This window comes from Nerophis ophidion, linkage group LG01, assembly GCF_033978795.1.
Source record: "Nerophis ophidion isolate RoL-2023_Sa linkage group LG01, RoL_Noph_v1.0, whole genome shotgun sequence".
Classification (NCBI taxonomy): domain Eukaryota; kingdom Metazoa; phylum Chordata; class Actinopteri; order Syngnathiformes; family Syngnathidae; genus Nerophis; species Nerophis ophidion.
Window position 1 is genome coordinate 64,658,144 of NC_084611.1, and position 144,179 is coordinate 64,802,322.

The following is a 144,179-nucleotide window of genomic DNA, read 5'->3' on the forward strand; positions in this document are numbered from 1 at the left end:
ATATATATATATATATATATATATATATATATATATATATATATATATATATATATATATATATATTTTTTTTTTTTTTTTTTTTTTATGTGTGTGTGTGTATGTATATATGAGGTAGATCACCTCGACTTGGTCATTTATTAAGTAATTGATTAACGTTGAAAAACTTTTTGGGGTGTTACCATTTAGTGGTCAATTGTACAGAATATGTACTGTACTGTGCAATCTACTAATACAAGTTTCAATCAATCAATCAAACAATCAATCGATGAATGCCGACTGAGCCTATGGTGCTGTTAAGTTATTGTGGCTAAATTTGCCTTAATTTTTTTATTTTAATGTATTATTATTTAATATATATTATTGTTTTAGTTGCTTAAGAGATATTCCTGGCTATGAATTTGCTCATTGCTATTTTTATGTTTTTGTGCATTATTTGTTGCCGTAATCATTAAACAAACAGGTTACTCATCAGTTACTCAGTACTTGAGTAGTTTTTTCACAACATACTTTTTACTTTTACTCAAGTAAATATTTGGATGACTATTCCTTACTTTTACTTGAGTAATAAATCTCTAAAGTAACAGTACTCTTACTTGAGTACAATTTCTGGCTACTCTACCCACCTCTGTCTATATTGCAGAAAAAGTTTTACAGATTATAGACATGTGCTGCTTTTTCAACATTGTGAAACCCCACAGGTAAGAGCATGATGACATGAATGTGAGGGAAATTCCTGTTTGTTTGGGCACATAATTCTGATAGTACAGTAAAAGAAAAATTCTCATTAAAATAAGGTGCTCATCACCACTTTTGCACACAGTTTTAGTAAATCACACCCAACATGCCCAATAATAGTACACACAATTTGTTATAGTTACCACACACTGCTAAAGGTGTGTTACTTGGATCTTAGAAAATCAGGCCCATAAAAGTTTACAGTCCTGGTTTAGGTAATGACTAACATTTGTCTCCATGCTGTCTGGCAGTGAGGCGATGGAGTGATAGTGCTTAAAGGTAGACTTTTAAACCTTCCTGTAGTTTTATAAGACACAGGAAAGTCAGGGTGAGATCTGTGCATTAAAGCTTTTCTTTGTTTTATAACATCACATGTCAATGTAAAAAGATCGATGTGGGGTTTGTTCTCCCAGGAAGCAAAAGGACTTTGCAAGTAAGAACTTGATTTTATAGTAAAATAACACAGAATAGGTACAAAACAGAAAACAAACCGACTAGATAAGGTGCCGAGCGGACTGGAAGCTAAGGCTGCAACTTAGCACAGACTATGATCTCTCGCTGGGGCTAGGAGAAGAAGCAAAGACTTGTGTAGCAGTCGCGTGACGCAAGTAAAGAAGCCAGACAGACTGACTGGAAAAGGCAGGCTTAAATAATGTCAGTGATTACAAACAGGAGCGCGTCCGGAACACAAGCGGCAGGTGAAAATAATAAGTAACTATGGTAAACAACTCAGAGGTGCACAAACAGGAACCGAAGGAGTCCAAAACCAACAGAAAACACAAGTGACCCGAAATCCCATACAGAATATGATCCGGGCAGCGGATCATACCACAATCCAAACATTGATGCATTGATACTGAGAGTAGTATTGGCATCAGATTGATAAGAGCTGGATGATATTGTTTGTTTATATTGGTTGTGTTGTTCATATTGTTACATTGTTGACGTTCCACCTATTCATTGTCTATTGCGCTTGTCCTAATGAGAGTCAAGTGTGAGCTGGAAGCTATCCCAGCTGACGTCGGGCAAGCTGTACACCCAATTACAGGGTGCGTATAAACAAACATCTACCACAGTCTAAGTCACACCCATGGACAAGTAGACTATAAAAAGCATCACATGAATATTTCTGAGTATGTGAGGAAATCAGAGTGTGAAACCACACACACAAGGAGAGAGCATGCAAACTCCACACAGGAAGTTGCCCAAATGGAGATTCAAAACCACAATATGTGACTGTGAGGACAATATGCTAACCACAAATCCACATTATTTGAATGAGGGCCAATAGTAGTTTTCGCTTGCCCATTTTGCTCAACTATGTACCACAAGGCAGAGATATATTGATTTGTTGCCATTGTTGCATTGTTTTACTATTGCCTACATTGTTATATATATTTATCCATTATCTGGACACACTCCAATATTTCATTCAACCACATTAAAGGCCTACTGAAATGAGATTTTCTTATTCAAACAGGGATAGCAGGTCCATTCTATGTGTCATTTTTGATAATTTCGCGATATTGCCATATTTTTGCAGAAAGGATTTAGTATAGAACATCGACGATTAAGTTCACAACTTTTGGTCGCTAATAAAAAAGCCTTGCCTGTACCGAAAGTAGCAGACGATGTGCGCGTGACGTCACCGGTGTGAGGGCTCCTCACATCCTCACATTGTTTATAATCATAGCCACCAGCAGCGAGAGCAATTCTGACCGAGAAAGCGACGATTTCCCCATTAATCTGAGCGAGGATGAAAGATTTGTGGATGAGGAAAGTTAGAGTGAAGCATTAAAAAAAAAAAAAAAAAGGAGAGGGCTCCAGGCGGCGGTAGTGGGAGCGATTCAGATGTTATTGGACACCTTTACTGGAATAGCTCTGGAAAATCCTTTATCTGCTTATTGTGTTCATAGTGTTTTAGTGAGATTATAAAGTAATACCTGAAAGTCGGAGGGCTGCGGTGAACGCCAGTGTCTCTGAGAGAAGCCAATGGAGGAGCCAAGATCACAGGTGCCTTTTTGACAGCTGCAGGAGGAGGTCGCATAATTTGCTGAAGTCTCCACTAAGAGCCGACTTAATATCACAATTGGTTGACATGTGGTAGAAAAACATGTTCGCGTGTTAAATCACTTTTCAACAATTTCTTCAAGAGCTTGTTCAAGAACATGTTCATTAAATTGTTCAAGACGTGTTCAAAAACTTGTATTGGACTGTGTTCAATAACTTGTTCAAAAACAAACTTACAGATGTGTAAGTTACCCATGTCTTGGGCACTAATGCACCCCCATAGTATCACAGATGCTGGCTTTTGAACCTTGCAATGATAACAGTCTGGATGGTTCGCTTCCCTTTTGGTCCGGATGACACGATGTCGAATGTTTTCAAAAACAATTTGAAATGGGGACTCGTCGGACCACAGAACACTTTTCCACTTTGCATCAGGCCATCTTAGATGATCTCGGGCCCAGAGAAGCCGGCGGCGTTTCTGGATGTTGTTGATTAATGGCTTTCGCTTTGCATAGTAGAGCTTTAACTTGCACTTACAGATGTAGTGACAAACTATATTTAGTGACAGAGGTTTTCTGAAATGTTCCTGAGCACATGTGGTCATACCCTTTACAGATTGATGTCGGTTTTTGATACAGTGCCGTCTGAGGGATCGAAGGTCAGGGTCATTCAATGTTGGTTTCCAGCCATGCTGCTTACATGGAGTGATTTCTCCAGATTCTCTGAACCTTTTCATGAAATTTTGGACCGTAGATGTTGAAATCCTTAAATTTCTTGCAATTGCACTTTGAGAAACATTGTTCTTAAACTCTTGGACTATTTGCTCCCGCAGTTGTGGACAAAGGGGTGTACCTCGTCCCGTCTTTTCTTGTGAAAGACTGAGCATTTTCTGGGATGCTGTTTTTATCCCCAATCATGGCACCTGTTCCCAATTAGCCTGCACACCTGTGGGATGTTTGAAATAAGTGTTTTATGAGCATTCCTCAACTTTATCAGTATTTATTGTCACTTTTCCCAACTTCTTTGTCACGTGTTGCTGGCATCAAATTCTTAAGTTAATGATTATTTGTAGGGCTGGGCAACGCTTAAAAATTTTAATCGAAGTTAATCGCACTATTTCTCCGATTAATCGCGATTAACTGCATTGTATACACAAAGACCAATAATGAATTCAAAAGTAGTGTGTAATGCACCTTTATTGGAATATTCTCCCACATGAACAAAAGCGCCAAAACATTTGTTGTGCAAACACAATTTAAATCAGTCCTTGTTAAACAGTAGCAGTTAAATAGCATATTTTATGAAAATCAACTCAAAAAATGTAAATACAAACATCTAAGCTTATTGCCACTGCCAGGGTATTTAAGTTATCCTGTTTGTTATGGAAAATAAATATAATATACATACAAATATCTGAGCCACAATCATAACATCTGAACAGGCAATTTCTAAATTAACAGCAGAAATATTTTTTTTTTATCAGGGATCTTATGTTTAAAAAACCTATATTATAGGTAGTGGGCTGTTTTAGGGAATTTTTGATCAAATTATCCGTAGTAGCAATATTAATAATGTGTTGTTTATTCTGCGTAGTGCACTTAAAATAATTATGACCATATCTAGGAATTGATATGATCGGAATTTTCCGATTGTTTGCTTGGTGCTTTGATAAACTGAACGCATCATATACATGGTACTATATTGAGATGTTATGAGCCAGGGGAAAAAGAACTACCCTACCCAGCATGCAACAGGAGTGACAAGCATGCGCGGTAGCCCGGTATAGGTTGTGTGTCGCCATGACGGCATCTTGTATGTTGTGATATGCACGCTCTGAAAGCGAATGTTAAGAACTCAGCCAATACGCCTCGTCTGCATTATTCATAAATAGACAGACAACACATATATTCCGCTGCTTCACAGGCCGCTGGATGTAGCCTGCAAAGTATTCCCATGCTAGCTAGCCGGTCTAGCAAGCACGCGTCATTCAGTCCAAAACGGCCCGATATATCCACATACAGAATTGTCTGGCGGTCGTAAGTGATCCCGGAGTGACCACGCTGCAAGCCAGCCATGACATTTGCAGAATTGTCCGGTATTTTTGCCAAATGTTGCATCTTTACCAAGAGCCCCTCGTCCGGGCGACGCCATCTTGTTAAGAAAAGGCGTTAACAAAATAAAAGCATTTAAACAACGTACGCAAATGTGCGATAAAATAATTGTCGCCGTTAATAGATTGATGAGTTAACTCGTAATTAACGCATTAATTTGCCCACCCCTAATTATTTGAAAAAAAAAAATAAAAGTTTATCAGATTGAACATCAAATATGTTGTCTTTATAGCATATTCAATGGAATATGGGTTGAAAATGATTTGCAAATCATTATATTCCGTTTATATTTACATCTAACACAATTTCCCAACTCTTATGGAAACGGGGTTTGTATTCTCATTCAAATTTTAAACTTTACACTACAGATAAGAACAAAATTTCGTTGCATTAGCTCATGGTAGTGCAGGGTAAAAATCTATAAAGTGCATAAATAAATAAATAGGTTACTGTACATATATTTTAATGCACTTTTGCATATGCATCCACGTTTATGGATGTATGTTGTATTGCCTTTACATTCCAGCGAGTTGATCCATTTTGGGGGGGGGAATTGAGGGGATTATTATTATGCGTTCAAGAGTCTTACGGCCTACGGAAAGCAGCTGTTCCAGAGCCTGGAGGTTCTGCTACGGAGGCTGCGGAACCTCTTTCTAGAGTACAGCAGGGAAAACAGTCCTTGGTGGGGGTGGGAGGAGTCCCTGCAGATTTTCTGACCCCTGGTCAGGCAGCGGCTTTTTGCGATCTCCTGGATAGGAGGAAGGAGTCCTGATGATCTTTTCTGCCGTCCTCACCACTCTCTGGAGAGACTTCCAGTCTGAGGCATGGCAGGCTCCAGTCCAGACAGAGATGCAGTTGGTCAGTAGGCTCTCTATAGTGCCTCTGTAGAATGTGGTGGGAAAGTACACATTTACGCCTACTGGTCATTGACCCACATCAATAGTGTACAAACAATTTTATTTTCTGGCTTATTGGCAACACTAAATTGGCCCTAGTGTGTGAATGTGAGTGTGAATGTTGTCTGTCTATCTGTGTTGGCCCTGCGATGAGGTGGCGACTTGTCCAGGGTGTACACCGCCTTCCGCCCGATTGTAGCGGAGATAGGTGCCAGCGCCCCCCGCAACCCCAAAAGGGAATAAGCGGTAGGAAATGGATGGATTTAAAAATCTATTAAAACGCATCAGCAATTAAAACATAACTTATATGGTACTGTCAAAATTAAAATTTCAAAAAACGTATTAAAAGTGAAAAAATTATTTATTTTGAACTCACGATTTACAGCACCTGTTCGACGCCGTACGAACCAGTGGGACCCCTAGTCGTCGGCTTATTCGTGTGGAAATGGCGAACATTTCCCCATTTCATCCCCAGCACCGCTGAGCTCGCTTCCAGGGTTGGCCAACGTTGTGTCACAAGATGTAGTTCTTCTTTAAATATCCTTCTTGAAAATGGTATTGCAAATATATATCTGCCACATAATCAACATTTTGTTCTCTTTCTCTGCTATTCCGGTCTGGCTAGGGCGCAACACTTCCTGCTTTCTGCTGAACTGAAACTTGTGAATGTATACAAGTTTGTAAACGAGACTGCATGCAATCACAGTCTCGTTAACATCAGGCTACTGTCAACAACTTGTGATCTGATTGGCTATCACAACTGTCTCTCAACTCAAATTCATCTGCTAACGGTCCCGGCGAGTATCCAATCACAGGACTCATGTCATGTTCAACCTGAGGCCAGCTAGAAGGGATTACTGACAACAACTTCTGATCTGATTGGCTACCGCAATTGTCTATCAACTGTATGTCCCCGTTCACTTACAGTGCACAGACGCCCGTATTGTTGCGTCTGAAGGCCTCGGGCAGATTTGGTACAGCATGACCAAACGACATAAGCTAGCTGAATTCTGATTGGATACAAACTCAAACTAAAAACAACAGCATTGGAACGAGCATACTATGACATGAAAAGAATAGGAACATGTGTCGATATTTAGGGAAAGTAAATAAAAAAATTATTGTATCTTTAATTATGATCATGATTTCTGGTTATGTTAGGCCAGCAGAGAAGGCCTTGCTGGCCCTGATGGCACACCACTGCATAAACTACATTACAAAAAAGTCTTAACTGTCAAAAAGTAGAGGACTTAGTCCCCGTTTACACTAAGTTATCCAGGGTAAATCCCACCTAACCTTATCCTTGTCCACACACACACACACACAAAATGGTGTTTCCTTGTTTAAAATTCCCGGAGGTGAGGCTTTACTTGTCCAGGGTGTACACCGCCTTCCGCCCGATTGTAGCTGAGATAGGCACCAGCGCCCCCCGCGACCCCAAAGGGAATAAGCGGTAGACAATGGATGGATGGATGGAAGCTTTACTATGGATCAGGGCGGTCAAGTGAACATGGTTCCCGACCACTTGTCAACCGTCAGGTTTTGGTGAGAAAATTGTGGTAAAAAGCCGCTTCTTACCGGAGTTTAGCTGAGCTAGCGCCGTCCTTGCAGCTGCCGTCGACTTCCCTCAGAGACTGGCGTCAAGACCTCCGTGGACACACCCCTCCGACTATCAGGTACTGTTAAACTCACTAAAACACTAGCAATACAATAGAAAGATAAGGGATTTCCCAGAATTATCCTAGTAAATGTGTCTAAAAAGATCTGAATCCGTCCCAACGCAATCGCCTTTTTTTTTAAACTTTATTTATTCATTTATTTATATTTTTAAGTCCTTCGCTGTCAATATCATCATCCACGAATCTTTCATCCTCGCTCAAATTAATGGGGAAATTGTTGTTTTCTCGGTCCGAGTAGCTCTTGCTGCTGGAGGCTCCCATTATAAACAATGTAAGGACGTGAGGAGCCCTCACTCTTGTGACGTCATCGTCTGCTACTTCCGGTAAAGGCAGGGCTTTTCTATTAGCGACCGAAAGTTGCGAAGTTTATCGTCGATGTTCTCTACTAAAGCCTTTCAGCAAAAATATGGCAATATCGCAAAATGATTAAGTATGACACATAGATTAGACCTGCTATCCCCATTTAAATAAGAAAATCTCATTTCTGTAGGCCTTTAACACCAATGAGTTGACTGATGAACATTATCACATAATGTATTCAGAAAGTATAAATAACGACAAATGAAGATAGAACACTATTAACCGTAAAGGCCTACTGAAATGAGATTTTCTTATTTAAACGGGGATAGCAGGTCCATTCTATGTGTCATACTTGATCATTTCGCGATATTGCCATATTTTTGCTGAAAGGATTTAGTAGAGAACATCCAAGATAAAGTTCGCAACTTTTGGTGCTAAGAGAAATGCCCTGCCTCTAACGGAAGTCGCAGACGATGACGTCACCCGTGTGATGGCTCCTCACGTCCTTACATTGTTTTTAATGGGAGCCTCCAACAAAAAGAGCTATTCGGACCGAGAAAACGACAATTTCCCCATTAATTTCAGCAAGGATGAAAGATTCGTGTTTGAGGATATTGATAGCGACAAACTAGAAAAAAAAAAAAAAAGTTGCATTGGGACGGATTCCGATGTTTTTAGACACATTTAATAGGATACTTCTGGGAAATCCCTTAACTTTCTATTGTGTTGCTAGTGTTTTAGTGAGTTAAATAGTACCTGATAGTCGGAAGGGTGTCTTCACGGGTGTGTTGACGCGCAGTGTCTCAGGGAAGTCGAAGGCAGCTATGGACGACACAAGCTCGGCTTTTCTCCGGTAAGAAGCGACTTTTTAACCACAATTTTCTCACCGAAAACTGCTGGTTGACATTCCGTCTTGATTCATGTTCGCTTGACCGCGCTCTGATCCATAGTAAAGTTTCACGTCCAGGAATTTTAAACAAGGAATCACCGTGTGTTTTTGTGGCTAAAGGCTAAAACTTCCCAACTCCATCTTTCTACTGTGAGTTCTCCAATATTAATTGAACAAATTGCAAAAAATTCAGCAACACAGATCTCCAAAATACTGTGTTATTATGCCGTTTAAGCAGCGGGCTTTTAGCTGTGTGTGTGTGCAGCGCTAATACTTCCTAAAAACCTGTGTCGTCTTGCGTACACGTCATCATTACACGACGTTTCCAGGACGAATCTCCCGGGAAATTTTAAATTGTAATTTAGTAAACTAAAAAGGCCGTATTGGCATGTGTTGCAATGTTAATATTTCATCATTGATGTATAAACTATCAGACTGCGTGGTGGGTAGTAGTGGGTTTCAGTAGGCCTCCGCAACATGTAAGTGCACTGAAAAAAATAACTAAGATTTACCTGAAAAAATTATTGTGAGTATTTGCACGCAAATGATTTAAGTAAAATTTAATGCTCCAATATCAAGTAACACTCACTTGCCAGTATCAAGTAAATTCTACTTACCATATAACATAACAGTTGTGAAGATATTAAGTAACAGTTACTTATTTACATCCAAGTTATTATTAAGTTATATTTATTTTTAAAAATTAAGTAAAGTCTACTAGTTTTCATCGGCAGGAACATCATTCTACTCAAAATTTAAGTACATTTTATATATCATACTTCCTTGAATAGCCTTTGGAGCGCCTATTATTTTAGATCCTCTTTTCACTCCTGCGCTTATCAACGGCGTGCAGTAAAAATTGTGTGTGATGATAAAACTTTAATAAACGATTATTCAGCGGCCGCAGCACTTTGGTTGACGATCACTGTTCTTCAACATGTCATTGCGACTATTTTTACACCACACTGTCAGCGTGCCGGAAGTACACATGCGCTTCGCTGCTGCTCATAAGAGATTGCAATGCATACTTGGTCAACAGCCATACCTTTTACACCGACGGTTGTCATATATAAACAACTTTAACATTCTTACTAATATGCGCCACACTCTGTGAGCCCACACCAAATACATTTCTGGAGAACATCGGCTCTGTAACACATTATAAACGCAAGATAAGAACTCCCCATAATGCCACCTTGCAGTGCTTTGTGAAATTATCCTAACGGCCGGAGCAGAGCCAGTCTGTTAGGTTTATGTACGTACAACTATTGAACATTTAAATAGTATGAGGAAACATAAGTAAAACTTACTCTTCCCCCATAATTCATGTATTACGTTAATAAAAGGTTTAATTTTACTTAAGAAACTCTAGTTCTTACTGAATGTTAAAAATATAAGGTATAAATTATCAAACAATCAATGTTTATTTATATAGCCCTAAATCACAAATGTCTCAAAGGACCGTACAAACCATTACGACTACGACATCTTCAGAAGAACCCACATAAGGGCAAGGAAAACTCACATCCAGTGGGCAGGGAGAATTCACACCCAGTGCGAAGCCAGTGACAATGATGACTATGAGAAACCTTGGAGAGGACCTCAAATGTGGGCAACCCCCCCCCCCCCTGTGAAAGTTCAATCCATAGTGGCTCCAACACAGCCGCGAGAGTTCAGTTCAAAGCGGGTCCAAGACAGCAGCGAGAGTCCCGTCCAAAGGAAACCTTCAGCAGCGTAGAGATGTCCCCAACCGATACACAGGCGAGCGGTCCATCTTGTGTCCCGACGAGCGGTCCATCCTGGGTCTCGACTCTTAACAGCCAGTACTTCATCCATGGTCATCGGACCGGAACCCTCCACAAGGGAGGGGGGGACAGAGGAGAAAAAGAAAAGAAGCGGCAGATCAACTGGTCTAAAAGGGAGGTCTATTTAAAGGCTAGAGTATACAATTAGTTTTAAGGTGAGACTTAAATGCTTCTACTGAGTTAATTATGACAGTTACTCTAATAGAGTTTACAGCACCAAAAATTCACTTTTTTCAGTGTGTAAAAAAACAACAACATTATGATTTGTACATTTTTGAGAATGTGCTTGTTCTATTTTTAAACAAACAAAACAATCTGAAGTGGTCTTTATTTTTAAGTTATCGTGCAGTGATTTTACCAGTCCGGCCCACTCAGGAGTAGATTTTCTCTCCATGTGCCATCCCCCCCAAAATGAGTTGGACCCCCATCACCCCACTTTCCCCACCCCCAGCGGGGCGTGGCTCCCCCTTGTTCCTCCCGCATGCACCTCCCTGGGCGGAGTGCGTGTTTCCCAGCCAGCATTTGATGGTTAGATGTAGAATTCGTGGATGTGGAACTATAGTGGAGAGAGAGAGAGAGAGAGAGAGAGGGAGGGAGAGAGAGAGAGAGGCACAAAAGAGTCCAGCATCACTTCACTGCTTGTCTGCACACTGGATGTGCGCAACAGCTCGGACTATTTCCAACATATCTTTTTTTTAATATATCATCTCAGCCAAGATTGTTTTCTTTCTTGCTCTCAGTTAGTAACAATGCAACGTTTCCTTGCCTGAAACAAACCTGGGATTTTTATTTTTTATTTAAAACATTTTTTTTGCTGGTGTTTGCGCACAAAAAAAGGACAGGATGAAGCCGCAAGTTGTGTTCCTTCTACTGCTGTCGTCGCTGCGCGCATCCGGTAAGACGCTGAAGTATCAGATTTACGAGGAGCAGAAGGCGGGCACGGTCATCGCTCGCTTGAGAGATGACGTCGCGGACGTGCTGGCCAAACTTCCCGGCTCGGTGCCGCTGCGCTTCCGCGCCATGCAGCGGGCGGGTTCCTCCTTCCTGGCCGTGCGCGAGCAGGACGGCGAGATCAGCGTGCGCTCGCGCATCGACCGCGAGAAACTTTGCGAGAAGAACCCCAACTGCTCCATCCAGTTCGACGTGCTGACGCTGCCCACCGAACACCTGCAGCTGTTCCATGTCGACGTGGAGGTGCTGGACGTCAACGACAACGCGCCGCAGTTCGCGCGCGCCGTCATCCCCATCGAGATCTCCGAGAGCGCGTCCGTGGGAGCGCGCATCCCGCTGGACAGCGCCACGGACCCGGACGTGGGGCAGAACTCTCTCTACAGCTACGCCTCGGAGCCCAACCCTTTCTTTAAGGTCGACGTCCAGTCCAGAAGCGACGGGGCGAAATACGCCGAGCTGGTGGTTCTCAGGGAGCTGGACCGGGAGGTTCGCTCCACTTACGAACTTCAGTACACCGCCTTTGACCGCGGCGTGCCGTCCCGCACCGGAACCACCCTGCTGAAGATCAACGTCGCGGACTCGAACGACAACAGCCCGGTTTTTGACAAGTCCTCATATGTGATCAACCTTCCGGAAAACACACCTGTAGGATCGCTGCTCATCGACCTGAACGCCACGGATGCCGACGACGGCACCAACGCCAAAATAGTCTACTCCTTCAGTAGTCACGTGTCCCCCAAAATCATGGAGACGTTCAAAATGAACCCCGACAACGGTCACCTCACCCTCATCTCCCGCGTGGACTATGAGACCACCGACTCCTATGACATCGACGTGCAGGCACAGGACATGGGTCCTAACTCCATGCCGACCCATTGCAAGATCCAGGTCAAGGTGGTGGACGTGAACGACAACAAACCCGACATCAGCGTCAATATCATGTCCTCGCAGGGCAACGGGGACGCGGCGTACATATCCGAGGCGGCCCCCCTGGACACCTTCGTGGCTTTGATCAGGGTGGAGGATTTAGACTCTGGTTCCAACGGCGAGGTAGACTGTAAGCTCCACGGTCAGGGTTACTTCAAGCTGCAGAAAAGCTACGAGAACAACTACATTATTCTGACCAACGTGTCTCTGGACCGAGAGAAGAGGTCAGAGTTCAGCCTGACTGTGGTGGCGGAGGACCAGGGGATTCCCAGCCTCTCAACGGTCAAACACTTCACCGTGCACGTCACCGATGAAAATGACAACCCGCCACGCTTCGAGAAGGGCCAATATGAAATCTTCAAATCGGAAAACAACGCCCCCGGAGCATATTTGACGTCCGTCTTGGCCACAGATCCTGACCTGGATGTTAATGGACAGGTGACCTACACCATCTTGGAGAACTTCATCCAGGGGAGCTCCATCTCCACCTACGTCACCGTCGACCCCTCCAACGGCGCCATCTACGCGCTGCGTACGTTTGACAGAGAGGAAGTGAGTCGCATTTCCTTCGTCGTGCAGGCCAAAGACGCCGGGAAGCCGCCGCTGGTCAGCAACGCCACCGTTGTCCTCAACGTCTTGGACGAGAACGACAACCCTCCGGTCATTGTGGTCCCCCAACTATGGAACTTCAGCGCCGACGTACCCGTGTCAAAGTTCACTGAAGCCGGGCACCTGGTGTCGGCTGTCCGGGTCACCGACCGCGACACTGGAGTTAATTCTGAACTCGTTTGCTCCATCGTCGGCGGCAACGAAGACAACTTCTTCGTTATGGACCCCAGAACGTGTGAAATCCACGCCAACGCCAGTCTGGAGAACTTCCCCCATGAGCACGCCGAGCTGACGGTCTTGGTGCGAGACCAGGGAAGTGAGAGTCTCAGTGCCAAAGCGGTTCTAAGGGTCAACCTCTATGAGAACATGGAAAACCACGTCCAGGTGATGGACCAAGGGGAGTCTCCCCTGGACGCGTCGCTGATCATCATCATCTCCCTGGGCGCCATCTGCACCGTGCTCCTGGTCATCATGGTGATGTTTGCCGCCCGCTGCAGCCGAGAGAAGAAGGAGACGAGGCAATCCTACAACTGCCGGGTGGCCGAGTCCTCCCACCAGCACCACCCCCGGAAGCCCTCGCGGCAGATCCACAAAGGGGACATCACCCTGGTGCCCACCGTGAACGGCACGCTGCCCATCCGGGCCCATCACCGCTCGCCTTCGACCACGCCCCCTTTGGACCGAGCCCAGATGGGGAGTAGAACCAATCACCACAGCCGCCAATCCCTCAACAGCCTGGTGACCATCTCGTCCAATCACATCCCAGAGAGCTTCGCCCTGGAGCTGGCACATACGACTCCACAGGTGGAGGTGAGCACACACACACACACACACACACACACACACACACAAACACACACACACACACAAACACACACATTCCTTGTCAGTGTATGTCATGCCCTTGTAGTTGTACATTAACTCCAATCCAGAGTCTCAGTGTTGACTTTGTATGACAGGGTTTTCAAAGTGCGGCCCCGGGGCCATTCCCTGCCCGATGTTTATTTATTTATTTTTTTTAAATCGCCCTTTGACATATTGTAAATGTTAAAACCCAGGATGACGTTATTGATAACATATATCAGTGGTTCTCAACCTTTTTTCAGTGATGTACCCCCTGTGAACAATTTTATAATTCAAGTACTACATAATCAGAGCAAAGCATTTTTGGTTGAAAAAAAGAGACAAATAAGTAAAATACAGCACTATGTCATCAGTTTCTGATTTATTAAATTGTATAACATTGCAAAATATTGCTCATTTGTAGTGGTCTTTCTCGAACTATTTGGAAAAAAAGATATGAAAATAACTAAAAACTTGTTGAAAAATAAACAAGTGATTCAATTATAAATAAAGGTTTCTACACATAGAAGTAATCATCAACTTAAAGTGCCCTCTTTGGGGATTGCAATAGAGATCCATCTGGATTCATGAACTTAATTCTCAACATTTCTTCACAAAAAAATAAATCTTTAACATAAATATTTATGGAACATGTCCCCAAAAAAATCTAGCTGTCAACACTTAATATTGCATTGTTGTATTTGTTTTCACAGTTTATAAACTTACATTCATATTTTGTTGAAGTATTTTTCATTAGATATATTTAGAAAGGATTTTTGAATTGTTGCTATTTTTAGAATATTTTAAAAAAATCTCACGTACCCATTGGCATACCTTCAAGTACCCCCAGGGGTACGTGTACCCCCATTTGAGAACCACTGACATATATAATCCATCAGAGACCCAAAAAAGTAAAAGTTGGACAGGACATCAGTATTCTTTTGACATTTTTACTATACAAAACATTGTAAAGCAGCTCATAGCTCAACTTGCGTATGTCTTTGTATTCCATAAAGTTGTGTTAATGTTACATTTACTTCATGTTGGCATTTGGTAAATTTTTATGTCACAAATGTTTGACATTTCAAATTTTGTCTTTTTTATTCCAATTTGACAAAGGGTTGTGCGATATAGACAATATACAATATAAATTATATAAGTTTGGTGGACGATAGAGCTTTAAATACTATCGTTATAAAGCATGTTGATGATATATTCTTACTGTGTGCCGCAAATTCGACACTAGCAAATAATAGTTCTACAAATCCATGATGGCATATAAAGTAAGTTTTTTACAAGTACCATAATCACTGAAGGACTATAATAGCTTAAAATGCTACTCTACACACCACAAAGGATACAATAAGCCATGCTAACCGCTAAGCTAGAGGTCCGTCACGTAAACAGGGGATGGTGGCTCGATACTAATATCGAGAGTAACGATACCATGCAAAGTATCAGGATATGATGGACACTACGGTGAATAGATCAATCATTTTTCATGTCACCAAAATTTTTTTGTGTTTTTTTATGGTTTACAAACTCGTGAAAAAAGTTCCTGGACACAGAAGGACTTCAAAGACAAAAAAAATTCTAAATATTTAAATCACAGCCAATAGTTTTTGATTATGTTTGATTATTTTTGCAGCATTGACTTAATTATGCTCAAATATTGTCCATAAAAAAAGCGAATAAGGAAGTATTTCAAATTATTTTTGATGTATTTACACACCCATCCTGTGTGTTTGTCTGATTATCATGATTTAAAATGTAATCATTCAATAATTTCAAAATGATTAGTATCCATAGTGTCCCTTTAACTCCTTGATATTAGATACCCACCTATACTATACCCACATTTGTAGTTACACCTAAACTAATATAATGTATTGGAAAAATTGAATAATTGGTGTTTATTATATTTTAACAGAAGTGTAGATAAACCATGTTACAACAGAAAGTAACCAGATATTAACAATAAATGAGCAAATAGATAAATAATTGTTTTGACGGAAGAATGGAACTGGAAATGACGTAATATGTTACTGCATACGTCAGCAGCTGAATTAGGAGCCTTTATATGGTGTTTTGAAATGTTCTATTATCATTTATATGCGAAAAAATATAGTATGCTATATATAGCTACCGCAGGAGCCTGTAATAACTTTGCAACAAATAGTTTAGGCCGTATCGCCCATCACTAGTTCCACACATGCAATGTTGCATCAACCATCTTCATCGTTTCATGTGAAAAAGTAAAAGTAAGCATATATGGGTTGTCTCCAAAGTAATTCTTCCTTCATTGCTGTTGATTGGTTCCGGGTCTGATCGTGGTCAATTAATTTCCGCGAAACAGCCCCGCAACTAACAACTGTTTTGATAATTGACTTAGTACTCTGCAATATGGAGAAAAATATATATATTTTTTTCTTAGTGGAATATTTGATGTGAAGTTATCGGAAACTTGGGTCGGTCAAAAATTCATAATAACATTGATTTTGATTCAATATTATGTTTTGAACAATGACAGTTTGAAAGAAGAAAAACAGCTTTGTTTTATTAGTCAACGTTGCAACTTTTTCTAAAATACATTTAGCCTTTAAACTTTTTATTTCACTTTTGTTTATGTTTTTGTTTATTTTAATAGTATTTTTAGAATGTGCCTTGGGCCTTTAAAACATTTGCTGTGGGCCGCAAATGGCCTCCGGGGCACACTTTTGACACTCCTGCTATAGATAATAAAAAATAGCAGAGCCTAGCGGCGCATGCGCATTTATCATAACTCTCTCGCTCTCTCTCTCTCTCTGCCCCTCCCTCACGAATGTTGCCGCGCACACATTTTTTTTTTTTTCAACCCCTTCTTAACCCTGAACGTACATTGAAAATACACGCAGCCGTCACTTAAAATGCCGGACATTTGAGGCATTTAAGAAATTCCACCTGGACACCCCTGCAAAAGAGGACATATCCGGTGAAAAGAGGAGGTATGGTCAGTCTATCGTATCCTGGTCGCTGCTAGAATGCCGTGTGTTTTTTTTTTTTTTTTAGATTAATTGAAACTTTTATTAGTAGATTGCACAGTGCAGTACATATTCCGTACAATTGACCACTAAATAGTAACACCCGAATAGGTTTTTCAACTTGTTTAAGTCGGGGTCCACGTAAATCAATTCTAGACACAACGTGTGGTGGGCTACTTAATATCTCCATTGGAACTCGCTCGGTACACCTCCGAACCGAACCGAAACCCCCGTACTGAAACGGTTCAATTCAAATACACGTACCGTTACACCCCTAATAATAATAATATATAAATAATAATAATATTAAAATATATATATATGTGTGTGTATATATATATATATATATCTATATATATATATCTATATATATATAGATATATGTATATATATATCAGGGGTCGGGAATCTTTTTGGCTGAGAGAGCAATGAAAGCCAGATATTTCAAATTTTATTTACGTGAGAGCCATATCATATTGTTTAACATTGAATACAACTAAACACGTGCATTTTTAAGTAAGACCAACATTTTTAGTGTTTAATAAGTCACTTATTCTTTTTAATAACATTGTTATTGTAAAGCTAACCAATTATAAATATAATACTTCTTACCATTAATGCGACATCTTGAACAGGTGCGATAGAAAATGGATGGTTGGATTTAAATGCATGATTATAATTTGAACGTTATTTTTAACACTGTGATTACCAGCTGAATTATTCATTACTTATCGTGTTAAGCAATGTCAGCTAAGATTTATCTGAGAGCCAGATGCAGTCATCAAAAGAGCCACATCTGGCTCTAGAGCCATAGGTTCCCTACCCCTGATTTATATATATATATATATATATATATATATATATATATATATATATATATATATATATATATATATATATATATATATATATATATATATATATATATATATATATATATATATATATATATATATATATATATATATAGGCTTCATGGTGGCAGAGGGGTTAGTGCGTCTGCCTCACAGTACGAAGGTCCTGCAGTCTTGGGTTCAAATCCAGGCTCGGGATCTTTCTGTGTAGAGTTTGCATGTTCTCCCCGTGAATGCGTGGGTTCCCTCCGGGTACTCCGATTTCCTCCCTCTTCCAAAAACATGCACCTGGGGATAGGTGGATCGGCAACACAAAATTGGCCCTAGTGTGTGAATGTGAGAGTGAATGTTGTCTGTCTATCTGTGTTGGCTCTGCGATGAGGTGGCGACTTGTCCAGGGTGTACCCCGCCTTCCGCCCGATTGTAGCTGAGATAGGCGCCAGCGCCCCCCGCAACCCCGAAAGGGAATAAGCGGTAGAAAATGGATGGATGGATGTATATATATATATATATATATATATATATATATAGAAGCTTTCTGATACGTTTTGTGTACGGTGTACTCACAGCACCCCCTACTGACCAAACCACGTAGTGAAAACAGACAAAATAACATATTTACTCTAACATTAACGTTTAGTCGTCGACTCGTTTGATAATGAAGCATACACATTTTCAGTGGTTGGAATTTAGCCGTAGGATTTTAAATTCACCTTGAGAGAATTTTAGGAATGTGTTAATTAGCAATAGAAATGACTACTTCATTCATACTGTGACTTTGCTGCTCATTTGGCTGTTCCGAAAAAAATAACTGTCTATTTAAAAGTAAGGAGAGGCAACGTGCTGATTAAATACTTTTTTTGTAAACAAAGGACAGTCAAAATAGCCTCAACACGTATTTCAGGTAAAATTATTATTCTGCCTTCCTTAACCTTCATTTCTTTTTTTCTGGTAAATGCACATCATCAACAGTGACTTTGTAGTTTAACTAGGGATGTTCAGATCAGGATTTCATGCTGCCAATTCCAACACTAATTGTACATAAGTGAGAATGGCTGATGCCAATACCGACACTGATAACATGTATCAACTGTACATTGTTTGATGTATTTCCGGTGAGTGCTATTGACAGTTTAACAATATCAACACAATATTTAAACTGCTTTCTTCTCTTGTGTAACATGTTCAGCCTTGTCCTCCAGTGAATGGTACTTGATAATGATACCTAAGATACTTAGAAATGCGGTTTATTTTCCACAGTGGAGGTGGTTATTATGAGCTTAGAGAAGCGGCTCCACACAGTGTATGGAGATACTTAATTAGCTGCTAGCAGCTTGTCAGCCAGAGGACTATAAATAAATACAGTGTCAGCCAGAGGGGATCAGCAAAAAAAGGCGTTAATCGGCAATAGCCACCACATATTTTTTTACACATACTGAGCGGTGGCTGATTTATCAGCACATTCCTACTTCTAACAACAACAAAAAAAACACATCGGAAACTTGTCCACATATGTAAAATTCCACGAACTCCATGCGGTCAGTATTTTATAACTTTTTCTTATTAGTCATTAAACTATTAATCAGAAATTGAAGCTTTTTTTTTAAGGAGTTGCTTGATTAATCATTGCAGGCGTCCAACCGGCCCACAACGTGGCTTTAAAAAATAAACCTCCTGATGTGTGATAACGATGGTTCATATGTGTACATATTCATCTCCCGTCCCTCAGCAGCTTTTTTTTTTCAAATGTAACATCCATTTTGTCTCATCCACTTTAAGCAGCCTCTCCATCATCCATTTTGTGTTTACTCATCCATTTTTTTGTCTTCTGTCTTGTCTCCCTCTCTTTTTTCCCTCTCCTTCATTCCCCATCTGTTGTCCCCCTTTTTCCACCACCACCCCTTTCCTTCCTCCTATTGCTTTTGTTTATTTGTTTCATTTTGTTTGTTTTGTTATATTTTTTGGATACAGCAAGTCTCACAGCTTCTGTCCATGCTCCATCAGGGCCAGTACCAACCCAGACCCAGTTTCCGTGGCAACAAATACTCTCGCAGCTACAGGTAATTTACCCCCCACCCCCCACACCCCCAGCCCTCAAGCCCCACATATATTTGTTGTATTAATCATTGTTATCCCACGTTGTTGTCACTGAGTTACATGCTCTATGTGTGCAATGTTCAACACGCGCTTGTGAAGTTTGTCGCTTTTGTTTCCGTCACGTTCCTCATCACACACGCCGATAACATTCATTTTCAAAAAGTGTCCCGCTCATTTGTCTGAACAATTTCCTACGTCTGACAAGAGATGGCATTTTGAGCAAGATCACCACTTTGTCCTGCTTTTCACAGAAATCAATGCATTAAGTAGGGAGGGGTGTCATGACCTGATATTAATATCGGTCTAATATCGGCAAAAGAAACTCGTATTGGATTATATGGGCTTGCATGGAAAAAGGCCAAAATGAACTCTAGTATATCAGCAATTAACTTGACAGCCAGTTATTAGTAGGGCTGGTCGGTGATAACAATTTTGGTATCGATCTGATACCCATACTTGCCAACTCTCCCGATTTTCCCTCGAGACTGACGAATTTCAGTGCCTCTCCCGAAAATCTCCTGGGGCAACCATTCTCCCGAATTCCTCCCGATTTCCACTCGGAAAACAATATTGGGGAATTATTATTTTTTTTTTTGTGTCAGGAAAAAATTAGGTTTTTTGGGTTGGTGCACTGATTGTAAGTGTATCTTTTGTTTTTTATGTTGATTTAATAAAAAAAAATAATGATAACAAATAAATTTAAAAAATACATTAAAAAATATTCTGCGGCCCGGTGGTTGGGGACCACTGCCTTAAAGGCATTGATTGATTGATTGCAACTTTTATTAGTAGATGGCACAGTACAGTACATAGTCCGTACAATTGACCATGAAATTTTAACACCCGGATAAGTTTTTCAACTTGTTTAAGGGTTAATCAAGGGGACTATTATATATGTCTCCGTTATCCATAGCTAAATCTATAACCCATGAAGTAGGCAGGCACGGAGCTATCTCTCAGCGTGTGTTTATTCCACTGACACTGACATACAACATCCGGATTCCCATCATGCATTGCTTCAAAACTACGTGAAGTAGTAATATCCTAAAACATAACATAGACGAAGCAGAAGAGAGAAGAAGAGACATTGCGATGACGAGTAAGAAGAAGAAGTACAAGTTAAAAAATTAGTAGAAAAAAATAATTTCAGTTCATCCAGGACAGCTCAAAGGGCAAGGGGTATGCTGCCTTCAAATTTTGTAGACCAGACTTCTCCATTGAACACTATGGCCAAACGGATATACTCATTCATGAACGGATTATTTATGTATACATATACAAGAAATACTTGAAAATATATACCCCGCCCCCCAGCCCCCATACCACGAATTCGGAAGTCTCAAGGTTGGCAAGTATTCTGATAGCAAGTAAATATGGGGCTAGTATCGCCGATACCAATACGTTTTACTTCACACATCATGGTCAAATAATTTAGTTATTTCCTCTTGTCACCTCGTTTTTGGCTCAATTTTTAGCTAATATTGTATGTTTGCACCTACAAATCCTGATTTTTTATTCTTGACGCCATCTTGGATGTATGTTAATGTCTCATACATCAAATGCTGATATTTTATGCTAGCTTTTTTGTTAATTTTGTTTGTTTAAACCTACAAACAGTGCATTTTGGTAATTCCTCTTACCCTGTCAAATGCAAGCATGCTAATGTTTTATGCAAACGTGTTAGCTAGTTTTGTCGGTTTCAACCTAAAATCATGTTTTTTTGACACTTGCGCCATCTTGGAAGTACGCTCACGTCTCTTATATTACCATAATAATGTTAGCATGGCAACGTTTTATGTTAGCTTTTTTTTAGCTTATTTTCTATGATTACAACTAAAAATAACACATTTATAGTACTTGGCGCCATCTTAGAAGTATGTTAACCTATGTCATTATGCTATTGTTAGCATACTAACGTTTTATGATAACTTTTTAAATAATGTTGTTTGTTTAATCCTAAAAATCATGGATTTTGACACTCCGCGCCATCTTGGAAGTATGCTAAAGTCTCTTTACAAAAGACATTTTCGAGTTGTGATTATGGTAAAACACAAGGCACATGTTTTATTCAAATAAAATGTTTATATGAAATAAATTCAACAATTTAAAACAATGTAAGTATATAACAGTAACCCAAGTCCAACAACATTAGTCCAAAAATAATTAAATGATGTAACAATAAACGCACCAAAAAATGTAAATATTGTCATGGACTCTCTCAGCCAGAGCAGGTAGATGAAGAGGCCATGTGCGCTGAGTTAGGAGCAAAGAACGATTAAGAGGTGCGCTAAGAAATGCCAGCTCTTAGGTAAATTGTAAAATTTACCATATAACATCAAGAAACTGCATCGAAAGTTTCAATCTCATCAAACTACTATCGATATGAAACCATTCCTTTCCTTGGTACCAATAACAATGAGACTTCAATCGAAATCCCCACCTCTACTTAACATCGAAATGTAGTCCAAGAGGCACACAAGGTTGTTTTCGTCTTGTAATTTAGTCAAGTCATTTACAAACATGCTTGGCTATAGTCTACTAGGAGCTAGCAGCTACACAACAACTAAGCCCACAACTTGTTTAAGTTTGGGTCCATGTTAATCAACTCATGGTAACCTATTTTTGTAAAGCTTTGTACACTCTTAAACACAATATTAAGTGTTACACAGTACTGTATATCAAACAAACATAACAAGGAGGGGATGGACTGTGCCGAATGTGCTGTCCTGTCATCACAAAATCACCAAAACTTTTAATTCTTACAACAATATTGGTATAATAAAAAGTAAAATCGCCCTGCGATGAGGTGGAAACTTATACTGGGTGTACTCCGCCTTCCGCCCGAATGCAGCTGAGATAGGTTCCAGCGAACCAGAATGGGACAAGCGGTAGGAAATGGATGGATAGACAAAAAAGTAAAATTCACTTGCATTAACACGGCGCTAAAGAAAGCAAGAAAGAGATCTCCCCTCTTATCCCCTTCTGTGTTTTACTGTTTTTTTACAATCAAAACGTGATATAGCTTTTTGGGACTCATTCTGAGTTTTGCAAAATGGACAAAACTTGTCAAAAGGGGAAAAAAGACACAAAACACTACACACTAAAGCGCTGAGGCGTAACTAGGAAGGCAGGATGTGAGTGTAAGGCTCCGCCTCTGCTACAATTATGATTATTAAATGAATGACTGAATAAAGAGTTACTACACAGAGACAAGGTTCGGACACATGGGTCAATCTAAAAGTTTGTAAATCAAAAACATTCGCAAATAGAGAAGTTCGTAAATCCAGGTTCCACTGTAACAAATATGTTAGTTTTTCATACTTTCCATTGTTCTCTGTTTGACTATTTTCACTGGATCAAACCTTTTCTAACAATCCACACCAGAAAAGAATAAAAGCATGTATGCTTCCTGCTGATATCATATTGCATCAATATCACTATCGGACCATGCTCCAGGCTCAAATATCGCGTCGGAAGTGGCACTCCGTCAAAGTCGTCTATTTATAAGAAATACTTCCGAGTTTGTCGAGAGAAGTTGTTTGATTTGAGAACAATGTGTTTGTTCTTTTCGTTAAACCTTTGCTTTCAACTCTTTTCTTTTGTAACGGTTCCATGTAGGTATGCATTACAAGACATGGACAAGTTCAGCCTAAAGGACAGTGGGCGTGGGGACAGCGAGGCGGGGGACAGTGATTGTGAAATGGGGAGAGAGTCGCCCGTGGACAGACTGTTGCTGGGGGAAGGCTTCTCTGACCTAATACATTTGGAAATGCACCACCGCCTCCATCCAGGTATGTTGATTTCACATCGTCTTATTCATATCATCTCATCTGGTTATCATTGCAGCTGATGTTTTTGGCCTGGAAATGAGATTGTTGTTCTGCTAATGAGTTGTTGTTTTTGTGAAATACTAGACCATGCTGCATAGAACAATATCAGCAAACCCTATGATTGATTTTTATCTTGTATTTCCTACATTTTTAAATCATAGACTGGTGGTTTGAACTATTGCTGGTTGGTAGGGGAATAGTTCGAAAATACTTAAAATTAAATTGTTTTGGAAAATATATTTAAGTTTTCTACTGGATATTTTCAATAAACCTAATAGAAATATAGAATAGTCATATCAGAAGGTAAACTTACAACATCAGTTGGGGATACAATAAAAAATATTTAAATTTAAGTTAAATGTTGTTGTTTTAAGTGCTACAACTTAACTTTATATAAATGTGACAAAAAACATTTTGTAATGGATTTTTTAAATTTACCTATCATTAAAAATATGTAATAAACATATCAGAGGGAGAAAATTGTATTTTTTTCTAAAGCAACATTATAAATACATTGAAATGTAGAAACAATTTATTTTACTTACGGATTTTGTTGTATAATGCTCCATTAAACAATTGGAATGGTCATATCAGAGTCTAAACTTACAAAATCATTAGCAGCTAAAATCAAAATTTGAATTTCATTTTATTTTATTTGTTTTATTATTTAAAAAAAAAAAATAAATGTACAATATATTTAAATTATTAGACACCTGCTAAAACCAGCAAATCATGAGCTTCAATGATGCACAATACATTTCACTCTGATCTACTGAAGCGTTATTGTTCAAAAAGGCATTATCATACAAAAGGTGTTCTAAGGTTCTAATCTTAGGCATGATTATTAAGCATTCGGCGTGGCGCAGTGGGAGAGTGGCCGTGCGCAACCCGAGGGTCCCTGGTTCAAATCCCACCTAGTACCAACGTCATCACGTCCGTTGTGTCCTGAGCAAGACACTTCACCCTTGCTCCTGATGGGTGCTGGTTGGCGCCTTGCATGGCAGCTCCCTCCATCAGTGTGTGAATGTGTGTGTGAATGGGTAAATGTGGAAGTAGTGTCAAAGCGCTTTGAGTACCTTGAAGGTAGAAAAGCGCTATACAAGTACAACCCATTTATCATTTATTTAAATGTGACAAAAACATTTTTCTTATTATTTTTTTTTTAAATAAACCTACCATTGAAAATATGGCATCATAACATGGTGAGTTGAAAATTAAAAGTCGGTAGGCATTTTAAGTTAAATGGGTATATAAAAAAAAAAGTTTTAAAATTAAAACCTTTTAATATTGAAAGCAGTGCTTCTCATTTTTTTTTAAAACAAGTACTACCAGCGCAAAAAACCCTTGGCTCTCCAAGTACCACCGTAATGACAAACATGAAAATACAGTAGCGTAGTAGGCCTTGATATTCATAAAAAACAAGGCAGAGGTTTTAGTTGACAAGTAATTTTTATATTTTTGGCCACTGTAACATTAAACATAGCTTGAGCAGTAATGCTGTGTTTGAATGTAGGAAAATAAAAAACTGTCCTTTAATCAAGGGATTCTTTGGCGTACCACTAGATCAGGCGTCGGCAACCCAAAATGTTGAAAGAGACACCAAAAATACCACAAAAAAAAAAAAGTCTGGAGCTGCGAAAAATTAAAAGCCTTATATAAGTGTTAAAAAGAAGGCGCCACATGATGTGTCTATTTTAGATATATTAACCTACTATCAAAATGACTGTGTTTCGCAGGCTGACGCAAATCTTTGTGTTGGCAGAACTGCTAAAATGTAGTATTTAACAACATTGAAAAAATACTAAAACAGAGGCTTTTCAGAGGGTGAGATAACTCCTGCAAATTGTTTGTTCAGAATGGTCAAAGGTAAAGACGCGTGTCTCCACGTTGAAGGAAACGAAAACTGCAAATAAACTGAGCTCAAATATACCTACAAACTAGGCATAATGATGCATTATGTACATACAGCTAGCATAATAGCATGTTAGCATCAATTAGCTTGCAGTCATGCATGCACTGACCAAATATGCCGGATTAGCACTCCAACAAGTCAATAACATCAACAAAGCTCACGTTTGTGCATTAACGCACAGCTTAAAAAGTTTGGTGGACAAAATGAAACAAAGAAGTAGTGGCATAAAACACGTCTTACTGTGGCAGCGTCTTAGAAAGTTATATATGTAAACAAACTACGGTGCTTTCAACTGACTTCCAAAATTAGTAGGACAAAATGGCGCGCACCAAATACTTTCATCAGTGAAGCATATTTGATACAAACAGTGGGATTTCTAACAATTAGGAAGGTTTGTGTCATGTTTTAATCATGTTAAAACAAAATCTATTTATTTTTTCTCATCTTTTTCCATTTTCATTAGAGATGTCCGATAATATCGGTCTGCCGATGTTATCGGCCGATAAATACTTTAAAATGTATTCTCGTAAATTATCAGTATCGGTTTCAAAAAGTAAAATGTATGACTTTTCAAAACGCCGCTGTACGGAGTGGTATAAAGACATAAGGAGAAGTGCCATAAACCTTAAAGGCACTTCCTTTGCGTGTCGGCCCAATCACATAGTATCTATGGCTTTTCACAAACAGAAGTGAATGCAAGGCATACTTGGTCAATAGCCATACAGGTCACACTGAGGGTGGCTGTATAAACAACATTAACACTGTTACAAATATGCGCCACACTGTGAACCCACACCAAACAAGAATGACAAACACATTTCGGGAGAACATCCGTACCGTTACATAACATAAACACAACAAAACAAATACCCAGAACCCCTTGCAGCACTAACTCTTCCGGGACACTACAATATACACCCCCCGCATGTCCCAAATACCAAGCTGCTGTTTTGAGGCATGTTTAAAAAAATAATGCACTTGGTGACTTCAATAATAAATATGGCAGTGCCATGTTGGCATTTTTTTCCATAACTTGAGTTGATTTATTTTGGAAAACCTTGTTACATTGTTTAATGCATCCAGCGGGACATCGCAATAAAATTAGGCATAATAATGTGTTAATTCCACGACTGTAGATATCGGTATCGGTTGATATCGGAATCAGTAATCAAGAGTTGGACAATATCGGAATAACGGATATCGGCAAAAAAGCCATTATCGGACGTCTCTAATTTTCATACATTTTAGAAAAAGCCTTGCTGACCCCCGCACTAGATGGATCCTGCGTACCACTAGTGGTACATGTAACACAGGTGGAGAATCCCTAATATAAAGGATTGATTTACATAATTCAACAAAAACTTTATTCTCACTTTCACTGTAACAATGACAATCAGTTCATTTTCACGAAGCATGATTGGAATTTTGCAACTAAACCCATAATCAAAAAAATAAATAATTATTTATGTAAATGTTTTCATGGAAATATCATATAAGGAACTTAGCACGAACGAGTAAAGAGAAAATAGTATATTATTAAATAATATGAACATATCTCTTGGCAACAATGGCAGTGACTGAATGAGCTGTCTTCCCATGCACCGTTGGACCCATCGTGTCCGACAAATGTCTGCGCTGTACGGACAGGTCAGGACTAATAGTCCGTACAGCTGCTGCCAACACCACCATTCAGTACGGTGCAAACACCATCCTATTGTCCTCTACCACACGGCCTCCATTTCCACGCTTGTTATCTCACTGAGAGAGGTTACAGTGTGTGCCGGCCTGTTTGTGTCACTCTGTGTGCGTGTGCGCGTCCTTGTGTGTGTGTGTGTGTGTTGGTGCGTTATCTGCCCCCTATGAGTCGAGTCTGTAAAATCCTCCCCGGAGTGGAGATGAGTCGCCTGTCACTCATCGGTATGCGACTCAGGGTGCAGCCTCCACACACACACACACTCACACACACTCCTTCATTTTCTTTCCTTTCTTTTTTGCCTTCCGTTGAGTGACAGTGTTGCACTTTCATGTCTGAACTGAGGAGAATTCACAGTAATTGCTTTTAGAATTATGTTATTCTCTCTCTCAGTCTGTGCCTCTCTCAACCTCTGCAACCCGCAGACCTCCTACACATGTTTTTTTGTTCTGCGCATGTAATTTATTCTTCTTATTAATTGTGCTTGATAAGGGAGCGGTCTTTGTCAATCTGTTCTTTAAAGCGCTCAGCTCGCTCACCCCGTCTTATGCTAATATGCACACAAAAACCACACACAAACGCTGAGGGGTTAGGATTATCCGGGTTGTTTCTTGGTCGGATTGAATTGGTTGAGATTTTCTATTTAGATGGTGTGTTCATGATAGGTATGATAAAACACGACCAGGTTCGCCTCACTTGAAGATGGCGGGGGAAGCGTGCCAGATGATAAGAGGAGTCGAGCGAATGTTTTCTTATCTCGCCCCAACCCTGATTTTCATGTCGAAGCTTATAAATAACACTTACTTATTAATGATAATGGATTAGATTTATATAGTGCGGTTCTAGACAATCAAAGCACTTTGCAAAGAACTGAGAAACCCATCCTTCATTGACTCCACTTAAACATTAATGTACGATAGGGTTGTCACGAGAGCAGACTTTTAGTAGTTGATACCGACACCTGTCGATTTCCATGATTTTTAATATTCTTATTATATTTTTTTGACTCCGTTTTAAATATAATTTTTGACCTCAGATCCAATCCGATATTTGGGCTTCAGATCCGATCAGATTTTATTGGCCTCAGATTCAATCCGATTTTTTTAACTTTTGATTCGAAACAGGTTTTGGTCCCAAATTCAATCCCATTTTTTAGCTTCGGATCTGATCAGACTTTGTTGGCCTCAGATTCAATCAGATGATTTTACTTTTGATTCGAAACAGGTTTTTGGCCCCAAATTCAGTCCCATTTTTTAGCTTCGGATCTGATCAGATTTTGTTGGCCTCAGATTCAATCAGATTTTGTAGACTTTTAATTCGATCAAGGTTTTTGGCCTCGGACTCGATCCGATTTTTTAGCCTCGGATCTGATCTGATTTTTTTGGGCCTCAGATTCAATCAGATTTAGTAAACTTTTGATTTGAACCGGGTTTTTGGCACCGGATTCAATCCAATTTGTTTACTTTTGATTCAATCCAGATTTTTGGCGTCAGATTTTATAGGGATTTTTTAGCTACAGATCTGATCAGATTTTGTTGGCGTCAGATTCAATGAGATTTTGTAAACTTTTGAGTCGATATAGGTTTTTGGTCTCGGATTTGATCCAATTTTTTAGCTTCAGATCCAATCAGATTTTGTTGGCCTCAGATTCCATCAAATGTATTTTAAACCTTTGATTCAATCCAGGCTTTTGGCCTCAGATTAATTCAGATTGTTTTACTTTTGATTCAATCCAGGTTTTTGGCTTCAGATTCGAGCTAATTTTTTAACTTCGGATCTGATCGGATTTTGTTGGCCTCAGATTTTTTTTTAAACTTTTGATTCGATCCAGGTTTTTGGCCTCACATTCAATCAGATTAATTTACTTTTGATTCAATCCAGATTTTTGGCCTCAGATTCGATCAGATTTTTTATGTTCGGATCAAATTAGATTTTGTTGGCCTCAGATTCAATCAGATGGTTTTACTTTTGATTCAAAACAGGTTTTTGGCCCCAAATTCAATCCCATTTTTTAGCTTCGGATCTGATCAGATTTTGTTGGCCTCAGATTCAATCAGATTTTGTAGACTTTTAATTCGATCAAGGTTTTTGGCCTCGGACTCGATCCGATTTTTTAGCCTCGGATCTGATCTGATTTTTTTGGGCCTCAGATTCAATCAGATTTAGTAAACTTTTGATTCGAACCGGGTTTTTGGCACCGGATTCAATCCAATTTGTTTACTTTTGATTCAATCCAGATTTTTGGCTTCAGATTTTATAGGATTTTTTGGCTACAGATCTGATCAGATTTTGTTGGCGTCAGATTCAATGAGATTTTGTAAACTTTTGAGTCGATATAGGTTTTTTGTCTCGGATTTGATCCAATTTTTTAGCTTCAGATCCAATCAGATTTTGTTGGCCTCAGATTCCATCAAAAGTATTTTAAACTTTTGATTCAATCCAGGCTTTTGGCCTCAGATTAAATCAGATTGTTTTACTTTTGATTCAATCCAGGTTTTTGGCTTCAGATTCGAGCCAATTTTTTAGCTTCGGATCTGATCGGATTTTGTTGGCCTCAGATTTTTTTTTTTTACTTTTGATTCGATCCAGGTTTTTGGCCTCAGATTCAATCAGATTAATTTACTTTTGATTCAATCCAGATTTTTGGCCTCAGATTCAATCCGATTTTTCATGTTCAGATCAAATTAGATTTTGTTGGCCCCAGATTCAATACGATTTTTTTAAACTTTTGATTGATCCAGGTTTTTGGCCTCTGATTCCATTTGATATTTTAGCTTCAAATCCAATCAGATTTTTTGGGCCTCAGATTATATCAGATTTTTTAAACATTTGATTTAATGTTTCAATCAATCAATCAATGTTTATTCATACAGCCCTAAATCACAAGTGTCTCAAAGGGCTGCACAAGCCAAAACGACATCCGGGGTACAAAGCCCACATAAGGGCAAGGAAAAACTCACCTCAGTTGAAGTTGAGGCGAATGACTATGAGAAACCTTGGAGAGGACCGCATATCTAGGGGAGACCGAAAGCAATGGACGTCGAGTGGGTCTAACATAATATTGTGAAAGTCCAGTCCATAGTGGATCTAACATAATAGTGAGAGTCCAGTCCATAGTGGATCTAATATAATAGTGAGAGTCCAGTCCATAGTGGGGCCAGCAGGAGACCATCCCAAGCGGTGACCGGTCAGCAGCACAGAGATGTCCCCAACCGATGCACAGGCGAGCGTCCCAATTCTGATCCAAGTTATTAGCCTTAGATTAAATCACATTTTGTTACTTTTGATTCAATTCAGCATTTTGGCCTCAGATTCAATCCAATTTTTTAGCTTCAGATCCAATCAGATTCTGTTGGCCTCAGATCCAATCAAATTTTTGCTTTATATTCTATCCAAGTTTTTGGCCTCAGATCCCATCCAGATCCAAATTTTGGGGGTCTCAGATCCGATCCAATTTTGACTTCCTATCCAATACTTTGACAATATATTCTTAAAGTGAATATGCTTTATAGCAAGTAACTAAAGGAGACACAATCACACATTTTTACAAAGCTTATCACATTAAATGTAGAATTTGCTAGTATTGTTCTCAATCAGATGATTTATTACATTTCTGATATTGAATTCTACATAAAAAAAAAAAAAATCAACAAAATAATGTGTCTGGTGCGCAATAACTAAACAAAAGCAAAAACTACAGTACAAGACGCTCCCATTTAACTTGTGTGGCTTTTTCCCTCAAAGCTTTCATGTATCCAGAGACTTACTCCCTGAGTCTGCAAGCGTGCGTGTCGTTCCTTTTCCTCTAGTCCTGCAATGATACTTGGAAGAAATGTAATATATATTCCACCATAGTGCTAAGGATTAGTATCTTAGAAGTGGCTTTGCACTGTGGACAGACCACACGTTGGTTGCAGCTTGCTCTGAAATTGGAGCATGGGCTCTAGCAAGACAAGGCTTGCAACATCTCGCTATTCAAGACAAGTACGGTATATAAAACAAATAATATTGTTCTTAATATTCTTTTGATATCGTGGCGGCTATTAAAGAGATAGAAATAAATTAAGAGACACGTTTTTTTGCTCCATTTATTCCATTTAGGCTATTTTTTTTGTTTCTACAATAAGCAACAGGTCCATAACAAAAACAGCGTCCCCCAAATAGCCCCCGGGCTCCACTTTGAACATCCTTGGTTCGCTTATTTCACCAGGAAGGTAAAGTGTTGTCCAAAGGCAAAAGAGATCTCTGATTCGATCCAAGGTTGTTAAAGGCCTACTGAAACCCACTACTACCCACCACACAGTCTGATAGTTTATACATCAATGATGAAATATTAACATTGCAACACCTGCCAATACGGCCTTTTTAGTTTACTGAATTACAATTTTAAATTTCCCGGTAGTTTTGTCTTGGAAATGTAGTGTAATGATGACGGGTACGCAAGACGTCACGGTTTTTTAGGAAGTATGAGCGCTACACACACACAGCTAAAAGTCGTCTGCTTTAACGGCATAATTACACAGTATTTTGGAGATCTGTGTTGCTGAATCTTTTGCAATTTGTTCAATTATTATTGGAGAAGTCAAAGTAGAAAGATGGAGTTGGGAAGTTTTAGCCTTTAGCCACACAAACACACGGTGATTCCTTGTTTAAAATTCCCGGAGGTGAAGCTTTCCTATGGATCAGAGCGCGGTCAAGCGAACATGAATCCCGACCACATTTCAACCAGCAGGTTTCGGTGAGAAAATTGTGGTTAAAAAGTTGCTTCTTACCGGAGAAAAGCTGAGCTTGTGCCGTCCATAGCTGCCGTCGACTCCCCTGAGACACTGCGCGTCAAGACACCCGTGGACACACACCTCCGACTATCAGGTAATATTAAACTCACTAAAACACTAGCAACACAATAGAAAGATAAGGGATTTCCCAGAATTATCCTAGTAAATGTGTTTAAAAACATCAGAATCCGTCTCAATGCAATCGCCTTTTTTTTTTACTCGTTTTTTTTTTCTTTTTCTAGTCCGTCGCTATCAATATCCTCAAACACGAATCTTTCATCCTCGCTCAAATTAATGGGGAAAGTCCGATTAGCACTTTTTGTTGGAGGCTCCCATTAAAATCAATGGTAATATGTGAGGAGCCCTCACACATGTGATGTCATCCTCTGCGACTTCCGGTAGAGGCAGGGCTTTTGTCTCAGCACCGACAGTTGCGAACTTTATTGTGGATGTTCTCTACTAAATCCTTTCAGCAAAACTATGGCAATATCGCAAAATTATCAAGTATGACACATAGAATGGACCTGCTATCCCTTTTTAAATAAGAAAATCTAATTTCAGTAGGCCTTTGAAGGTTGTGTCACTTCTGGAGGGTTTACACAAGCTTTGCATGACAGTTGTTTGCGCACTCGATGTGACTTCTCCAATATTAATTGAACAAATTGCAAAAGATTCAGCAACATAGATGTCCAAAATACTTTATAATTATGCCGTGAAAGCAGACGACATTTAGCTGTGTGTGTGTGCAGCGCTAATACTTCCTAAAAACCCGTGACGTCACGCGTACACATCATCCATACACGACGTTTCGAAGACGAAACTCCTGGGAAATTTAAAATTGTAATTTAGTAAACTAAAAAGGCCGTATTGGCATGTGTTGCAATGTTAATATTTTGTCATTGATATATAAACTATCAGACTGCGTGGTGGGTAGTAGTGGGTTTCAGTAGGCCTTAACGGGATATTCTTGGGTCAATAAAGGTTGAAAAAAGAAGAAAAGTATGTCTGAAAGATTCCCGCTTTAGCATAACATTCACTATTAAAAATTTCTCCACTACCACGTTCCAAAGTCCAAATGCTAGCTTGCTTACAATAGGATACTATCTTTTTTAGCAAATGTTTTGGTATGCCACCATAATATTATATTTTGGTACTTAACGTATAGTCCAGGCCAAAAGTTTGGACATACCTTTTCCCCATTTAATATGTTTTCTTTATTTTCATGACTATTGTAGATTGTCACTGAAGGCATCAAAACTATGAATGAACAAGTAGAGTTATGTACTTAACAAAAAAAGGTGAAATAACTGAAAACATGTTGTATATTCTATTTTCTTCAAAATAGCCACCCTTTGCTCTGATTATTTTTTCGCACGCTCTTGGCATTCTCTCGATGCGCTTCAAGAAGTTGTCACCTAAAATGGTTTTCACTTCAAAGGTGTGCTTGAAGCTCATCGAGAGAATGCCAAGAGTGGGACAAACAGTAATCAGACCAACGGGTGGCTATTTTGAAGAAACTAGAATACACATTTCACCGTTTTTGTGAAGTACATAACTCCACATGTGTTCATTCATAGTTTTGATGCCTTCAGTGAAAATCTACAATGTAAATAGTCATGAAAATAAAGAAAACACATTGAAAAAGAAGGTGTGTCCAAATTTTTGGCCTGTATTTTATATTAACAGTTAGCTACTAATTTTGCAGGAATACTCTTATGAGTCATATATTTTGGGACACACGCTAAGATGTTAACATTACATCGCTAATTTGTTTTCAGCATTTTGCAGGTACACGCCTCACTTTTCTATTTTTTGTTCCTTGGCCCTACTTAGATGGCGTGCTAACTGTTAGCATTTCAGTTCAGCTTCGTGTTTTCAGCATTCACACCCAAATTCTACCCATTGCATTTTCTAGTTTTTATTCCACTTGTATTTACATATAATTTTCATTGACATCGTATTCATGAAAATGCTTGTGTGTGGAAAATTTAACAGTGGAATTGTTTTGGCAATCAAGTGATCTATTTTTTTTTTGGTTCTATTAAGTCTTATCTTGGGTGAGGAAAACATTTAAAATAATCATTTCAATGTCAAAACATAGACATAAAGTAGCACCATACAAAATTATTACAATGAAAACACAAACCAAATGAAATCAATATAATCCGTATCGTATAATATTCCCCCCCAAAAAAGAGTATGTATTGGTATAAATATGTGCACGGTGGAACAGGGGTTAGTGCATGTGCCTCACAATACAAAGGTCCTAAGTAGACCTGAGTTTGATCCTCGCTCGGGATCTTTCTGTGTAGAGTTTGCATGTTCTCCCCGTAACTGCATGGGTTCTGCTAGCGGGGTGTATAAAATAGTCAGGGTTGTTTCATGGATGCAAAGGATTCTGGGTATTTGTTGTGTTGTGTTTATGTTGTGTTATTGTGAGGATGTTCTCCCGAAATGTGTTTGTCATTCTTGTTTGGTGTGGCTTCACAGTGTGGCGCATATTACTAAGAGTGTTAAAATTGTTTATATAGTGTACTCTGTGTCACCCAGTATGCCTTGCAGTCGTGTGCGTGTGTCTGCGGAAGCCACACACAACATGTTGCTGAACTGACAAGCAGATCGTACATGCTGTAGAATGCGACAAAGTCAATGGCTTCATAGCACGCCCTAATACTCATTAACTGGGTAACAGAGAATGTTTGCGTCTTCTATTGTCTTCTTCGCTTTGTGACATGGGTCCTAAATGGCTCTTTGTATGGTAAAGGATACCGATCCCTGAACCATGTATATCTAATATTTCCAAATGGTTCAACCGCCACCCACCCGAATCTATTTAAAATGTATTTTTTCGTCATGTCACCCGCCCGACCCGCCCTTTAGTGGGTTCCCCCAGGGTGCTCCGGTTTCCTCCCACCTCCAAAGACATGCACCTGGGGATAGGTTGATTGGCAACACTAAATTGGCCCTAGTGTGTGAATGTGAGTGTGAATGTTGTCTGTCTATCTGTAGTGGCCCTGTGATGAGGTGGCGACTAGTCCAGGGTGTACGCCGTCTTCCACCCGAATGCAGCTGAGATAGGCTCCAGCATCCCCCGCCACCCCAAAAGGGACAAGCTGTAAAAAATGAATGGATGGATGTATTATAACTGCTACCAGTTGTGGTTTTATTGGTGAAAATAAGTAACTTTTACAAAAGAAAAACAAAAAACAATCTTTTGAACGCCTCTTTGTTCGATTAATCGAGTGATCGGACAAAACACACTTTATGTTACCCTCAACGTGTATTTTAAGGAACTTATTTGCAATAAAAAAATTTTTTTTTGCTGTTTATAACCTTCAAGTTCTGGGTAATCTGTACGGTTTAGATATTATCCATTTCTATCAGTCTTACTCATTAATCGACGGAACACAATATCAGTCTCAACATTGGTCTAATCAACTCAAAGAGGCATCTCTACCACCGATTAGTTTTTCCTAATTATTTGTTCATACATTACTTATGAATTGTGACTTCCTGTGGAATTGTTTATGTTGATCTCAGATTTACGACGTGCATTAAAGTTGACAGCGAGCACTCTCAATCTTCTGATGTTTGCTTGCTTGTAATAAAGTGCGATGTGCGGCTCTGACGTTTGTTGTTTGTCTCTCTGCAGCAATGAGACTTTGCACGGACGAATGTCGGGTTCTGGGACATTCCGACCAGTGTTGGATGCCCCCCCTCTCCTCACCGGCGTCGTCCACGGACTATCGCAACAACATGTACATACCGGGGGAGGAGTCCGCCCAGCAGCCTCAGGTCGATGACGACCAGTCCTCGGAGGAGTCGGAACGGCACAAGGGTTTTTCCACTTTTGGTAAGGAGCCCGGCAACGAGGAGCCGGGACCGACGGGAGTTGCCGCGGCGGGAGGAGGAGGAGGTGACGCGTGTACACCCGTCGGAGGGTCCCTCCTCACGGAAATGAACAGCGTCTTTCAGCGTCTCCTCCCCCCTAACATGGACTCATACAGCGAGGGCGCCGAGACAAGCCCGCCCTCGTCCTCGTCAGCCGGCGAGAGAGGAAGCGGACGCAGCAACGCCGTCCCACAGGATAGCCGGCGAGGTTTGCTACCCGGTGGCAAGGGTCCCGCTTACCCGCCGGGCGTGGCCGCCTGGGCCGCCAACACCCATTACCTCAACCCAGGAGCCGGCTCTGTCGGGAGCGGCCATGTTCCGCCCAGCCCCGCCTCCTCGTCAACCCCCGCCAACGGACAGCCGCCGCACCTCAAATGGCTGCCCGCCATGGAGGAGATTCCAGAGAACTACGAGGAGGACGAATTTGACGGCGTCTTCTATCAGGGCGGCAAACGCAGCGAGGGCCGCCAAGAGGCAGCCGGGGTGGACGCCAGCGAGCTGGTGCACGAGATTAACAAGCTGCTGCAGGACGTCAGGCAGAACTAACGACGGCCAAAACGTTTATGAAAAAAAAAAAAAAAACCTGCTTTGTGCTCAACGTGACGCTGGTGTGTGTGCTTTTTCCAAATATTATCTCGCTAATCTGAGAGACGTTCAATTAAAACATCAGAAACTCAAACTTGTTGTGATTTTGAAGAAAAATCCACCAACGGACATTTTTTTTTTTTTTTTATGTTTCCAGATGCCGACTTAAGGTTGAACATTTACAGTGAATATTAAATGTAAAGTGTGAGAAAAAGACGCCTTCACTTGAATATTGTGCTCCGTCTCCGGTTTGGTTATCATGGAATGTAAGTGTACAAATGTATTCGGGGGTATTTTAAAAATACACTTTTTGTATATTTATATGAGTGTCGATGTATGTTTTGTACAGAAAAAGTCTATTTTTTTATACTGTCATGTCATACATGGTCTCATGGTCAGTGTCTTTTTGTTCTCCTTTGTTACTTTCGTATTTATTTTTTATGGAAGATTTGTGAAAACAATTGAAAAAAAAAATATATATATATATCACATTCCAGTACAGTTCCATGTTGGAAGATGGTTTGTACGTACTGTGTAGTCATGACCCAGACCAATAAAAATGAAGGAAAATAAATATGTTTTTGTTTTGTATTTGTGTATTTATTTTTTATATTTTACTCAGGCACCTGTTATATTATGTAGGGCCAAATGTAACAAAATTAATAAAAAAAAACATTAAAAAATTACAATTTGAATTAAGTAAATTGACCCTAATGTGAGTCGTTAGAAAATGGATGGATGGATAGAATTAAGTACATAAATGTGTCATTGTTTTTCTTTGTAAAACTACATTTGATGAATGATTAATTTAATTATTTCACAATTTGATATAGTTTTATTTAAATAATTAATTAATTACACATTTATATGTAATAAGTAATTTAATATTTAATATTGCTCCATTATTATGTAAGAGTCATTTGAATTAAATGAATAATCATGTATCTAGTCCTAAAACTTAATTTTTCCACTTTGTCTTTTAGCACCTCCTAACGTCCAGGATCAGAACTGCACCACATTTAACTTACACTTACAGTGCTAAGTGATCCAATAAAAATGTATTAAATATTCTTTTGAGTGTAATTTTTTTACTACATTTACTGATTAGTGTTTGTCAGGGACGATTTATTTACTCCAAATAATTAATAAATACATGTGTGAGCCATCAGTGGCTTAATAAATGTTTCACTTTGAGTCCTACTGCTGATTCAGTAAATAATAATAATAAACATACATTTATATGAAACAAAGTGTAAATTCAGTTATTATATTTTAGAGATATTCTGCTGATTTTGATTGAAAATAAGGTTTTATTAAACATAAACACATGTGACTTTTATAAATAAACAATGTTTGGTAATTAGTTCATAATGTGACAAAAACTCCAATACAATTAACTGCAATTATGGCAGCTTGTGCGTATTTGTAAGTTGTTATTTATGTCCAAACCCTGTTTCCCTATGAGTTGGGAAATTGTGTTAGATGTAAATGTAAACGGAATACAATGATTTGCAAATCCTTTTCAACCCATATTCAGTTGAATGCACTACAAAGACAAGATACTTGATGTTAAAACTCATACACTTTTTTTTTTTTTGCAAATAATAATTAACTTAAAATTTCATGGCTGCAACACGTGCCAAAGTAGTTGGGAAAGGGCATGTTCACGACTGTGTTACGTCACCTTTTATTTTACAACACTCAATAGACGTTTGGGAACTGAAGAAACTAATTGTTGAAGCATTGAAAGTGGAATTCTTTCTCATTCTTGTTTTATGTAGAGCTTTAGTCGTTCAACAGTCCGGGTCTCCGCTGTCATATTTTACGCTTCATAATGCGCCACACATTTTCCATGGGAGACTAGTCTGGACTCCAGGGGGGCCAAGAAAGTACCCGCACTCTTTTTTTACAAAGCCAGGCTGTTGTAACACGTGCTGAATGTGGCTTGGCATTGTCTTGCTGAAATAAGCAGGGGCGTCCATGAAAAATACAGCGCTTGGATGACAACATATGTTGCTCCAAAACCTGTATGTACCTTTCAGCATTAATGCTGCCTTCACAGATGTGTAAGTTATCAATCAATCAATCAATGTTTACTTATATAGCCCTAAATCACTAGTGTCTCAAAGGGCTGCACAAACCACTACGACATCCTCGGTAGGCCCACATAAGGGCAAGGAAAACTCACACCCAGTGGGACGTCGGTGACAATGATGACTATGAGAACCTTGGAGAGGAGGAAAGCAATGGATGTCGAGCGGGTCCAACATGATACTGTGAAAGTTCAATCCATAATGGATCCAACACAGTCGCGAGAGTCCAGTCCAAAGCGGATCCAACACAGCAGCGAGAGTCCCGTTCACAGCGGAGCCAGCAGGAAACCATCCCAAGCGTAGGCGGACCAGCAGCGCAGAGATGTCCCCAGCCGATACACAGGCAAGCAGTACATGGCCACCGGATCGGACCGGACCCCCTCCACAAGGGAGAGTGGGACATAGAAGAAAAAGAAAAGAAACGGCGGATCAACTGGTCTAAAAAGGGAGTCTATTTAAAGGCTAGAGTATACAAATGAGTTTTAAGGTGAGACTTAAATGCTTTACCCATGCCTTGGGCACTAATGCACACCCATACCATCACAGATGCTGACTTTTGAACTTTCCGTCAATAACTGTCTGGATGGTTCGCTTCCCCTTTGCTCCGGATGTCACAATGTTGAATATTTCCAAAAACAATTTGAAATGTGGACTCGTCAGACCCAAAAACACTTTTCCACTTTGGATCAGTCCATCTAAGATGACCTCTGGACAAGCGTTCCTTGGTGTTGTTGATAAATGGGTTTTGCTTTGCATAGTACAGTTTTAACTTGCACTTACAGATGTAGCAACCAACTGTAGTTACTGACAGTGGTTTTATGAAGTGTTCCTGAGCCCATGTGGTGATGCCCTTTACACATTGATGTCGGTTTTTGATGCAGTACCGCCTGAGGAATCAAAAGTTGGTAATATCATCGCTTACGTGCAGTGATTTCTCCAGATACTCTGAACCTTTTGATGATTTTACAGACCGTAGATGGTAAAATCCCAAATTTCCTTGCAATAGCTCGTTGAGAAATGTTGTTCTAAAACTGTTCGACAATTTGCTTACAAATTGGTGACCCTCACTCCATCCTTGTTTGTGAATTACTTAGCATTTCATGGAAGCTTCTTTTATACCCAATCATGGCACCCACATGTTCCCAATTAGCCTGCACACCTGTGGGCTGTTCCGAATAAGTGTTTGATGAGTATGTCTCAACTTTATCAGTATTTATCGCCACCTTTCCAAACGTCTTTGTCACGTGTTGCTGGCATCAAATTCTAAAGTTAATGATTATTTGCAAAAAAAGTTCATCAGTTTGAACATCAAATATGTTGTCTTTGTAGCATATTCAACTGAATATGGGTTGAAAATGATTTGCAAATCATAGTATTCCGTTTATATTTACCTCAAACACAATTTCCCAACTCATACGGATACTGGGTTTGTATGTATAAATATATATATATATATATATATATATATATATATATATATATATATATATATATATAGATAGATAGATAGATAGATATATAGATATCTATATCTATATATAGATATAGATATAGATATATATATCCATCCATTTTCTACCGCTTATTCCCCTTGGGGTCGCGGGGGGCGCTGGCGCCTATCTCAGCTACATTCGGGATATATATATATATATATATATATATATATATATATATATATATATATATATACACACATATTTGTTAGTTAAATTCTTTCATCTCATTTGTTAGTTTGTTCAATGTTCGTTTGTTCAGTCGTCCGTCTCTCCGTCCGTCCGTTCATCCGCTCTTTGGTTTGTTTATCGGTTAGTTTGTTGTTTGAGCGAGTGAGTGAGCGAGTGAGCCGGTGAGCGAGTGAGTGAGTGAGTTTTTGAGTAAGTTAGCAAAATAACTGTAAAAGTTATGGGCAGATTTTGATTAAACTTTTAAGTAATGTTAGAAATGGGATAAGAAACAAATGATTACATTTTGGGGATGATCCGGATCTCTGTTTTATATTATTGAGAGTTAGGGTCTGGCAGAAGTCTGCAATTTCAGAGAGATGTTCTATTTAAATATCTTACTCAGCTATTTCAATTTAAAGTTAATTTTACATAAACTCATAAATGTTTCTTTGCATATAATTCATATTGACAACTTCTGCAGTTACCGTATTTTTCGGAGTATAAGTCGCTCCGGAGTATACGTCGCACCGGCCAAAAATAATAAAGAAGGAAAAAAACATATATACGTCGCACTGGAGTATAGGTCGCATTTTTGGGGGAAATTTATTTGATAAAATCCAACACCAAGAATAGACATTTGAAAGGCTATTTAAAATAAATAAAGAATAGTGAACAACAGGCTGAATAAGTGTACGTTATATGACGCATAAATAACCAACTGAGAAGGTGCCTAGTATGTTACGTAACATATTATGGTAAGAGTCATTCAAATAACTATAACATATAGAACATGCTATACGTTTACTGTCAGGCTTGTCCCTTACAGTTTGGCCATGTTTTAGTTTTTCCTCTGCGTTTGTCATGGTTTCCTGTCAGCCCTCTTATTTTGTCCGTTTCCTGTTTGTCTCCCTGAGTGCTGTGTCTCCCCAGCTGTGGCTGATTGGCACCTGGCCACACGTGCTGTCAATCAGCCAGATACTATTTAAAGCTGCCTTCCCCTCCAGTCAGTGCTGGATTATTGTCACCACTACCTGTCAATGTCATTAATTCTTGTCGTTGTAGCTGTGTCTACTTCTGTTCACTCTGCACATGTCGTAGTTCCCTCATGTCACATTAAGTGTTTTAGTTTCTAGTCCACAGTTAGCCTTTGTGCTAGTTTTCATTCATAGCCAAGTTTGTTCTCCGCCTTGTGCGCGCCTTTTGTTTGTACCCTTTTGTTTTTTCTTGTTTTAGTGTTAAATTATATCATATTTACCTGCACAACTCCTGCCGCCTTCTCTGCATCTTGGGGTTTGTCACAAACTCAACCTGACATTTACCAAACAATCTGTCTCTCCTGATCGCTAAATCCGATGAAATCTTCTTCCTCGATGTCGCTTCTAAACAACTCTGCCAACTCCAAAGGTATGGTCCGCTTCCTCTTGTCGTTTTCTGCTGCATATTTCACTACGTCCAGCTTGTAATCTGCAGTACATGATTTCCTTTTTGGTGCCATTTTTGTTCAGCCCTTCTCAGTTTTTATAAGTTACCGCCAACGATGAAATGATCCATTTTAAAGCTACGGATATATGCATGTATGCTATATGCATATAGCATATAGCAGTTAGCATTCCATGACCCACAATGCACTTCTGCCATGACCCTCCCCCGCCGAATTCGTATTGGTTGACGTGTGTGTGACGATTGATGACATTTTCTTCGTCTCTTCTGTGAATGAGATAAAAAATATAATTTAATATTTTACGGTAATGTGTTAATAATTTCACACATAAATCGCTCCGGAGTATATGTCGCACCTCCGGCCAAACTATGAAAAAAACTGTGATTTATAATCCGATAAATATGGTACCTTCACTTCCGTTACAACTGGCACACACTGTAAGAGACATCCACATCGTATTGTAATAATCTGAGGCACAAAAGTTTGCAATGATTCCAGACTGGCCTCAGATGAAAGAGTCGATGCCAACAAAAGATAAATAAATATTAAAGGCCTACTGAAATGAGATTTTCTTATTTAAACAGGGATAGCAGGTCCATTCTATGTGTCATACTTGATCATTTTGCGATCTAGCCATATTTTTGCTGAAAGGATTTAGTAGAGAACATCCACGATAAAGTTCGCAACTTTTGGTGCTCATACAAAAGCCTTGTCTTTACCGGAAGTCGCAGAAGATGACGTCACAAGGGTGAGGGCTCCTCACGTCCTCACATTGATTATAATGGGAGCCTTCAGCAGCAAGAGCTATTCGGATCGAGAAAACGACAATTTCCCCATTAATTTGAGCGAGGATGAACGATTTGTGGATGATGATATTGAAAGCGAAGGACTGGAAAAAAACAAAAACAAAAAAAGGCGATTGCATTGGGACGGATTCAGATGTTTTTAGACACATTTACTAGGAGAATTCTGGAAAATCCCTTATTTTTCTATTGTGTTGCTAGTGTTTTAGTGAGATTAAATAGTACCTGATAGTCGGAGGGGTGTGTCCACGGGTGTCTTGAGGCCAGTGTAAGAGGCGACTTTTTAACACAATTTTATCACCGAAACCTGCCGGTTGACAAGTGGTCGGGAACCATGTTCGCTTGACCGCTCTGATCCATAGTAAAGCTTCACCTCCGGGAATTTTTAACAAGGAATCACTGTGTGTTTGTGTGGCTAAAGGCTAAAGCTTCCCAACTTCATCTTGGTACTTTGACTTCTCCATTATTAATTGAACAAATTGCAAAAGATTCAGCAACACAGATGTCCAGAATACTGTTTAATTGCGCGATGAAAAGAGACAACTTTTAGGCGCAAATAGTGCTGCCCTAATATTTCCTGACAGTCCGTGACGTCACGTGCACGCGTCATCATTCCGCGACGTTTTCAACAAGAAACTCCGCAGGAAATTTAAAATTGCAATTTAGTAAACTAAACCTGCCGTATTGGCATGTGTTGCAATGTTAATATTTCATCATTGATATATAAACTATCAGAATTCGTGGTCGGTAGTAGTGGGTTTCAGTAGGACTTTTAGTGGCTTCATAATAGCTTGATGTTACTATCGATCACTTTACATATCATTTTACATTTATTACTGACTCAATAATAAACGCTGGATTCATTACAGCCTGTTGCTAAGTGTACCTGCTTGCCGATTTGTAATTATAATCAAACATGTTATTGCTCATTTGCGGCTCCCTCACCAATCGTCTGGCATCAGTCGTTCAACTCTGCAGTTGTGTTTGTGTTACGTTGCCTTTGTGTTAGTGCTATGCCTCTCCTCATGTGCACTTTTGTGCTACGCCGTGCTCTGCCTAACATTTCATGTATTAAGCAAAAAAAAAGGTGGGAGCTGTGATAAAGAAAGCTCCATTTTTTTTAATACATTCATGAGCAAGAGCACACACACACACACACACACACACACACACACACACACACACACACACAGGTAATAAAATATTGAGTTGTAATTAAAATGAGCCAAATTCAACAATTGAGGCTAAATGATGAAATTAACATTATGAGACTGAGCTGGAACAAAGGTAGAGGTTGCAATTTGCACATAACATTCCTTAGTGTGGCACAAGCATACACTACACAGCACATGCACTCTCGTACTAACGAGTGCATTCGCCTACATCATTAGTGAAGTGAAGTGAATTATATTTATATAGCGCTTTTCTCTAGTGACTCAAAGCGCTTTACATAGTGAAACCCAATATCTAAGTTACATTTAAACCAGTGTGGGTGGAACTGGGAGCAGGTGGGTAAAGTGCCTTGCCCGAGGACACAACGGACGTGACTAGGATGGCGGAAGCGGGAATCGAACCTGCAACCCTCAAGTTGCTGGCACGGCCACTCTACCAACCCACACAATAAAAAGACCACGCCTCAACAATCAGCAGTGGTTGTAAAACTGCAAAACCCAATACCAGTGAAATGTAAATCGTAAATAAAAACAGAATACAATTATTGGTAAATCCTTTTCAACCTACCGTATTTCCTTGAATTGCCGCCGGGCATGTAATATGCGCCTGCCTTGAATTACTGCCGGATCAATCTTACTCCCCAAATTCATAAGCGCATGCTCAATTTTACTGCGAGTGACGCTACCCTTTTTCAAAATGGCGGAGTTTTTTTTAGTTTTTGCTGTGTGTAAACCAGGGGTCTTGTTCCACAGCCATACAGATCACACTGATGGTTGTGATATAAAACAACTCGTCTTTAACACTCTTACTAATATGCGCCACACCCCACACCAAACAAGAATGACAAACACATTTTGAAAGAACATCGGCTCTGTAACGCATTATAAACACAACATAACACTTACCCAGAATGCAATGCATCTATGACTCTTGACTATATTATACACCCCGCTAACACCAAACATCGGCCCCCTCCCCCCTCTCCGTGCGTTGGTTGAGGTGGGCGGGGTTGGGGGGGAGTGTGTATAATATAGCCAAGAGTCATGGATTTATTGCATTCTGGGTAATTCTTATGTTGCGTTTATAATTTGTTACAGAGCCGATGTTTTCCAGAAATGTGTTTGGTGTGGGTTCACAGAGTGTGGCGCATATCATTAAGAGTGTTAAAGTTGTTTATATCACAACCATCAGTGTAAAAGGTATGGCTGTTGACCAAGTATGCATTGCAATCTCAAATGAGAAGCAGCGATATGCATGTGTCCGGCCAGCACGTAGATAGCATGGTGTAAAGGTGGGTGCAATGACATGTTGTAGAGCAGTGGTCCCCAACCACCGGGCCGCGGCCGCAGAATAATTTTTCATTATTAACTTTTTTTTATGACACTCAATTTTTTGCTGCATGCCATTGGTAAGCGCAGGGGTGAGAAGAGGCTTTAAAATTATTAGCGCCTGCTTACTTATATTGCATGCCTTGAATAAGCGCAGGAGTGAGAAGAGGTTTTAAATTAATTAGCGCCCCGGCGGCTATTCAAGGAAATAAGGAATATTCAATTGAATAGACTGCAAAGACAAGATAGGTAAGGTTCGAACTGGAAAACCTTGTTATTTCTTTTGCAAATATTAGCTCATTTGGAATTTGAGGCCTGCAACATGTTTAAAAAAAGCTGGCACAAGTGGCAAAAAAGACTGAGAAATTTGAGGAATGCTCATCAAACACTTATTTGGAACATCCCGCAGGTGAACAGGCTAATTGGGAACAGGTGGATGCCATGATTGGCTACAAAAGCAGCTTCCATGATGTGCTCAGTCATTCACAAACAAGGATGGAGCGAGGGTCACCACTTTGTGAACAACTGTGTGAGCAAATTGTCAAACAGTTATTAAATTAAATTAATTAATTAAAGGCCTCACCTTTTCTCCTCCAAACATATTGCTGGGTATTCTGGCTAAACAGCTCATTTTTGGTTTCATCTCACCACAGAACTTTTCATTGGAAGATCTTATCTTCGTCCATGTGATGTCAGATGAAACAAAAATTGAGCTGTTTGGCCACAACATCCAGCAATATGTTTGGAAGAGAAAAGGTGAGGCCTTTAATCCCAGGGACACCAACCTACCGTCAAGCATGGTGGTATTATGAGAAATATATATATTTTTTCCCCCCTCTGCCCTCTAGGGGGTGCCTGCGGCCCAACAATGGGTTCTATGGTTAAAAAACACTAAGTTTGTGTATGCATTGATTCTTTTGTTGTTAGTAGTCAATATTGATATCCGCAAAAAAATAAAATAATTGGATGATATCAAGTTATTTGATATAAGCTTCGACACAAGCAGTTCTTTTAGATGTGGTAGGTATGAAAAACACTAACCTATTCATTATTAACCATCCGGTATGGACTTTCGCTCTCTTTCTGTTGAAGTAGAGTGATAATTTGTTTTTTGGCAACACCTTATGGTCACATTGATCATGAAGTTAACACAATTGTTACTGGATATGTTGTAATATTCTCCTGCCTTGGAGACTTTGCATGTGTAAATAATATGCAACTGTAACTATTTAATACTTGTTTATACTGACAAATGTGCTGTTTTAGACTTTCAGTATATTTTTCCATTAAGGGCGTCTATTACGGATATCTAGTTTAAGTGTTATTCTGTGCTTAGCTGTTGTGTAGATGCTAGCTTACAATGTTTGCATTGTAAATGATTTGTTTGTATTGGACATTTTACATGAAAGCTCAAAGCTCCGAACCATGGGAAACCGGGCTTTTTGCCCCGCCACTCCCAGTCTGTGGAACGCTCTTCCTGACCACCTAATGGTACCACAGACGGTGGATGCTTTTAAAAAAAAGTTTTAAAATTATTTTTTAATTTTTTTTTAAACTTTTTTTTAGCTATATGTGCACTAGTTCTAGGTATTAGGCTGTTCTAGTTTTTATTTTTCCACTATTTATTTTACTTGTTGGGGGCAGCTATTTGTGGTTTTAGCGTTGTTGTTTTTTTAAATGCACTGTAGCACTTTGAGGTTGTTTGTTCAATGTAAAGTGCTTTTACAAATACAATCTATTATTATTATTATAAACCCATACAATCCCATACTTGTTTATTTACTGATACAGGACTGATGTTTTTGGATCGGGGCCTCTACTTGCAGTATAAAAATTTTGTAGGGCTCAACAAAAGAAAAAACTGCCACATTCAACTCAATGAAAAAGACTACTTGCGGACTACGGCAACACATCTCGGAAAAACTGAAATTATTGACGTTCAGAAGTGTAAGAAACCGAGATGAAAACTTTACAGCACTGATTTCATTATCAGTGTTATATACGTGGGGACTGGAAGGAGACGACACCACGAAAGACTTAAGGTTACCAGGTTTATTGTAACCTTTGATGATTGTGTGGGATGTGTATGCTACTCAAAGTGTTGGTTGCAGGATTAAGTCTAAAGTTAACCATGTAAATGAAACAAGAAGATGTTGTACATGCGTGTTGTCTGGTCAAGGAGGAATAGGCACAAGGAAGATCCGGGGACAGGCAGGAGGTCGAGGGCAGGCGGCAAGCAAACAAGGTCCGAGTCCAGGCGAGTGACTGAGGATCGAGGGAGGCAACTGCAAGGAGGACAAGGGACAAGTCAACGAGGCAAAAGGCACAAGACAAAAGGAAGCGAGGAAAACGAGAGGGAAGCCAGAGACGTATATGCTTACTACAAGAGTTAACAACGTTCCGGCGCGGATTCCCATGGTGTCTTCCTGATTGCTGCCAGGTGCGATGAATGCTGACAGTTGACAGCAGCGTGAGGCACTTGCGGGGGCGTGCCCTGCATGCTGCCACACAGAGTGTGGGATCTTGTTGTGGGAGAATCCTGGGTTCAAATCCGCGTTGTCACAATCAGCCTAAATTAAAAACAGGTATTATTGAGCAAGTTAATATTTAATACAACATGGACACACCAAAAATTGCTACCTTTGAATATACGTATCTATTCCCAGTAGGTATTGGGTCAAATGTGAAAGGTACCCCTCCTTAAATGTGTTTGTTGTGTTTGCTGCCAACAATTTCCTGTTTCCAAGAGTTTTGTGCTCGACTTCCCAAGAGCACGTCGAAATGTCTAATAAGGCTGCAGTAAAGAAACCTGTATCATTTTTCATTTCCTGTCCAACAGTGAGGCGAGATGTTTTAGATACATGTCAGAATGTGTGAAGTTGTTTCTTCTTCTTCATGAGCACATGGTTCATGATGAAAAACACAATTGAGGACTAAATATCACCAACCTGTATCACTTGATACAGTTTAATAACACATGATGGGTCAAGCGATACTGAAGCTCTGACACACAAGGATTGATACTACTTGATACCAAAAAAAGATGTTATATCTTGATACTGACATGGGTTTTTGTCACCATCATCAATTTAAATAGAACTATTATTTTACTATTTAGCTCATTGGAATGGCGGCTGACTATCATGGAACAGCAACACAGTATCAGTGTGGTGTCAATACAGCTACTGCGTGTGCCATACTCTCACGGTGGTGTCATTTAGCCATCTCGACTGACAGCCGCACCTGGCTGCACGTGAATATTCCAGCAAAGATACTTTCATGCGTGGAAGAAAGCATTTTGTCTAAATGAGTTCAAGACAAATGAGCGCGGGGCTGACAAATTGTTTAATGTGACAATGATAAGGTGGATGTCATATTTCAACATCATATCAATGTCTCTGCTGGATTTGTGTAAAATTATTCATGTCTGACCTAATAAATCAGCACGACCAAATATTTTACCCATCCCCCCACCCCCCTTTATTACACACTCCATTAGCCAATAGCAAACACATTTCTCGTTGCTAAGCATCATCCATCATGTCTGCTTGTTTTTCCAATATGCTGTTTAAATTGGGATTTAATACACATTTTAAAGAGCTTTCTTTTACTGAATACTGTGTGTTTTATGGATGTGTTTTCTTTGAAAAAAAGAAATGAAAAGATGCATGTTGTCAAAACACGGGCAGTAAAAATTCATCAAGTGACTACCATATTTTCCAGACCATAGGGTGTACCGGATTATAAGGCGCACTGCCGATTAATTTTATTTTTTTTATCGTTTTTCATTTACAAGGCACACCGCATTATAGGGCGCATTAAAAGAGTCATATTATCAGTTTTTTATTCTAAATGTAAAACAATTCCTAGTGGACTACCTAACATGTAATGATGGTTCTTTGGTCAAAATATTGCATTGATTATGTTTTACAGATCATCTTCAAGTCGCTTTCTGTCAGTCCCTTCAGAATGCGCCGTTTTGTGGGCGGTCTTATTTACATGACTCACCTTCGGCAGCGTCTTCTCCCCGTCGTCTTTGTTGTAGCGGTGTAGCGTGCAAGGACGGGGGTGGAAGAAGTGTCAAAAGATGGAACTAACTGTTTTAATGACATTCCGACTTTACTTAAATTGATAACGGAGAAGCACAGGAATTTTGTCCCGTGAAAAAACATCCGACCGAAACTTTAATAACTAAAGTTCCTTGGGTAAATAATGTAAACTCATTACACCGGTATGTTTTAGTGCTTTCATGGCAAGTTTACTGACAACTATAAGTAAGAACTTCACACTGCTTTATATTATAAATGGCAACAGTGGAGGATAAATGTCACATAAGAAGAAGACTATCGACTACCAAGGCGCACGTGCAAAATTTTTCAGGATTTAGGCAGATCCCAAATGACATCCTCGGCTCAGATTCCACATCAGGGCAAGAAAAAAACTCAACCCAATGGGACACAATGACAAACCTTGTAGGGGACTGCAGATGTGGGGAGCCTACTCCCAAAACCCCCACCCCCGGGTGACTGGTGCAATGGACGTCGAGTTGATCTAGTTAATAGTGTAAGAGTCCAGTCCATACTTTTGCATAATATTGCGAAACGAAATGCCAGATAATATGTCTTACCTTATTATACACACACCATAATAATACTTGTATGTTTAATGCGCCGGCAATCCTTCAAGCGGTGTTGCTTCATAGCTTACCAAAGTTGTACCAAAACATTTTGATAGATTTTGGAGCGCCCTGTGTAATGTTCTTTATTTTCAATAGAACATTGAAAATGTTGGTCTTGTTTACTTGAAACATATTGCCATTATAGTGCAGCCTACACTTATCTCTTGTGTTTGACTGCCATCCCCTTATTAATACACCATGTACCAAATAAAATAGCTTCGAGCTGGGTAAGCTTAACCAAATGTATTCCTTACAAGGCGCACTGTCGAGTTTGGAGGAAAAAAAAATTATATTAAGTGCGCCTTATAGTCCGTAAAATATGGTACCTTGAAATGATTAAATATTAAGTTAGACATCATGGTCGTACTGTACATCCCATTGTGACCAAATGGAGCTTTCCTTATGTTGTTGCTTGAATTGATTTAGTACCAAAATACCAGCAAAATAAATGTCTCATGTAAAAATATCAAACTTCGTTCAGTAGTGATATTGATATGGGTTCCAATACCAGCAAAAAAGAAAACATGGGAGGAAATAGGTAAATGATAAATGGGTTGTACTTGTATAGCGCTTTTCTACCTTCAAGGTACTCAAAGCGCTTTGACACTACTTCCACATTTACCCATTCACACACACATTCACACACTGATGGAGGGAGCTGCTATGCAAGGCGCCAACCAGCACCCATCAGGAGCAAGGGTGAAGTGTCTTGCTCAGGACACAACGGACGTGACGAGGTTGGTTCTAGGTGGGATTTGAACCAGTGACCCTCGGGTTGCGCACTCTCTCACTGCGCCACGAATAGTAAATGTTTAGATGCATCGCAATTCAAACAGGGACAATTACAAAATCGATTGGCAAACGTCAATAATCGATAACCGATATATTTATTTTGAATAAAGTAATGCCGACACTTACTGACTGCAAAGAGCCACCTCACTGAGAGATCCGAGCAGCTCCTTTACTTTATGTCACTTATGGTCCTGTTATGCACACATTTCCATTATTTAATAAATGTGATGGGAATTAATCAAACTCTTTCTTATTACAAATGCCCTGTTTTTAAAAGTTGCAATTGATAAATGCTTATTTAGTCTAACGAAAATAAAAGTAAAGCTGCATCAATATACATAAATTAACGATTCATCAATAATACATTTTTAATCTAATCGTAGCTCCTGAATCGTAATTGAATCGTGAGGTGCCTAAAAATTGCCACCTCTAGATGATACTGTATGGGTTTGCATGTAAAATGTCTGCTTTCATCTCTGATATAAGCAGTTCTACGGCTTGTTTACTTCTGCAACATTGGGCTGCCGGATAACATCTACATTTCCTATAATAAGCACTCGAGTTTGGTCTTTTATTTCAGTCAAGTAATTTAGAAAAGGTAAACATGGTAGGCTATTGGAGCTAGTACAGGAGTCCCCAGACCTTTTGACTTTTGACTCGGGAACCACATTGGGTTAAAAAGAATTTGGCCGAGGGCCGGGATATCTATATACATATGCATATGTATATCTATATACATATGTATGAATATGTATATATTAGGGCTGTGAATCTTGGGGTGTCCCACGATTCGATTCAATATCGATTCTTGGGGTCACGATGCGATTCAAAATCGATTTTTTTTTTTTCAATTCAACACGATTCTCGATTCGAAACGATTTTTTCCCGATTTAAAAGGATTCTCTATTCATTCAATACATAGGATATCAGCAGGATCTACCCCAGTCTGCTGACATGCAAGCAGAGTAGTAGAGTTTTGTAAAAAGCTTTTATAATTGTGAAGGACAATGTTTTATCAACTGATTGCAATAATGTAAATTTGTTTTAACTATTAAACAAACCAAAAATATGACTTATTTTATCTTTGTGAAAATATCGGACACGTGTGTTGTCAAGCTTATGAGATGCGATGCAAGTGAAAGCCACTGTGACACTATTGTTCTTTTTTTTATTTTTATAAATGTCTAATGATAATGTCAATGAGGGATTTTTAATCACTGCTATGCTGAAATTATAACTAATATTGATACTGTTGTTGATAATATTTATTTTTGTTTCACTACTTTTGGTTTGTTCTGTGTCTTGTTTGTGTCTCCCCTCAATTGCTCTGTTTATTGCAGTTCTGAGTGTTGCTAGGTCCAGTTTGGTTTTGGAATTGGATTGCATTGTTATGGTATTGCTATGTATTGTTTTGTTGGATTGATAAAAAAAAAAAAAAACAATTACGAAAAAAATTAGCGATTTTTTAAGAATTAGAATTGATTCTGAATCGCACAACGTGAGAATCGCGATTCAAATTCAAATCGATTTTTTTCCCAAACCTGGCAGGTGATGTACAACATCAGTGACTGCACGTCACTGATGTATATATATATATATATATATATATATATATATATATATATGTGTATATATATATATATATATACATGTATGTATATATATATATATATATATATATATATATATATATATATATATATATATATATATATATATATATATATAAATATATATATATATATATATATATATGTATATATATATATATGTGTATATATATATATATATATATATATATATATATATATATATATATATATATATATATATACATGTGGTGAAGCAAAATACGCCAAAAATTTCAAAAATGAAAAACAATAGAAAACCTAGTTCATTGTCAGGTTCAAACACTGATGACATCTATTTAACAGACAAGAAGCCAGGAATCAGGCTGAGACAGAGTTAAATTTTGGTCAATAAGGAGAGATGTATTGGGCTGTACACTCAGTTACAGTTCCAACCTACGCTCTAAGGCAGTGGTTATCATCCTTTTTTTCAGTGATGTACCCCCTGTGAACACATTTTTAATTCAAGTACCCCCTAATCAGAGCAAAGCATTTTTGGTGAAAAAGAGAGATAAAGAAGTAAATTACAGCACTATGTCATCAGTTTCTGATTTATTAAATTGTTTAACAGTGCTAAATATTGCTAATTTTTCAATGGTTTTTCTTGAACTATTTGGAAAAAAATAAATACAAATAACAAAGACAAGAAGCAAGGAATCAGGCTGAGACAGAGTTAAATTTTGGTCAATAAGGAGAGATGTATTGGGTTTTACACTCAGTTACAGTTCCAACCTACGCTCTAAGGCAGTGTTTATCATCCCTTTTTCAGTGATGTACCCCCTGTGAACACATTTTTAATTCAAGTACCCCCTAATCAGAGCAAAGCATTTTTGGTGAAAAAGAGAGACAAAAAATTAAAATACAGCACTATGTCATCAGTTTCTGATTTATTAAATTGTTCAACAGTGCTAAATATTGCTCATTTGTAATGGTCTTTCTTGAACTATTTGGAAAAAAATATATAAAAATAACTAAAAACTTGTTGAAAAATAAACAAGTGATTCAATTATAGATAAAGATTCCTATACAAAGAAGTAATCATCAGCTTAAAGTGCCCTCTTTGGGGATTGTAATAGAGATCCATCTGGATTCATGAACTTAATTCTAAACATTTCTTCACAATAAAAAGAAATGTTTAACATCAATATTTATGGAACATGTCCACAAAAAATCTAGCTGTCAACAATGAATATTGCATTGTTGCATTTCTTTTCACAGTTTATGAACTTACATTCATATTTTGTTGAAGTATTATTCAATAATCATATCCATGAAAGATTTTTGAATTGTTGGTATTTTTCAATAAATATATTTATAAAGGTTTTTTGAATAGTTGCTATTTTTAGAATATTTTTTAAAAATCTCACGTACCCCTTGGCATACCTTCAAGTACCCCCAGGGGTAGGCGTACCCCCATTTGAGAACCACTGCTCTAAGGCACAGCCCACATGCTTCACTATTTATTCGGGAGATGCCTGGTTACATCACTGAAGCTGCTTCTGAAGGAAGGGGGATAATTTCAGCTGCCCAAGTTAGATGCAATATATAATTATTCAGAAATGGAAATGTGCGGACACTCGTGATATCGCCCTGTCTCTGCTTTGTCTGCGTCAAGGTACTCAATGTTCGCCCTTGGCAGACAGCAGGCTGGGTCTGGACACAAACACTGATACGAGATGACTCACAATTCAAGATTGCAAGTTGTCACTTTGCACAGTTGGAAAAGTGCAACTTCAGCACAATTGATAATAACTATAGCAACGACCTTTAAGCTTATACATAATTATTCTAACACTAATGTACATTCGTTATACATACCTTCTAGTATTTATTTCATGATTTACAAGTGCTCAAAATGACCACCAGCTGCAGCATGGACAACATCAAGACAACATAAGAATTCCTCACAAAACGCGCCTCAAAATGTCAAAGTTAGGTCTGGGGATCTGTTTATCAGTCAGTTTCAATGATTGAGAACTTAATAAATGCGTGATGATTTTGGCATATTTTTATAATTATCCTATATATATATAAATATTGTGGAGTGGGGTGTGGTCGGCGCGCCTCCTGAGGGAAGGGAGTGTGTATGGCCCCGCTTCGAAGCCCAGCTGACAGGTGAGTAGATTGCCCAGCTGGGTTTTGTTATCTAATCAACTGTCTCCTGTATCAAAAGCGTCCAAGGCCATGAGGGGAAGAGAGGAGCAGACGCACACAAGCGAGCAGGAGGCCGCGAGCGAGAGACCAGAACATTGCTCATTATAAGCCTAAAAAATAAAAGACTTGTTTGAACCTGGACTTCAGGTCCCACAGATTTTGTCGGTCCAAGGAGAACCCACACAGAGACATTCACATTTATATATATATATATATATATATATATATATATATATATATATATATATATATATATATATATATATATATATATATATATACATACATATGTATATGTATGTATATATATATACATATATATATATATATATATATATATATATATATGTGTGTGTGTGTATATATATATATAAATAAATAAATAAATACATGGGTTGTACTTGTATAGCGCTTTTCTACCTTCAAGGTACTCAAAGCGCTTTGACACTACTTCCACATTTACCCATTCACACACACATTCACACACTGATGGAGGTAGCTGCCATGCAAGGCGCCAACCAGCACCCATCAGGAGCAAGGGTGAAGTGTCTTGCTCAGGACACAACGGACGTGACGAGGTTGGTACTAGGTGGGAATTGAACCAGGGACGCTCGGCCACTCTCCCCACTGCGCCACGCCGTCCCCATATGTGTGTATATATATGTATTTATGTATATATATATATATAAATATATATATATATATATATATATATGTATGTATATCTATATATGTGTGTCTATATATGTATTTATGTATGTATGTATATATATATATATATATATATATATATATATATATATATATATATATATACACAGTATATATATATATATATACAGTATATATATATATATATATATATATATATATATATACTGTATATGTGTGTATATATATCTCTCTCCATTGAGGTTTTATATACATGATGTAAGCCGAGATATATGTAAAGTCCATTTTAAAATTATCTTACTCATTTGTAAATCCTTACATGGTCTTGTCCCCAGTTACCTCTCTGAGCTGCTCTACCTCTATGCCCCCACCCGGTCACTCAGGTCAGCTGATCAGCTGATCCTGGAGGTACCCAAATCAAAGCGCAAGCTCAGAGGGGACAGAGCATTCTCTGTTATGGCTCCCAAACTCTGGAACGATCTCCCTCTTCATGTGAGACAGGCCCCTTCTTTGGCTATTTTTAAGACCCTTCTTAAAACCCACTTTTATTCACTGGCTTTCAACCCAGCATGGGACTTTAAACTGTTTTTAACTTTTTAACTGCTTTTTATCTAACAAATTGTTCTTAGGGTAATTTGTATTTGCTTTTTAAATGTGTTTTTACTTCTGTTTTAAAAGTTTTTTTTTTAGTCTGTCCTTTGCCTTTATTTCTTTGTGGTGTACAGCCCTTTGTTCTTCAACTGTGTTTTTTTTTAAAAGGCTTTATAAATAAAGTTGGTATGGTATGTAATGTATAACATTTAATATTTTCGTATTTACTCAAGGCTCCAATATTGGTATCGTATTGAAAGTGAAAACTTGTACTGAGACACCCCTCGTAAATACAATTACCATCACTGCCAAATTAACCCTAGTATTTGTGTTTCATCAATAAATCAATACCTCTCCACGCAGATCAGTCAAAAGCGGTAATTATTATGTTAAGTAAGCTTATACACTGGATGCTGTCAGGTTATGCAATCATTTTGGAGTCCTTGGGGGAAGGTTTTAATTCCATCACAAGAAGGTTTGTCCAGCAGATGGCACTGTGGTACTGACTTTCCCACATCGTGCAATTTGCTTTCAGAGCACAGTCAACCTCAACCCTGCTGAACAGCAGTGAAGGAACAACAGAAAAATCCTGCCTTTAATTCATGAGGCAACATTTCATGGCAGGTGAGATGTTCTTACAAATGTGTGAGCGTTGCTGTCAGGGTGTGTGTGTAAGCATGTGTGTGTGTGTAAAATCTATGTGAGCTTTGTACAACGAGGACGAGTAAGGGGTCCGTGTGCTGGGTTGGGGTGCGTTTGCAGTTTTGTTACCATCATCCGCCTTGCCATTTAGACTTGGACGACAGCCAGTCGCAAAGATGCGGCGTCTCTGTGCCGCTCTTTCTCTCGCTTTCTCTTTGGACAATTGGATTAGTGCACAGTGATGGAGACCAAAGCCAGAACGGTACTCCCTTAGCCAGCTTCCTGTCCCCGTGCCATGCATTATAGAGTGGCACAAACGGGGACGCACACACAAGCCACTGCTGTCGCATCCCGGGGCTGAGCGAGCGACAGTAGTTTGATATCCAGATGGCTTAATTACCGCATGCGTACGCAAAAGTCACACTCGTGTTGCTGGGAATTAAAGGAGACCATTTTCTTTCGGGGCTTGGCATAAACATTACTCTCTAGAATGTTCTCTGCCTTTGCATTCACGGTTAAGCGTTATTCATGCCCAGAAAAAAAGACATTTACAGTATAGGACACATAAATTGAGTCATATTTTGGAACAGTGCTGTATTTTGAAAGCCTTTTAACAATCCTCGGTCTACGTACGACAGGGATATCCAACTAAATTGTTTTCAGGGCCACATTTCCAGAAAGCTTGTAGCATTCTAGCGTTTTTTAGAATCTGCTGCAAAAATATGAATTTTTAACTGAACTCGCGGGTCACCAGTTGGGTAGCCCAAATGATGAAAAATATCCATCATCCATCCATCCATCCATTTTCTACCGATTGTCCCTTTTGGGGTAGCGGGGGGTGCTGGAGCCTATCTCAGCTGCATCTGGATGGGAGTGTTATGTACGGGGGGAGTAGACGGCACAGACAGCAGGGGGCATGCTTTTAAGTTCTATGTTTTATTATATATATATATAAATATATATATATATATATATATATATATATATATATATATATATATATATACATGTATATAACAAACAATAATATTAATTAAACAAGGGTATGGAGTGTGACTAAATCCAAAAGAGGTGTATGGTGTGTGACTATGTGTGGAGATTAGCTGTTGTGTGTTCCCGGGACTGTTGAGCGAGAGGCGGATGTCCCGGAGGCGAAAGGCAGGCTCAAATGTCCGTGAGACAGGCAGGTAGTCGGGCAATATAGCAAGGCGTCAACAGGTCCGAGTGTCTGGGATCGAGGGAGGCAGTCAGGAATCCAGTGGGAAGTCAAGGCACACAGTTCGATCACGGGAGACAGGGGAAGCACTGTGGGCAACACAAAGGACTTAAGACACGGGAACTGGGAAGTCACAGTGAAAGATAACGTACACGGTAGGGAAGGCAGAGACCGGATGCTTAATACGGGAACAGATGATTACGTTCTGGTCCGGAACGCAGGTCTGCACCGGCTTAAGAAGGCAGGACCTCTATCAACCACAGGTGCGCTGATTGCTGGTGATTAATTGCAGCTGCCGGCTGCAGCAGGACTGACAAGTGCCTGGCGCGCTGCTGGAAGTGCTTTCTTGGATGAGCGAACAGATGAGTGCGCATTGGCATGCCCCCAGGCCGTGACAAGTTGCCTACTCATCGCAGGGCCAACACAGACAGACAGATATCATTTACACTCACATTTACACTCATGTTAAGTCAAAATGTCAACAAGTCAACATATGAACAAGTCTACAAGTCAATATGTTAATGAGTCAAGTCAACGAGTCAACGTTTTGACATGTCAACGAGTCAACATATCAATTAGTTAACATGTCAACATGTTAACAAGTCAACTAATTAACATGTCATTAAGTGAACATATCAACAAGTCAACATGATGAAAAACAGAGGACCTAAAATGGAACCTTGAGGAACACCACTATTCGCCATTTGTTTAACTTCTTTGGCTGAAGTCAAACAAATGACTGCAGTGTAAATTGTAAGTTAACATTGTAAATAATCGATATATTTCATTATGGTGTGTTTGAATGCTCTATTTGATTGGTGAAAAAAGTCAAACGTCATGTGAAGTCTCTCTAATAAGCCAAATGTGTTCGCAAGTAGTAATCAATAGACATAAATTAATATGATATAAATACATGTATCATCTTTGCTCTGGTGCTCAATCACGCATTCAGCGCGTCAACAAAGGAATCGACCTGCGAACCAGATAAGACGGCAGGCTCTTCAACCCCTCCCGTCTCCGGAGCAAGACCAAAACTTGCGATGTTCTCGTCAGAAACATGCTATTTGCTGACGATGCGGCTGTAGCAACACACACAGAGCACTGATTACAGTTCCTGGTGATCCCTTTCTCCCAGGCCTGCAAGGACTTCAGCGTAATAATCAGCCTTAAGAAGACCAACGTCCTTGCACTGGAGTCAGAGTCACAGCCAGCCATCTACACCGATGCCTACCAACTTGATGTCGTCCAGCAGTACACATACCTCGGCTCCAAGGTCACCGACAACCTCTCCCTTAGAATTGGGAAGCCAGCCACCACAATTGCTCGCCTGGCAACACGAGTGTGGACGAGTGGTGACTGCCGTGACCAAGACGGTAACACCTGTGTCGTCAGCACACTGCTGTATGACTGTGAAACCTGGACAACTTATGCAAGACAGAAGAACCATCTCAACGCTTTCCATATGAAAAGCCTACGACGCATCCTCGGCATATCTTGGCAGGACAGGGTGACTAATGCCGAAGTCCTATCTCGCGCCAGTTTCCCCAGTATGTAAACGCTGTTGAGACATCGCAGACTCCGCTGGCTGGGTCATGTTCACCGCATGGACGATGGAAGAATCCCAAAGGATATTCTCTATGGGGAGCTGAAGTCGGGAAGGAGGAACATTGGGCGCCAAAAGCTGCTCTACAGGGACGGGCTGAAAAGAGACATGAAGGCTGTTGGTATAATTACAAACTCTCGGGAAATCACAGCAGCCAACCGATCCAGGTGGAGGTGCAGACGACAGTTCCAGTCAACCAGTCAGCCAAGACTCGGACACTATCCATGGTCAACACTGACCGACGGAGGCCTTGAAATACATGTAGCTTTCGGAATGAAACTCAATGTAACTGTAAAATTAGTGTTTCTTCTTTACAAAAATACTCAAGTAAAAATATCCATCCATCCATTTTCTACCACTTGTCCCTTTTTTTTGTGGTCGCGAGGGGTGGTTGGGGGTGCTGGGTGCTGGAGCCTATCTCAGCTGCTTTTGGGCGCAAGGCGGTTGTACACCCTGGCCAAGTCGCCACCTCATCACATGGCAAGTAAAAGTATTAAGAGTAAAAATAGACATATTTTTTTAAATACTGAAATTAATTGACATGTATTATTAATTTATATTTGGAATTAAATGCACAAATGTGTTATATGTCTCATTCATTTTTTTAATTTAAAAAGTACATTCAATCATATCATTATTTAATTAATTACTTCAAAATATAATTATTTAATCATTTAATAAATTTGTTATTTTAAAATTTAATTATTTCACAACTTAACCATTTCAGGATTTCAGGATTTATTAGATTTTTTTTTTTATGAACCTATGTGTCAGTGCTTCATGAATTAATTATATCCGTCAAACTCAGTAGTCCAAGTCAGTGGGCAGGTCCTGGGAACTTCCACTTGTCTGTGGAACTTTGACCAGAGAAGCGGAGGAGTACTGGATATCTTGGTCTGAAAGTGTGGAAATAACTCTGACAACTCGAATACATTTGTTTACTTGGTGCTCTGGGTAAGCAGGTGTTGTGTTACGTACGACAGGGGAAGGAGACGACACTACGAGGAAGATCAGGTTAACAGGTTTATTGCAACCATTGATAAGTGTGTGGGGGATGTATGCTACTCTAAGTGTTTGGTGCAGGGCAATGTGTAATATTAACAATGTAATGTAATATTAACAATGTAAATGTTACCAATAGTTGTAAGTGCCTGTTGGATGAATCCTTCAGCAGTCCAGAGGGGCGAGGCAAAGAGGGAGTCCGTGGGCAAGTGAGCGTTCAGGGGCTGGAGAAGCAACGAGGTCCGTGACCAAGCGGGGGTCGAGGATCGAGGGAGGCAGTCCAAAATCCGGAGGGAGGTCGAGATACACAACTCAAGCACAGGTGACATGCAAAGAGTTAACAACGTTCCGGCGTTGGCTCCTCGGGGGACCGGGTTTTCTGATTACAGATTGCCTGCTGCTCTGCCCTTGCCCGTGCGTAAAGCGCCCGGTGCAAGCAGAGGTGTGCCCCGGCATGCTGCCAACACAGGTGCTGGAAGAACTTGCTGCCGATGAAAAGTGAGTTTGAGCCCATGCCGTGACATGTTGCTTCCACTTACTCCGCAAACTTTAAAATATCTACAACCCAACTCCCCAAAAAGTATATCCACCTTAGCCGCTACTGAAAAAACTCAAGATTACATTTATATGTACTTTATATTAGAAGAACTGATGGGAGATTTATATAAAACATCTATATATTAAATTTCAATTGTCTATCTGTGTTGGCCCTGCGATGAGGTGGCGACTTGTCAAGGGTGTACTCCGCCTTCTGCCCGATTGTAGCTGAGATAAGCACCAGCGCCGCCCGTGACCCCAAAGGGAATAAGCGGTGGGAAATGGATGGTTGGTTGGATGGATAATTAAATGGTCTGTTTGCAACAATTCCACAGATGCCTACAGGGCGCTAACTTTCCCATGTATTTTAAACAGTATATCCCTCTATGAGGAACATTATCGAGCAGTGTATAGAATGGAACACTCCTCTGCACATCAACTTCATTGACTTTCGCAAAGCCTTTGACAGCCTACATCGTGACACCATATGGAAGATTGTTGGGGCTCCAAAACTGGTCACTCTCATAGGGATGTTCTACTGTCACTTTGAATGCAGCGTCATTGTTAGTGGTGAGACATCTACATGGTTGACTGTGGAGTCCGGTGTACGGCAAGGGTGTACTATTTCCCCCATTCTCTTCCTGATTGCCATAGACTGGGTCATGAGAAAATTCAACTGACAGACCCAGGGGTATCCAGGGGACTTTGTTCTCCCAACTTGAAGATCTAGATCTTGCTGAGTTACTGTCCTTGTATCTGCAGGAGAAAACTAACAGACTGAACAAATTCACCCAACAGGTAGGGCTGAACATAAATGTGTCCAAAACACAAGTGATGTGCATTAATGCCAATCCAGACGTACCAATCACAGTGAATGGACACGCTCTTGACTATGTTGAGGACTTCACCTATCTGGAAAGTCTCGTCAGTAAGGACAGCTCTGCACAAAAGGACATTAGAGCAAGACTCGGAAAGGCACGGGGTGCATTTGCCAGGCTACACACCATCTGGAAGTCCAAGCAATATAGCTTAAGAACAAAGGTCCTACTTTACAACAGTAATGTAAAATCTGTATTGTTGTACAGCTCGGAGTGCTGGCGAGTAACATCCTACGACATGAAAAAACTTGAAGCCTTCCACAAAGGATGCCTCAGGAAACTCTGTAGAATCTTCTGGCCCGAGAAAATATCCAATGCACATCTATACAAGAAGACCAAGTGCAACAGTGTGATGCTAGAGATCAAATGCCGCCGATTCCAATGGCTTGGGCATGTTCTCAGGTCTGACCAAGACCGCATCCCCAAGATCGCGCGACGTTGGACTCCACTAAGGAAAAGGAAGCAAGGCCGTCCCAAGCTGAGGGGGGGGCGTGTGACCTCGGGGGAACATGCTTTTTTGCTGTACAAGAATATGATGAAGCGTGTGTTGGCTTGGCTTTACTATAACCACAGTGGGAGATGAGGAACGACTAGTGTGTTGTTTCCTTTAATGTTAGTAAGATTACAATGTTATGCAAAGGTATAGATATAAACATTTATAAACAAATTATACTATTTATAGTCTCTGTGGGGGCAGCACGGTGTAAAAGGGGTTAGTGCGTCTGCCTCACAATACGAAGGTCCTGAGTAGTCCTGGGTTCAATCCCGGGCTCTGGATCTTTCTGTGTGGAGTTTGTATGTTCTCCCCGTGACTCCGTGGGTTCTCTCCGGGTACTCCAGCTTCCTCCCCCTTCCAAAGACATGCACCTGGGGATAGGTTGATTGGCAACACTAAATGTTCCCTAGTGTGTCAATGTGTGTGTGTGAATGTTGTCTGTCTATCTGTGTTGGCCCTGCGATGAGGTGGCGACTTGTATCAATAGGGCTTTTGTTATATTTTTTTGTTTGAAAATTCAAACTGATCACTTTGGAAATATCGCCTTTAATTATTGAAACATTCAAGTAATTATTGAAAGATGTATCTGTTTGTTGTTGTCCCATTTGACCGCCCATACCGAAAAATTTATTATAAATACAAACCCCAAAACCAGTGAAGTTGGCACGTTGTGTAAATCGTAAATAAAAACAGAATACAATGATTTGCTAATCATTTTCAACCTATATTCAATTAGTACACTGCAAACACGAAATACTTAACGTTTGAACTGGAAAGATTTGTTATTTTTTGCAAATATTAGCTCATTTGGAATTTGATGCCTGTTTCAAAAAAGCTGGCACAAGTGGCAAAAAAGACTGCAAAAGTTGAGGAATGCTCATCAAACACTCTTTTGGAACATCCCGCAGGCGAACAGGCTAACATATCTGTGAAGGCACCATTAATGCTGAAAGGTACATACAAGTTTTTGAGCAACATATGTTGCCATCAAAGCTTATTTCAGCAAGAAAATGCCAAGCCACCTGTGATGAGGTGGCGACTTGCGCGGTAGGAAATGGGTGGATGGATGGAATGAATGCCAAAACACGTGTTACAACAGCATGGCTTCATAGTAAAAGCGTGTGGGTACTATACTGGCCTGCCTGTAGTATAGACCAGTGGTTCTCAACCTTTTTTCAGTGATGTACCACCCCCTGTGAACATTTTTTTAATTCAAGTACCCCGTAATCAGAGCAAAGCATTTTTGGTTGAAAAAAAGAGATAAAGAAGTAAAATACACTACTACGTCATCAGTTTCTGATTTATTAAATTGTATAACAGTGCAAAATATTGCTCATTTGTAGTGATCTTTCTTAAACTATTTGGAAAAAAAGATATAAAAATAACTAAAAACTTTTTCAAAAATAAACAGACGATTCAATTATAAATAAATATTTCTACACATACCTGTAGAAGTAATAATCAACTTAAAGTGCCCTCTTTGGGGATTGTATTATAGATCCATCTGGATTCATGAACTTAATTCTAAACATTTCTTCACACAAAAAGAAATCTTTAACATCAATATTTATGGAACATGTCCACAAAAAATCTAGCTGTCAACACTGAATTGTTGGATTTATTTTCACAGTTTATGAACTTAAATTCATATTTTGTTGAAGTATTATTCAATAAATATATTTATAAAGGGTTTTTGCTATTTTTTAGAATATTTTTTTTAAAATCTCACGTACCCCTTGGCATACCTTCAAGTACCCCCATTTGAGAACCACTGGTATAGACCTTTCCCCGTTGAAAATATATGGCGCATTATGAAGTGTAAAATACGACAATTTAAGCTGTACATCAAGCAAGAACGGGAAAGAATTCCACCTGAAAAGCTTCAAAAATTGGTCTCTTCCGTTCCCAAACGTTCAGTGTTGTCAAAAGGAAAGGCCATGTAACACAGTGATAAAAATGCCCCTGTGCCAACTTTTTTGCGATGATTATTTGCTAAAAAAAAATGTAGTTTCTCAGTTCGAACATAAATTATCTTGTCTTTGCAATCTATTCAATTGAATACAAGCTGAATAGGATTTTCAAATTATCGTATTAAATTTCTATTTATGAATTACACAACCTGCCAACTAAACTGGTTTTGGGTTTTGTATATAAATGTAGCACGTGTCGTAAACAAGGACCACCTGTATACAGCCAATGTCAGGCTTTGTAAGGTAACTAATAAACAAGACACAAGCACAAAGAATTACTTTATCTTGTCACTGTATTTTATTATGGGCTTCGTTTTAAAAGAATTCATCTTTTTTTATTTTTAAAGAAACGAATAGAAATGAATCAATGACCTCGTTCAGGGTGATTGACAAAGGAGCAGAAAATAGTATGCAGAGCACACACAAAGAAGAGGAAGATAAGGTGAAAAGGAGAATGTGAGGAACGAAGCAAACACTATTGAGGGATGGATACTGATGGGGAGAAAAGGTGCGGCAACTGCAACTGTTATTTCCCTGATGACCGGTCTCTCCCTTGTGACCTACTTCCACTATGGGTTACGTCAGATCCCATCCACTCAGTAATTCATCTCCCTTTAGAGTATATGCCCGTGTGTGGGATTGTTTCAATTTGTGTGTGTGAGAGGAGGAAAGCACGTAACATTTTTTTTACGATGCCGTGGACGTGAAAATAACTTTAGTAACAGTGCATATACTTACTGTCCGTGTGTCTTATTGCATTCATACGAGTGCTCTCAACAATTACACTATTCAATAGGGGTGTCCCGAGTTTGATATCAACTTGCATGTAGCCACTTAATATTTAAATGTCCTCCATTAGGCACACAAGGTTAGACTTTTCTTGTATTTTACTGAAGTTATTTACAGCAGAGGTTCTTAATCTCTTTGACCTCGGGGGCAAACTTTTCCACTACAGAGGGGCCTGCGGCCCATTTACCGTATTTTTCGGACAATAAATTGCGTTTTTGGGGGTGCTACTTATGTGTGAAATTATTAACAAATTACCATAAAATATTAAATAATATTACTTTTCTCATTCGCGGAAGAGACAAAGAAAATGTCAGCAATCGTCACATACATGTCAACCAATAACAATTCGGCGGGGGAGGGTCATGGCAGAAGTGCATTGTGGGTAATGGAATGCTAACAGCTATATGCTATATAGTACTGCAGTAGCTATTAAAATGGATAATTTCATCGTTGGCGGTAACTTATAAAAAACTAATAAGTGCTGAACAAAAATGGGACTGAAAAGGAAATCATGTACTGCAGATTACACAATATAAAATAATATTATTTATCTCATTCGCGGAAGATACGAAGAAAATGTCAGCAATCATCTCACACACACGTCGACCAATAAGAATTCGGCGGGGGAGGGTCATGGCAGAAGTGCATTGTGGGTCATGGAATGCCAACTGCTATATGCTATATGGTACTGCCGTAGCTATTATTATGGATCATTTCAACGTTGGCAGTAACTTAGAAAAACTGAGAAGGGCTGAAAAAAAATGGCACCGAAAAGGAAATCATGTACTGCAGATTACAAGCTGGACGTAGTGAAATATATAATAATGGGTTGTACTTGTATAGCGCTTTTTTACCTTCAAGGTACTCAAAGCGCTTTGACACTACTTCCACATTTACCCATTCACACACACATTCACACACTGATGGAGGGAGCTGCCATGCAAGGCGCTAACCAGCACCCATCAGGAGCAAGGGTGAAGTGTCTTGCTCAGGACACAGCGGACGTGACAAGGTTTGTATTGGGTGGGGATTGAACCAGGGACCCTCGGGTTGTGCACGACCACTCTACCTACCACTGCGCCACGCTCTCCAGCAGAAAACGACAAGAGGAAGCGGCGCATACCTTTGGAGTTGGCAGAGTTGTTTAGAAGCGACATCGAGGAAGAAAATTTCATTGGATTTATCGATTTGGAGTGACAGATTGTTTGGTAAACATATAGCATGTTCTATATGTTATAGTTATTTTAATCACTCTTACCATAATATGTTACGTTAACATACAAGGCACCTTCTCAGTTGGTTATTCATGCGTCATATATCGTACGATTTATAATCCGAAAAATACGGTAAAAATTAAAGGGGAACGGCACTTTTTTTTGGAATGTTGCCTATCATTCACAGTCATGAAAAAACATCATTCATTCTTAATAATAAATAAAAGCAAATAAAAGCCTGCTTACAGCGGAGCCAATGAGAGATCCTCTATTCCGCACGTAAAATTTAATAATTAACCATTCAAAAAGAGCCAACAATACTCTATTTACATTTTGTAATTTGAATATTAATCAAGTATTAGTTATGTTGTTATTATAAGCGATAACACATCCATCCCATCCATTTTCTACCGCTTATTTCTTTTTGGGGTAGCGGGGGGCGCTGGCGCCTATCTCAGCTACAATCGGGCGGAAGGCCGGGTACACCCTGGACAAGTCGCCACCTCATCGCAGGGCAGACAAAGTAATTATACCGGCGCCTTGATCATTTCACATGTTTCCCTCATCGAGTAGTCTGCTGCTTCCTCGCTTCATGTAAGTTTATTGTAGATCATAAATCAAGCATCTCACCTGCACAAAAAGAGTCTGAGTAGGGACACTGTGACAGCCATTTAGGACCTAAAAATGGCCAGGATGTCACAAAAAGACACCTGGTACCCCTGGCCCCCCACTCCATTTCTTAGTGAGGATTATGAGACATTCTTCACCTAAACATTATATTATGTTGCGCTAAAATCAATAAACTAATTTAATAATGAACTGGTTTTTAACTAAACTGTCAATAAAATAACAGTGCAAATAAAAATACAGCTTCACCACATTAGTCTTATTTGTTGAGCTTAAGGAAACTTCTCCAGACTTTTTATGTCTGTTTGATACTGACATCACTGCCACAAGTGGTTGAAAAGGGAATTACAACTAAATATCGCTGCAGCCCATTTGAACCACAGCTGGGAAACATATATTTTTTTTTGGGCAGCCCTGTAAAGGACACCAAAGCCCCAAAAATGGTTACGAAACACTGATTTACAAAAAAAAAAAAAAACACGGTAAGCTATAGGCAACTAGGATCTAGCAGGATATGTACGTTTTCATCTAACTATGCAAGTGCTGTATTTGACTCTTGTGTCGCATAGAGAATGTTCACCAATATCCTTTGGGTGCAATGTGTCCATCTTTGTAAATGAACAGGCTCAATAATGACAATCAAAAGCCACATTGATTAGTTGATGGCAGCCGAGGTCACCAATAAGCCCACATTAGCGTCACATCGCCCAATAAAGATGTTATGGAGCACATAATTAGCATTATTTATGTGGCTGCCTGACAAGATGAGTTGTTAGCTAAGAAATGTGGACTCAGATGCTCCATGTACATTTGCAATCTAACTTGATGGCCTGTTTTTAAAGGTTTACTGATTCCATCTCGAGTTCCGAACAAAACAGCAAATATGGAATAACAGATGGAGTCACAAACTCCAAAGTCTACAACGTCAGGGGCGTAAATTTCAGTTTTACCCAGCATTGTATTGTCGGGCGGCCCCGAAGGGAAAGGAAAGGGAGGCGGCATATTCACAGCTGTGCTGTGCTTCCCCAGGAGCTCCGCCCTCAAGTGACGGATTCCAGATGACCCCAATAAGACTAGACCAGTCTGGCCGCCAACGTCTTAAAGGGTTGCTTGGAGCAGGTTCCTAGCCCCAGCCCATGTACCAATCGAGCCACGGAGCTCCATTAATACAGCCCACTTTGTCAGGGGCCTCTTGGGATGGCTGTCCTCCTGGCTGGCCTAAGAACTTCACCAGTCTCAGTCGATTCTCCATTCGTCACAATGAAATGAATGGCACTGGCATAAGAAGTACAACTAAGAAATAGTTCTACTTCTTAGAACTAGTTCTAGAAATAGTTCTACTTCGACATCGTTTGAGGATGGAGACAGGCTAGCTGTTAGCTTCAAGCTAACCAGCACCCGACCAGACTCCTCCACCCCAAAAACATACTTAGGAGGTCAACAAACGGGGCAAATCTGTGCCTTTTGAAGTGTTATTGTACGAGGAGTGTTGTCAAATGGACTCTCTTGGAGAAGTGGCTGACAAGTTTGCAAGTGTCGCTTGCATCGCTGACAGTGACGTCATCACCGCCATCGTTTACTGATGCAGAGATGTTGACTGTGCGTTATGATAAACGTGCATGCGTCGCCAGACTTTGCTTTTTATCCATAGACTTATCAGATTTAATGTTTTATTATCTATAGCAGGGGTGTCAAAAATATACCCCGATGGCCAATTGCTGCCCGCAGCTTACGTTTTAAAGGCCCACGGTACATTCTAAAAATACTATTAAAATTAAAAAAAAATCATAACAAAAGTGGAATAAAAAAACTTAAAGATGAAATGTAATTTAGAAAAAGTTGCAGTGTTGACTAATAAAACAAAGCTGTTTTTTCTCAAAACAGAATATTGAATCAAAATCCATGTTTTTATGAATTATTGACCTATCCAAGGCTCTGATTACTTCACATCAAATAGTCCACTTTAAAAAAAATATTTTGTGTTTTATATAAAAAAAACAAAAACATAGTTTTCTTTGACAAAAAGGGCAGAAAACAAAACAAACAAAAAACAACGTAAAAAAACCCCAACAACTTAGAAATTATGTATTGATCTGAAGTCGATGTAGACTCGTTAAATAAATGTATGTATGCACTGGCACACTATTGACATCATTTCATGACCGTAGAAACAATCTTTTTCCACTTTTACACTGAAATAAATACACCTACAACTTATTAAATAAAAATATAGAAAAAACTATAAACAGCGGTAAAGTTTGGATCAAAGAAGGAAAGAAGAAAGTTAATGAATGTATACAACTGAATACATTTACGTATGCTTAAGAATTATTTTTCTTTAGAATTTTTTTTTTTTAATGAATTAAGTTATGTTTACGACTTTTTTCCAAAACACAATATAGAATGTGTGTTATGGTTGCAGAGGGGAGATGACGGCAACAGACACCAGGATTTTGTCTGTTGCCGTCATCGTATGCACAATAATTTATATATATATTAGGGGTGGGCAAATTAATGCGTTAATTACGAGTTAACTCATCAATCTATTAACGCCGACAATTATTTTATCGCACATTTGCGTATGTTGTTTACATGCTTTTATTTTGTTAACGCCTTTTCTTAAAAAGATTGGTAAAGATGGAACATTTGGCAAAAATACCGGACAATTCTGCAAATTTCATGGCTGGCTTACAGCGTGGTCACTCAGGAATCACTTACGCCAGACAATTCTGAATGTGGATAGATTGGGCCGTTTTGGACTGAATGACGCGTGCTTGCTAGACCGGCTAGCTAGCATGGGAATACTTTGCAGGCTACATCCAGCGGCCTGTGAAGCAGCGGAGTATATGTGTTGTCTGTCTATTTATGAATAATGCAGATGAGGCGTGTTGGCTGAGTTCTTAACGTTTGCTTTCAGAGCGTGCATATCACAACATACAAGATGCCGTCATGGAGACACAACCTATACCGGGCATGCTCCTCACTCCTGTTGCATGCTGGGTAGGGTAGTTCTTTTTTCCCCTGGCTTATAATATCACAATATAGTACCATGTATATGCGTTCAGTTTATCAAAGCACCAAGCAAACAATTGGAAAATTCCCATCATATCAATTCCTAGATATGGTCATAATTATTTTAAGTGCACTACGCAGAATAAACACAACATTATTAATATTGCTACTACGGATAATTTGATCAAAAACTCCCTAAAACAGCCCACTACCTATAATATAGGTTTTTTAAACATAAGATCCCTGATAAAAAAAATGTTTCTGCTGTTACCTCAGAAATTGCCTGTTCAGATGTTATGATTGTGGCTCAGAGATTTGTATGTAGATTATATTTATTTTTTCATAACAAACAGGATAACTTAAATACCCTGGCAGTGGCAATAAGCTTAAATGTTTGTATTTACATTTTTTGAGTTGATTTTCATAAAATATGCTATTTAACTGCTACTGTTTAACAAGGACTGATTTAAATTGTGTTTGCACAACAAATGTTTTGTCGCTTTTGTTCATGTGGGGGAATATTCCAATAAAGGTGCACTACACTCTACTTTTGAATTCATTATTGGGCATTGCGTATACAATGCAGTTAATTGCGATTAATCTGAGAAATAGTGCGATTAACTTTGATTAAAATTTTTAATCGTTGCCCAGCCCTAACATATATATATATATATATATATATATATATATATATATATATATATATATATATATATATATATATATATATATATATATATATATATATATATATATATATATGGGACGGCGTGGCGCAGTGGGGAGAGTGGCCGTGCGCAACCCGAGCATCCCTGGTTCAATTCCCACCTAGTACCAACCTCGTCACGTCCGTTGTGTCCTGAGCAAGACACTTCACCCTTGCTCCTGATGGGTGCTGGTTGGCGCCTTGCATTGCAGCTTCCTCCATCAGTGTGTGAATGTGTGTGTGAATGGGTAAATGTGGAAGTAGTGTCAAAGCGCTTTGAGTACCTTGAAGGTAGAAAAGCGCTATACAAGTACAACCCATTTATCATTTATTTATCATTTATATATATATATATATATATATGTATCATACAAAACAATACTAACAAATAAGCTAACCTAAGGAAATGGAGTGTGTCAAACCGAAGAGTGTGTGTGTGTGTGTGTGTGTGTGTGAGAAGCTATGTGTGTAGTTAGCTGAAGTGTGTTGTACCAAGTGCTGATGAGAGCGAAGGAACGAGGCAGTCCATGGGGCAGGCAGGTGATCCGGGGCGAGAGAGAGGCGTCAGAGTGCAACGGCGAGCGAGGAGTCGAGGAACGAGGGAGGCAGTCGGGATCCAGGGCAACATAAGGGAAACACTGTGGAAACACGGGAGAAGACAAGGTACAAATCAAGCCACGGAGTGGAAACAAGGATAGAGCATAAAGCTTGTCGCTTACGGTACACCATTTGAAAACTGAGTTCCCGCAGGGATCCCTGGGTCCACTGGCCCTTTAAGCAGCTTGCCCTCATGTGTCAGGTGTGCATATTGCCGATTGTCTGCAGGCTTGTAGCTGTGTCAGCGTGCTGCGCTAAGCGCGAGCAGGGGCGTGTCTGAGCATGTTGTCAGCGGAGCTTCTAGGTGCTACCGCAGAGGAAGGAAAAGCAGACTGCGCGTGCGCCGTAACAATGTGAGATACAACAAGATAATGCATACATTTATCATTTGTTTTCAAAACGCTTACATAAAAGTGGTACCCTACACATTTACTGTGGAACCCCATTGTTATGGTTTTATGGGGCCCCAGGGACCCCATTTTAAAAATTCCTAGCGCCCACACTGTTATTTATATGTTTGTTTGCCGGGCTTAACGTATAACAAAAATGCTGGTGACACCTGACTGATCGATGTTAATAGTTTATGACAAAAAAGCGTAAATTACATTTCCACTTCCACTTCCACATTATCTTTTTAAATTTGAGTCATTGTTTATTGAATTGAAAAACAATATCTTCATTTTGAAAATTGCCGAAATTGTTGTAACATCGCTAACTACACTCACTTGTCAGGCTGATTGTTTACTCCAGTCTTCAGTGTGGAAGATGAAGAAAGTGCTATTACCTTGCAACCCCTCTTTCTTGCTCACTGCTGTCACAAATATTCCCCCAAAGTATGTCAGAAAGAAAAAGGGATGAAGCGAGGAGGTGGTAATGGTGGCAGGTGTTATATTTGAAGACATGTTTGCCTGTCACTGGGGTACAGGTGTGAGAGCAGTCAGAGAAAACAGCAGTCTCAATCTGCGATCGGCTGATTGGCCAATTAGGGACTGTTTCCATGCGATACACAGCAGTCAATTTACTTTCGCTTTTGACTGTCTCTCACAGTCGCTCTTTTGCTCTCATCCTTAAGTGCTTCCGTCTTAACCACTATCCCATCTGTCTCTTCCAGTATTTCTTCCCCTTTTTCTTCTCCTCCTTCCATTTGTTCTTGCTCCTCACTTGCCCCCCAGCCGACTCGATTTCACCCCGCCTACAGAACCTTAAACCCCCGACTTGCTACAATCTCACGGGGTGGTTTCTATTTTTATCCATCATGGGCGAAAACCGTATTGTTTGCCGCTTTATTTTGTCCAAACAGCACTAGTTCAATGGGAAATAATTGTTAATAATTTGAAAACATGTAATAGCGGTATTGATATCGGAAATTGGGCCGATATCAGCAAAGTATTGGATTGGGCATCGACGTTTACTTGAGCAAAGCTGTACAGCCAGTTAACATCTAAATGTCCTCCAAAAAGTAAACATGATTGGTATTTTCTTGTATTTTAGTCAAGTCATTTACAAGGTAGGTAGGTATCAATCAATCAATCAATGATTTATATCACAAAATCACTATATCACAAGTGTCTCAAAGGGCTGCACAAGCCACAACAACATCTTCGGTTCATATCCCACATCAGGGCAAGGAAAAACTCAACCTAGTGGGATGACTGAGAAACCTCGGAGCGGACCGCAGAAATGGGTGAAACCCCCCCAGGGTAGACTGTAGGTAATTATAGATATAGGTAATTATATTTATATAGCGCTTTTCTGTGACGCCTGGCTGGCATCGTGGTGGGGGTGCCGCTCTTTCAAGGATGCAGATCGGGCAAGGACACAGCGTACGGTAAGAAATAATGATTTATTCAAAACTTAAACAGACTAGGAAACAGAAAACTTGCACTAGGCAGAAAATGCAAAACAAACACAACTAGCATGGGAGCTATAAAATACTAAAGGCTTAGCGTGGAGGCTAGCGAGTCCAGATATAGAAAAACCAAGTCGTCACTTGTGAAAGACAAACTGTATGTAACACAAACTACGAGGCGAGGAGGGGTGAACGGAAAAGGCAGGCTTAAATATAGAACGTGATTACCAACATGTGCGAGTCAAAAACTAGGAGCAGCACGTGGAATTAATATGAAACCATGGTAACCAGATAAATCAGGAAGAGCAAAACTTGGAACAGGAAGAGTCCAAAAATAATCAAAAAACACAAAAGGACTCAAAAACCAAAATAACATATGATCCGGGTGGCGGTTCTAACACTTTTCTATAGTAACTCAAAGCACTTTAAATATAAATAAATGATAAATGGGTTGTACTTGTATAGCGCTTTTCTACCTTCTAGGTACTCAAAGCGCTTTGACATTACTTCCACATTTACCCATTCACACACACATTCACACACTGATGGAGGGAGCTGCCATGCAAGGCGCCAACCAGCACCCATCAGGAGCAAGGGTGAAGTGTCTTGCTCAGGACACAACGGACGTGACGAGGTTGGTACTAGGTGGGATTTGAACCAGGGACGCTCGTGTTGCGCACGGCCACTCTCCCCACTGCGCCACGCCGTCCCTTTACATAGTGAAACCCAAATTGTAAGTTACAATTAAACCAGTGTGGGCGGCACTGGGAACAGGTGGTTAAAGTGTCTTGCCCAAGGACACAACGGCATTAGGCTAGGATGGTAGAAGCGGGAATCGAACCTGGAACACTCAAGTTGCTGGTACAGCCGTCCTACTAACCAACCCAAAAAATAAACACGGCTATTAGCTACCAGGAAGTAGCAGCTACACAACAGCAAAGCACACAATAGCACACAAACTAGACATTTGTAATCCTTCGTTGACGAATATTGCAGTTTAAAGCAGAACATTTGCCGATACAAACAAACATCAAATAGTTATAGTTACATATTACTTACACATACAAAGTCTACAAGGCAGAATAGCATTAATAAGTATCCAGTAATAAACATGCGTACATCATTACATTTACTGTATCGTCAAATTACCATAATGAATTATTGTGACAGACCTCTCTACTTGGATTGTTTTCACTGCTAGACTCTGGAAAGAAGTTCCTCATCCTCTGTAACAAAACCTCCAGGTTCTGTAACAGCTTCTTCCCTCAGATCATAAGACTCTTGAACGCATCATAATAATCCCCTCAATTCCCCCCAATAGACAGGTTAACTCGTTGGACTATAAAGACAATACAACATACATCTGTAAACCCTGGATGCATATGCAAAAGTGCAATATATTTATCTGTACAGTAATCCATCTATTTATATCTGCATCTTATTTTGTAAATGCAAACACGCTGCACCTTATTGCTCTTTTATCCCGCACTACCACGAGCTATCGCAACAAAATGTCATTCTTATCTGCACTGTAAAAGTTTGAATTTCAATGACAATAAAGGAAGTCTAAGTCTAAGTTGGTCTAGGTCTAAGTCTTAGTCAAGGTTTCTTATTGTAATACCATTGGGTTGAGTTTTTTCTTGCCTTGATGTGGGATCTGAGCTTGTGCAGCCCTTTGAGACACTTGTGATTCAGGACTATACAAATAAACTTTGATGGATTGATTGAATGACTTTGAAGTCTAAGTCTATGCCAGAAAGTAAATAATAAATAGGATAGTATTTTTTAATACCTACCATCGTTCTCTGTTTGACTAATTTCACTTTATCAAACTTTCTATAACATTCCACACTAATACTTGAGGCTCCAATATCAGTATCATATTGAAGTGACAAAGTTTTAAAAAGAGACCACTGTACGATATTTATAATAATGATGTCCAATACGGATAGAAGAATCGTATCGCCACGCATTCCTGCAAAATGGCTGGGAGGCTGTGCAACGTATTAACAAAGATGCCCGACATAAATACATTCCAATTATCTGAGGTGACGAGGTTGCACAATCTTCCAAGGACAAGGGCACGTTAAACCAGCAATTAACTTTACAGCATTTAATTCAAGCTTCTGCAATGCCATATAATACAGCATAAAGCTGCAGGTACCACATTAACACGGCAATATTCATTATATTCATGCTCTCTTCAAATGCACATTAATGCTGCGACGATACCACAACTTTAGTGTCATTTAGCATTCATGACTCTTACTACAGGGAACACAAACAGTGTGCCGAATGACCTTACGGTTCACACATATTACATCGAATGATCATTTGCATTAAATGTACACTGATTTAATATTCACTTTGGTGTCAAACCAAATAAATCAAAGATCATGGTAATGCACGTAAATTCTGAGAGATCAACCATATAATTGTTATGTTAATCAGTTATGACTCAATAGTTACACTAATTAAATGTTTACACTGTGGCATTAGGCCAACACGAGACTCATCTGTACTGTATCTCATCCCTGGGAGTCATTTAATGGGGGTTGCTGATACTGAAATGTTGGTATCGATACTGTTACAGGTCTCACAGAAATTTGAATTCAGTAGACAAAAAGTTGTGTTTATAGTCCAACCCCTGGAGAACACAGGCAATGTTTAAGAAGAGTGAATACACGAATAATCCTTGAAGCTTCCCAAGTTTCCTCTCTTTATTACACATTATATATATTTCCTATAATCCATATGTGGAGAGACACCGCCGACGGGCCGACAACGGGCAGAAAGCAGCAGCGCGGGCCCACCTGGAGGCCGGGAGGCGGGGCATGCGGCGGTAAGAAGAGGCGTGACACACGCGGAGAGACACTGCAGCGCCAATCTAAGACAGGTGTGTATACTACACACCTGCTCACAGTCTGTCTATCTGCTGGTAGAGTACAAAAAGGGCGAAGGAGGAACGAGCGAGGGAGCAGCACGGAGGAGGAAACATCGGCCAGCAGACCAGAAGCACGACAACCCACACCACGAGAGCAATGACACACCTCCGCAGCGGACGCAAGTCCCGGACGCCGAAAGGCGTGCAGCGGCAGCAGGCAGCACGAAGGAGCGCACTGAAAAGTGACTCGACCACAGGGCCAAGTGACAGCAGATTTGTTGAAATAATAAATCAATGCCAACGCTGCTATGATGCGTCTTGTGTCAGGTGTCCCCACAACCCACACGAGGACGGCGGGAAGTCCGTTACATTGGCGCCCAACCGAGGAAGACCTGAAAAAGCGGAGGACGACGCCGTCATCTGGGCTCTCGTGGCCAGTTACACCAGGCTGCTCGAAGAGAAGCGCCGGGAGACAAAAATGCTGGAAGAGCTGCTGGAGCAGACCGACCAACAGGGCGAGCTGGCGGCCAACACAAAAGAAGTTTACGGTGACAAAGACATTTATGTTGATGACGGAAAAGATTAAGTTTATAAGGAAGACATTTTTGTTGAAGATGAAATTTACGTTAATGATGAAGTCTACGTTAATGATAACATTTATGTTAATGAGGAAGATTACGACGACGATGAAGATGATGATACAATTTATGTTAAAGAAGTTAAAGTTGATGATGATGAAAAAGAAGTTAAAGAAGGTGAAGTCCAAGAAAATGATAAAGAAAAAGAAATAATTGAAGAAATTCCAGAAGATTATGAAGATAAAGATGATAAAAAGGAAGTAATTGAAGAAGAAGAAGTTAAAGATAAAGAAGTTAAAGAAGAAGAATTTGAAACTCAAGAAATTGAGAGGGAAGAAGAAATAATTAAAGCAATTCTGAAAGAAGACAAAGAAAAACTCAAACGGGAAGAATTAACTCAACAAACTGAAATAGAAGAAATAATTGAATTACTGGAAAGTGATGACGAACAGGAAGAGGAAGAACTTGAAGAAAAAATTATTGGAGAAATGCAAGAAAAGAAAGAAGATGAAGAGGACAAGGAAAGACTCACAGAAGACAAACAAAAGAAATACAAAGGAATCAGAGGGCCGCAGCAATTTTTTCCCGCTCCTGGAGGAAAAGGTGGGGGGGAGTACGCTCGGCCGGACTGGAGCCTGGCCTCGAACTGGCGGGGGAGGTATGTGGAGAGACACCGCCGACGGGCCGAAAACGGGCGGAAAGCAGCAGCGCGGGCCCACCTGGAGGCCGGGAGGCGGGGCATGCGGCGGAAAGAAGAGGCGTGACACACGCGGAGCGACACTGCAGCGCCAATCTAAGACAGGTGCGTATACTACACACCTGCTCACAGTCTGTCTATCTGCTGGTAGAGTACAAAAAGGGCGAAGGAGGAACGAGCGAGGGAGCAGCACGGAGGAGGAAACATCGGCCAGCAGACCGGAAGCACGACAACCCACACCACGAGAGCAATGACACACCCCCGCAGCGGACGCAAGCCCCGGACGCCGAAAGGCGTGCAGCGGCAGCAGGCAGCACGAAGGAGCGCACTGAAAAGTGACTCGACCACAGGGCCAAGTGACAGCAGATTTGTTGAAATAATAAATCCATGCCGACGCTGCTATGATGCGTCTTGTGTCAGGTGTCCCCGCAACCCACACGAGGACGGCAGGAAGTCCGTTACACCATAATCCATCCATCCATTTTCTACCGCTTATTCCCTTTCGGGGTCGCAGGGGGAGCTGGCACCATAATAACAATATAAAACAATATAATTATTATTCTCTAAATTTAATATTACATTATCTTCTCCATAGCTAAATAGCTATTATAATAGTATATACTTCTGTATATTCACATTTCTATACAGTGTTGTTACAGAAACATTTTGAGTAATAGACTATTTTACAAATGGGGAGGTCTAATTTAGACATGCAATGTCCTTGGAAAGTATACTTGGAGTCAAACAAAATGTATCCACGTCACTCAGTTCATTATCTATTTACACATATAAGAAACAACAATAACATATTTACACGGATAATAATATGACCTTGTGAGAGATAGAGATAGAAGAGTATTTCTCTACAACACAGCACTATATACTATTTCATTGCATTTCATTTGTATGCCGATGATTGCCAGATCTATTTTCCCATGGCACAAAATAACACAGTTCAACGTCTCATTGACTGCCTGCACAACATCAAAGCCTGGCTTTCAGCTAACTTCCGGTGTCTAAATGAAGACAAAACAGAAGTTATGTTGTTCGGTCCAAGTTGCTCTCCCTCCCCCAACGTTGACCTCGGCACTCTGACCCCGTATCTCAGCGACTGTGTCACAAACCTGGGGGTAAAGTTTGACTCAGATTTTAAATTCGAAAAACAAATCAGCAGCGTCGTTCAAAAGAGCTTTTATCAATTACGCCAAATAGCGAAAGTGAAACCGCTTCTATCAGGACATGATCTCGAGAAATTAATCCACGCCTTTATCTCGAATCGTTTAGACTACTGCAATGGCCTGTATGTAGGCATTAGCCAGGCCTCCCTTGCCCGCCTGCAGCTTGTGCAGAACTCTGCTGCTCGTCTGCCAACACGGACCCGCAGACGTGAGCACATCACCCCTATATTAGCGTCCCTTCACTGGCTCCCTGTGCGTTATCGAATAAATTTTAAACTCCTTCTTGTTGTGATCCGATGGTCTGATCATCACCATATTGTTATTTTTGTTCCATTTTTATATCACTCTGCGGTTTGACATACTTAGTTCCTGTTTTGTTCGTTTCCATGGTCACTCATTAGTTTAAGCTGCTACTCTCTTTTACAGTACACCTGTCTTTACTAATAACCACCTGTTTATAAGCCAGCGTTTTCTGTTCACTGATTGTCGGATCTTAGTTTGTTCACATACATCTGTTTATGACTTGTCTCTCACTCTCGTTTTCGCTAGCTCTCACGCTAAGCTTTATTTTATTCCTAGCTTTCACGCTAGTTGTTTTGTGTTTCCTTTTGTGTGCCTTTGTGCTTCGGTTTGTTTGTCCTAGCTTTCCATGCTAGCGCTTTTATTTGCCTTTTTTCTATTTGTATCAGTGTTTTTGTTCAAAGCTCCTTTTGTTTAATAAATCCCTTAGTTCTTACCTTTTTGCTGTGTTCTTGCTGACGCATCCACGGAGGACCGAATCCGGCATTACAATGCCACACAAGCGTAAAACTTCTATTTGTTTTTAAATGTCTAAACAACCTTGCGCCAACATATCTCTCCGACCTCCTTTAGCCTTACGGCCCCACCCGATCCCGAAGATCAGCCGATCAGCTGCTACTGACGGTCCCTGACAAAAGGCTGAAGCTTAGAGGTGACAGAGCTTTCGCCGCTGCTGCTCCCAAGCTCTGAAACGACCTGCCTCTGAGTGTTAGACAAGCCTCCTCTCTTCCTGTTTTTAAATCTCTCTTAAAAACATACTTTCATTCCTTGGCTTTTAACACTGAGTGATATCCATCCTGCAATGGCGCCCTATTATACACCTGCGGTGAACCTGTTTTTATGTTTTATTTATTTATTTTTTATCATGTTCTGTTTGTGTTGTGTTGTTTGCTCGGTCCTCGTATTATTTTTTAACCTGCCCATTGTACAGCACTTTGGCTACCCCTGTGGTAAATTTTAAATGTACTTTATAAATAAAGTTGATTTGATTTGATTTGATATATACACTCTGCAGTGCTCTTTGGGTGGCATAAAAAGGGTTAACTGTTCTCAACTGACGTACACGCATAGAAGAGCTAGCTAGATGTTAACACACTGTCGTATTAAAGTCTAAAGGCACTAAAACATCAATCTCTGTCGCTGAACCATATTACATTTGAATTGTAGGGTGTTTAATTATCGAATGGTTACATTTGAGATATTTCATAACATTACTAACCTGGAGAACACAGGCAATGTTAAAGAAGAGTGAAGACATGAACAATTCTTGAAGCTTCCCAAGTTTCCTCTGAGTGGAGGGGAAGGAAATACCCACACCTAAAAAGGGACCTACGGGCAACTACTTCACTACACATTAGTTCCGCTCTTCATCTGTCTTTACACTAACAGGGATGGAAAAGAGCTTTAACCTTTGTCAATAAAAAGTGATTGACAAAAAAAACTCCACCTTGTGACGGCATCACAATACCATACCAAGTAAATAGTGAAGTGTGAAGTGAATTATATTTATATAGCGCTTTTTCTCTAGTGACTCAAAGTGCTTTACATAGTGAAACCCAATATCGAAGTTACATTCAAACCAGTGTGGGTGGCACTGGGAGCAGGTGGGTAAAGTGTCTTGCCCAAGGACACAACGGCAGTGCCTAGGATGGCGGAAGCAGGAATCGAACCTGCAACCCTCAAGTTGCTGGCACGGCCACTCAACCAACCGAGCTATACCGCTCCAAATACAGGTTATTGCCGATACTCTGACCTTTTATTTGAAACCCTGGACAGATTTATTTGTCCAATTTACCTAGTCTACCTTTAGTCTGAGTGAGGCACAGGAAGTTTTCACTTCAGAATCATTTGGAACCACATGAATAAATGTCTGAACTACATCTACTAGCAGCTATCGTAACCTAGTATGCCTTAACTCAGTGATTCTCAAACTGTGGTGTTACGCCAAAGATGATTCTCATTTTCTATATTCAAACAGTGTTACTGTTCAAACTGAGTGTACTGTTACAGTGACCAAACATATTAAATATACTTGTTGAATAAAACATCTGCCTTTTTTAATGATTACTTAGGCCTACTACGCTACTTTATTTTAATGTCCGTCATTATGGTGGTAATTGGACAGCCAAGTCATTATAAATTTAACATTGAATGCAAATATTTTGTATTTTGACTTTGGCCGGCAGGCAGCACGGTGGTACAGGGGTTAGTGCATGTGCCTCACAATACGAAGGTTCTGAGTAGTACTGGGTTCAATCCCGGGTTTAGGATGTTTTTGTGTGGCGTTAGCATGTTCTCCCCGTGACTGCGTGTTGTTATGTTAGTATTTTAAATCAGTGGTCCCCAACCTTTTTGTATCCGCGGACCGGTCAACGCTTAATAATTTGTCCCGCGGCCCGGGGGGGTGTCCTTTTTTTTTCTTTTCTCTTCTTCGTCATGAAAAAGGGACGTTTTTGTCATGAAAAAGGGAGTTTTATGTGGTTGGTGCACTATTTGTAAGTGTATATTGTGTTTTTTATGTTGATTTAATAAAAAAATAAGAAACATTTTTGATTTATTTTTTATAAAAAAATCTTCTGGTACCGGGCCGTGGCCCGGTGGTTGGGGACCACTGTTTTAAATAACACATCGTTGAATGTTTTGTAGAACTGTCTTTTAATAACGATAACATATAAACCACGCTTCATCAACCCTCGTGCGTACAAGGTGTGTCCACTTCTAATGCGTCCTGCTAGACACATACTATAATAGGTTCCTAGTCATTTGTAGACTATTACTACCACCATTACATCCCCCTTTCTAAGCTAAGCACACATTGCTAATACAATGTCATTTATTAAACAAATAACTTGTTTTTCTTCCTTGACCACATGAATATGCAATCGTTTCAAAAACTATCCATGCACCACAGTATTAGAAAACATTTTAAATATTTAAGAAAACATTAACTCTTTAGATTGCCAATCAGTTGAAATTAAAAGAGTTCAATAACACAGGTAGTCATCATCCACAGGTTTCTTGATCTGCCTTGTGGATCTTCTCAACACAGTTTCAGGATCGTCAGTCACATCTTCACTCATGTGCTGAATTTGCATTGTTTCAAAGTCAGTAGGTGTAGATAAAACCTCGGACTCAGCTGTTGCTTGGTTTAAAACAGTCTCTGGAACCTTCAGCAAACTGCGACGATTTCGACGTAATATTTGTCCCTCTTCAGTCTTCACAGTATATGATCGTGGTGATGTTTCTTGGAGAACAGTAGCTTTTGTTTTCCAACCATCAGGACTTTCAATTCTCAGTGTCACTTGATGACAGTGGTGAGAGCGATTTGGCAGCTTTGTCATAAAACGACTTCTGCTTTAGCTGTTGTTGCTTTAGCTTTTGTTGTACTTTTTGACTCTGTGTTGGTGTTGACATACTTGGTACTGTAGTACGAAGCTTTCTGTTCATCAGTAGTTCAGAGGGTGACAAGCCACACTCAAGAGGTGTTGCTCTGTAACTAAGTAGTGCTAGGTATGGATCAGAGTTACTATCCACTGCTTTCTTCAAACATTACTTGAGAATATGTACTTTTTTCTCAGCCTCTTAATTTGACTGTGCGTACAGAGGGCTTTACGTCACGTGTCTGAAATCATAATGTTTTGCAAATTGCTGCTACTCTTTGCTGTTCAAACATGGTCCATTGTCACTCACCACAGTATGCGGTATACCATGTCTAGCAAATATAGATTTGACATGCGTGATCACACAGTTTGATGATGTGCTTGATAGCAAAGCCATTTCAGGGAAATTAGAATAGTAGTCAATTACCACAACATGTTCTTTTTCCCTCAAATGAAACCAGTCCATACCCACTTTCTGCCATGGTGCAGTAGGAATGTCAAGCAATATCATGGGTTTATTTGGTTTGTTTGTTTCTGTATTTTTGACTTGTTGAACATCTGCCAATCATGTTGTCAATGTCTTTGTTGATTCCAGGCCAATATACAGTATCGCGTGCTCGTCTCTTGCACTTTTTAACCCCTAGATGACCGCCATGGATTCTTTGTAGTATGTCCTGCCTCAATGTTTGTGGAATGACTATTCGGTTTTGCTTGAGTAAAAGTCCATCCACAACACTTATTTCACCTCTAACATGGAAGAACCGTGGGCTGGAACGTGGAGGCCATCCATTCTGCATGTTGGTAATAACACGCTGCAACTCTTCATCTTTTGTCGTTTCCACAGCGATTTGTTGTGATTTTATGTCTGACACTGGAAGTGCAGCTGACACCATATTCACATGGTTTTGTACATCCTCTTCAGTAGCACTGACACTGTTTTCCATGGGTGCTGTTGAGAGTGCATCCGCCAGTATCAGGTGCTTTCCAGGTGTGTAGACGAGCTGAAAATCATATGGCTGCATCTTCATCATGAAACGTTGTATTCGTGGTGTCAGGTCATTCAGGTTTTTTCTGATGATGGAAACTAGTGGACGATGGTCTGTTTCTACAGTGAAAGTAGGGAGACCATAAACATAGTTGTGGAAGCTCTGCAGGCCATATGCTAACCCCAGACATTCCTTTTCTATTTGAGCATACCTACATTAAGCCTGTGTCATGGATCGTGATGCATAGGCTACTGGTTTCCAGTGTTCACCATCAGCCTGTAGTAAAACTCCACCCAGTCCATCTTTTGAAGCATCTGTTGACACCTTTTTTTATCTTTTTAGGGTCGAAAAACATCAGCACAGGTGCAGTAGTGAGTGTTTCCTTCAGTGTCTGCCACTCATTCTCGTGCCTGGACGTCCACTTGAACTCTGTGTCAATGTGAAGGAGTTCACGAATGCAGGATGTTTTCACAGCAAGGTTCGGGATGAATTTGCCAATATAGTTGACCACACCCAATATACGCTGTACACTTGTCTTGTCCGTGGGACTTGGCATTCTTTGTATGGCTTGTATTTTTTCAATATCAGTTTGAAAGCCATGTGCACTGAGCTGGTCTCCAAGAAAAATTATTTCTGACACTCCAAACCGACACTTCTTTTTGTTTAATTTGAGTCCATATTTTTGTACTCTTTACAACACTTTGGTCAGCCTTTCGTTGTGTTCTTTTGCTGTTCTTCCCCACGCAGAAATGTTGTCGATGTACGCTCGCACGCCTTCCAAGCCTTCAATGATATGTTCCATTGCTCTTTGGAAAATTTCTGATGCAGATTTTATCCCAAATGGTAGGCGTTGGAAGCAGTAGTGACCAATAAGCGTGTTGAAATTGCAATATTTGCTACTGTTTTCATCTAGTTTGATTTGCCAAAAGACATCTGACGCATCCAATTTGGAAAAATATTTTGCGCCAGCCATCTCGCGGATCAATTCTTCACGTTATGGTATTTGGTAGTGCTCACGTTTTATGTTTTTAATCAAGTCTTTTGGATCAATGCATATTCCTAGATGGCCATTTTTCTTTTTCACACAGACCATGGAGTTTACCCAATCTGTTGGCTCCTCAATTTTCTTTATGACACCCAGTGTTGTCATCCGGTCCAGTTCCTTTTTGAGACACTCTCTAAGTGCTGCTGGAACTCTTCTCGCTGCATGGATAACTGGACATGCCTGCTCTTTAAGCTGTATTTTGTATGTAAATGGTAAAGCACCAAAACCAGTGAACACACCAGCATAGTTCTGCACTATTGAATCAGTTTAAATTTTTTGAGCGCTCACATCTGTGTTCACAAGATACACTCTTTTCACCAGTCCTAAAATTTCGTATGCTTTGTCACCCAATAAAGACTCACGTTCTTCAGTGAGAACTGAAAATAGCAGGTGGTGCACTCTTCCTTTTACGGTGACTCTCAATTTGCATGTGCCCAGACTGTCAATGCTACGATCATTGTAGTCTTTCAGAGCAACTGTTGTTTTGTGGGTGTTTGGTTTTTCTCTCATCACTTTGATGTCTGCCATGCTGATCAACTTTGCCTTTGCACCAGTATCTACTTTCATGGTAACTACAGTTCCATTTATTTGTAGCGATGCAATCCACTTGTCTTTATCAACAGTATTGATTTCTTGAGTTTCAGTTTTACTGTTCACTTGGCCAACGAGGAATGTTTCACCCAGATCAATGTCCACTACATTGACAGATTTTTCCTTTTTAGTGCATGGTTTTCCTTTTGCAAAACATTGTTTGGCAAAGTGATTTTTTCCATTGCATTTGGAATACTGCTTACTAAATGCTGGACACTGCTTTGGCTTGTGCTGCGATCCACAGCGCTGGCATAGGAACAGGATGTCACTCTTCTGCTGTGCAGGCTGCGACTTCCATCCCCTTGACACGACACACACGTTGTAACCTGCCATGCTGCTGGCTGCGGTGGACGCCATTTCACCAGGTGTCTTGACGTGCATCTGTGAAAATTCTGCTGCATGACAAATTTTAATGGCATTCTCCAACGACAATTCTGTCTCTCTCATATGTCTTTCTCTGCCTTTTTTGTTTTCTATGCCACATACAATCTGGTCCCATATCAAAGAGTCTTTCAGTGTAGCAAAGTTGCATGTTTGTGCTTTCAGCCTCAAATCAGTCATAAAACCATCAAATCTTTCTCCATGAGCTTGGACTCTTGAACGGAACACATATATTTCATATGTCTCATTCTTCTTGGGAGAGCAATGAGCATCAAACTTTTCAATGACAACGTCCAACTTATTTTTGTCATCTGGATTGTCAAACACAAAAGTGTTGTAAACTTCAATGGCATGTGGGCCTGCTATTGTAAGCAGTAACGCTACCTTCCTTGCATCCGGCTTGTCCTGCAGTCCCATAGCCGTCATGTACAGTTGGAACTGCTTCTTGAAGGTGCGCCAATTGCTGCCGACATTGCCACTCAGCTTCAGCTTTTTTCAGGTGGTTTCAAATCCATGTCGCTTTTCACAATACTCCACTTCAATCTTCGTTTACTCCTGTTACCATTTTATGTTATTGTTTTAAATAACACATTGTTGGATGTTTTGTAGAACTGTCTTTTAATAACGATAACATATAAACCATGCTTCATCAACACTCGTGCATACAAGGTGTGTCCACTTCTAATGAGTCCTGCTAACAAATACTATAATTGGTTCCTAGTCATTTGTAGACTATTACTACCACCATGTGGTCAAACACTATCATTACACGTGGCTTACCTCCGGGTACTCTGGCTTCCTCCCACCTCCAAAGACATGCACCTGGGGATAATTTGATTGGTCAATCAATCAATGATTATTTATATAGCCCTAAATCACTAGTGTCTCAAAGGGCTGCACAAACCACAACACAAACCACAACGACATCCTCGGTAGAGCCCACATAAGGGCAAGGAAAACTCACACCCAGTGGGACGTCGGTGACAATGATGACTATGAGAAACCTTGGAGAGGACCGCATATGTGGGCAACCCCCCCCCCTCTAGGGGAAACCGAAAGCAATGGATGTCGAGCTGGTCTAACATGATACTGTGAAAGTTCAATCTAAAGTGGATCCAACACAACCGTGAGAGTCCATTCCAAAGTGGATCCAACACAGCAGAGAGAGTCCCGTCCACAGTGGAGCCAGCAGAAAACCACCCCAAGCGGAGGCGGATCAGCAGCGCAGAGATGTCCCAGCCGATACACAGGCGAGCAGTCCATCCTGGGTCCCGACTCAGGACAGCCAGTACTTCATGCATGGCCGCCGGACCGGACCCCCTCCACAAGGGAGAGTGGGACAGAGGAGAAAAAGAAAAGAAACGGCAGATCTAAAAAGGGTGTCTATTTAAAGGCTAGAGTATACAAATTAGTTTTAAGGTGAGATTTAAATGCTTCTACTGAGGCAGCATCTCGAATTGTTACCGGGAGGGCATTCCAAAGTACTGGAGCCCGAACGGAAAACGTTTTGTAGCCCGCAGACTTTTTTTGGGCTCTGGGAATCACTAATAAGCCGGAGTCCTTTGAACGCAGATTTCTTGCCGGGACATATGGTTCAATACAATCGGCAAGATAGGCTGGACCTAGAGCGTGTAGTATTTTTTACGTAAGTAGTAAAACCTTAAAGTCACATCTTAAATGCACAGGAAGCCAGCGCAGGTGAGCCAGTACAGGCGTAATATGATCAAACTTTCTTGTTCTTGTCAAAAGTCTAGCAGTCGCGTTTTGTACCAACTGTAATCTTTTAATGCTAGAGATGGGGAGACCAGAAAATAATACCTTACAGTAGTCGAGGCGAGATGTAACAAACGCATGGATAATGATCTCAGCATCCTTAGTGGACAAAATGGAGCAAATTTTGAAAGAAGGCCGTTTTAGTAACGCTTTTAATGTGTGGCTCAAAGGAGAGAGTTGGGCCGAATATAATACCCAGATTATTTACCGAATCGCCTTGTTTAATTGTTCGGTTGTCAAATGTTAAAGTTGTATTATTAAATAGAGGTCGGTTTCTAGCACGACCGATAATCAGCATTTCCGTTTTTTTGGCGTTGAGTTGCAAAAAGTTAGCGGACATCCATTGTTTAATTTCATCAAGACACGCCTCCAGCTGACTACAGTCCGGCGTGTTGGTCAGTTTTAGGGGCATGTAGAGTTGGGTGTCATCAGCATAACAGTGAAAGCTAACACCGTATTTGCGTATGATGTCACATAGCAGCAGGATGTAGATGCTGAAGAGTGCAGGGCCAAGGACCGAACCCTGGGGAACTCCACACGTTACCTTAACATGGTCCGAGATCACATTGTTACGGGAGACAAACTGCATCCTGTCAGTAAGATAAGAGTTAAACCAATAGAGGGCTAAGTCTGACATACCAATTTGTGTTTTGATACGCTCTAATAAAATATTATGATCGACGGTATCGAAAACAGCGCTAAGATCGAGGAGCAGCAACATAGATGACGCATCAGAATCCATCGTTAGCAATAGATCATTAGTCATTTTGGCGAGGGCTGTCTCCGTACAGTGATTTGCCCTGAAACCGAATTGAAAGGTTTCACATAAATTGTTAGACGTTAAGCGTTCACATAGCTGTTCTGCAACAATTTTTTCGAGGATTTTTGAAATAAAGGGAAGGTGAGACACTGGTCAGTAGTTTACCATGAGGTCAGGATCAAGGTTAGAGCTTTTAAGGAGAGGATGAGTAACTGCTTTTTTGAACGCTAGGGGAAGAGTGCCAGAGGAAAGTGATAAGTTTATAATATTTAGCACTGATGGACCTCATAATACAACGAGCTCCTTGATAAGTTTCCCAGGAAGTGGGTTAAGTAAACATGTTGTTGTTTTATTCCATTTACACGTTGTAACAATTCTTCTAATGTTATTTCCTCAAAACGAGAGAAACTATTTTGGAGGGCAGTATCCACCGTATATACAGTCATATCTGTGTTAATAGAACCCAGTTTTAGCTGGGACGCATTGTCTTTAATCTCCTTTCAAATTACTTAAATTTTCTTATTAAAGAATTGCATAAAGTCATCAGCTGAGTGGGTGGAGCTACTGGAAGTGGTCCCTTGTTGGGTTAGTGATGCTACCGTACCAAACAAAAATTTAGGATCGTTTTTACTAAGGTGGATGAGATTTGAGTAATATTTAGCTTTAGCTAAGGTAAGCATGCGTTTATAAGTTATTAAACTATCACTCCATGCTTGATAGTGCACCTCAAGTTTAGTTGTCCGCCCTTTGCGTTCCAGCTTTGGTGAATGTTATCTGTGTTGGCCCTGTGAGGAGGTGGCGACTTGTCTAGGGTGTACCCTGCAGCTGGGATAGGCTCCAGCACCCCCCGCGACCCGAAAAGGGACAAGCGGTAGAAAATGGATGGATGGATGGACTTTGACCAGATACACTTCAGCTTCCTTAACAAACGTTTCTCTTTGTGTTATCCAATGGATGTTTGTTTTGCTGTCGTTTTTATTGTCGACCTGGATTGTAGCGGCATTGGCTTAATATATTTTATATTATTGGCCATCAGTTAGGCAAAAGGCCACAAAATATACAGTCGTGGTCAAAAGTTTACATACTCTTGTATAGAACATAATGTCATGGCTGTCTTGAGTTTCCAATAATTTCAACAACTCTTATTTTTTTGTGATAGAGTGATTGGAGCACATACTACTTGGTCGCAAAAAACATTCATGAGGTTTGGTTCTTTTATGAATTTATTATGGGTCTACTGAATATGTGACCAAATCTGTTGGGTCAAAAGTATACATACAGCAATGTTAATATTTGATTACATGTCCCTTGGCAAGTTTCACTGCAATAAGGCACTTTTGGTAGCCATCCACAAGCTTCTGGGAAGCTTCTATTAGAAGTTTTGACCACTCCTCTTGACAAAATTGGTGCAGTTCAGCTAAATGTGTTGGTTTTCTGACATGGACTTGTTTCTTTTTTTTTTTTTTGTCCTGTCCAGCTTCTCAGGCAAATCATATAGTTGATGTAGATGCCCATATCGGCTGTTCAGATTTACTTTACAAAAGAGAAGTGTATGATACTTCTCTTGTTGCCTTATTTAAATTTCACTTTATTAAATGTATTTATATCATCATTTGGTGCAGCCGGGCCAGAGCAGGAGGGGATAGAAAGAGGAAAAAAAGGAAGACAGAGGGGGAAATTGTAGGGATAAGAGGGGGATTAGACAGAGAGACAAAAACAACAACAGCAACCACAACAATAACAACAACAACAATAGAACAACACCAGCACATACAATATGTACAAATATGATCGTAAAAGTGATCGCAAAGAAACAGTTAGTGAAATAAATAATAATATAGAAATAACAATGAGCATTTTTACACCACAACTGGAGCAATACAAATACCAATAGAAAAAGCGCTATTGATTATGAACAATACCAATAGTTTACCTCTATTATCAACAATACAGTTTATTAAATGCAACAATACATATACATAATCATAACTAGAAAGATTTGAAAAAAATTAAAATAAAAAAAAATTAAAAAAGGAATACCAAAAGATGGAGGGGAAGAGAGAGAGGCAACATATATTAATCTTGTAGATTGTTATAGTAACAATAGGTTAAGCTTTGTCAGTATGTCATGTGTTACCCAGTTTACCCTAGGGCAACAACGTTGATGTATGTTTAATGAAACGTGATTACGTGCATGAGTGTATATATGTATATGTACTTGTATATGAACATAATGTGTATATGAATGTTTTTACAGTGAATGTATATGTACAGTATATGTATGTTTGTACAGTGAATGTATATGTACACTATATGTATGTTTGTACAGTGAATGTATATGACCAGTATGTGTATGTTTGTACAGTGAATGTATATGTACAGTATGTGTATGTTTGAACCGTGAATGTGCGTGTAGACGGACGAACTTGAAATATGTAGGTATGTACTGTATTTGTGTATGTATGTGGGAACGTAGGTACCTATGTATAGTATTTACGTTTGTATGTATGAAAAACGGTGTGTGTGTGAGTATATGTGTGTTTGTATGTACATTATATTTGACTCCCAGTGTTTGTGGGAGCCAGAGTACGGCCCCAGCCGCCCAGAGAGCCCAACCCAAACAGCAGGTGTGGCGCCCGGGGAACCAGGAACTTGTTTCTTCAGCATTGTCCACACGTATAAGTTAGGACTTTGGGAAGGCCATTTGAAAAACCTTGATTACAGCCTGATTAAGCCATTCCTTTACCACTTTTGATGCTCCAGACGCAATCCATTTTGCACACGTTTAGTAGATTAGCTTTTGCGTGTGCTATCAGGTTTGCACATATTTTTTGCACAAACAGACCTTTAGTAAATCAGGACCTTTGTCCATCTCCAGCCTGGAGACAAGGATTACACTTTGTCAGGCGTCACACCGGTACAACATGGGTGTCCCACCTGAAGACTAAGTCAACCACAATCAAGTGCTTATCTCTCATGGGGGAAACTAACTAAAAAATACAAGTGAAAGTATCCTTCATCCACATTTTATCAACCATCACAACATTTATCTTAACATGATGGCCTATTTCTTAATCTGTATTTAACCTTGAGTAGGACTTCACACATAATAGTCATATTTACAAAACAGAAAAGTACAGTAATCTTATGAATAATACAACAAATTTTGTCTCAAACTAGTTTATCATCAGGTCAGCTGAATCATGCCTCAAAGTTTCTGCATTCTCTACTCATTCTTACAGAGAGAGAAACCTAACAACACAGTCTACGCTCTAGACCAGGCGTCTCAGACCCGCGGCCCGTGGGCCAAATGCGGCTCGCGAGATGTTATTGTGCGGCCCCCACCTTACAATAAAAGTTTAATGTTAGTGCGGCCCGCAAGTTTTACATGAATGGCGCTTGACAGCGTTGTGTGCGGAGCTGAAGGAATCTACCAATTACAGTGTGGTATGTCTGGTATAGCCCGTTCGGGGCCAATTGTGCTACCATAACTTATATACATGGCGAGTTCCCCCACCAAGCCCCCCCACCAAGCCCCCCCTCCAAAAACGTTCTGTGTTGCCTACCCCTGTGTTAGTGGAAAAGCGGCAAATGAGTGAACGGGACAGAAATGTTGCCATGGAAATGAGAGTTTTCTTATGAGCCTGGCTGCAGTATTAACAGTCCCCGATAACCTGGGCCACTTCAAAACGTTATTTTTTTTTTATTATAGTTTAATTTGCATTGCCTCACATTACTTAATTCTCATTTTGTTCATTTATATTTTGATTTTATTTTGTGTTGAAAATAAAAATAAAGACATTTAAAAATATATTTTTTAAGAAATCCTTTCTTGCGGCCCAGCCTCACCCAGACTCTGCATCCAGTGGCCCCCAGGTAAATTGAGTTTGAGACCCCTGCTCTAGATATAGTAATGTATTTTACTGTACCAACCAACAGGCAGTCAGCATGTCCTTGTTCTTTTTAAATTATATTTATTTCATTGCGTTCTCTGACCAGTAAGTATGGATACACTTGCAGTGGGAGGAAGTTCAAATTGATGCAAAAGATTTGTAGCTGACATATAAGTTTTCATCACGGTTTGAAAAGGAATAGCAACTTTTAGATGAAACAGCTCATTTTGACCGAACACCTGAAACAGCCAATACACGCAGCTTCAACTTATAGTCTGCAGATGTCGATGACTACCCTGCTGATGGCATCTTATAGTGTTCCAAATAAAAATGTGTCCTGTTCACTTTCTCCCAGGTGTTCACATATTACAATGTAGAACACATTAAATCGTCACCTTTTTGTTTTGGCGCTGCCGGTGAGAAATACAATTTGAACTGTCTCATCACAGACGGAAAAGCATCTGATTGGTCCACCTTTTTCACTAACCCCCCACCCTCTCTCATATAGCTATTACAGTACTGTGATTGGATTGGTGTTGTCCCGATACCAATATTTCAGTACCGGTACCAAAATGTATTTCGGTACTTTAAAAAAAAAAAAAGTGGACCACAAAAAATGTACATTGAACAAATGTTTATTATTGCAAGTTTTTCCTTAAATAGTGAACAAACAAGTCAACTTGTCTTTTAGTAGGAAGTAAACAAACAAAGTCTCCTAATTTAGCTGCTGACATATGCAGTAACATATTGTGTCATTTATCATTCTATTATTTTGTCAACATTGTTAAAGGCCTACTGAAACCCACTACTACCGACCACGCAGTCTGATAGTTTATATATCAATGATGAAATATTAACATTGCAACACATGCCATTACAGTTTAGTAAATTTAGTTTACTGAATTTCAATTTTAAATTTCTGAGGAGTTTCTTGTTGAAAACGTCGCGGAATGATGACGTATACGCGTGACGTCACGGACTGTGAGGAAATATTAGCACTGCGCACACACACAGCTAAAAGTCGTCTGCTTTAACCGCATAATTATATAGTATTTTGGACATCTGTGTTGCTGAGTCTTTTGCAATTTGTTCATTTAATAATGGAGACCATAAAGAACAATGCTGTTGGTGGAAAGCGGTGGATTCCAGCTGTCTTTAGCACTGAGACCCAGCCGGCGTTTATTTGTTTGTTGTGAAAGCAGAGCGGTCAAGCGAACATGTTTTCTCTACGTCAACCAGCATGTTTTTGGATGGGGAAATTGTGATATACTGTATATCTTACCGAAGACATCTGTGGATTGTTCGTCGTTCTGCAGCAGCTGTGAGCTTGGCTCCTCGGCTTCTCTCTGAGACACAGCGTGTTCAACGCAGCCATCCGACCTTGAGCTATGTCTTTACAATCTTTAAAATCTCACTAAAACACTACAAAAACAATAAGCAGATAAGGGATCTACCAGAATTATCCTAGTAGATGTGTCTAATTACATCTGAAACGCTCACACTGCCGTCGCCTGGAGAAGTCGCTTTTTTTTTTTTTTTTCTAGTCCGTCGCTATCAATATCCTCAAACACGAATCTTTCACCCTCGCTCCAATTAATGGGGAAATTGTCGCTTTCTCGGTCAGAATCGCTTGCGCTACTGGCGTCCATGATTGTAATCAATGGGTGGATGTGAGGAGTCTGACAATCTGTGACGTCACGCGCACTACTTCCGGGAAAGGCAAGGCTTTTTTAAGAGCGACCAAAAGTTGCGAACTTTATCGTCGATTTTCTCTACTAAATACTTTCAGCGAAAATATGGAAATATCGCGAAATGATCAAGTATGACACATAGAATGGAGCTGCCATCTCCCTTTAAAAAAGAACATCTCATTTCAGTAGGCCTTTAAGGACAAGTGGTAGAAAATGGTACAATTCAATGGTACTTTTTTTCTTTCTTTGTCATGAAAAAGGGAGTTTTTTGGGGTTGGTGCACTAATTGTAAGTATATCTTGTTTTTTTTTGTTGATTTGATAAAAAAATAATTTATTTTTTTATTTTTTTAAATCTTTTTTTTTTTTTTAATTAATAAAAACATTCTTCTGCGGCCCGGTACCAGTGGTTGGGGACCACTGGTTTAGACCGCCACCCTTGGTGTTACATGTATGGCTGTTGATTAAGTATGACCTTCATTCACTTGTGTGTAGTGTATTCAAAGTTAAAACAGCCATATACCTTTCCCTGAATCTCCCTCTGGACTCTGACTGCCTCCCTCGATCCTTGACTTCCCTGGCTTTGGACTCGGACCTTTAGACGTCTCTCTCCCCTGGACTTCCTCGTATCTCGTCCAACACACTTGGTAACACACACTTCAGCTAACCACACACATAGTCTTACACAATTAACACTTGGATTTTGTCACACTCCATTTCCTTAGTTTATTAGTTAGGATTGTTTATTATTATTATATATATTGACTATATACTGTATATATATAATAAATTATGGAACATACTTCCCCCTGGTGTCTGCCATCACCTCCATTCTGCAAATCTCAACACTTCTCACAGGATGAGATAACTTCTGGAAATTACTGTTTTAGAATGGCCAAAGGTATAGATGTGTGAGTCCAAGTTTAAGGAAACGGCAGGCTGTCTTCTTCTCATGTATTTATTACAATCTTTGCAATCATTTGCTGTGGTCTGGAATAACATGGCAAACAAACAACTATCAGAAATGCAGCCAATAATACATACAGATAATGTGTCAGGAGACATGCAAATATAAATCAAATAGAGAGAGGACATAAGTAAATGAAATTGAATGAGCTCAAATATACATACAAACGAGGCATTATTATGTAATATGTATATACAGCTAGCCTAAATAGCATGTTAGCATCGATTAGCTTGCAGTCATGGATTTACCAAATATGCTTGATAAGCACTCCAGCAAACTAATAAAATCAACAAAGCTCACCGTTGTGCATTCACGCACACCATAAAATGTCTGGTGGACAAAATGAGACAAAGAAGGAGAGGCATAAAATATGTCTTTCTGTGGCAGCATCGGAGAAAGTTGTACGTGTAAACAAACTATGATATAAAATGAATGAATGAAATCATAAGTTAAAGGATCGCTGGAATTAGTAGGACAAAACGGTGCTTGCCAAATACTCTCATCAGTGAAACATGTGTATCATAAATAGTGGGATTTCTAACACTTAGGAATATTTGTGTCATGTTTGTTCTCCTAGATAAAATATAATAAAACAAAAAATATATGTTTTGGGAGGGTGGGGCAGTGTTTGAATTGACCTTACTAAATTCAACAACATCCAGAAACGCCGCCGGCTTCTCTGGGTCCGAGATCATCTAAGATGGACTGATGCAAAGTGGAAAAGTGTTCTGTGGTCTGACGAGTCCACATTTTAAATTGTTTTTGGAAATATTTGACATTGTGTCATGCAGACCAAAGGGGAAGCAAATCATCCAGACTGTTATCGACACAAAGTTCAAAAGTCAGCATCTGTGATGGTATGTGGGTGCATTAGTGCCCAAGGCATGGGTAACTTACACATCTGTGAAGGCACCTTTAATGCTGAAAAATACATACAGCTTTTGGAAGAACATATGCTGCCATCCAAGCGCCGTCATTTTCATGGCCACCCCTGCTTATTTCAGCAAGACAATGCCAAGCCACATTCAGTACGTGTTACAATAGCGTGGCTTTGTAAAGAAAAGAGTGCGGGTACTTTCCTGGCCCGCCTGCTGTCCAAACCTGTCCCCCATGGAAAATGTGTGGCGCATTATGAAGCGTAAAATACGACAGCGGAGACCCCGGACTGTTGAATGACTGAAGTTCTATATAAAACACGAATGGGAAAAAAATTCCACTTTCAAAGCTTCAAAAATTAGTTTCCTCAGTTCCCAAACGTTTATTCAGTGTTGTTAAAAGAAAAGGTGATGTGACACAGTGGTGAACATGCGCTTTCCCAACCTCTGTGGCACGTGTTGCAGCCATGCAATTCTAAGTTAATTATTCTTGCAAAAAAATATAAAGTTTATGAATTTGACCATCAAATATCTTGTCTTTGTAGTGCATTCAACTGAATATGGCTTGAAAAAGATTCGCAAATCATTGTGTTCCGTTTATATTAACATCTAACACAATTTCCCAACTCAAATGGAAACGGGTTTTGTACAAAGTAACCAGTAACAAACGTCTTCACTTCACCAGGAGCTTAACTTAATTAGTTCTTTTGGCTACTGGATGTTGCCGAAAAATAATTATTTTGCTTCTACTTAAAGATAGCATAAATCAAAGTGGATTAATGGTAAATAATTGTGCGTTTTCCATACCTACATACGGATAATTTCACTTGATTACATTTTTTATAAAAATCCACAATACAAAATAATTAAAGTATGTATAATTCTGTCTGATATCATATCAGTCAATCAATCAATCAAAGATTATTTGTATAGCCCTTAATCACACGTGTCTCAAAGGGCTGCACAAGCCACGACAACATCCTCTTATCTCATATCAGGGCAAGAAAAAACTCAACACAATGGGATACAATGAAAAACCTTGGAGGGGACCGTAGATGTGACATTGCAATCCCCCCTCCCCCCAGCAAAAGACCGTTGCAATGGACATTGAGAGGATTTAGTTTATAGTGTGAGAGTCAAGTCTGTAGTGGGGCCAGCAGCATCTTGAGTGGAGACAAGTCAGCAGCGCACAGACGTCCCCAACTGATGCACAGATGAGTGGTCCACCCTGGGTCCAGACTTTGAACAGCTAGCGCAAAATCTGTAGTCACCCAATAACCTCTCCAAGCAGGAAAGGGGGGCAGGAAGAGACGGCAGATCAACTGGTCTAAAAGGGGGGTCTATTTAAAGGCTAGCGTATACAAATTAGTTTTAAGATGCATCTTAAAGGCCTACTGAAACCCACTACTACCGACCACGCGGTCTGATAGTTTATATATCAATGATGAAATATTAACATTGCAACACATGCCAATACGGCCTTTTTAGTTTACTAAATTCCAATTTTAAATTTCCCGCGAGTTTCTTGTTAAAATCGTCGCGGAATGATGACACGTACGCGTGATGTCAAGGACTGTCAGGAAATATTAGCGCTGCACCATTAGCGGCTGAAAGTCGTCTGCTTTAATCGCATAATTACACAGTATTTTGGACATCTGTGTTGCTGAAAATTTTGCAATTTGTTCATTTAATAATGGAGACTATTAAGAACAATGCTGTTGGTGGACAGCATTGGATTGCAGCTGTCTTTGGCACCGAGACACAGCCGGTATTTCTTTGTTTGTTGTGAAGCAGAGCGGTCAAGCGAACATGTTTTCTCTACGTCAACCAGCATGTTTTTGGATGGGGAAATTGTGATATATATCTTACCGGAGACATCAGTGGATTATTCATCGTCCTGCAGCAGCTGTCAAAAAAGGCAGCTGTGAGCTTGGCTCCTCTGCTTCTCTCTGAGACACTGGCGTGTTCACCGCAGCCATCCGACCTCGAGCAATGTCTTTACAATCTTTAAAATCTCACTAAAACACTATTAAAACAATGAGCAGATAAGGTATCTTCCAGAATTATCCTAGGAAATGTGTCTAATTACATCTGAAACGCTCACACTGCCGCCGCCGTCGTTTTTTTTTTTTTTCTAGTCCTTCACTATCAAGCTCCTAATTCACGATTCTTTCATCCTCGCTCAAATTAATGGGGAAATTGTCGCTTTCTCAGTCCGAATTGCTCTTATTGATGGTGGCTCCCATTATAAACAATGTGAATATGTGTTGAGCCCTGCAACCCGTGACGTCACGCGCATATACTTCCGCATATACTTAGCGACCAAAAGTTGCGAACTTTATCGTCGATGTTGTCTACTAAATCCTTTCAGCAAAAATATGGCAATATTGCCAAATGATCAAGTATGACACATAGAATGGACTTGCTATTCCTTTTTGAATAAGAAAATATCATTTCAGTAGGCCTTTAAATGCTTCTACTGAGGTAGCATCTTTAACTGTTACTGGGAGGGCATTCCAGAATACTGGAGCCCGAATAGAAAATGCTCTATAGCCTGCAAACTTTTTTTGGGCTCTGGGATTTACTAATAAGCCGGAGTTCTTAGAATGCAGATATCAAATAAATATTGGTAATGGACAACACCCAAGGCTCCAATACCGGTAGCGTCTCGAAAGTGAGAAAGTTGTATCGGGACACCCCTAATAATTAATATTTGCATTGATAAAGTGGGGTCAGCTTCACAGTAGTTTGGACGAGTGACTAAACAAAATACTGCAATGACCGTCCATTGTGCTAAAACATGGACTGGAATGGAGAATTGCAGAATACAACAGAAAAAAAAGGAAAATAATATTTCAAAATATGATTGACTGAGAACTGGAGAGATGAGAAAAAGCTTCTTGTTTTTTCATTCACTAAAGGAAAGTAATATCCACGGACAAGCTGTTTATGAACAACATTATTAATGTGTGTGTTTGTGCGCTCACTCACACTTGATAGTTCATCAGGCAAATATCATTTGGACTTCTTTCCTCGTTGTCTGCAACGTGACCAGCTGTTAAAAGCAAGCCGTGCGTACCCAGGTCAGCAAGTAATTCACCAAGGTTATTATGCTGGTCTCCACATAATTGCTTTATTATATGAGAGTGGACAGGTAATGGGCCAAAATGATCCAGCAACACTTTTAGCAGGAAAGTAGTTTGGGGGTAGGTTGTGAAAATCGAAAACCTTTTTTTTTTGGTAAAAAATCATACAGAAAGCCTTTTTCTACAGACGTTCTTGTTTCTCTGTGTTGTAAGCAACTGAGCCGGTAAGTTCATTTATGCAAATCCCACTTAATAAGTCAGCTGTTGTGCTGGCTTTTCATTTATTTAGTAGACTTTTACAAATGCTTCACATTGTATTGTTCAAAGTGATTTGTTGACATGAAGCCAGGTCAGAAATGTCTTTTAAACAAATGCACATCTTTAGTTTGTTAGGAGACACATGTATAAGTGCACACAAACACACACACACACACACCCACACCCACACACACTTGGTGGACGCTCTCAGCGATAATAACGGAGCAGAGGTCTTGGCACTCTTTATGAAAATGTTCTGGCCGCAGGATTCTAATCAAATTGTTGAATTTTCAGAACGATTAGAGGCACAATAGCTTTAATTGGGGCCTCAAGCTTTGGGTTAATGACAACGATGCATGCCAATTGCAAATGTGTGTGTCCATATGTTTGCCATAAACTCATTTTCAATTTGTGAAGCCAGCGTAGAATTGCTTATCTGATCTAGTAGTGTGGTAAAGGTGATGGTAATGATTTAGTTCATCTTAAATATGCATAAGAACATTCCAACAAGGAACATACAGTATATATGATCATATTTACACAAAACATGCACATTTTTTATTGAGTCAGGGGTACCTGTTATTCGTTTCCTGTTGACTCACTCACCCGTTATGACTGGGAGCTAAATCAAAAATGTAACATTTAATTAAACACCAATGATTCATTCACCCAGCCCACAAGCTTCACTGAATCATACTTGCTCGAAGAAACTTGAGTTTTTCTTGAATCACCAGTTGACGAAGACTTACGTTTTACCGAATCGTGGGTACTCAAAGAAGCTTTGAATTTCACTGATTCACTGGTTGACGTAAACTTGAGCTTTTTCCAATCATAGGTACTCCAAGAAGATTCAGGTTTACTGACTCACGGGTTGACATAAGCTCAAAATCTGCTCAATATTAGGTACTCTAAGAATATTCAAGTTTCAATGGGTTGACAAAACTCCAACTTTACTGAACCCTCAGTACTTAAAGGTTCCATATGTAGTATTGTGGCCAAAAATGGTCCTATTAACATGGTCAAAATTCTGTAGTCCACTCCCACTCTCCACGACTGAGGTTGCCAGGTACACAGCCGAATCCGAATCCTACTTCAAATGGCAATCGACGAGTCCCACCGGTTAGGTTTCTTTGGTTAATGCTTCTTGCAAGATGGTTTACTAAGAAATCATGCCACATTTTACTAATGTTGAATAGCCAAATGTATTTGTAAAGTTACGCAGCAACATATTAGTCGGGAGTCGGGACAGATTGTTGGTTTTACTGTCACGTCGCGGTCTCAAACCCGCTTTTCTTCAGCAGCAAGTTCATTGAGCACCTATGTTGGCAGTATTGCAGGTCACGTCCCTGCTCGCACCGGGCCCTTCACGCCCACGCAATGGCGAAGCTGCAGGCAATCGGTAATCAGCACAGCCATATCCTGTCCCTTTTTCACATCTTTTCCAAAAAAGAAAACAATAAAAAGGGTGAAGAGAAGCAGGCAATTTGTTCAGTGAATGAGACAAATGGGCAAATTGAGATTCCTGAACTAAACAAAGCCCACTGATCTTCTGGTACCTGCCGCTGGTTGACCCAAACTGGGTAACACCAAAAACTCAACCTTACCTGACAGCACTGGACTTGTGAGGGCATACAGATGCTTCAAATTAAACATTCACTGACGTTATTGTTTGCCTGACTCTAGCTGTTTGTACCAGATCTTCAGTTTAATAGTTTGTGAGAACAGAGGGAAGGTAAAGCTCAAGATGTACATGTCATGTGCCTGTGGTCAAAGGCTTTGCATAGGGACCAAAAGAGCAAACTTGTGGGTACTGGCAGACCAAAATGTGTCCTCTGCATGGTGGATAGACTCACACTATGGGAGAGAATGATGAACTCTGTCAGGCCAGAGGAGTTCAAAGAAGAGTTGGTGCTCTTTCCCATATAGAGGAGCCGGTTGAGGTGACTCGGGCATCTATTTCGGATACATCCTGGATACTTTCCTGGTCAGGTGTTCCCAGGACACGCTGGAAGGATTATGTCTTGTAGCTGGCCTGGGAGTCCCTCTGCGTTCCTTTCCGTGGTAAGGTAAGGACATGTTTCTTGGACAGGTTGGGTCGCTCATAAAAGGGAACAGGGACTTTTCAATCAATCAATTATTGAACCAATAATTTTTTATTTGGAACATGTTAAAAAAAACTTCACGAGCAAACATTTGGCTTTAGTAATTAACCATCCAAAAGTAACACAGCTTGTCTGGACCCACTCATGTGCCATAATCAGCATTCTAAAGAGAAAAAGAAAAATGGAAGAAGGAACGAAGGAACTAACTAAACCCCGTATGACCAAGCACTAAGCATCTTGGCAGTGGAGGCAAGGAAAAACTCCCCCTGTGGAAATAAACTTTGGACAGAACCCAGGCTCTGTGGGATGTCCGTCTGTCTTGACCAGTTGGGTAAAGAGAGAGGGACAGGGTAGAGGGACAGAGGGTGGAAATAACAATAAATAAAACCTTCTGCAGTTCCAAGAAGTAGGATCAAGCACATCCTATTTGTTTCTACGAGTGTCCCATGACAGGTTTTCCATAATCACATCAGATACTTTACTTCAACAGTTCTTTTGTATACTCTGTAAACATCATCTGCTTGAGTTCTCTGCTCAATACATTCCATATTTTAATCCAACATACAGATACACTAAAGCAGTGGTTCTCAACCTTTTTTCAGTGATGTACCGCCTGTGAACATTTATTTATGCAACTACCCCTTAATCAGAGCAAAGCATTTTTGGTTGAAAAAAAGATAACAAAGGAAAAAACAACACTATGTCATCAGGTTCTGATTTATTAAATTATATATTGCTCATTTGTAGTGGTCTTCCTTGAACTCTTTGGAAAAAAATATATAAAAATAACTAAAAACTTGTTGAAATATAAACAAGTGATTCGATTATAATTAAAGATTTTTACACATAGAAGTAATCATCAACTTAAAGTGCCCTCTTTGGGGATTGTAATAGAGATCCATCTGGATTCATGAACTTAATTCTAATCAGTTCTTTACAAAAAAATACATCTTTAACATCAATATTTATGGAACATGCCCGCAAAAAATCTAGCTGTCAACACTAAATATTGCATTTATTTTTCACAGTTTATGAACACACATTCATATTTTGTTGAAGTATTATTCAATAAATATATTTATAAACAATTTTTGTATTGTTGCTATTTTTAGAATATTTAAAAAAAATCTCACGTACCCCTTGGCATACCTTCAAGTACCCCCATTTGAGAACCACTGCACTAAAGGATTTTAAAATAGTGTGTATATCAATGATTTGGGTTCCACTGACACTTAAGATTAAATGTATCTTCTTTTGTTGCAAAGTACTGTTGCACATTTTTGAGAAGCCTGTTATTTGCTTTGCTGAAAAGGTACAATACCAGTTATTTTTCAATACTGGTAGTTGTTTAAGTTTATTTTGAAAAATGTGATTATTTGGGAATTAATTAACAGATTTGTGTGTACTCTATATCCATCATTATGTATTATTCTGACTGATCTTTTCTGCAGTACTGGTAGCGAATCAAGTGTACCGCACCGGATTATAAGGTGCACTGCAGATAAATGGTCCAGTATTGATCTTTTTTTAATATATTAGGTCCACCAGATTATAGAGCGCATTAAAGGAGTTGTATTATTAATATTTATTTGTAAATGTAAAACACTTCCTTGTGGTCTACATGACATGTATTGGTGGTTCTTTGGTCAACATGTTGTATTGATTATGTTTTACAGTTACAGTTAAACTTCATGATCACCTTCAAACCGCTTTCTGACAGTTGCTTCAGGATTCGCCATTTCGTGGGCGGTCTTATTTTTGTGGCTCACCTTCGGCAGCGTCTTCTCTTCATCGTCATTGTTGTAGCGGTGTAGCGTGCAAGGACGAGAGTGGAAAAAGTGTCAAAAGATGTAACTAACTGCTTTAATGACATTCAGACTTTACTTAAATCAATAGCGGAGCAGCATTTCCTCATCCGGAAACGACAACACCGCGAATGTGTCCAGTGAAAAAAAATCCAATCGGAACTCAAATAACTAAAGTTCCTTGGGTGAATAATGTAGACTCACAACACACGTATGTTTTTGCGCTTGCTTTCATGGCGAGTTATTGACAGATATAAGTAAGAACTTTACACTACTTTATATTAGAAATGAAAAAATCAGAGGATGAATGTCCCATAACAAGAAGATAGAGAAAGAAAAGAAGATTATTGACTACGGCATTGGCGCGGACGCGCACAATTTTTCTGAATTTATCCAGATCCCAAATACAGATCAGCAGGTACCAAAAGGTAAGAAAAATTGCTTTAGCAAAGTAATACCAAATAAAACACCAGATAATATGTCTTACCTTATACACACACCATAATAATACCTGTATGTTTAATGTGCCGACAATCCTTCAAGCGATGCGGACTTATAGCTTACCAAAGTCATTGTAAAAAATTTTGATGGATTTTGGAGTGCCGTATGTAATGTTCTATACTTTCAATGGAACATTTTAAATGTTGGTGTTGTTTACTTAAGGCACATTGCCGTCATAGTGCAGCCTACACTTATCTCTTATGTTTGATTGCCATCTTCTGGTGACACTTCTCATTACACGATGTACCAAAAAAAATAGCTTTGAGGTGGGTAAGCTCAACCAAACTTTTCTTTACATTAGATGCACCGGGTTAAAAGTCGCAATGTCGAGTTTTGAAAAGAAAAAAGGATTTTAAGTGTGCCCTGTAGTTCGTAAAATATGGTACTTCAATAATTGTACCCCCATATCTCCACACAGTAACTCAAGTATGGTAACACCAAAGAACAGTACAAAGTGTGAAGTGACTTTTTATTGAGGAGTTATTGTGCCTTAATCATATTAAAAATATTTATTGCCACATATTTGTTGTATGTGCTTAATGTATGCTCATTTTATTATCAAATAAGCCTCTTAAAATGTATTTTCTTGCACTGTAAATGTCTACACCAGGGGTCACCAACGCGGTGCCCGCGGGCACCAGGTAACCCGTAAGGACCAGATGAGTAGCCTGCTGGCCTGTTCTAAAAATAGCTTAAATAGCAGCACTTACCAGTGAGCTGCCTCTATTTTTTTTTTATGTATTTATTTACTAGCAAGCTGGTCTCGCTTTGCTCGACATTTTTAATTCTAAGAGAGACAAAACTCAAATAGAATTTGAAAATCCCCAAAAATATTTTTAAAGACTTGGTCTGCACTTGTTTAAATAAAGGCATTTATTTTTTTTACTTTGCTTCTTATAACTTTCAGAAAGACAATTTCAGAGAAAAAATACAACCTTAAAAATGATTTTAGGATTTTTAAACACATATACCTTTTTACCTTTTAAATTCCTTCCTCTTCTTTCCTGACAATTCAAATCAATGTTCAGGTATTTTATTTTTTTAATTGTAAATAATAATAAATACATTTTAATTCAAATCTTCATTTCAGCTTCTGTTTTTTTGACGAAGAATATTCGTTAAATATTTATTAAAACTTATTATGATTAAAATAAAAATAGAAATACTCTGGCAAATCTATAAAATCTATAGAATCAAATTTTAATCTTATTTCAAAGTCTTTTGAATTTATTTTAAAATTTTTGTTCTGTAAAATCTCGAAGAAATAATGATTTGTCTTTGTTACAAATATAGCTTGGTCCAATTTGTTATATATTCTAACAAAGTGCAGATTGGATTTTAACCTATTTAAAACATGTCATCAAAATTTTGAAATTAATCCTAATCAGGAAAAATTACTAATGATGTTCCATAAATAATTTTTTTAATTTGTTCGAAAAGTTTCGAATCAGTTAGTTTTTCTCTTCATTTTCTTTGGTTGAATTTCGTATTTTAAAGAGTCGCAATTGAAAATAAACTATGTTTAAATTTTTTTTTTTTTCCTGTTTTCTCCTCTTTTAAACCGTTCAATTAAGTATTTTTTTCATCATTTATTCCCTACAAAAAAACTTCCGTAAAAGAAAAAAAAAAAGGAACGACGGAATGACAGACAGAAATACCCTTTTTTTAAAATATATATATAGATACATTTATTTATTAAAGGTAAAGTGGGCAAATTGGCTATTTCTGGCAATCTATTTAAAGGGGAACCTTATCACCAAACCTATGCAAGCGTCAATATATATACCTTGATGTTGCAGAAAAAAGACCATGTATTTTTTTAACCGATTTTTGAACTCTAATTGGGTGAATTTTGGCAGATTAAACGCCTTTCTGTTTATTGGTCTTTTAGCGATGACGTCAGAACGTGGCGTCACCGAGGTAATACACCCGCCATTTTCATTTTCACATTACAAACACCGGGTCTCAGCTCTGTTATTTTCCGTTTTTTCGACTATTTTTTGGAACCTTGGAGACATCATGCCTCGTCGGTGTGTTGTCGGAGGGTGTAACAACACTAACAGTGAGGGATTCAAGTTGCACCACTGGGAAGAAATCTGCCGCCAGACCCCCATTGAATTTGCCAGAGTGTCTTCACATTTGACCGGCGATGCTAAGACAGACATGGCACAGAGATGTATGGATAACCTGCAGATGCATTTGCAACGATTAAGTCAACGAAATCACAAAGGTGAGTTTTGTTGATGTTGTCTTATGTGCTAATCAGACATATTTGGTCGCAGCATGACTGCTAGCTAATCGATGCTAACATGCTATGCTAATCAATGCTAACATGCTATTTACGCTAGCTGTATGTACATTTGAAACTAGATACCCACATTTAATGCAAAACAAACACTTACCAATCGACGGATTTAAGTTGCTCCAGTGTCACAAGATGCGAAAGCCCTGATCGTTTGGTCTGCACATTTTACCGGCGATGCTAATAAGGCAGCCATGCTTTGGGCCACTTCATTAGGTACACCCATGCTATGGCCGAATAGCGTCAATAGCTATTTGCTCAATAGCTTCAATTTCTTCTTCAATATTGTTTTCGCTATCTGCCTCCATACTCCGACCATCTGTTTCAATACATGCGTAATCTGTTGAATCGCTTAAGCCGCTGAAATTCGAGTCTGAATCCGAGCTAATGTCGCTATATCTTGCTGGGGTAACCGCCATGTTGATTGTATTGGCAGCACTGTATGACGTCACAGGGAAATGGATAGTGGTTTCGAAGATAGCGAAAATAAGGCACTTTAAAGCTTTATTCAGGGATATTCCGGGAGCGGTAAAATTTTGAAAAAAAATTCAAAAAATACAACAAGCCACTGGGAACTGATTTTTATTGTTTTTAACCCTTTTGAAATTGTGATAATGTTCCCCTTTAAGTGTGTATCAAACTGGTAGCCCTTCACATTAATCAGTACCCAAAAAGTATCTCTTGGTTTAAAAAAGGTTGGTGACCCCTGGTCTACACTATCTATTTGTATTTGTTTTTAACTATTTTCCTAATCTTTTCCAAAAAACATTATTTTAGTTTTCCTCAAATTCAGAGATAATTTGTTTTTGGCAAACCGTTTCTTTAGTTTGATCATTTTTTACCTACACCGTTTTTATTATTTCCTATTTATTTTCCCCTGAGCAGAATGTAGTTGTGTCATCTGCGAATAATAATAACTTGAGGTCTTTTTGTGCTTGCACACTATTGTGCTACTTTTAGTGGCATTATTTTAATATAAGTAGGCCTGTCTACTTATATTAAAAAAAAGTCCACGTACTCAAGAGACAACAAACTGACCTGAAGGTCCAGAAGTACCCCAAATCGGACCATCCTTCCCTAAATGTCCCGAAGAACCCCTGGTGCTTCAATAGGTTTAAAATGAAACCAAAATAGATACAAAAATTAAGTTAAGGTTATTTAAAAAAATACAAAATAAATTCCTACTCTACAAGTAGAACTGGATGAGGTGGACAAAGACCAGGTTATCTGCACTTCCCATACAACCCCAACCTACATAATTGAAAGAAAATGGATAGATGGAATAGAATGTTTGTTTGGTGTCTGTTTACAAAAAAAATATGTTAGCGCCTAATACATGAGGATTTAAAGCCTTGATAAATATGTTTTTTTCCATTAATACATCGAAGGATGTTCCTGTCATATTTTGATGCATGTTCCCGTCAGTTTTATTATTAAATTATCGAACAAAAAGCAATAATTGTCATTTTACCTCCAGCAAGGCTAAAAGAGAGCTTTGAATCCTTTCAATGGTTTTGGTTTCCCCATGAATAATCTTTTGTACTGCAGTTTTATTGATTTTGGAGTGTTTTATTTTTGGATGGATGGATCTTTATTGTCATTGCACATGTACAACCAAATACATTTTTTTTTTTAGCACAAACTCGTTCAAGATTAGACACACACTGAACGGGGTAACAGAACAGGAACGCTTATGGGTCGCCATTACGTCGCCCTGTAAAAGGTGGAAAAAAGGTAGATAGATAGGGAAGTTTCTAAAAAAAAAAGTCAGACCAGGCTCCTATTGGAAGGGTTCAGTCTGGAGAGAAAAATAAAACTTGATAACAAAGCACATATACAAACCCCGTTTTCATATTTGTTGGGAAAATGTGTTGGATGTAATTATAAACGGAATACAATGATTTGCAAATCCTTTTCAACCCATATTCAATTGAATGCACTACAAAGACAAGATATTTGATGTTCAAACTCATACATTTTATTTTAATTTTTTTTGCAAATAATAATAACTTTGAATTTCATGGCTGCAACACGTGCCAAAGTAGTTGGGAAAGGGCATGTTCACCACTGTGTCACATCACCTTATCTTTTAACAACTCTCAATAAACGTTTGGGAACTGAGAAAAATAATTGTTTAAGCTTTGAAAGTGGAATTCTTTTCCGTTCTTGTTTTATGTAGAGCTTCAGTCGTTCAACAGTCCGGGGTCTCCGCTGTCATATTTTACGCTTTGTAATGCGCCGCACATTTTCGATGGGAGACAGGTCTGGACTGCAGGCGGGCCAGGAAAAAAACCGCACTCTTTTTTTATGAAGCCACGCTGTTGTAACACGTGCTGAATGTGGCTTGGCATTGTCTTCCTGAAATAAGCAGAGGTGTCCATGAAAAAGACGTTGCTTGGATGCCAGTATATGTTTTTCCAAAACTTGTATGTATCTTTCAGCATTAATGGTCCCTTCACAGATGTGTAAGTTACCCATGCCTTGGGAATTAATGCACCCCCATACCATCACAGATGCTGGCTTTTGAACTTTGTGTCGATAACAGTCTGGATGGTTTGCTTCCCCTTTGGTTCGGATGGCATGATGTCGAATATTTTCAAAAACAATTTGAAATGTGGACTCGTCAGACCACAGAACACTTTTCCACTTTGCATCAGTCCATCTTAGATGACCTCGGGCCCAGAGAAGCCGGCGGCGTTCCTGGATGATGTTAAATGGCTTTAGCTTTGTATAGTAGAGCTTTAACTTGCACTTTCAGATGTAGCGACAAACTATATGTAGTGACAGTGTTTTTTTGAAGTGTTCCTGAGCCATGTGGTGATATCCTTTAGATATTGATGTCGGTTATTAATACAGTGCCGTCTGAGGGATCGAAGGTCATGGACATTTAATGTTGGTTTCCGGCCATGCCGCTTTCGTGGAGTGATTTCTCCAGATTCTCTGAACCTTTTGATGATATTATGGAACGTAGATGTTGAAATCCCTAAATTTCTTGCAATTGCACTTTGAGAAATGTTGTTCCTAAACTTTTTGACTATTTGCTCACGCAGTTGTGGACAAAGGGTTGTACCTCGCCCCATCCTTTCTTGTGAAAGATTAAGCATTTTTTGGAAAGCTGTTTTTATACCCAATCATGGCACCCACCTGTTCCCAATTAGCCTGCACGCCTGTGGGATGTTAAAAATAAGTGTTTGATGAGCGTTCCTCAACTTTATCAGTATTTTTTGTCACCTTTCCCAAATTCTTTGTCACGTGTTGCTGACATCAAACGTTACTGATTATTTGTAAAAAAAAAACCTTTTATCAGTTTGAACATCTAATATCTTGTCTTTGTAGCATATTCAACTGAACATGAGTTGAAAATGATTTGAAAATAATTGTATTCCGTTCATATTTACATCTAACACAATTTCCCAACTCATATGGAAACGGGGTTTGTACATATTATGACATACAACTCGAGACTCGCAACAAGTGGTGAGGATGCCTGAAGCTGCCAGTCACTAAGAGCGCTGCTCCGGTTTCCAACGTACCACGTGGGGTGAAGCCTCAAAGTTTTGGAATGCAGGGTGGGGTATGTGAGTGTGTGGCGTGTGTTTTTCACGGATGCATATGTGTGTAAAGCTGCAGCGTGTCTCTGTTCCGCAACCTTGGTGTTCTCGCAAATACAATAACACAGCCAGTCAGTCCTTCAAAAGTCATCAAACAAAAGGTGTATGTCTATAAGAGACAGGGAAGGACTTTGTTGCGTCATCACTGCACTGTCCTCTGGGAGAGTCTTGTCTTTGGCAAGTCGCTTGCAGCCAGGGACAACAATCCAGATTAGAATGTTTGTGTTTGGGAGAGCGAAAAACGAATTTAAACTTTTCACTCAAATTGTCTATTTCTGGTCTTCAAATGTATCAATACTTTGTCCCAAAGAACCCTTAATTGTACCCCAAAATTACCTCACCACTAAAAGTGCAAGAAACCTGCAAGAAAGTTGAGTATTTCCTTTGCCGTCTTCTTCTTGTCACTGCTGACCAGACCTGAAATTCCCGCCAAGATCAACAACAAATGCAAGAGAGAAATACTGCCAAAATAAAAAATAAAAACTGCATGAAAGAAACACTGCAAGTACATGGAAAAAAACAGATGGTATTCGAACTAACAAAGAAGCCCACTTTTAAAGACACAAATGAGATGCCCATAAAATAGTTTGTGGAATAAAAAATAAATTCAAATTCAAACACCTGGCCATAAAAATATTTTTATGTTGTTGTATTTTTGTCAAACAAATAAACGTTGAAAAAGGTATAAAGGAAAAAATGTTTTTTTTCTCATTTAAGACAACTGTTACTCAGATTGGACTAGTTTATGTTCTCAATCAACCAATTAATCAACCACAATTTATTTAATTAGCCCCTAATCATGCGTGCCTCAAAGGGCTTCACAAACCACAACGAAATCCCCTGATTTCAAAAGCCCAAGCTGGGAAAAAGAAGAAAACTTGGGACGGAGCCAGAGATGTGGGAACCCCCTCCTGGGTGACCGGCTGCAATGGATGCTGGGTGTAATTATTGCATCGTTACATTAATAGATAATGTGCGAGTCCAGTCTATCGGCAGCAAGCAGGGGGTCGTAGAAGAATCTTCTTGCATGTAGACACGTCACCAGCTTTGCATAGAAGAGTGGGCCACCCCGGACCTCTCCATGCAGGAGAGGGGAGACAGAAAAGAAAAGAAAAGCGGCAGGTAAACTGGTCTAAAAAGGATCTATCCAAAAGCTAGAGCAGTGGTTCTTAACCTGGGTTCGATCGAACCCTAGGGGTTCGGTGAGTCGGCCACATGGGTTCGGAGGTCAAGACATACCCGACTCATCGTTTAAATAAAAACTTATGGATACCCCGAAACAATGTTCCCTTCAATGTTCCATATGCATGAGCAAACTCCAAAACTCATTGAGCATTCAATGGAGCACATGTGAGAAAGATCTGACGTGCACATGCACTGTGGCCAGACCAGCAGCACACCTTTCCTAAACCTGACTAAATAACAATTTAAATGTTTTATTATTATAATAATCAAATGAGAGCAGTCATGTCCATGAGATTATTTTCTAATACAAGTGTTTTGGCCCACCTACAATGACAATAATGACAATGGGGACGGTGGTGGCGAAGTTGGGAAAGTGGCCGTGCCAGCAATCTGAGGGTTACTGGTTTAATCCCCACCTTCTTGTTATGGGTCACACTCCTGCTTCCTCTCTTCCTGCTATGTCTCCTCCTGCTGGGCGTCCGGACAAGCACACCACGGGCCACTCCCACTTGTGCTCTCTCTCCGCTGCGGGCGTGCCTCCTCGCACCTGCAAAAACTCACCAAACTACACACCTGCCTGTGATGAGCGAGCTGCCTTCAAGAGCAGACGCAGCCTGAGATCCGACGCGAGAACGTAGCTTCACATACCCAGTACAGTAAGCCCACACGTATCTAGCTCCTCTGCATGTGCAAACTATCTCCCTGTGCTCCTTCCCTGTTGTGCTCATTGTCTCCCGTGTTGTGTCGTCTTCCAGCCTCCCGCCATCTTTCCTTGTCGTCGAGTTGTGTGTCTCGTCACCTTGGACCTCCCGTGGATTTTCCCTTGCCTTCCTGGACATCGACCTCACGCCTGCCTAACGACCACGAAACCAAGCTCCTGCCCTTGACCATCTGCCTGCTCCCCGACGTTCGATTCCGCCTTGCTCCTTGCTGGACTTCCGCCTGGATCCCAATACGCATCCTCAACACCCTCTGGCAACCATACTCAGATAAGTCTCACACTTCGTCTCACTACATCTCTTTGGTTAAATACACATCTCACTCACACACTAAACTGTCATTAAATACGCTGACAGCTAACAACGTCATCGTTCATCTGCCGTCTTCTTCTCCCGTTGTACCGTCACAGTACGTTCTCGCGATGTCAGAACCAGACGGCAAAGACGTGGCACGTACCCCGCTCCCCTCCCGAGGCTCCCCGGTGCCAAGTGTCGCAGCCATGCACACTGCACTCCAGCAGCACCAAGAGCGCTTTTGTGTTCTTGAGAATAAGCTGGATGCTGCTTTTGCTAGCATGTTGGCTCGACTGGACTTCATCCTCCCAAGCTCTGCCGCTCCTCCGGAGCGCGTACTAGCCGCCCCCGCCGCGGCAGCCCCCACACAGCCCCCGTCTTCCTGCGAGCCGAAGATCGCTAGCCCTAAGGCTTTCGAAGGGGATTTTGAGTTATGTCGTGGTTTCCTGGTCCAGTGTGATATGGTATTTCGTCATCAGCCCTCCCGGTACACTTCTGACGGGGCCAAGATTGCCTTTATTTTTTCTTTATTGACCGGAAGGGCTCTCCAGTGGGCCACAGCAGCTGTGGACCGCAACCTTGGCCTCAGCATGAATTATGATACTTTTCGCACAGAGTTTAGGGCAGTTTTTGACCATTCCTCCGATGGAGGAGACGCCGCCTCACGTCTACACTCCCTTCAGCAAGGTTCTCGTTCTGTGGCAGATTACACTCTTGAGTTCCGCACCCTGGTCGCAGACAGCGGGTGGGATAACAAGGCCTCGTTGAGCGCCTACCGTCGAGGCCTCTCCGACAAGATCAAGGACGGATTGTTGCGGGACCAACCTGCCTCCTACCAGGCCCTCATTCAGCTGGCCCTACTGATGGACAAGAGACTCAAGGAACGAGCGGCTGAACGAAGACTTTCAGTCCAGGAGAGGACCAGAAGGCCGGTGTGGGGGAACCGTACCGTTTCTTACTCTCCTAGCGCGGCCAGAGGTGGGGATGAAGGCGCCCACTTGGTGGACCAGTCTGGGTTTCTCCCTGCACCAACCAGCGGGATGGAACCCATGCAGTTGGGCAGGACTCGACTGGCCACGGAGGAACGGGAAAGGAGGTTCTGTCAGCGCCTCTGCCTCTACTGTGGTTGTGCGGGTCACATGATCATGACCTGCCCCACACGACCAAAAGACCAGGCTCACAAGTAAGGGGAGTACTTGTGAGCCACACCACCTTTACCCGGAGCCACTGTGACCCTGGTATCCTTTTCCCCGCAACATTGTCTTGGGAATCAAGAGGACTGAAGGTGGGAGCGTATGTGGACTCTGGAGCAGATGTGAGTTTCATGGACCGTAATTTTGCCTGTCAGGCCGGGATTGAGCTTCTGCCTCTGGACAAGCCTTTACCAGCTCATGCCCTGGAGGGGCATCCCCTGGGTCCCATCACCCACCGTACAGCACTGCTCACACTAACCCTGTCCGGCAACCACACGGAGCAGATTAGCTTGTTAATCCTCAATGCCCCTGTCGCTCCTCTTGTCCTCGGCCGTTCATGGCTTCGCCAGCATGACCCCCATATTTCCTGGATCTCTGGTAAGATCCTATCCTGGAGCACGGCATGCCATGCTAACTGTCTCAAGGCAGCATCCCCTGTCTCGGAGAGCCCCAAGCTTAAATCATCCTCATCTGACCTGCCTGGGGTCCCCGCGGTTTACCATGACCTTGCAGCTGTATTCATTAAGGCCCAGGCACTATCTCTATCCCCGCACAGACCGTACGACTGTGCCATTGATCTCGTACCTGACGCAGTACTTCCTTCTAGCCGCTTGTACAACCTGTCCATACCTGAGAAGAAGGCTATGTCTAACTATATTACGGACTCACTCTCTTCAGGTATCATCACTCCCTCCAAATCACCGGTAGCCGCCGGATTCTTCTTTGTCGGCAAGAAGGATGGCTCCCTACGCCCTTGTATCGACTACCGAAGACTCAACGCCATCACAGTAAAGAACCGGTATCCCCTTCCACTCATGAGCTCCTTCTTTGAACTTCTTGCTCCTGCAACAGTCTTCACCAAGCTTGACCTCCGCAATGCTTACCATCTTGTCCGGATTAGGAAGGGGAATGAGTGGAAGACAGCCTTCAACACACACCTTGGCCACTTCGAGTACCGGGTCATGCCCTTCGGCCTGACCAACGCCCCAGCTGTCTTTCAAGCTCTAGTTAACAACGTTTTAAGAGACATGCTCGACAAATTTGTGGTTGTTTATCTGGATGATATTCTGGTCTTCCCTCACAACATGCAGGAGCATCAGCAGCATGTCCGACAGGGCCTACAGCGCCTCCTCGAGAACCGCTTGTTCGTCAAGGCAGAGAAATGTGAATTCCAATCATCTTCTGTAAACTTCCTTGGCCACATCATCGAGAAGGGTAACATCTGAGCCGACCCCAAGAAGGTCAAAGCGGTTATGGAGTGGCCTCAACCAAACACCCGTACGGAACTGAGGCAATTCCTAGGCTTTGCGGGATTTTACCGTCGATTCATCCTCAACTTCAGTAAGGTAACTGCACCTCTCCACGCACTAACATCTACGATCACTGCATTTAGGTGGAATAAGGAAGCAGACGTGGCGTTCCAGAACCTCAAGAGGAGCTTCAGTTCCGCCCCCGTTCTCGTACACCCTGACCCAGATGTGCCGTTCACGGTTGAAGTGGACGCTTCTGACTCCGGGATAGGGGCAGTCTTGTCCTAGCGTTCCAGTGGGAGTAATGTGTTGCACCCTTGTGCATTCTTTTCTAGACGTCTCTCTCCAGCCGAGAGAAACTACGATGCTGGGAACCGAGAACTGTTGGCAGACCACGAGGCGCTGGTCGAATGGCGACACTGGCTGGAGGGGCCCAAGCATCCGTTCCTGGTCCTGACCGACCATCGCAACCTCATCCACATCCGATCCGCTAAAAGACTGAATGACAGGCAAGCTCGCTGGGCACAATTTTTCTGTCGATTCGACTACACTCTCACCTACAGACCTGGTTCACGCAATGGCAAGGCGGACGCTCTTTCTCGAATATTCTCAGAGGAACCTACCGTTAAGTCTACTTCCGAGACCATCCTTCCTCCTAACCGCATCATCGGGATGGTAACTAGAGAGATCGAGGGCCTGGTCAAGACGGCCCTACGTTCCGACCCTGGTCCCAGGACCTTTAAGGGCCAAGGTACTTGATTGGGCTCATTCTAGTGTGTTTACCTGTCACTAGGCTTTATCCGACGCTGTCTTTGGTGGCCTACAATGGAGGCGGATACCCAGGAGTTTGTCGCCGCCTGCAGCGTCTGCGCCCGGAACAAGGCAAGCCACAGCCCTCCTGCCGGCCTCTTACACCCTCTTCCCATCCCCAATCGACCTTGGTCCCACATTGCTGTTGATTTCATCACAGGACTTCCCACTTCTAGAGGTAACACCACAATCCTCACTATCGTCGACAGGTTTTCCAAAGCAGCACACATTATTCCTTTGCCCAAGCTTCCATCCTCTGCTGAAACCACAGACCTGCTGGTCCAGCATGTGGTCAGGATCCACGGGATCCCCTCCGACATTGTCTCTGATCGTGGCCCTCAATTCATTTCTCGGGTCTGGCAGGATTTTTGCAAGGGCATTGGGGCCACGGTCAGTCTGACTTCCGGCTACCACCCCCAAAGCAATGATCAAGCAGAGAGGGCCAACCAGGGGGTGGAGACCATGCTGCGCTGTATGGCTGCACAACAGCCTAACTCCTGGAGTAAGTTTATTCCATGGGTGGAGTACTCTTTCAACTCCCTGACCTGCGCAGCTACAGGTATGTCTCCATTTGAATGCTGGCTGGGATTTCAACCTCCCTTGTTTCCCTCCCAGGAGATCGAGGTGGCAACTCCTTCCACCCAGGCACACCTGAGACGATGCCGCAGAGTGTGGAGGTCCGCCCGTGCTTCCCTATTGAAGGCGTCTGTTAGGATGTGTCGCAATGCCAAAGGGCGGCGCATCCCGGCTCCCGACTACCAGCCCGGACAGCAGGTCCTGCTTCGGGCCAAGGACCTCCACCTCCCGATTCCCTCCCAGAAACTTGCACCACGTTTTGTTGGACCTTATACGGTCAAATCGAAGATCAACCCTGCTGCTGTACAATTGGATGTTCCACATTCCATGAGATCTAATTCCGGTCTTTCATGTCTCCCAGGTCAAACCTGTTGTTAACAGTCCCCTGTCCCCCCCCCACTCCCGTTCCTCCCCCTCCTAGAGTCCTCGAGGATGGGGACCAAGTTTGGACCGTCAAGGAGATCCTCAAGGTTCGGCGACAGGGGAGGGGTTGGGTCTACCTTGTGGACTGGGAGGGCTATGGTCCTGAAGATAGGTCCTGGGTACCGGCCTCTTACATCGCCGACCCCTCCCTTATCAAGGACTTTTACAGAGCTCACCCTGAGGCACCCCGAACCTCGCCGGGAGTCTCGCGTAAGAGGGGGGGTGCTGTTATGGGTCACACTCCTGCTTCCTCTCTTCCTGCTATGTCTCCTCCTGCTGGGCGTCCGGACAAGCACACCACGGGCCACTCCCACATGTGCTCTCTCTCCGCTGCGGGTGTGCCTCCTCGCACCTGCAAAAACTCACCAAACTACACACCTGCCTGTGATGAGCGAGCTGCCTTTAAGAGCAGACGCAGCCTGAGATCCGACGCGAGAACGTAGCTTCACATACCCAGTACAGCAAGCCCACACGTATCTAGCTCCTCTGCATGTGCAAACTATCTCCCTGTGCTCCTTCCCTGTTGTGCTCATTGTCTCCCGTGTTGTGTCGTCTTCCAGCCTCCCGCCATCCTTCCTTGTCGTCGAGTTGTGTGTCTCGTCACCTTGGACCTCCCGTGGATTTTCCCTTGCCTTCCTGGACATCGACCTCACGCCTGCCTAACGACCACGAAACCAAGCTCCAGCCCTTGACCATCTGCCTGCTCCCCGACGTTCGATTCCGCCTTGCTCCTTGCTGGACTTCCGCCTGGATCCCAACACGCATCCTCAACACCCTATGGCAACCATACTCAGATAAGTCTCACACTTCGTCTCACTACATCTCTTTGGTTAAATACACATCTCACTCACACACTAAACTGTCATTAAATACGCTGACAGCTAACGACGTCATCGTTCCTCTGCCGTCTTCTTCTCCCGTTGTACCGTCACACTTCTACCATTCTAGTCACGTCCGTTGTGTCCTTGGGCAAGACACTTCACCCTTGCTCCTGATGGGTTCTGGTTAGCGCCTTGCATGGCAGCTCCCACTATCAGTGTGTGAATGTGTGAATGTGGAAATACTGTCAAAGGGCTTTGGACTACTTAAAAGCGGTTAGAAAAGCGCTATACAAGTACAACCATTTACCATTTTTACCATTTAATAACAAAAAAAATGTTTTCTCATGAGTTGTTTACTAATATTGTATAGCTGGGTGGAAAACAAAGAAAAGGAACAGACTTTGCTGTGAAAATGACTGGAGAGTGGCACTTGCCAAGGTGAATCCACGCATATCTGAACTGGTCTCACAAAGGCAACAGCAGAAGTCACACTGATTTGCAGGTGTGTAATTAGTTGTGAGTTCATGCACTGTGTTGGTTTTGTTCTTTGAACAAGGTGATGTTCACGCACGGTTCATTTTGTGCACCAGTAAAAAAAAATGATCATAAAATCTTGTCTTGAATTAGAAAAAAAAAACATTTTATGTTTCAATAAAGAAGGGTTCGGTGAATGCGCATATGAAACCGGTGGGATTCAGTACCTCCAACAAGGTTAAGAACTATTAAGCTACAGTAAATACATTTGTGTGAGTGAATTATATTTATATAGCGCTTTTCTCTAGTGACTCAAAGCGCTTTACATAGTGAAACCCAATATCTAAGTGACATTTAAACCAGTGTGGGTGCCACTGGGAGCAGGTGGATAAAGTGTCTTGCCCGAGGACACAACGGCATTGACTAGGATGGCGGAAGCGGGAATCGAACCTGCAACCCTCAAGTGGCTGGCACGGCCGCTCTACCAACCGAGCTAAACCGCTCCATTTGTTTTAGTATCTCTAATTAGCGGCAGCATTTGATTGTTGGAGGTTCCAGGGCCAAGTTCCAAACATTGTGGAACTCAAGTGACCTTACTATGATGTCACATGCTGTCGCTGGGTGACATCATACGCAAATACGGTGTTAGCTTTCACTGTTATGCTGATGACACCCAACTCTACATGCCCCTAAAGCTGACCAACACGCCGGATTGTAGTCAGCTGGAGGCGTGCTTAATGAAATTAAACAATCGATGTCCGCAAACTTTTTGCAACTCAACACTAAGAAAACGGAAATGCTGATAATCGGTCCTGCTAGACACCGAGCTCTATTTAATAATACCACCTCAACATTCGACAACCAAACAATTACTGACCAACACGCTGGATTGTAGTCAGCTGGAGGCGTATCTTAATGAAATTAAACAATGGATGTCCGCTAACTTTTTGCAACTCAACACTAAGAAAACTGAAATGCTGATTATCGGTCCTGCTAGACACCGACATCTATTTAATAATACCACCTAAACATTTGACAACCAAAAAATTACACAAGGCGACTCGGTAAAGAATCTGGGTATTATCTTCGATCCAACTCTCTTGTGTGAGTCACACATTAAGAGTGTTACTAAATTGACCTTCTTTCATCTCCGTAATATCGCAAAAATGTGTTCCATTTCGTCCACTAGCGACGCTGAGATCAATATCCATGCGTTTGTTACGTCTCGTCTTGATTAAATATAATTCACTTCACTTCATTACTGTAACATATTATTTTCAGGACTCCCTATGTCTAGCATTAAACAATTACAGTTGGTACAAAATGCAGCTGCTAGACTTTTGACAAGAACAAGAAAGTTTGATCATATTACGCCTATACTGACTCACCTGCACTGGCTTCCTGTGCACTTAATATGTAACTTCAAGGTTTTACTACTTACACATAAAATACTACACGGTCTAGCTCCAACCTATCTTGCCGATTGTATTGTACCATATGTCCCTGCAAGAAATCTGCGTTCAAAGAATTCCGGCTTATTAATGATTCCCAGAGCCCAAAAAAAGTCTGCGGGCTTTAGAGCGTTTTCCGTTCGGGCTCCAGTACTCTGGAATGCCCAGCCGGTAACAGTTCGAGATGCTACCTCAGTAGAAGCATTTAAGTCCATCTTAAAACTCAATTGTATACTCTAGCCTTTAAATAAACCCCCTCTTTAGACCAGTTGATCTGCCTTTTCTTTACTTTTTCTCCTCTGCCTCCCTCTCCCTTGTGGAGGGGGGGACACAGGTCCGGTGGCCATGAATGAAGTACTGGCTGTCCAGAGTCGGGACCCAGGATGGACCGCTCGCCTGTGCATCGGTTGGGGACATCTCTGCGCTGCTGACCCGTCTCTGCTCGTGCTCTCAGTACTATATTGGATCCGCTATGGACTGGACTCTCACTGTGATGTTGGATCCACTATGGACTGGACTTTCACGATATCATGTTAGACCCGCTCGACATCCATTGTTTTCGGTCTCCCCTAGGGGTGGGGGGGTTGCCCACTTATGCGCTCCTCTCCAATGTTTCTCAGTCACTGTCACCGACGTCCCGCTGGGTTGTGAGTTTTTCCTTGCCCTTATGTGGGCTCTGTACCGCGGATGTCGTTGTGGCTTTTGCAGCCCTTTGAGACACTAGTGATTTAGGACTATATAAATAAACATTGATTGATTGATTGATTGATTACCGTGCTTTGAGGTCAGGTTGTTTTTAGAAACAGTGTGTCCTTTCCGTGAGATAGAAGCTAAGCCAGGAAAAAGCTGATTCTGACATCCTGATGCGTGATTTGATGGGTTTTGATATAATGTAGCAGTAACAGGGATGGCGCATCAGCATCCATAGTTAACAACAAATCATTGGTCACTTTTGTGAGGGCCATCTCAGTAGAGGGATTTGCTCTGAAAGCCAACTGAAAGGGTTCACAAAGACTGTTAGACGCTAAGTGTTGATTTAGCTGCTGTGCAAAAATACTTGAGGATTTTTAAGATAAACGGGACTTGAGCAGGAGGTCAGAAACGAGGTTAGGTCTTCTAAGCAGAGGATGAATAACCGCTGTTTTGAATGTTAGGGGAACAGTGCCGCAGTCTTTTTCAAAGTGTGCCGTGAGATATAGTCTGGTGTGCCATGGGAGTTTATGTAATTTCACCTAATTGGGTTAAAAATATTTTTTGTACACCAGTAAATATAATTCGCAATTAATGTGCCGTTGTTGAGTGTAAGTAGCGCAGGTAGCTAATTGATTTGTCGTGTGAGAGAACGATGGTTTGTCATGATCACAACATGAAGACGACAGTGTGCAGGTAAAAAGATATCTAATGCTTAAACCAAATATAAACTGTGCCGCTAAGAAAAGGCATTGAAGCTTAGGCATGGCCATGCAAAACAAAACTAAAACTGAACTGGCTGCAAAGTAAACAAAACATAAAATGCTGGACGACAGCAAAGACTTACAGTGTGTGGAGCAGAGTCTGCGTCCACAAAATACATCCATACATGACATGACAATCAACAATGTCCCCACAAAGAAGGATAGCGTCCATACTACTTAGATAGCCTCGATTCCGAAAAACAAAGCAGGTGCGGGGAATAGCGCTCAAGGAAGAAATTGAACTGCAACAGAAAAATACCAATGTGGAGGTCTTGCACCTCCGGGTTCATCGGACCACCCAGAAGAGACAAGACAGGCTCGCCGGTTTTGTGATTTGGTTTATTTTTAAATAAACTTATCACACCGTTTTTCATCAATCGCCTCTCGTGACGGTCTCGTTCCTCGGGTTGCTTTTCAGCCACCCGCTCTCGTCTCCGTCTCCGTCTCGCTCTCGCTTGTGCTCTGGTTCTCTCTCAACCATCAACTCCAACTTCTCCAACCTCTCCCTTTCCGGCTGATGCCCTTTTATCGAGTGACAGATGATCAGATAAACGCGGCCACGTGAGCAATCTACACACTTGTCGCCGATCTCGGAGCCTGCCCGGCACACCCCGCCTCGCTGCAGGTCTGCAGGCCACACCCCCTCACAACCAACAAAACAGGAAAAAACACCAAAAAAGGAATGCAAAACAAGAACTAATCCACTACACACAGGAAAACACCAAAAAATATCCAAATAAGTCACGGCGTGATGTGACAGGTTGTGACAGTACACCTACTTTGAGACAAGAGCTGTAATGATGCATGCTTGGTTATGGCTTGAATTCATATCCAACAATTGCGAAAACAACTTTTTACTGCCAATATTGGCTACTGAGTTTTGTTTGTTTATGATTTCTGCTTGTGGTGTGCCTCAGGGTTTTTTCAATTAAAAAAATGTGCCTTGGCCCAAAAAAGGTTGACAAACACGGCAGTACCATACAGTATCACATTTAGCACTGATGGTCCTAAAATTACAAATATACTCCTTTTTTTTCTGTGAACTTACATATTGTCTCCCATGCAGTTGATTTGCGGGTTTGATTCTGGCAGTAGATTTTTATTTTGAATGTGTTTGTTGGTTCTTGGTTGGAATTGTCAAAGTGGGGAAGAAAATGTGAACTACTGAAGGTGCCACAGTGTCGAATCACACCACTGTAATTACAAAACGTTTATGGCATATTTCAAAAGAAGCCTGCGCAATGAAGGTGAGGCAATAGTTACAAGAAATTTTCCTCACTTCTTCTCAGATCACTAAAAGCTATACACAAGACAAGCGATAGTACAAAATAAGATTCTGCAAGTGGACGGGCGCACATTTCATGTTGTTGCCGTAGCAACAGTACTCACACAACATGCTCATATACAGTGTCTGCATCATATAGATATTGTTTTTTAACCTCCAGAAACCCCAAAAAGTAACTTGTTTTGCAATAAATATTTGTTTGGGTTGAAAACAATACAGTGCTTTAGTTGTCCTGCCAGATACTTTAGTTTTATTGCACTAACGAAGAGTAAAAGTGCCGGGTAACCAATCAGGAACTAGGACCCGCCCACTGTGTGTGCATGTGTGTGCGTGTGTGTGTGTGTGTGTGTGTGTGTGTGCGTGCGTGTGTGTGTATTTGGCATTTGCAGCCCTTTTCTCATGCATTGTTGTTGATTTTGCAGCATCTCTCTCATGTAGTTTTTAGTGTGTGTGTGGGTGTCAGTTTCACATTTGCAGCATTTTTCTTAATACTTTCTTTTTTCCATCCATCCATTTTCTACCGCTTATTCCCTTTTGGGGTCGCGGGGGGCGCTTTACGTAACAAAATTTATGTCCCTGTTGCATTTGTTGTTTGCAATATTTTACTGTCACGTGTGTTTTATGGCGCATGTTTTTGAATAGTGTCCATATTTGATGTTGAATGTCATAAACGTTTTGGGTTTTTTAAAGTAACAATACACAAAAAAGCCCAAAGACAGTCCTTTATTTTGGGGACCATGGCTCGGTTATTAAAACCGCCGTGCCAGCAACTTGAGGGTTCCAGGTTCAAGCCCCGCTTCCGCCATCTTTGTCACTGCCGTTGTGTCCTTGGGCAAGACACTTTACCCACCTGCTCCCAGTGCCTAACTGGGAGCAGGTGGGTTGAAATGTATGATAATTGGTTTCACTGTGTAAAGCGCTTTGAGTCTCTAGAGAAAATCCCTATATAAATATAATTCACATATTGTATTATGTAAATCTTGTTTGTTTTTTTTGCTTTTGGATTGCACTTTTTTACTTTGAATGACATTTCATTGTATTTATTCAGGATGTACTAAAAGTATTTAACTGCAATAGGAACAGTACTGTATTGTAAATGAAATTGCTTTAATTAATTTAATTTAATGTTAAGATTTTCTGTTTTAAAAAAAGTAATAACTTACCCTTTTTTTAGCTTATTGAGACAAAATATTGCATACAAAATACATTTTTAAATAACTAGACTATATATTTTTATTACTCCATAATGTGCATCAGATTAAATTACGTTTGAGTCAAATAGTATAAAAAATACATTCCCATAAATTTTTAAAATGTGGCATTCAATCGTCATCAGGCTTTTTTTTGGTGTTTTAATCTGTGACCGCATGCACTTTTAGTGGAAGAAGAAGACATAATTAAAGAATTATAGCTCACCTCAGGTTAGAAATAGGGATTGGAGTGCGTAGGAGTGATGCACTCAGGTCAGCAAAGTGTGCCAAGAATGAATGGCAAACGGGACAGGGATCAATAAACAACCACGTATCGACTACAAATTGACTGATGTGTGCGACGTGTGTGTGTGTGTGTGCGACGTGTGTGTGTGGGTGGTGGTGGTGGTGGTGGTGGTGGGGGGGGGGGGGGGGGTATAGTGTGTTGTAATATTTTTAGTTTGTTTTTCATGATTCCATCACTTTCAAATGTCAGAATTGTATGACTGCATGTTTTCGCACTCTGCTTGATGTAAAATGTAAAACTGTTATTGACAACCACCATTTAAATTTTGATATCTTTTGGTGTTTCTTAAAACCAGAAAGTTGCCATTTGAAATTACAATCCCCGTTTCCATATGAGTTGGGAAATTGTGCTAGATGTAAATATAAACGGAATACAATGACTTGCAAATCCTTTTCAACCCATATTCAATTGAATGCACTACAAAGACAAAATATTTGATGTTCAAACTCATAAACTTTTTTTTATTTTTTTTTGCAAATAATAATTAACTTAGAATTTCATGGCTAAAACATGCGCCAAAGTAGTTGGGAAAGAGCATGTATGTTTAATGTGTTTAATCACCTTTTCTTTTAACAACACTCAATAAACGTTTGGGAACTGAGGAAACTAATTGCTGAAGCTTTGAAAGTGGAATTCTTTCCCATTCTTGTTTTATGTAGAGTTTCAGTCGTTCAACAGTCCGGGGTCTCCACTGTCGTATTTTACGTTTCATAATGCGCCACACATTTCCGATGGAAGACGGGTCTGGACTGCAGGCGGGCCAGGAAAGTACCCACACTCTTTTTTATACAAAGCCACGCTGTTGTAACACGCGCTGAATGTGGCTTGGCATTGTCTTGCCGAAATAAGCAGGGGCGTCCATGAAAAAGACGGCGCTTAGATGGCAGCATATGTTGTTCCAAAACCTGTATGTACCTTTCAGCATTAATGGTGCCTTCACAGATGTGTAAGTTACCCATGCCTTGGGCACTAATGCACCCCCATACCGTCACGGATGCTAGCTTTTGAACTTTGCATCGATAACAGTCTGGATGGTTCGCTTCCCCTTTGGTCTGGATGACACAATGACAAATATTTCCAAAAAACAATTTGAAATGTGAACTCGTCAGACCACAGAACACTTTTCCACTTTGCATCAGTTCATCATCTCCTCTTTGAGCTGCCGCCTTACCGTGGTAGAGGAGTTTGCGTGTCCCAATGATCCTAGGAGCTATGTTTTCCGGGGGCTTTAAGCTCCATGGTAGGGTCTCCCGAGGCAACCTGGTCCTAGGTGAGGGACCAGACAAAGAGCAGCTTGAAGACCACTATGATGAACACAAACAAAGGACTCAGATTTCCCTCGCCCGGACGCAGGCCACCGGGGCCCCCCTCTGGAGCCAGGCCCGGAGGTGGGGCACGATGGCGAACGTCTGGTGACCGGGCCTGTTCCCATGGGGCCCGGCCGGGCACAGCCCGAAGAGGCAACGTGGGTCATCCCTCCAATGGGCTCACCATTCATAGCAGGGGCCATAGAAGTCGGGCGCATCGTGAGCTGGGTGGCAGCCGAAGGCAGGGCACTTGGCAGTCCAATCCTTGGCTACAGAAGCTAGCTCTTGGGACGTGGGACGTCACCTTACTGGGGGGGAAGGAGCCTGAGCTAGTGCCTGGATGTAGTCGGACTCACTTCGACGCACAGCAAGGGGTCTTGAACCACTTCTCTTAAAGAGGGGCTGGACTCTCTTCCACTCTGGCGTTGCCGGCAGTGAGAGGCAACGGGCTGGGGTGGCAATTCTTGTTGCCCCCCGGCTCAAAGCCCACACGTTGGAGTTCAATCCAGTGGACGAAAGGGTAGCCTCCCTCCGCCTTCGGGCTTGCGCACCAAACAACAGTACAGAGTACCCACCCTTTTTGGACACACTCAAGGGAGTACTGGAAAGTGCTCCCCCGGGTGATTCCTTTTTTCTGCTGGGGGACTTCAACGCTCATGTTGCCAACGACAGTGAAACCTGGAGAGGCGTGATTGGGAAGTATGGCCGCTTGGATCTGAACCCGAATGGTGTTTTGTTATTGGATTTTTGTGCTCGTCACAGTTTGTCCATAACAAACACCATGTTCAAACGCATTGTGAGGGTCTGCTGGGAACGTCTGGTAGAGTCTCCTGTCAGAGAGAGTTTTAATTCCCTCCTCCGGAAGAACTTTGAACATGTCACGAGGGAGGTACTGGACATTGAGTACGAGTGGACCATGTTCCACACCTCTATTGTCGAGGCCGCCGATTGGAGCTGTGGCCGCAATGTAGTTGGTGCCTGTCGGGCGGTAATTCTAGAACCCGTTGGTGGACACCAGCTGTGAGGGATGCCGTCAAGCTGAAGAAGGAGTCCTATCGGGTTCTTTTGGCTCATAGGACTCCGGAGGCAGTGGACGGGTACTGACGGGCCAATCGGTGTGCAGCTTCAGCGGTCGCGGAGGCAAAAACTCAGACATGGGAGGCGTTTAGGGAAGCCATGGAAAACAACTTCCGGATGGCTTCGAAATGATTCTGGACAACCATCCGCCGCCTCAGTAAGGGGAAGCAGCGCACTGTCAACACCGTGTATGGTGCGGATGGTGATCTGCTGACCTCAACTGCGGATATTGTGGATAGGTGGAAGGAATACTTCGAAGACCTCCTCAATCCCACCAACATGTCTTCCTATGTGGAAGCAGTGCCTGGGGAATCTGTGGTGGGCTCTCCTATTTCTGGGGCTGAGGTTGCCGAGGTAGTTAAAAAAGCTCCTCGGTGGCAAGGCCTCAGGGTCAGAAGTGATCCGCCCGGAGTTCCTTCAGGCTCTGGATGCTGTGGGGATGTCTTGGTTGACAAGACTCTGCAGTATTGCGTGGACATCAGGGGCGGTACCTCTGGATTGGCAGACCGGGGTGGTGGTCCCGCTCTTTAAGAAGGGGGACCGGAGGGTGTGTTCCATCTATCGTGGGATCACACTCCTCAGCCCCCCCTGTAAAGTTTATTCAGGTGTACTGGAGAGGAGGCTACGCCGGATAGTCGAACATCGGATTCAGGAGGAACAGCATGGTTTACGTCCTGATCGTGGAACTGTGGACCAGCGCTATACTCTCGGCAGAGGTCTTGAGGGTGCATGGGAGTTTGCCAAACCAGTCTACATGTGCTTTGTGGACTTGGACAAGGCATTCGACCGTGTCCCTCGGGAAGTCCTGTGGGGAGTGCTCAGAGAGTATGGGGTATCGGACTGTCTTATCGTGGCGGTCCGCTCCCTGTATGATCAGTGTCAGAGCTTGGTCCGCATTGCCGGCAGTAAGTCGGACACGTTTTCAGTGACGGTTTGACTCCGCCAAGGCTGCCCTTTGTCACCGATTCTGTTCATAACTTATATGGACAAAATTTCTAGGCGCAGTCAAGGCGTTGAGGGGTTTCGGTTTGTTGGCCGTGGGATTAGGTCTCTGCTTTTTGCAGATGATGTGGTCCTGATGGCTTCATCTGGCCGGGATCTTCAGCTCTCACTGGATCGGTTCGCAGCCGAGTGAGAAGCGACCGGAATGAGAATCAGCACTACAAAGTCTGAGTCCATGGTTCTCGCCCGGAAAAGGGTGGAGTGCCATCTGCGGATTGGGGAGGAGACCCTGCCCCAAGTGGAGGAGTTCAAGTACCTAGGAGTCTTGTTCACGAGTGGGGGAAAAGTAGATCGTGAGATCGACAGGCGGATCGGTGCGGCGTCTTCAGTAAAGGACGTTGTACCGATCCGTTGTGTTGAAGAAGGAGCTGAGCCGGAAGGCAAAGCTCTCAATTTACCGGTCGATCTACGTTCCCATCCTCACCTATGGTCATGACCGAAGGGATAATATCACGGGTACATGCGGCCGAAATGAGTTTCCTCCGCCGGGTGGCGGGGCTCTCCCTTAGAGATAGGGTGAGAAGCTCTGTCTTCCGAGAGGAACTCAAAGTAAAGCCACTGCTCCTCCACATTGAGAGGAGCCAGATGAGGTGGTTCGGGCATCTGGGCAGGATGCCACCTTAACGCCTCCCGAGGGAGGTTTTTAGGGCACATCTAACCGGTAGGAGGCCACGGGGAAGACCCAGGACACGTTGGGAAGACTATGTCTCCCGACTGGCCTGGGAACGCCTCGGGATCCCCTGGGAAGAGCTAGACGAAGTGGCTGGGGAGAGCGAAGTCTGGGCTTCCCTACTTATGCTGCTGCCCCCGCGACTAGACCTCAGATAAGCGGAAGAAGATGGATGGATGGATGGAATTTGAAATATGGACTCGTCAGACCATAAAACACTTTTCCACTATGCATCAGTTCATCTTAGAGGATCTTTGGCCGAGAGAAGCCGGCAGCGTTTCTGGATGTTGTTGATAAATGACTTTCGCTTTGCATAGTACAGCTTTAACTTGCACTTACAGATGTAGCGACAAACTGTATTTGGTGACAGTGGTTTTCTGAATTGGTAGCTGAGATAGGCGCCAGCGCCCCCCGCAACCCCAACAGGGAATAAGCGGTAGAAAATGGATGGATGGATGGTTCTGAGCCCATGTGGTGATATCTTTTAGATATTGATGTCGGTTTTTGATACAGTGCCGTCTGAGGGATCAAAGGTCACGGTCATTCAATGTTGGTTTCCGGCCATGCTGCTTACGTGGAGTGATTTGTCCATGTTCTTGGAACCTTTTGATGATATTATGGACCGTAGATGTTGAAATCCCTAAATGTCTTGCAATTGCACTTTGAAAAACGTTGTTTTTAAACTGTTTCACTATTTGCTCACACACTTGTGGACAAAGGGGTGTACCTCGCCTTTCTTGTGAAAGACTGAACCTTTTTTGGGAAGCTGTTTTTCTACCCGATCATGGCACCCACCTGTTCCCAATTAGCCTACACACCTGTGGGATGTTCCAAATAAGTGTTGAATGAGCATTCCTAAACTTTATCAGTGTTTATTGCCACCTTTCCCAACTTCTTTGCCACGGCATCAAATTCTAATAGTTAATGATTATTTGCGGGCTTCCCGGTGCCAGAGGGGTTAGTGCGTCTGCCTCACAATACGAAGATCCTGCAGTCCTGGGTTCAATCCCAGGCTCGGGACCTTTCTGTGTGGAGTTTGCATGTTCTCCCCGTGAAGGCGTGGGTTCCCTCCGGGTGCTCCGGCTTCCTCCCACTTCCAGAGATATGCACCAGGGGATATGTTGATTGGCAACACTAAATGGTCCCTAGTGTGTGAATGTGAGTGTGAATGGTGTCTGTCTATCTGTGTTGGCCCTGTGATGAGGTGGCGACTTGTTCAGGATGTACCCCGCCTTCCGCCCGATTGTAGCTGAGTTAGGCGCCAGCGCCCCCCGCGACCCCAAAAAGGGAATAAGCGATAGAAAAATGGATGGATGGATGATTATTTGCAAAAAAAAGTTTATCAGTTTGAACATCAAATAAGTTGTGTTTGTAGCATATTCAACTGAATATGGGTTGAACATGGTTTGCAAATCTTTGCATTCCACCAGCGCCCCCCCCGCGACCCTAAAGGGAATAAGCAGTAGGAAATGGATGGATGGATGGATGGATGTAATCCGTTTATATTTACATCTAACACAATTTCCCAACTCATATAGAAACAGGGTTTGTAATATATGACTGAGAACATCTTCCAAGTCTGGTGATTCTGTAATCTTAGTACAAGTTGTGAGTAATGTAGTAGAACACAGCGTCTGGGGGGCGTGGTCGGGGATGCGGCGAGGGGCGTGGTTGGGGGTGGGTCGTGGTTAAGAGAGGAGGAGTATATTTACAGCTGTTGTGTGCGCAGTTTGCGCTGCACTCTCTAAAAGCCGTAGATGTTATGGTCACATATAAATGATTGATTGATTGATTGAAACCCTTATTAGTAAATTGCACAGTACAGTACATTCTCCGTACAATTGACCACTAAATGGTAACACCCGAATAAGTTTTTCATCTTGTTTAAGTTGGGGTCCACGTTAATCAATATATATAATATAATATATATATATAACAAATATATACTATCAGCATACTACAGTCATCATACAAGTTAATCATCATATTATAAGCATTTAATTATTTTCATTATTTACAATCCGGGAGGTTTGAATGAGGAGCTTTCATCAACAATTGCATCAACAGAGAAATGGACATTGAAACAGTGTTGGTCTGACATAGTAAGATATGTACAGCGAGCAGATAACATAGTGAGTTCAGATAGTATAAGAACAGGTATATACATTAGAAATACATTTGATTATTTACATTAGGTTATTTACAATCCGGGGAGATAGGATGTGAATGGAGGAGGGTATTAGTAAATGGTTATGTTGCCTGGAGGTGTTGTTTGGAGTTGTTGTGGTGCATGTACAGTAGGTGGCAGTATTTTCCTGTTTGAGAATTTCACAACATTGCTGTTTACGGCAGACAAACTGCTTTACGGTAAATGAAAACGTAGCTGCTGTTGTTGTGTGTTGTTACCGCGCTTGGAGGACGTTAATGAAGCTGCCTAACAATAAACCCACATGAGAAACCAAGAACTCGCCCTCGATAATTCTACAGTTATAACGTCATTGGGCAGACACGCTGTTTATGTTGTGGGAAAGCGGACATGAAATAGGCTGTCCTCACTCAGGTCTGCATGGAGCTGAGGGGCCGTGGCCTACAGCTCCACCTGAATTTCGAGAGGGGAAATTTGTCCCAGGATGTTTTCGGGAGAGGCGCTGAATTTCGGTAGTCTCGCGGCAAATCCGGGAGGGTTGGCAAGTATGAGTTGGGTGTTCCAACAGGATATTGACCTCAAACCCATGTCAAAAGTGATAAAGGAATGTCTAAATCAGGCTAGAAGTCAAGTTTTAGAATGGCCTTCCCAAAGACATGACTTAAATGTGTGGGCAATGCTGAAGATACAAGGCCATGTCAGAAAACCAAGAAATTGCACCATTTTTGTCAAGAGGAGTGGTCAAAAATTCACAAACTTGCCAGAAGCTTGTGGATGGCTACCAAAAGTGCCGTATTGCAGTGAAACTTGCCAAGGGACATGTAACCAAATATTAGCATTGCTGTATGTATACTTTTGACCTAGCATATTTGGTCACATTTCATAAAAGAACCAAACTTCATGAATGTTTTTGGTGACCAACAAGTATGTGCTCCAGTCACTCTATCACAAAAAATAAGAGTTGTACAATTTATTGGAAACTCAAGACAGTCATGACATTATGTTCTTTACAAGTGTATGTAAACTTTTGATCGCAACTGTATTTAGTAATAAAAAATATTTTTGACATCCAAGTTGAACAGTCTAGTACAGCGGTGTCAAAGTCATTTTTAGCTCAGGGGCCGCATTGAGGAAAATGTATTCCCACGAGGGCCGGTTGAGTAAAATCATGGCATGATAACTTAAAAATACAACTACAGCCACTTCAGGTGTTTTTCTTTGTTTTGCTTTGGCCCAAAATAGAACAAGCACATTCTCAAAATGTAAACCCATAATAAATTCATGAAAGAACAACATTTCATAAATGTTTTTTTGTGACCAACAAATATGTGCTAAAATCACTCTATCACAAAAAAATAAGAGTTGTAGAAATTATTGGAAACTCAAGACAGTCATGACATTATGCTCTTTACAAGTGTATGTCAACTTTTGACCACGACTATATATATATATATATATACACATATATATATATATATATATTATATATATATACATACAAACGCCGTTTCCGTATGAGTTGGGAAATTGTGTTAGATGTAAATATAAACGGAATACAATGATTTTCAAATCCTTTTACACCTATATTCAGTTGAATGCACTACAAAGACAATATATTTGATGTTAAAACTCAAACTTTATTTTGGGAAAGGGCACGTTCACCACTGTGTTACATCACCTTTTCTTTTAATAACACTCAAAAATGTTTGGGAACTGAGGAAACTATTTGCTGAAGCTTTGAAAGTGAAATTATTTCTCAATCTTGTTTTATGTAGAGCTTTAGTCGTTCAACAGTCCAGGGTCTCCGCTGTCGTATTGTACGCTTCATAATGAGCCTCACATTTTTGATGGGAGACAGGTCTGGACTGCAGGCGGGCCAGGAAAGTACCCGCACGCTTTTACTACAAAGCCACGCTGTTGTAACACGTGGCGTGGCATTGTCTTGCTGAAATAAGCAGGGGCGTCCATGATAACGTTGCTTGGATGACAACATATGTTGCTCCAAAACCTGTATGGACCATTCAGCATTAATGGTGCCTTCACAGATGTGTAAGTTACCCATGCCTTGGGCACTAATACACCCCCATACCATGACAGATGCTGGCTTTTGAACTTTGCACCTATAACAATCTGGATGGTTATTTTCCTCTTTGTTCCAGAGGACACCACGTCCACAGTTTACAAATATGATTTGAAATGTGGACTTTTTTCACTTTGCATCAGTCCATCTTAGATGAGCCCAGCGAAGCCAGCGGCGTTCTTTGGGGTTGTTGATAAGTGAGTTTTGCTTCTCATAGCAGAGTTTTAACTTGCACTTACCAATGTAGCAACCAACTGTAGTTACTGACAGTGGTTTTATGAAGTGTTCCTAAACCCATGTGTTGATATCCTTTACACACTGATGTCGGTGTTTGATGCAGTACCGCCTGAGGGATCAAAGGTCCGTAATGTCATCGCTTACGTGCAGTGATTTCTCCAGATTCTATGAACCTTTTGATGATTTTACAGACCGTAGATAGTAAAATCCCTAAATTCCTTGCAATAGCTCGTTGAGAAATGTTGTTCTAAAACTGCTTGACAATTTGCTTACATATTGGGGACCCTCGCCCCATCCTTGTTCGTGAATTACTTAGCATTTCATGGAAACTGCTTTTATACCCAATCATGGCACCCACCTGTTCCCAATTAGCCTGCACACCTGTGGGATGTTCCAAATAAGTGTTTGATGATAATTTTTCTGAACTTTATCAGTATTTATTGCCACCTTTCCCAACTTCTTTGTCACGTGTTGCTGGCATCAAATTCTAATTTGCAAAAAAAAAAAATGTTTATCAGTTTGAACATCAAATATGTTGTCTTTGTAGCATATTCAACTGAATATGGGTTGAAAATGATTTGCAAATCATAGTATTCCGTTTATATTTACATCTAACACAATTTCCCAACTCATATGGAAACGAAGTTTGTATATATATATATATATATATATATTGTGGCACCTGATTCTCACCAAGACACAGGAGTGTGTTTGCAAAAAGCCAAAAAGGGCATTTATTGTACAAGTCTTTGTAGAAAGGCCAGGGTGTGGAATAATCACACTGAAAGTGTTCATTACCAAACATAAATATCTCCCATCCCATTGTATTTATTTTATTTTATTTCCACTTTCAAATATTTCATCCACCAATTTGGCACAACAATTGGACAAAATGTAAATGATACCCACAGTTATGTGTTAATTTTCCAATCATTGAGTTTGATCGCCAAAAAAGATAATGCACCTTTTTTCTATTGCGTGGATAAAAATTAGTGTGCTTCCTTTCACATCTGCTTCTCTCCTCTGTATGGTCTTACCAGAAGATGGCAGTAAAGTCTTTCCTCACAGAGCGAAGTAGAGCAGCTCCAGAAAAAAAAAAAAAAAGATCAAAATAAAAGCTTTTCTGTCACGGACCCATATTTCATAAATGTGTGTTTCAAAAACATGTTCCTCTTTCTCCGCCACCCCACTCGTGCGTTCCCCCTGCTCCGTATTTCTTTCTGTGGACTTTCTTCTAACATGTAAACTAAAACTCTACAATCACACCACTATAATTACAAATGTTCATGACATGTTTCCAAAAGATGTCCGCGCAGTGAAGGTGAAGCAACACTTACAGGAAATGTTCCCCGCATGTTCTCGGATCACTAAGTGTACACAAGACACACAGTTGTACAAAATAGGAATGTGCAGGTGGCACATTTCATGCTGTCGCCATAGCAACAGCACACACACAAAATACTCACACACAGTGTCTTCATCATGTAAAGATTGTTTGAAGGCACGCTCATATATTATTTTCTGTGGCTTTTTTTTTAACCTGCAGAGACCCCAAAAAGTACCTTTTTTATTTTTTGGCATTACATAATTGTTTTTAGCGAAAACAATACAGCACTTTTAGTTTTCTTGCCACATACTTTAAGTTTCAGTTTCAGTTTATTCTAAACATGCATACAATACAATGTAAGTCATTACATAGTTCCAGTTGTTTCATTACAGCACTGTCCGAATAGGAGTAGGAAGAGGCAGAGCTTATCAAAAAATAAATAAAGTACCAGTGCTAGTCACACACACACCAGGTGTGGCAAAATTACTCTCTGCATTTGACCCATCCCCTTGTTCCACCCCTGGGAGGTGAGGGGAGCAGTGAGCAGCAGCGGTGGCCGCGCCCGGGATTCATTTTGGTGATTACCCCCAATTTCAACCCTTGATGATGAGTGCCAAGCAGGGAGGTAATGGGTCCAATTTTTATAGTCTTTGGTATGACTCGTTCAGGGTTTGAACTCAGGACCTACCAATCTCATGGAGGACACGCTAACCATAATCCTACCGCTTTTCATACCGTACCAATTTGATCCAAATTCCTTATTGTCTGTAACAGAACAGTGAACAAATACATAATACATAAATAATATACCGTAGTAAGTAAACAAATATTAAATACAAAAATTATATTTGTCTCAATAATTAATAACTAGTTTGAACAGTCTCTTAACTGAATCATATTGGTGCTTTTTTTTTTAATTATTTCTTTGGTTAATCCATTCCATTATTTAATTCCACATACTGACATACTAAAGGTTTTAAGTGTTGTATGACCATACAAATGTTTTAAATTAGATTTTTCTCTACGGTTGTATTTCTCCTCTTTTGTTGAAAAGAATTGTTTTGCAGTCTTGGGTAGCAGGTTATAGTTTGCTTCGTACATCATTTTAGCTGTTTGTAAATGCACTAAATCTGTTGTGTTTTAGTTTTTATCCTGCCTTCTCCTTCACTGCACCTGTGTTCAGTGTTTCATCCCCAGCAAGGGGCGAACCTTGTGGCACACCTGCTCTCGATTACCTGGCAGTATTAGGCTTGTCACCGACAGCTTGGCCTCGCTGGTTATTGTCTCCAGTACTGATGACGCTCATGCACCCGCTTCACCAAACCTGGTATGTTTTCGCTCCTTGTCCTGTATTTCCTAACCTCCTGTTGTGTTTATTCTCCTAGTCCCCCTGAGGTAAAGAGTTAACTTTGTATTGGACTCTTGCCCTGCCCGGTGCGACCTGGCCTTTTGTCCCTGCCGACAACTGAGGAACCTGTTTTCGTTTGTTTATTGTTAGTGTGCCCTTCTGCCCCATCGCCTTTTGTTGTACTTTTTTGGACTAATTAAATATAATCCTTTTTGTAATTTAACCTTGCCTCCCGTCTCTGCATCCTGGGGTCCTCTCTGTGACCAATTCCAAAGATAATAACCGGCCATATCATGGACCCCGCAGAGACCGACCCGATAAAGGTGCCGCTGCTACAACAGGCCACGAGACTTGGATGACAAGAGGAGCAGTTTAGCGTTCTTGGTGCATGTATCAACACCATGGCGGAACGCCAAGACGCCCGTCTAAATGCTCTGGAAGGACAACTGGGAAATGTACTCACCGCGCTGCAGACGATGACCCCCCCCCACCTACAGCCGACCCAGCAGTCCAGCAGAGACTTACTCTTCCAGCAGGTATTCCTTTGCCTGACGACACCCCTCCTGCAGCTTATCTACCTCTCTCCAAGCCCAAGCGATTTTCCGGCGAGTCAGGTGACGTGCAATCCTTCCTCGCCCAGTGTGAGATCTATTTTGAACTATTACACTTCCGCATTGGCGGACGTATTTTCCCTCGGCCTGGCCGATCGAATCTGGAAGCAGATAATCCCGCTCAAGACTCCCGACAGCCTCGATGAGCTTGTCGCCTTGGCGGTGGAAATTGAGAATCGCCTCGTTGACTGGGAGAGAGAGATATTACGACGGCAAAGACCCCGCACCTCGACGTATAGTGGGAGTGGCCATGGAGCTCACCAAGCTACTTCTGGACCGATACCCATTGTCGATGCTGTGCCGATATCACGGAATGATGAACCCATGCAGTTTGGAGGGAATCGTCTCTCACAAACTGAGAGGGATCGTCGCCTTCGACTCCGGCTTTGTCTGTATTGCGGAGAAGCTGAGCATCGCGTCACCCACTGTCCCCATTGTCATGCCCACCGTCGCACTCCAGCTTCTCCTCCTTGTCGCTCTCTAGCTTTACCTCCTCATCGCACTCAAGCCCTACCTCCTCGACGCACTCCTGCCGCACAACCTTCAGCGACCGATCCAGCTCATTTACTGCCATCTACAGGTCAGACATTATCAAGGCTTCAACTTACTGGCATGCTGGCCTGAGATAAGGATCAGAGATTGAACATTAGGGCTCTTTTTGACTCAGGTTCTGATGACAATTTTATCAACGGGACACTTATTAGACGTTTTTCCACACCCGTTGACAAATTAACATACTTAGAGTAGTCCGATCCCCCGACGAGGGCCACCTGGCACGCGTTACTCATCAATCACAGCCGTTATCTCTTAAATTATCTGGAAACCATTTTGAGTCAATCAAATTTCTTGTCATCCCCTCCTTTTGGCTCCCGTTGTGCTCGGGCTTACCTGGCTAGCTAAACATAATCCCCATATTGATTGGGCCAAGACAACTATCGTTAACAGGGTTTTTTTTGTCATACACACTGTCTGCGGTCCGCATGCCCTCGCACAGGGTCCGCACCTGTCGTAACCCAGGAGGTCATTGATTTGTCGGTTGTGCCCATTGCTTACCACAACCTTAAAGATGTTTTCAGCAAGGACCGCACATTGCAGCTACCACCACACCGTCCCTATGATTGTGGTATTAATCTCCTCCCTGGTGCCACACTCCCTTCATCCCGTCTTTACAATATTTCAAAACATTAAAGAGAGTCATGAGAGGACTACATCACCACTTCACTCGCTTCTGGTCTCATTCGTCCCTCCAACTCACCTCTTGCCGCCGGCTTTTTTTTGTAGAAAAGAAGGATAAGACACTACGCCCTTGCATCGATTACCGTGCCATGAACGTTAAAAATGAATATCCTTCCCCACTTCTTAACTCTGCTTTCAACCCACTACACACCGCTAGGCACGTCACCAAACTGGACATCCGCAACTTATATGGCCTAGTCGGAATTAAGCAAGGAGATGAGTGGAAGACAGCGTTCAACACACCACTTGGACACTTCGAATACCTTGTCATGCCTTTTGACCTCATCAATGCACCGGCTGTTTTTAAAAGCCTCATCAATAATGTCTTACGCGACATGCTCGACCGTTTTGTAGTCGTCTACTTGGATGATATCCTCATATTCTTGCCTACTCCCGAACTTCACCTCCAGCATGTTCGTCTAGTTTTCCAACGCCTTCTCGAGAATCTTCTTTATGTCAAGGCCGAAAAGTGCGTGTTTCACTACGAATCTGTCCCATTCTTGGGCTTTATTGTGGAGAAGGGTCAACTCCGAGCGGATCCCGCAAAGTTAAAGTCGGTGGTTGATTGTCCCACACCCACCAGTAGAAAATATGTCCAAAGGTTTCTAGTTTTTGCTAATTTCATCGCCGTTTTACCCATAATTTTAGTCAGGTAGCGGAACCTTTAACTAGAATTACCTCCACTAAGCTTTCTATGGACCTCAAGGACACAGACCTCGTTTGACAAACTTAAGTTGTTGTTCACCTCTGCACCAGTTCTTGTCCACCCTAATGTTTCCTCTAAATTTTTTGTCGAGGTTGACACGATGGCAGCTGTTCTCTCCCAGCGCTCAACCCCCGACCAGAGGCTGCACTCCTGTGCCTTCTTCTCATGCCGCCTGACTCCCGCTGAACGCAACTATGACATTGGCAACAGAGAGCTACTCGTCGTTGTCTTGGCACTGCATGAATGGAGGCACTGACTGGAGGGCTCTTAGACTCCATTTGTGGTGTTCACAGACGACAATAATCTGGCCTGCATTCGCACTGCTCAACGGCTCAACCCAAAACAGGCTAGGTGGGCGCTATTCCTCACCCGATTCAACTTTACCATGACCTTCTGCCCCAGCTCCCAGAATGGTAAACCAGATGCCTTTCCTAGAATGCATGCCTGCCCGAGGAAGAGATCAGGACTGAGACCATCATCCCACCATCACAAGTGCTGGGATCACTACAATGGAACATCGAGGGTCGCGTGACGAAAGGACTCAAGAACGTTCCCTCTTCCAAGAACTGTCCTTAGGAGCACTTATTCATAATCCCAGAACTCTGTCCTGAAGTCTTTGCCCACAGCTCCAAAGTCGCCTGCCACCCAGGTATTACCCGTACTGCATTTCTCCTATCCCAGCGCTTCTGGTGGCTAACATTCAGAGCTGACGTTACAGAGTTCGTATCTGCCTGTTCCACCTGTGCTCGCAATAAAGTGTCACATCGGGCACCTGCGGGTCTTCTGCGGCCACTTCCCATCCCTTCCCGCCCGTGGTCCCATGTGGCCTTTGATTTTGTCAGAGGACTTCCACCATCTAGGGGCAACACCGTTATTGTAACTTTTGTGGACCGCTTCTCCAAGATGGCCCATTTCATCCCTCTTCCCAAGTTGCCCTCTGCAATCGAGACTGCAAAATTGCTGGTTCACCACGTATTCTGGCTACATGGAATCCCGGTGTATGTTGTCTCGGACAGATGTCCACAATTTTCTTCTGCAGTTTGGAAGGCCTTCTGTAAGTCATTGGGAGCATCACCGAGCCTTTCTTCTGGTTACCACCCGCAGACTAATGGACAGACTGAGCGCACCAATCAAGATCTGGAAGCTGCCATCCGCTGCGTGTGCCACTAGCAGCCTGCCTCCTGGCCGCTTGGTCTACCTTGGTTCGAGTATGCTTACAATACACTCGTAAGCTCTGCTACAGGCATGTCTCCATTTCACTCCGCCTACGGGTACCAACCTCCCGCCTTTCACCGTCCCATCTGTGACTGCTCATCTGCATCATGCACGGCAAGCCTGGCAGGATACCCGTTCTGCACTATTACGCACCTCGGAGCGCAACCAGCCTCTCGCTAACCGCCATCGCAGCACAGCACCAGATTACAGGCCTGGACAGAAGGTATGGATGTAATCTCGTGATTTACCTCTCCAGGTGGTATCCAAGAAACTGCAACCACGATTTATTGGGCCTACCCGATTGAGCGAGTCATCAATCCCTCAGTTGTTTGACTACGCCTTCCGGACTCTCTCAAAATACATCCCTCATTCCAAGTGTCTCTAATCAAACCTTTGTCCTCAAGTACCTTGAGTCCTCCAGAGGTGCATCCTCCACCTCCCAGACTTATTGATGGCCACCAAGCGTTCACAGTCAAGGCCATTCTCGACGTGAGGAGAAGGGGCAGGGGTTTCCAGTATCTGGTCGACTGGGAGGGTTACACCCCCGAGGACCGATCCTGGGTCCTGCGTGCTCTTATATTAGACCCTTCACTTTTAACTGCATATTATGACCGTTATCAGGAGAAGCCAGGTAAGGCACCACTTCTCCTTCTCTGCACCTGTGTTCAGTGTTTCATCCCCAGCAAGGGGCGAACCTTGTGGCAAACCTGTTCTCAATTACCTGGCAGTATTTAGGCTTGTCACCGACAGCTTGGCCTCGCCGGTTATTGTCTCCAGTACTCCTGTTGCTCATGCACCCGCTTCACCAAACCTAGTATGTTTTCGCTCCTTGTCCTGTATTTCCTAACCTCCTGTTGTGTTTATTCTCCTAGTCCTCCTGAAGTAAAGGGTTAACATTGTTTTGGACTCTTGCCCTGCCCAGTGCGACCTGGCCTTTTTTACCTGCCGACCACTGAGGAACCTGTTTTCGTTTGTGTGCCCTTCTGCCCGATAGCCTTTTGTTATACTTTTTTGGACTAATTAAATATAATCCTTTTTGGAATGTATCCTTGCCTCCCGTCTCTGCATCCTGGGGTCATCTCTGTGACCAATTCCTAACAAAATCATTAAATCTCAATATTTTTGATTTAATAAAGAGTTTGTATGTTCTCTATATCCAACATTATGTATTATTCTTATTAATATTTTTTGTAACACAGTTATGAATGAATGAAGTGCACATTTTTAGTTGTTTTTCTATATTTCTGCACAGTAATTCTTTAGTCTCTTTTTAGTCTGCAGTGGATGCTCTTTTCTACGGTCCTATGTTCTGTACATTTGACAAGAAACAGTTGTTCCTCATTGAGTACCGATACTGATTTTGGGTAGATATCAGCAAAAAAAAAAAAAAAGTATAGGATGATATCTGCTTGGATGTAAAATATCCGATACAAGCAGTGCTGCAGTGTGTTTACCAGTGCTAAGCTGCACAGCCAGCTAACATCTACATGTCCCCCAATAAGCACACAAGGTTGGTCTTTTTTTGTATTTTTTTAAGTCACTTATAAAAAGGTAAACATGGTGGGCTGTAGGCTACTAGGAGCTAGAAGCTACACAACAGCCAAGCACACAATAACACAAGTTAAACATATGTAATAAATGTTCTTAACAAAGCAACGTAATCCAAAAACAACACATTTGTTAGTTTAAACAAGGAAGATGTATGTTACTTACTCAAAGTCTCCAAGGCAGATGTATATCAGACAATATCCAGTAACAAATGTGTCCGCATCAATCAACTTACTTAGTCATTAGTTTAACATAAGGAATTAACATATTGATTTGCGCATGACATAACATAGTTGTCACGATCAGTTGCCCGGATCATGTTTAGTTCAGTTAGTTTGACTCCCTCAGTTCCTATTTCAGCACTCCTGGGTTTGTGTTTTGGTTACCATGGGGGCTGATTAGTTTCACCTGCCGCTGATTAGTGTTCAGGACGCTCACCTGCTTACGGGCACTAATCAGAGAGCTATTTATTCCTGCTTTTTTCCACCCTAGTCTTATTAGTTTTCACCCAACAGTTACGACGTCTCCCTTCTTGATTGATTCCTGAGCTAAGCTCCGCCATTTGTTTGCCTGTTTTCATGCTCAACTTTTGCGCAAGCTATTTCCGGTTAATAATAAGTAGGTTTGTGTTTTTAATATCTATCATTGTTCTCTGTTTGACTAATTTAAGTTCATCAAAGATTTTCTAACATTTCACTATGGCTTCGGTTGCTATGGTTTCCGGTTGCTATGATTATGGGCAGTTCCGTTTCCACCGACACGTTAAACAAAGTGTTAAAAGAGTTCCAGCATTAACAAGCAACGTAGCGTCGGTAATACTACACAGGAGATGATAGTTCACCCTGGTTGCATTTCAGAGAAATAACCACAGTAAGCTTCCTATTTCAGTGTGTTATAAGTGTCAGTTTATAAGTTGCACTCGTTAAAGTTTAGGACGTTTGGGCACTCACGTTGCCTCAGAGTGGACGGGTGTGCTAACCGCAGCTCGCACGTGTGTTTGTTTGCTGCACAGTGACTTCACGAACGGCAGGTTTAGTCACGTATTAGTTAAGTTTGTTAAAGAGACCCTCTCCCCTGTGACTGTTTACTATTTGGAGAGTGAGTGTGGAACATTATAAAGAGTTTAGTTGTGTGCTATCATGCTACATTGCTGCGAAGGAAGTGGACAGCGGGAGTTGGGAAGGTAGCGTGTGAGTGGGGATGAGTGCATGAGTGTAATTATCGTGTGTAAATATTGTCTGGTTATTGTAGGTTTATGTGGTGTATATAGTAAATTGTTCAACTCTATAAGCCAACTCCTCTCACTCTCTCTTAGACCAGATTTATTGGGTAAATAGTGAATAATTGGAGCATCCCCCCAAGGTAAAATGCAGTCCTTTACAGGCTCCCGTACATTAATGTTTTTTTTTATTAAATGTGCTTTTCATGATGGTTTCCTTACATCACACTCAAAGTTATAAGCGCAGGCCTAAATTTACCGCATGCCTTTGGTAAGCGCCAGAGTGAAAAGAGGTTTTAAAATAATTAGCGCATGCTTACTTTTACCACATGCATTTGGTAAGCACAGGAGTGAGAAGAGGTTTTAAATTAATTAGCGCCCCGGCAGCAATTCAAGGAAATACGGTGTATATGTTCGGCAAGCTAATAATAATAATAACTGCTATAGCAGCCGCAACATTAATGCTGCCACAACGACGACTCTTGCGGACCTACTGCCCTCGGTAATGGCACCGTTCCCAAAGTATGTGGGCTCTATTGATAACCTCACTAACAACTTTAACAACGCCCTGCGCGAAACCATTGATAGTATAGCACCGCTGAAGTTAAAAAAGGCTCCAAAAAGGCGTACGCCATGGTTTACTGAAGAAACTAGAGCTCAGAAATTATTATGTAGAAAGCTGGAACGCAAATGGCGCACGACTAAACTTGAGGTGCACCATCAAGCATGGAGTGATAGTTTAATAACTTATAAACGCATGCTTACCTTAGCTAAAACTAATTATTACTCAAATCTCATCCGCATTAATAAAAACGATCCAAAATTTTTGTTTAGTACAGTATCATCGCTAACCCAACAAGGGACTCCTTCCAGTAGCTCCACCCATTCAGCAGATGACTTTATGAAGTTCTTTAATAAGAAAATTGAACTTATTAGAAAGGAGATTAAAGACAATGCGTCCCAGCTACAACGGGGTTATAGTAACACAGATACGATTGTATATACGGCGGATACTGCAAATATCCAAAATAGTTTCTCTCGTTTTGATGAAATAACATTAGAAGGATTGTTACAACGTGTAAATGGAATAAAACAAACAACATGTTTACTTGACCCACTTCCTGGGAAACTTATCAAGGAGCTTTTTGTATTATTAGGTCCATCAGTGCTAAATATTATAAACTTATCACTTTCCTCGGGCACTGTTCCCGTTGCATTCAAAAAAGCGGTTATTCATCCTCTCCTTAAAAGACCCAACCTCGATCCTGACCTCATGGTAAACTACCGACCGGTGTCTCACCTTCCCTTTATTTCGAAAATCCTCGAAAAAATTGTTGCAGAGCAGCTAAATGAGCACTTAGCGTTTAACAATCTATGTGAAACCTTTCAATCCGGTTTCAGGGCAAATCACTCGACTGAGACAGCCCTCGCAAAACTGACTAATGATCTATTGCTAACGATGGACTCTGATGCGTCATCTATGTTGCTGCTCCTCGATCTTAGCGCTGCTTTCGATACCGTCGATCATAATATTTTATTAGAGCGTATCAAAATACGAATTGGTATGTCAGACTCAGCCCTGTCATGGTTTAACTCTTATCTTACTGATAGGATGCAGTGGGTCTCCTATAATAGTGTGACCTCGGACTATGTTAAGGTAACGTGTGGAGTTCCCCAGGGTTCGGTCCTTGGCCCTGTACTCTTCAGCATCTACATGCTGCCGCTAGGTGACGTCATACGCAAATACGGTATTAGCTTTCACTGTTATGCTGATGACACCCAACTTTACATGCCCCTAAAGCTGACCAACACGCCGGACTGTAGTCAGTTGGAAGCGTGTTTTAATGAAATTAAACAATGGATGTCCGCTAACTTTTTGCAACTTAATGCCAAAAAAACGGAAATGCTGATTATCGGTCCGGCTAGACACCGACCTCTATTTAATAATACAACTTTAACATTTGACAACCAAATAATAAAACAAGGTGACTCTGTAAAAAATCTGGGTATTATCTTCGACCCAACTCTCTCCTTTGAGTCACACATTAAAAGCGTTACTAAAACGGCCTTCTTTCATCTCCGTAATATCGCTAAAATTCGCTCCATTTTGTCCACTAAAGACGCCGAGATCATTATCCATGCGTTTGTTACGTCTCGTCTCGATTACTGTAACGTATTATTTTCGGGTCTCCCCATGTCTAGCATTAAAAGATTACAGTTGGTACAAAATGCGGCTGCTAGACTTTTGACAAGAACAAGAAAGTTTGATCATATTACGCCTGTACTGGCTCACCTGCACTGGCTTCCTGTGCACTTAAGATGTGACTTTAAGGTTTTACTACTTACGTATAAAATACTACACGGTCTAGCTCCAGCCTATCTTGCCGATTGTATTGTACCGTATGTCCCGGCAAGAAATCTGCGTTCAAAAGACTCCGGCTTATTAGTGATTCCTAGAGCTCAAAAAAAGTCTGCGGGCTATAGAGCGTTTTCCGTTCGGGCTCCAGTACTCTGGAATGCCCTCCCGGTAACAGTTCGAGATGCTACCTCAGTAGAAGCATTTAAGTCTCATCTTAAAACTCATCTGTATACTCTAGCCTTTAAATAGACCTCCTTTTTAGACCAGTTGATCTGCCGCTTCTTTTCTTTCTCCTATGTCCCCCCCTCCCTTGTGGAGGGGGTCCGGTCCGATGACCATGGATGAAGTACTGACTGTCCAGAGTCGAGACCCAGGATGGACCGCTCGTCGGGACCCAGGATGGACCGCTCGCCTGTATCGGTTGGGGACATCTCTACGCTGCTGATCCGCTTGAGATGGTTTCCTGTGGACGGGACTCTCACTGCTGTCTTGGAGCCACTATGGATTGAACTTTCACAGTATCATGTTAGACCCGCTCGACATCCATTGCTTTCGGTCCCCTAGAGGGGGGGGGTTGCCCACATCTGAGGTCCTCTCCAAGGTTTTCTCATAGTCAGCATTGTCACTGAATGTGAATTCTCCCTGCCCACTGGGTGTGAGTTTTCCTTGCCCTTTTGTGGGTTCTTCCGAGGATGTTGTAGTCGTAATGATTTGTGCAGTCCTTTGAGACATTTGTGATTTGGGGCTATATAAATAAACATTGATTGATTTTATTAAATGTGCTTTTCATGATGGTTTCCTTACATCACACTCAAAGTTATAAGCGCAGGCCTAAATTTACCGCATGCCTTTGGTAAGCGCCAGAGTGAAAAGAGGTTTTAAAATAATTAGCGCATGCTTACTTTTACCACATGCATTTGGTAAGCACAGGAGTGAGAAGAGGTTTTAAATTAATTAGCGCCCCGGCAGCAATTCAAGGAAATACGGTGTATATATATATACATATATAAATATATATATATATATATATATATATATATATATATATATATATATATATATATATATATATATATATATATATATTTATATATATATATATATGCACAGCCTGGCCCTGGCCTTATTTTTTAACCAAATTGTTCAGTGGATCCCTGCTTTAAAGTGTCTTCAAAGTCTGCATTCTTTTACTAAAATAAGGACTTTTGTCTTGGAAAGGACCAATTCTGCATGTTTACAGTGTTTCTTATGGCAGACTCTGTTTTGCTATACAGACTTTGATTCACGAACCGCGTTCAAGAACCAATTAAGTTCGTAAACAACGTGTTCCACCGTACTTACAATCTTATTTAAGAAAATAATGACAGGTTCTCTGCGCTATTTCCTTCAAATCCTCTTCACAGCACAACTGGTTTTCTTTCAGTCGAGCCTGTAGAATTGTTGAAAAGGTTGTCAAACGAGGACTTAAATGCACAGATGGCTCTCAGGAGGTTAAAGTTGTTTATTCCAAATCCAATTTAGTCATCTTCACTCCCTGCGATTGTTTTAACAGCATGATGAAGTTGCTTGCAGATACTGAGACGGAAGAAGACGCAGACATAAAAGCCGATAACATTAAGCCTCACTTGCAATCTTCTTCATTTTTTTTTTTGTAAACACTCTGATGAAGACGCTTTTGTTTTCGGTGTCGCTATTTAAAATGATTCCAATGACAGCGACCTCCCTCCAAATGCTGCTTTATGACTGCATGGGGCTTTAAAAGCCCCCCCAAAAACCAACAGCTGGATATGTAATCTCATAAACCCAACAGAACACTGGAAATTCTTTGAGAGTCAAAGTGTGGTCATTAGCTCAAAGTGCCTCCTTTGGACTTTCATTTCTTTCATAATACTTTAATCCATCTTTCTTCAGATATTACTCATTATTGTCAATATACATAATAGCTCCACGGGTGGATGGACATTTTCGATGTGTGTGTGCATGTGTGTGTGTGTGTGTGTGTGTGTGTGCGCGTGCGTGTGTGTGTGTGTGTTGGCCTTGTTTGCCTGTCAACGCCGCATCCGTGGCAGCGAGACCCCCGGATGATAAACAGGAAGGAATATTTCATTATCAAATGTCTCGCTCAGTGGGATCATGATTATGCAAGCTAAAGCAGGGTTTATGAAGCCCCTGCACTTATGTCACACTGCTCCTTTCCCCTTTTACTCAGATTACATGGGAGAGAGAGAGAGAGAGAGAGAGAGAGAGAGAGAGAGAAGGAGAGAGAGAGAGAGAGAGAGAGAGAGGAAAGATGGCGAGGACGGACTGGCGTGAAGGAAGGACTTGTATTAAATCCTACAATGATGGCGGCGGCAGATATGTCCTTGCTTATTTGCCATTTCCGCTCCAAGTCGGGTGTGAGACGCACACACACCCACACACACACACACACACACACACACACACA

General features: G+C 41.0%; 1 protein-coding gene and 1 long non-coding RNA gene across 4 annotated transcripts; one reads left to right on the forward strand and one right to left on the reverse strand.

Moving 5' to 3' along the window:
• Positions 1-10,966: 10,966 nt before the first annotated feature.
• On the forward strand, positions 10,967-36,989 carry pcdh18a (protocadherin 18a). Of its 3 annotated transcripts, none has more exons than XM_061909150.1 (4): positions 10,967-13,719; positions 19,637-19,692; positions 23,348-23,520; positions 35,592-36,989. In XM_061909150.1, the coding sequence occupies exons 1-4, from the start codon at positions 11,272-11,274 to the stop codon at positions 36,374-36,376; spliced, it is 3,462 nt and encodes a 1,153-aa protein (XP_061765134.1). In that variant the 5' UTR covers positions 10,967-11,271; the 3' UTR covers positions 36,377-36,989. The 3 variants fall into 3 exon arrangements, with proteins under 3 accessions (XP_061765134.1, XP_061765117.1, XP_061765125.1); XM_061909133.1 differs by having other exon boundaries at positions 10,968-13,725; positions 19,604-19,692; XM_061909141.1 differs by having other exon boundaries at positions 10,968-13,725.
• Positions 36,990-46,980: 9,991 nt separating this feature from the next.
• LOC133537555 (uncharacterized) lies at positions 46,981-79,500 on the reverse strand. Its single transcript, XR_009802730.1, has 4 exons — positions 79,427-79,500; positions 70,617-70,762; positions 47,299-47,487; positions 46,981-47,202 (listed from the first exon to the last, which is right to left on the reverse strand). It is a non-coding gene; the product is annotated as an uncharacterized LOC133537555 (long non-coding RNA).
• Between the last annotated feature and the right edge of the window lie 64,679 nt (positions 79,501-144,179).

What these genes read in the sequence shown, in the direction of transcription:
- pcdh18a (XM_061909133.1), top strand. Translation starts at nt 11,272, where the DNA reads ATGAAGCCGCAAGTTGTGTTCCTTCTACTGCTGTCGTCGCTGCGCGCA. An exon ending in AAATACTCTCGCAGCTACAG is followed by an intron (nt 19,693 to 23,347) that starts GTAATTTACCCC and finishes GGTTCCATGTAG; the next exon opens with GTATGCATTACAAGACATGG. An exon ending in GCACCACCGCCTCCATCCAG is followed by an intron (nt 23,521 to 35,591) that starts GTATGTTGATTT and finishes GTCTCTCTGCAG; the next exon opens with CAATGAGACTTTGCACGGAC.